This window comes from Oncorhynchus keta, chromosome 17, assembly GCF_023373465.1.
Source record: "Oncorhynchus keta strain PuntledgeMale-10-30-2019 chromosome 17, Oket_V2, whole genome shotgun sequence".
In the NCBI taxonomy this organism is placed as follows: domain Eukaryota; kingdom Metazoa; phylum Chordata; class Actinopteri; order Salmoniformes; family Salmonidae; genus Oncorhynchus; species Oncorhynchus keta.
Genome location: NC_068437.1, coordinates 29,176,370 through 29,320,548, shown reverse-complemented (window position 1 = coordinate 29,320,548; position 144,179 = coordinate 29,176,370). Strand labels below are relative to the sequence as shown.

The 144,179-nt window shown below is 44.0% G+C and overlaps 2 protein-coding genes across 5 annotated transcripts in view; both read right to left on the bottom strand.

The window, feature by feature from the left end:
• The window catches only part of LOC118396756 (semaphorin-3E-like), a 53,133-nt gene extending 53,124 nt beyond the window's left edge, over nucleotides 1–9 (bottom strand). For 2 of the 4 annotated variants that reach the window (XM_035791170.2, XM_035791169.2), the window contains exon 1: nucleotides 1–9. This exon is cut by the window's left edge and continues 1,160 nt beyond it. The gene's annotated coding sequence lies outside the window, so the exon portion shown is untranslated. The other 2 variants (XM_035791167.2, XM_035791168.2) reach the window with 1 other exon arrangement.
• Nucleotides 10–25,377: 25,368 nt separating this feature from the next.
• LOC118396755 (semaphorin-3ab-like) lies at nucleotides 25,378–91,458 on the bottom strand. The gene is made up of 17 exons (XM_052465846.1): nucleotides 90,679–91,458; nucleotides 54,498–54,658; nucleotides 51,584–51,646; nucleotides 47,976–48,095; nucleotides 47,115–47,205; nucleotides 45,496–45,615; nucleotides 34,722–34,864; nucleotides 33,722–33,836; nucleotides 33,480–33,549; nucleotides 33,050–33,194; nucleotides 32,669–32,888; nucleotides 32,488–32,579; nucleotides 32,316–32,357; nucleotides 31,462–31,619; nucleotides 30,341–30,408; nucleotides 30,082–30,227; nucleotides 25,378–29,824 (listed from the first exon to the last, which is right to left on the bottom strand). The coding sequence occupies exons 1-17, from the start codon at nucleotides 90,782–90,784 to the stop codon at nucleotides 29,285–29,287; spliced, it is 2,400 nt and encodes a 799-aa protein (XP_052321806.1). The 5' UTR covers nucleotides 90,785–91,458; the 3' UTR covers nucleotides 25,378–29,284.
• Between the last annotated feature and the right edge of the window lie 52,721 nt (nucleotides 91,459–144,179).

The following is a 144,179-nucleotide window of genomic DNA, read 5'->3' as shown; positions in this document are numbered from 1 at the left end:
TGCAGCCTGCAGGGTGTATCTTAGGGTCAGCCTCTCCCCCGCTCTGCTCCAATAAATACTGCTTCTCCACACGCCACACAGCACTGCACCGCACAGTGCAGCCCACCACCTCTCATCTCCTCTCCTCCCTCTCTCCCTGTCCCCCTCCACTTCTTCCCCCGACCGCCCTTCTCCTGCAGCATTAATATGGACCAGAGCCAAAGTTTATCCTGACTCTAGTTTCTCCCTCTTCTTTTATCTCCTTCTCTCTCTTTCCTTTCCCCTCTGACCCGTATTTCTCACTCTTTATTAGCTTTTTGTTTAAAATTGTATCTCCACTGTATCTCTCTCATTCCCTTGCTCTCTGTCTCACTTCTCCCCCTCTTCTCTCTCACCTGTCTGAAGCCCTGTTATTAGTGTGTTCTCTTCTCCAGAAGATCCTGCTGTTATTGTCTGTTCTTTCTCCAAGCTGTGTGTTTGTGTGTAGCCTGTGACAGATATGGTCAACACTCCTTATTGTGTTTATAACAGTGAACAAATGTCCACCTCTTTGGAGTCCTTGGTTTTCTTTTTTGTCTTTCCATGTTCTTCAAGGAGACCATTTCTGTGAATCTGATTATCTTCAATTACATGGATCTATTTGAAACGTTACAGTTATTTTGCTCACTGAATTTTGTGCATTCTGCATGATGAAAGTGTTGTGTGTGTCTGGGTATGTGTATGTGTGTGATAAAAATGTCACCATGACAGCCTTAATGTGTATTATTATTCTCTAGCTGTGTGATTGGTGTACAATCAGGAGATCTGATATGGTTCAGGCTTAGCAGTTACAGTTGTGATAGGATGTTTCTCTGATGTTTGAAAGACATGTAGCTCCAACTCCAAAAAGTTATGGGACACTGTGAAGTCCATGGAGAACAAGAGCACCTCCTCCCAGCTGCCCACTGCACTGAGGCTAGGTAACACGGTCACCACCGATACATCCATGATTATCGAAATCTTCAATAAGCATTTCTCAACGGCTGGCCATGCCTTCCGCCTGGCTACTCCAACCTCGGCCAACAGCTCCACCCCCCCCCGCAGCTCCTCGCCCAAGCCTCTCCAGGTTCTCCTTTACCCAAATCTAGATAGCAGATGTTCTGAAAGAGCTGCAAAACCTGGACCCGTACAAATCAGCTGGGCTTGACAATCTGGACCCTCTATTTCTGAAACTATCCGCCGCCATTGTCGCAACCCCTATTACCAGCCTGTTCAACCTCTTTCATATCGTCTGAGATCCCCAAGGATTGGAAAGCTGCCGCAGTCATCCCCCTCTTCAAAGGGGGAGACACCCTGGACCCAAACTGTTACAGACCTATATCCATCCTGCCCTGCCTATCTAAGGTCTCCGAAAGCCAAGTCAACAAACAGGTCACTGACCATCTCGAATCCCACCGTACCTTCTCCGCTGTGCAATCTGGTTTCCGAGCCGGTCACGGGTGCACCTCAGCCACACTCAAGGTACTAAACAATATCATAACCGCCATCGATAAAAGACAGTACTGTGCAGCAGTCTTCATCGACCTTGCCAAGGCTTTCGACTCTGTCAATCACCATATTCTTATTGGCAGACTCAGTAGCCTCGGTTTTTCGGATGACTGCCTTGCCTGGTTCACCAATTACTTTGCAGACAGAGTTCAGTGTGTCAAATCGGAGGGCATGCTGTCCGGTCCTCTGGCAGTCTCTATGGGGGTGCCACAGGGTTCAATTCTCGGGCCGACTCTTTTCTCTGTATATATCAATGATGTTGCTCTTGCTGCGGGCGATTCCCTGATCCACCTCTACGCAGACGACACCATTCTATATACTTTCGGCCCGTCATTGGACACTGTGCTATCTAACCTCCAAACGAGCTTCAATGCCATACAACACTCCTTCCGTGGCCTCCAACTTCTCTTAAACGCTAGTAAGACCAAATGCATGCTTTTCAACCGATCGCTGCCTGCACCCGCATGCCCGACTAGCATCACCACCCTGGATGGTTCCGACCTTGAATATGTGGACATCTATAAGTACCTAGGTGTCTGGCTAGACTGCAAACTCTCCTTCCAGACTCATATCAAACATCTCCAATCGAAAATCAAATCAAGAGTCGGCTTTCTATTCCGCAACAAAGCCCCCTTCACTCACGCCGCCAAGCTTACCCTAGTAAAACTGACTATCCTACCGATCCTCGACTTCGGCGATGTCATCTACAAAATGGCTTCCAACACTCTACTCAGCAAACTGGATGCAGTCTATCACAGTGCCATCCGTTTTGTCACTAAAGCACCTTATACCACCCACCACTGCGACTTGTATGCTCTAGTCGGCTGGCCCTCGCTACATATTCGTCGCCAGACCCACTGGCTCCAGGTCATCTACAAGTCCATGCTAGGTAAAGCTCCGCCTTATCTCAGTTCACTGGTCACGATGGCAACACCCATCCGTAGCACGCGCTCCAGCAGGTGTATCTCACTGATCATCCCTAAAGCCAACACCTCATTTGGCCGCCTTTCGTTCCAGTACTCTGCTGCCTGTGACTGGAACGAACTGCAAAAATCGCTGAAGCTGGAGACTTTTATCTCCCTCACCAACTTCAAACATCAGCTATCTGAGCAGCTAACCGATCGCTGCAGCTGTACATAGTCTATTGGTAAATAGCCCACCCATTTTCACCTACCTCATCCCCATACTGTTTTTATTTATTTACTTTTCTGCTCTTTTGCACACCAATCTCTATACCTGTACATGACCATCTGATCATTTATCACTCCAGTGTTAATCTGCAAAATTGTAATTATTCGCCTACCTCCTCATGCCTTTTGCACACATTGTATATAGACTCCCCCTTTTTTTCTACTGTGTTATTGACTTGTTAATTGTTTACTCCATGTGTAACTCTGTGTTGTCTGCTCACACTGCTATGCTTTATCTTGGCCAGGTCGCAGTTGCAAATGAGAACTTGTTCTCAACTAGCCTACCTGGTTAAATAAAGGTGTTCTCAACTAGCCTACCTGGTTAAATAAAGGTGTTCTCAACTAGCCTACCTGGTTAAATAAAGGTGTTCTCAACTAGCCTACATGGTTAAATAAAGGTGTTCTCAACTAGCCTACCTGGTTAAATAAAGGTGTTCTCAACTAGCCTACCTGGTTAAATAAAGGTGTTCTCAACTAGCCTACCTGGTTAAATAAAGGTGTTCTCAACTAGCCTACCTGGTTAAATAAAGGTGTTCTCAACTAGCCTACCTGGTTAAATAAAGGTGTTCTCAACTAGCCTACCTGGTTAAATAAAGGTGTTCTCAACTAGCCTACCTGGTTAAATAAAGGTGTTCTCAACTAGCCTACCTGGTTAAATAAAGGTGTTCTCAACTAGCCTACCTGGTTAAATAAAGGTGTTCTCAACTAGCCTACCTGGTTAAATAAAGGTGAAAAAAAGAAAAAAAGAAAAAAAGAAAAAAAATGTGTAACCTCACAACCACTGACACAACTCTTCTAATTGCAGTCCATTACACAGTATGTTCAGGATACGTGTGGTAAGCAGGAAATAAGACTGCATCTCAAAAGAGACAGGCCATTTGCTTCTAAAGTTGAGGGAGAGAACAAGGGGGAAAGAGAGAGTGTAAGCCAGCAGTTGACATACAGTGTGTATCCATCGGCATGGATTCTTTGATTGTAAAGGATGCTTAAGTCAGGAGCAGAGAGGATCATGGTCCATAGAGAGGCAGCTGTCCTCCCAGAGGTCAAATCTAACTCCCACTCTGCACCTGTTCACTGGCTGAACACAACAGAGCTATCATTACACACGCATGCACACAAGCACGCACACACACACACACACACACACACACACACACACACACACACACACACACACACACACACACACACACACACACACACACACACACACACACACACACACACACACACACACACACACACACACAGTTTTGTTAACAACCCTTAATTATAAATCAGCATCTGTTGTTGAGGAGGAGGTGAGTGGAATGGTTATCCGATTATTTTCCACATTTGAAATCACTCTGATGTGCATCTCCTTCGTTCTTACACTCCTTCTTATTACACTCCTTCTTATTACACTCCTTCTTATTACACTCCTTCCTTATTACAGTCCTTCTTAATACACTTCTTCCTTATTATTACACTCCTTCTTATTACACTCCTTCCTTATTACACTCCTTCTTATTACACTCCTTCCTTATTACACTCATTCTTATTACACTCCTTCCTTATTACACTCATTCTTATTACACTACTTCCTTATTACACTCCTTCCTTATTATACTCCTTCTTATTACACTCATTCGTATTACACTACTTCATTATTACACTCCTTCTTATTACACTCCTTCCTTATTACACTCATTCTTATTACACTACTTCCTTATTACACCCCTTCCTTATTACACTCCTTCTTATTACACTCATTCGTATTACACTACTTCATTATTACACTCCTTCTTATTACACTCCTTCCTTATTACACTCATTCTTATTACACTACTTCCTTATTACACCCCTTCCTTATTACACTCCTTATTACACTGCTCCCTTCTTATTACACTCCTTCCTTCTTATTCCTTCCTTCTCATTACACTTCGTCAGTATTACACTCCTTATTACACTCCTTCCTTCTTATTACACTCCTTCCTTCTTACACACCTCCTATTATTACACTATTCCTTCTTATTACACTCCTTCTTATTACACTCCTTCCTTCTATTATTACATTCCTTTAAATTACACTCCTTCCGTATTATACTCCTTCCTTCTTATTACACTCCTTATTATTACATTTCTTCTTATTACACGCCTTCCTTCTTATTACACTCCTTCCTTATTATTACATTCCTTCTTATTACACTTCTTCCGTGTTCAAATCAAATGAAATCAAATTTGATATATATAGCCCTTTGTACATCAGCTGATATCTCAAAGTGCTGTACAGAAACCCAGCCTAAAACCCCAAACAGCAAGCAATGCATGTGTAGAAAGGCCAAAACCTAGGAAGAAACCTAGAGAGGAACCAGGCTATGTGTTGTGGCCAGTCCTCTTCTGGCTGTGCCGGGTGGAGATTATAACAGAACATGGCCAAGATGTTCAAATGTTCATAAATGACCAGCATGGTCGAATAATAACAAGGCAGAACAGTTGAAACTGGAGCAGCAGCACAGTCAGGTGGACTGGGGACAGCAAGGAGTCATCATGTCAGGTCGTCCTGGGGCACGGTCCTTGGGCTCAGGGCCTCCGAGAGAGAGAAAGAAAGAGAGAATTAGAGAGAGCATATGTGTTGTGGCCAGTCCTCTTCTGGCTGTGCCGGGTGGAGATTATAACAGAACATGGCCAAGATGTTCAAATGTTCATAAATGACCAGCATGGTCAAATAATAGTAAGGCAGAACAGTTGAAACTGGAGCAGCAGCATGGCCAGGTGGACTGGGGACAGCAAGGAGTCTTCATGTCAAGTGGTCCTCTGGCATGGTCCTAGGGCTCAGGTCAGTTGAAACTGGAGCAGCAGCATGGCCAGGTGGACTGGGGACAGCAAGGAGTCATCATGTCAGGTAGTCCTGGGGCATGGTCCTAGGGCTCAGGTCCTCCGAGAGAGAGAAAGAAAGAAGGAGAGAATTAGAGAACGCACACTTAGATTCATACAGGACACCGAATAGGACAGGAGAAGTACTCCAGATATAACAAACTGACCCTAGCCCCCCAACACAAACTACTGCAGCATTGTTATACTCCTTCCTTCGTATTACACTCCTCATTATTACATTTCTTCTTATTACACTCCTTCCTTCTTATTACACTCCTTATTACACTCCTTCCTTCTTACACTTCTTCCTTATTATTACACTCATTCTTATTACACTCCTTCCTTATTACACCCCTTCCTTATTACACTCCTTATTACACTGCTTCCTTCTTATTACACTCTGTCCTTATTACATTCCTTCTTATTACACTCCTTCCTTCTTATTCCTTCCTTCTAATTACACTTCGTCAGTATTACAATCCTTATTATTACACTCTAACTAACCAGAAGCTAGTTAGCTTCTTTACTGGCTAATCGTTGGTATTCAGCTAACCACGGTTTGTGGTCATCAGCTATCCTTTAGCTCGATAATCTATGGCCAGTTTTGTACGGCGCGGCTCGGACCGGAACATACCGGACCTATTTTCCTCTCCATGTCCCCGGATTTCAACCGCAAGCTCTGGACATTTATACCTGGATCTCGCAGCTAGCTAGCTGCTATCCGTGTGACTATCGGCTTACGTCGATTCCGGAGCAAACATCAATTATTCCGGAGCAAGCCAGCTGAAGAGTTCCATCAGTCACTCCTGGGCTACAATCACCTATCCAGACGCGTTTTACTGCCAACGCGGAGCCCCACCGGGCCTTATCCAGCTGGCTCCTCCGTCGCGACGTTACCTGAACGCCCATCTGCGGTCCGCTAATCGTTAGCTGTCTTATCGGCTGCTATCTGAATAGACCTATCTGACAATTTTTTTCTTTTTTCTTGGACCTCTATAACTATATCTATTTTTTTTTTTGCGAATTAGATTGATCCCCACTACCACACGGAACCCCACTAATCCTACCGACGGAAACGCACGAGGTGGCTAAAAACAGACCTCCATCCTATGCTAGCTTGCTACCGATGGCCCGGCTAGCTGTCTGAATCGCCGTGACCCCAACCAACCTCACTACTCACTGAACCCTTTTTTTCACTCGACTAAGCATGCCTCTCCTTAATGTCAATATGCCTTGTCCATTGCTGTTCTGGTTAGTGTTTATTGGCTTATTTCACTGTAGAGCCTCTAGTCCTGCTCACTATGCCTTATCCAACCTATTAGTTCCACCACCCACCCATGCGGTGATATCTCCTGGTTTCAATGATGTTTCTAGAGACAATATCTCTCTCATCATCACTCAATGCCAAGGTTTACCTCCACTGTATTCACATCCTACCATACCTTTGTCTGTACATTTTACCTTGAAGCTATTTTATTGCCCCCAGAAATCTCCTTTTACTCTCTGTTCCAGACGTTCTAGACGACCAATTCTCATTGCTTTTAGCCATACCCTTATCCTACTCCTCCTCTTTTCCTCTGGTGATGTAGAGGTGAATCCAGGCCCTGCAGTGCCTAGCTCCACTCCTATTCCCCAGGCGCTCTCTTTTGATGACTTCTGTAACCGTAATAGCCTTGGTTTCATGCATGTTAACATTAGAAGCCTTCTCCCTAAGTTTGTTTTATTCACTGCTTTAGCACACTCTGCCAACCCGGATGTTCTAGCTGTGTCTGAATCCTGACTTAGGAAGACCACCAAAAATATTGACATTTTCATCCCAAACTACAACATTTTCAGACAAGATAGAACTGCCAAAGGGGGCAGTGTTGCAATCTACTGCAAAGTTAGCCTGCAGAGTTATGTCCTACTATCCAGGTCTGTACCCAAACTATTTGAACTTCTTCTTTTAAAAATCCACCTTTCTAAAAACAAGTCTCTCACCATTGCCACCTGCTATAGACCACCCTCTGCCCCCAGCTGTGCTCTGGACATCTGTGCTTTGGACTGCCCCCCATCTATCATCAGAGCTTTTGCTGCTAGGCGACCTAAACTGGAACATGCTTAACACCCCAGCCATCCTACAATCTACGCTTGATGCCCTCAATCCCACACAAATGATCAATGAACCTACCAGGTACCTCCCCAAAGCCATAAACACAGGCACCCTCATAGATATCATCCTAACCAACTTGCCCTCTAAATACACCTCTGCTGTTTTCAACCAAGATCTCAGCGATCACTGCTTCATTGTTTGCATCCACAATGGGTCAGCGGTCAAACAACCTCCACTCATCACTGTCAAACGCAGTCAGCTGATGTTCTGAAAGAGCTGCAAAATCTGGACCCCTACAAATCAGCCGGGCTAGACAATCTGGACCCTTTCTTTCTAAAAGTATCTGCCAAAATTGTTGCCACCCCTATTACTAGCCTGTTTCGTGTCGTCTGAGATTCCCAAAGATTGGAAAGCAACTGCGGTCATCCCCCTCTTCAAAGAGGGGGACACTCTTGACCCAAACTGCTACAAACCTATATCTATCCTACCCTGCCTTTCGAAGGTCTTCGAAAGCCAAGTCAACAAACAGATTACTGACCATTTCGAATCTCACCATACCTTCTCTGCAATCTGGTTTCAGAGCTGGTCATGGGTGCACCTCAGCCACGCTCAAGGTCCTAAACGATATCTTAACCGCCATTGATAAGAAACATTACTGTGCAGCCATATTCATTGATCTGGTCAAGGGTTTCGACTCTGTCAATCACCACATCCTCATCGGCAGACTCGACAGCCTTGGTTTCTCAAATGATTGCCTCTCCTGGTTCACCAACTACTTCTCTGATAGAGTTCAGTGTGTCAAATTGGAGGGTCTGCTGTCTGGACCTCTGGCAGTCTCTATGGGGGTGCCACAGTGTTCAATTCTTGGACCGACTCTCTTCTCTGTATACATCAATGATGTCGCTCTTGCTGCTGGTGAGTCTCTGATCCACCTATATGCAGACGACACCATTCTGTATACTTCTGGCCCTCCTTTGGACACTGTGTTAACAACCCTCCAGGCAAGGTTCAATGCCATACAACTCTCCTTTCGTGGCCTCCAGTGACTCTTAAATACAAGTAAAACTAAATGCATGCTCTTCAACCGATCGCTGCCTGCACCTGCCCGCCTCTCCAACATCACTACTTTGGACGGCTCTGACTTAGAATACGTGGAAAACTACAAATACCTAGATGTCTGGTTAGACTGAAATTCTCCTTCCAGACCCAATCCAAAGTTAAATCTAGAATTGGCTTCCTATTTTGCAACAAAGCATCCTTCACTCATGCTACCAAACATACCCTTGTAAAACTGACTATCCTACCAATCCTCGACTTCGGAGATGTCATTTACAAAATAGCCTCCAATACCCTACTCAACAAATTGGATGCAGTCTATCACAGTGCCATCCGTTTTGTCACCAAAGCCCCATATATTACCCACCATTGCGACATGTACGCTCTCGTTGGCTGGCCCTTGCTTCAAACTCGTCGCCAAACCCACTGGCTCCATGTCATCTACAAGACCCTGCTTGGTAAAGTCCCCCCTTATCTCAGCCCGCTGGTCACCATAGCATCACCCACCTGTAGCACGCGCTCCAGCAGGTACTGTATATCTCTCTGGTCACCCCCAAACCAATTCTTTCTTTGGCCGCCTCTCCTTCAAGTTCTCTGCTGCCAATGACTGGAACGAACTACAAAAATCTCTGAAACTGGAACACTTATCTCCCTCACTAGCTTTAAGCACCAGCTGTCAGAGCAGCTCACAGATTACTGCACCTGTACATAGCCAACCTATAATTTATCCCAAACAACTACCACTTTCCCTACTGTATTTATTTTATTTTATTTATTTATTTTGCTCCTTTGCACCCCATTATTTTTATTTCTACTTTGCACATTCTTCCACTGCAAATCTACCATTCCAGTGTTTTACCTGCTACATTGTATTTACTTTGCCACCATGGACTTTTTTTGCCTTTACCTCCCTTATCTCACCTCATTTGCTCACATCGTATATACACTTGTTTCTACTGTATTATTGACTGTATGTTTGTTTTACTCCATGTGTAACTCTGTGTTGTTGTATGTGTCGAACTGCTTTGCTTCATCTTGGCCAGGTCGCAATTGTAAATGAGAACTTGTTCTCAACTTGCCTACCTGGTTAAATAAAGGTGAAATATATATATATTTTTAAATAACACCCCTCTCTCTTTCTCTATCCCTGTTTCTGGAGAGGAGAGGGGAGGAGAGGAGAAGGGAGGGGAGTAGAGATTAACTAGTTTGAGTGAGGAGTCTGTGTGAATGTACTGTAGGCACTGTTGTATTCCAACATTCCCTTATTAATTTGGAATCAAGAATCATGCAAAAATCGAGGATTGGACATATTTCCATATAGGTTATCTGAGGTCTGTAAACATTTAAAACATCTGATCTTGACGTATCTGACTGTTTTATATTCATGACCAAACATTTCACTGTTACCCACCTGGTCTATAACAAAGAAGCCTCACTATGCTTCCTCTTAGACAAACATGTAGCAAGCTTTACCAAAACGTTTGTTTTACTATGCCATGTCCAGGAGTTCCTCTCAAGGTCTCCTCACACAGTCCAAATATTTTCACTCATGTTAATGCTGGGTCAATATCCGCCTCTGTCCAACGACTTTTCCTGCACACACCAACTCTGAACACACACACACACACACACACACACACACACACACACACACACACACACACACACACACACACACACACACACACACACACACACACACACACACACACACACACACAGAGTCATATGCATGGGCTCATGCACACACGAACGCAACACATGCACTACACACACACACACACACACACACACACACACACACACACACACACACACACACACACACACACACACACACACACCCACACACACACACACACACACACACACACACACACACACACACACACACACACACACACACACACACACACACACACACACACCACAGTGCACAGCAGCAGCAGGGAGCGTATAGTGTGTATACACCAGACCCCATGCTCAGAGGTCAGGCCGGGATCAGGGATGGCTACTACTCTTTTCCAGCAGTGTTCAGAAGCAGAGAGGACCCACTGTTCTACAGAGCCACCAGATTACAGGCCCGTTTACACAGGTGCACGTCATATGGCTCGGCACACATGCACTGTGTGATTTCTTAGTATTGTGTGTGTGTTTGTGTCCATCTGTCTTAGAGCCCATTCAGTATTTGGCGTGTTGTGAAACTCTGATACCATCAGTTCAGTAGCTCTGGGAGAGGTAGAAATGTATGGAGGTAAAGAGGACAGAAGGAGAGGGAGAGAGGAAAGGTAGATATGAAGCACTCTGACTGAGAATCCAGGTCTGTTATGGTTGGCCAACAGAATGTTGTTGAACACTCATAGATGACATATATCTGGGCTGTCCAGTTCCTTAGTTGGTACAGCCCAGCACCCTCACTCTCCCAGCACATTGAACGCACTCGGCATACACACGTAAAAAATATCATTTGTTTTCTGCCTGTATTGGAAAATCTCATCAACTTCTTATATAGGTCCCTGAACCCCGGCCCCATTTCCCTTCTTTCCCCTTTCCCTCTCTTCTTCCCTCCCGTTGTCAGACACCAGAGATAATTTCTGAGCAGCTCACCTGGTCAGACATTCCATGAAGTTATGGAAGCTATGTGGCCACCATGTTGGCTCAGAGCCTGTAATGTGCTTGGGCTCCCTGGACAGACAGTTTCCCAGTGTATAGTGCCAGTAATGTGAAACCCGGCCCTGGTCAGAGATGGTTCAGTGGAAGGCTGGGTTACACCGCTCAAGTGATCTGTGGAAGTGACCGTCAAAGCTGCTGTATATTGTCATCCATCATACGGAGCACTCTGAAATGTACTGATCTGTGTGTGGGTGTGAGTATGTGAGTGTGTGGGACAACGTGAAGTGCCCATCCAGCCTCCTGTGTATTGTCATTCATAATGCTAGGCCTGGTGACGTGCATTTATGGGTGTAAAGTTTGGGTTCAGGAGAACAGAACAGAGGAGCGGAATTGAAAAAAACTTTTGAAAAGCACTATGACACGGTTGGCTTTATGACTGGGGAGACAAGAGGTCTTTCTCTCTCCTGACCTCTGCTTTGGTTGACCTTGTTTATGGAATGTTCCCATTCTGATTCGATTTGTGGAGCTTAACATACTGACAAATGACCATCAGAAGGGTTGGCATGACACCTGTCAATGGCTGTCATTCCAACAACTTTCAACCCTTCACTCATTTATATCCGTTTATGACAAATGACATGCCATTGTCGTTCAGTGCAGAGCATGTTATTAAAGTGGTATGGAACAGAAGAATGTGAAACTGGATCTGAGAGAGAGCTGTATCTGAGGGATGTTGTGAATTACAAAGACCACTGTGGAATGCTGTGTGTGTGTGTGTATGTGTGAGTGAGTGTGTGTGTGTGTGTGTGGGGGGGGGGGTGCTAGATTGGTGGTGTTTTTAATTGAATCAGAGAGCTGCCATCCTGCTCCAGGACAGGACCACCATGAACAGAGCTACAAGGGAAACAGGGGAAAGGTCCTGGCACTTTCTATTAGTCTCCATGTAGCCACAGTCCTCTTGAAGTGACATAGAGGCAATAAGACCCCAAACCAGAGACACACTTATTGTCTGAGACTGAAGAACTCATGCAAACATACAAACACACACACACACGCGCACACAATAGCAGTGGTGGAAAAAGTACTCAATTGTCATACTTGAGTAAAAGAAAATATATCTTAATAGAAAATGACTCAAGTAACAGTGAAAGTCACCCAGTAAAATATTACTTGAGTAAAAGACTAAAAGTATCTGGTTTTAAATGTACTTAAATACAGTGGCTTGCGAAAGTATTCACCCCCTTGGCATTTTTCCTATTTTGTTGCCTTACAACCTGGAATTAAAATGGATTTTGGGGGGTTTTGTATCATTTGATTTACACAACATGCCTACCACTTTGAAGATGCAAAATATGGATTGAGGTCTGGGCTTTGACTAGGCCATTCCAAGACATTTAAATGTTTTCTGTTAAACCACTCAAGTGTTACTTTAGCAGTAAGCTTCGGGTCATTGTCCTGCTGGAAGGTGAACCTCTGTCCCAGTCTCAAATCTCTGGAAGACTGAAACAGGTTTCCCTTAAGACATTTACCCGTATTTAGGGCCATCCATCCTTCCTTCAGTTCTGACCAGATTCCCAGTCCCTTCCGATGAAAAACATCCCGACAGCATGATGCTGCCACCAACATGCTTCACTGTGGGGATTGTGTTCTCGGGGTGATGAGAGGTGTTGGGTTTGCACCAGACATTGCGTTTTCCTTGATGGCCAAAAAGCTCAATTTTAGTCTCATCTGACCAGAGTACCTTCTTCCATATGTTTGGGGAGTCTCCCACATGCCTTTTGGTGAACACCAAATGTGTTTGCATATTTTTTTATTTAAGCAAAGGCTTTCTTTTGGCCACTCTTCCATAAAGCCCAGCTCTGTGGAGTGTACGGCTTAAAGTGGTCCTATAGACAGATACTCCAATCTCCACTGTGGAGCTTTGCAGCCCATTCAGGCTTATCTTTGGTCTCTTGTTGCCTCTCTGATTAATACCGTCGTTGCCTGGTCTGTGACTTTTGGTGGGTGGCCCTCTCTTGGCAGGTTTGTTGTGGGGCCATATTCTTTCCATTTTTTATAATGGATTTAATGGTGCTCCGTGGGATGTTCAAAGTTTCTGATATTTTTTTATAACCCAACCCTGATCTGTACTTCTCCACAACTTCATCCCTGACCTGTTTGGAGAGCTCCTTGGTCTTCATGGTGCCACTTGCCTTATGGTGTTGCAGACTCTGGGGCCTCTCAGAATAGGTGGATATATACAGAGATCATGTGACAGATCATGTGAAACTTAGGTTGCACACAGGTGGACTGAATTTAAATAATTATGTGACTTCTGAAGGTAATTGGTTGTACCAGATCTTATTTAGGGGCTTCATAGCAAAGGAGGTGAATGCATATTCACGCACCACTTTTCCATTTATTTTTTTATTTTTTTAATTGTTTTTAAACAAGTTATTATTTTCATTTCACTTCACCAATTTGGACAATTGTGTGCATGTCAATTACATTAAATTAAAATACAATTCCATTTAAGTTACAGGTTTTAATTTAAAAAAATATTTTAATAAAGGGGTATGAATACTTTTGCAAGGCACTGTGAAAAAAGTACTCAAGTAAAAGTAAATGCTATCCACCAAATTCCTTAAATTAAGCATCCCAGACGGACAGACACAGGCATATGCCAACACTCCGACATCATTTACAAACTCTGTATTTTTGTTTAGTGATTCTGCTTGATCAGAGGCAGTAGGGATGACAACGCCTTTTATTGACAAGTGGGTTTTGGTATTTGCTCAGACATTGTGGACGGGTATGTTGGATGGGCATGTTCAAATGCAGCAATAAAAATGGTATTTTCTTCATATATTTTTTTAAGCCTATCCCAAAACTTAACCCTTACCTTAACTATTCAGAGTTAATGCCTAACGTTAAGATTTCAGAGTTCATTCCTTAATTAAACCTTAAGAAATTTGGACTTAATGCCTAAACTGAACCTTAAACACTTCGGAATTAGTCTATCCCAGACCTTAACTCTTACCTTAACCATTCAAATTGAACATGGATGAACATCTAATTTTGACGTGAGACTGTGAGAGCTTGTTGCACAATAGCCCCTTCACTGATTTGTGTGCTATTGTAACCAGGCTGCTCCTGCCTATCTGTCTGCTACAAATCACAGACATCCTCCCCATCAACACTTTGATCATGTCAGCTGGTTCCTGTGTGGAGGAGCAGGAGTTGGGTTAGGGTTCAGTTTAACTCAGAATAATCATCAGCTGTACAGAATCCTCAGGCTCAGCTAAAACTTCTGGCTCACCAGGACCAGACACCACAGGACACTGGCTAGAGATGAATCACAGATAACTTTTACAACTGTTGTAGCTGCTGTGGTTATTGTAGTCTGCAATTACTAATGAGTCCCCTAATGAGTCCCCCTAATGAGTCCCCTATTGTAGTCTGCAATTACAAATGAGTCTCATTTGCATCCCTTTGATATTTCAAGTAGAAATTGTGCACCAATGTTAAATTGTAAAAGCCTCTTATAAATTAAATTAAGTGCCCTTTAATATAAACCACATGGACAATTCAATCAATGTTATGTTTTATATGAATAAATACATGTCCCTCTGTGCACTCTCTGTGACTTCTCTGAAGATTTCAACCCACTTAACTCCACAATTTCTCCAAGTTTTCATCATTAATGTAAAGGCCTAGTTATTTTGTTGCTTTGATAAAGTCATTTCTAAAGATGATTATTTATCTCATGTGATCAGTGATTCATTTGAAGGTCGTTTTAATATGGTGAAACTATTATGTGAGCTGGTTTTGTGGTGGAAAACTGTGTGGCTCGAGCATAACACATCAACCCTGTGACCCATAGATAGACAGGCTAGAAATGTTTTAACAATTACATGTGTTTTGTTAGCCTTGCATGCAATTGCCCCTCCCTGTGTCACACAGCAATCTTCCATTCCCTCTGTCACAAGGGGATTTATGGCTGATTTTAGATGAAATCGTCAACCCTGTTACGGTCATCGTTGTTACGGTCAACCCTGTTACTTTATTTGGCACTTATTAGGCACTTACAATAGTATTTGTTTTTAAATTTAACCTCTTGATATGGGAAAACATGTTTTTATTAAGTTGCACATGTACACGTCATGACAGAATGTTAAAATAGAATGTTTTTGTCCCACACAAAGTTACACTACCCAAAAAGTATTGATTTCAGGGAAAGACACATCACTGACTAACAGATCCAAGCATCCGTGAGACCTCTAACGTAATTGGATCCTTTATACCCACAAGTCTTCATTGTTGTTCTGAATAAAGTATTCAACTAGGTTTGAGACAGGCGCCAGTGTCTGACCAGTTTATAGTAGAGTCTGGTATGATGCATATGAGTGTGAGACTGTTGTGTTTTCTGTAAATCTGTAAAACTCCAGGTATTGTTTTTCTCTGTGTTTGTCTCGCAACTGGCAACTTATACCAAACCTCGTCAAAACATCAACTCTGATTGTGAGTAGAGCTCACAAAATAATCTGGTTTTCACTCACAATTATAGTAAAAGTGCTGTTTATGGCAAGTGGAAAACTGTTTGTCAAAATGGAAGACTACACATTTTTATGGCAGCTTATTAAGGTTTTGTTATATTCTGTATCTGACATATTTATTTGTCTTGTGATTCAACATTAGTTGGTAGCCACCAAAGACGTAGTTTATCTTTAGCAAAAAAAAATTTACAGACAGAAGTTAAAAACAAGATGGAGCTCAGACTCCTTTGTCTTTTCAACTGTAGCTCAAACTGCACAGTCTTTGTTCAACTAAGTTAATATTTTATCATAAGAATGTAATTATTTCTGACAATAGATAACTTTTTTTTGACAATACCATACGTGGACAGCCTAGTTTTGCACTAACACAGCAGTCTGAAACACCTGGTTTGCAGGTCACATCTGCAAGTCTCTTTATAATGGCTTGCAAAGTGTTCTATAATTTGTATTGGAATCCTGCTGAAGTTTTGATGTCCAACAATACCCTCAATGCACATTCCACGCTCAAATGTTCTAAAACCTCTTCATATCGGGGGAGCCATTTCCACAGCGTTGTCAGCCATTGCGAACATGGAGGAGATCTTGTTAATTATGGATCAAATTCGTTAAAATTACTAAATGACATTCACAGAATTTAAAAACTACAGCAATGCGCTTGTGAGAAAAATTTGAGAAAATTTGAAAACGAGTATTTCAACATAGTATAACCACTGCAAAGCCGATGCTAGCAAGGTAGCCTCTTCCATAGATTTGACTGGTTAGCTAGCTTACATCAGAGCCTTCTGGCTAATATCATAGACTGGATCTGACATTGCTTTTCAGAGAAATAGGTCTATGTACTTTACAAAATGATTGTTCGCTAAGGTGTATATTTGGTTGGCTTTGCTATATAGCAAGCTGAGATCTCATTCCTCAAGTTGAACCAATGTTTTGAAAATCTTATCCTAAGTAGTGCTATTTCTCTGCACCTTTTCATTTGTCATTTATAGGCTCTATATTTACCTGATTATTCCCTGACATTGTCCATGTCTTTTTTTACAGCTCTCCATCTATACATCCATAAACTGATTACTCATTCATTCTCCCTTCCTTCGATGTATTCCATATTGTCCACCACTTTAGCAGACAGGAGCAAACAACTAATAGAAACAGTACTACTTTTTAAAATGGGTAGTAGACATTTAAAGATCATTGTCTAGGCCAAAACTAATGAGAATGTTTCAGCATTTATTAAGTAACAAAACATAATCTTTGCTAACATTTTGAAAGGCATCATAAAATAATCCAAGTGACTTGTGACTGAATATGTATTTTATAAACATTTAAAAAAAAACCATTATATTACTGATCTCCTAAATTATTCACATCTATAAAAAAAGTTAGAAACAAAATGAACAAAATGTATCCTTTATTTATTTTAGAAGATGCAACAATTGTTCATGAAGCAAAGATTGGACGACTTGGTGAAGGTTTGGTAGAGAGAAACTTTCTAATTTCCTCCCCCCCTTCATCCGTGGTGCTCGTTCAACACAGCATTTGGAGAGTCCTGTGAATATCAACAGTCATGAACATGTCATTCTGAACAGTTGTTGTTCTTCCTAATTGAGCCAATTTAAACTAATATTAGTCATCAGTCTGTGTTGGTAATCCGGATTTAAAAGAAAATGTATTGTGTAGTGGAGCTGCATACGTTTTGCTCTCCACTTTCTGTAGGATCAAGTTTTGAAGTCAGTGGAATTCAAGTATAGATGACATTATTATTCATTTCCTAGAACTGTTTGCTTTTGTAGTTAGAGCCTAATGTTAGCTAGCTAACAATGAACATGGTTGGTTAGCTCCCAGCACTGTGGCATTGTTGGCACTATTCATTGTTGTTTAACTAGCTAACGTTAGCTGGCCGGCCAAATTCAACACCCGTTGAATAGCGTAATTAAATTGTTGCCAGCAGAACTTGTTAGGCTGTTTTCATGTTATCCAGGGGTAAACAAATCATCTGCCAGAGCGTCAAGTGTGCGCTCCGAGAGCGAAACGAGATGGGTGGGGCTAAAGCTTAAGAGGGTGTGAACGATGCTGAATGGGTGCTGACAAAGAAGACCTCTTCACTAGATATCAAAACATTCAAAGACTATTTTCTCAAAAGTGTGTTTACAAGTTGATCAACTTCCAAAGCAGAATTACTTTCCCAATGTTCCTCAAATGCAGTGTATGATATACCATCTTGTAGCTCTACTTTTATCCAATGTAAAAAACACTATTTTAAATTTTGCAACGTAAGACCGAATCCAGGTGGTGAGTCACAAATGATAAGAACCTAGACCATTTGCTCTGTTACACAACTGAATAGCAACCATAAGTTACAGGCTAGCCAGACATCTCTTATGCTAGCTAGCTAACCAGCCTTGTTATTTAAATGAAAAATAAGCTAGCTAGCTAGTGTCAGTTTTGCAGCGATAATGCTGTGGAAACACTCGTAGCTTACAAATTATGCAAATGTCATTTAACAATTTCAACAAATTTGATCCATATTTTTTATTTTTTATTTTTATTTTTTATTTCACCTTTATTTAACCAGGTAGGCTAGTTGAGAACGGGTTCTCATTTGCAACTGCGACCTGGCCAAGATAAAGCATAGCAGTGTGAACAGACAACACAGAGTTACACATGGAGTAAACAATTAACAAGTCAATAACACAGAGAAAAAAGGGGAGTCTATATACAATGTGTGCAAAAGGCATGAGGAGGTAGGCGAATAATTACAATATTGCAGATTAACACTGGATAATCAGATGATCATGTACAGGTAGAGATATTGGTGTGCAAAAGAGCAGAAAAGTAAATAAATAAAAACTGTGGGGATGAGGTAGGTGAAAATGGGTGTGCTATTTACCAATAGATTATGTACAGCAGCAGCGATCGGTTAGCTGCTCAGCTAGCTGATGTTTGAAGTTGGTGAGGGAGATAAAAGTCTCCAACTTCAGCAATTTTTGCAATTCGTTCCAGTCACAGGCAGCAAAGTACTGGAACGAAAGGCGGCCGAATGAAGTGTTGGCTTTAGGGATGATCAATGAGATACACCTGCTGGAGCGCGTGCTACGGATGGGTGTTGCCATCGTGACCAGTGAGCTGAGATGAGGCGGAGCTTTGCCTAGCATGGCCTTGTAGATGACCTGGAGCCAGTGGGTCTGGCGACGAATATGTAGCGAGGGCCAGCCGACTAGAGCATACAAGTCGCAGTGGTGGGTAGTATAAGGTGCTTTAGTGACAAAACGGATGGCACCGTGATAAACTGCATCCAGTTTGCTGAGAAGAGTGTTGGAAGCAATTTTGTAGATGACGTCGCCGAAGTCGAGGATCGGTAGGATAGTCAGTTTTACTAGGGTAAGCTTGGCAGCGTGAGTGAAGGAGGCTTTGTTGCGGAATAGAAAGCCGATTCTTGATTTGATTTTCGATTGGAGATGTTTGATATGGGTCTGGAAGGAGAGTTTGCAGTCTAGCCAGACACCTAGGTACTTATAGGTGTCCACATATTCAAGGTCGGAACCATCCAGTGTGGTGATGCTAGTCGGGTGCAGGCAGCGATCGGTTGAAAAGCATGCATTTGGTTTTACTAGCGTTTAAGAGCAGTTGGAGGCCACGGAAGGAGTGTTGTATGGCATTGAAGCTCGATTGGAGGTTAGATAGCACAGTGTCCAATGACGGGCCGAAAGTGTATACAATGGTGTCGTCTGCGTAGAGGTGGATCAGGGAATCGCCCGCAGCAAGAGCAACATCATTGATATATACAGAGAAAAGATTCGGCCTGAGAATTGAACCCTGTGGCACCCCCATAGAGACTGCCAGAGGACCGGACAACATGCCCTCCGATTTGACACACTGAACTCTCTCTGCAAAGTAATTGGTGAACCAGGCAAAGCAGTCATCTGAAAAACCGAGGATACTGAGTCTGCCGATAAGAATATGGTGATTGACAGAGTCGAAAGCCTTGGCAAAGTCGATGAAGACGGCTGCACAGTACTGTCTTTTATCGATGGCGGTTATGATGTCGTTTAGTACCTTGAGTGTGGCTGAGGTGCACCCGTGGCCGGCACGGAAACCAGATTGCATAGCGGAGAAGGTACGGTGGGATTCGAGATGGTCAGTGACCTGTTTGTTGACTTGGCTTTCGAAGACCTTAGATAGGCAGGGCAGGATGGATATAGGTCTGTAACAGTTTGGGTCCAGGGTGTCTCCCCCTTTGAAGAGGGGGATGACTGCGGCAGCTTTCAATCCTTGGGGATCTCAGACGATATGAAAGAGAGGTTGAACAGGCTGGTAATAGGGGTTGCGACAATGGCGGCGGATAGTTTCAGAAATAGAGGGTCCAGATTGTCAAGCCCAGCTGATTTATACGGGTCCAGGTTTTGCAGCTCTTTCAGAACATCTGCTATCTGGATTTGGGTAAAGGAGAACCTGGAGAGGCTTGGGCGAGGAGCTGCGGGGGGCCGGAGCTGTTGGCCGAGGTAGGAGTAGCCAGGCGGAAGGCATGGCCAGCCGTTGAGAAATGCTTGTTGAAGTTTTCGATAATCATGGATTTGTCGGTGGTGACCGTGTTCCCTAGCCTCAGTGCAGTGGGCAGCTGGGAGGAGGTGCACTTGTTCTCCATGAACTTCACAGTGTCCCAGAACTTTTTGGAGTTGGAGCTACAGGATGCAAACTTCTGCCTGAAGAAGCTGGCCTTAGCTTTCCTGACTGACTGCGTGTATTGGTTCCTGACTTCCCTGAACAGTTGCATATCGCGGGGACTGTTCGATGCTATTGCAGTCCGCCACAGGATGTTTTTGTGCTGGTCGAGGGCAGTCAGGTCAGGAGTGAACCAAAGAGCTGTATCTGTTCTTAGTTCTGCATTTTTGAACGGAGCATGCTTATCTAAAATGGTGAGGAAGTTACTCTTAAAGAATGACCAGGCATCCTCAACTGACGGGATGAGGTCAATGTCCTTCCAGGATACCCGGGCCAGGTCGATTAGAAAGGCCTGCTCACAGAAGTGTTTTAGTGAGCGTTTGACAGTGATGAGGGTTGGTCGTTTGACTGCGGCACCGTAGCGGATACAGGCAATGAGGCAGTGGTCGCTGAGATCCTGGTTGAAGACAGCGGAGGTGTATTTGGAGGGCCAGTTGGTCAGGATGACGTCTATGAGGGTGCCCTTGCTTACAGAGTTAGGGTTGTACCTGGTGGGTTCCTTGATGATTTGTGTGAGATTGAGGGCATCTAGCTTAGATTGTAGGACTGCCGGGGTGTTAAGCATATCCCAGTTTAGGTCACCTAACAGAACAAACTCTGAAGCTAGATGGGGGCAATCAATTCACAAATGGTGTCTAGGGCACAGCTGGGAGCTGAGGGGGTCGGTAGCAGGCGGCAACAGTGAGAGACTTATTTCTGGAGAGAGTAATTTTCAGAATTAGTAGTTCGAACTGTTTGGGTATGGACCTGGAAAGTATGACATTACTTTGCAGGCTATCTCTGCAGTAGACTGCAACTCCTCCCCCTTTAGCAGTTCTATCTTGACGGAAAATGTTATAGTTGGGTATGGAAATCTCTGAATTTTGGTGGCCTTCCTGAGCCAGGATTCAGACACGGCAAGGACATCAGGGTTAGCAGAGTGTGCTAAAGCAGTGAGTAAAACAAACTTAGGGAGGAGGCTTCTGATGTTGACATGCATGAAACCAAGGCTTTTCGATCACAGAAGTCAACAAATGAGGGTGCCTGGGGACATGCAGGGCCTGGGTTTACCTCCACATCACCCGCGGAACAGAGAAGGAGTAGTATGAGGGTGCGGCTAAGGGCTATCAAAACTGGTCGCCTAGAGCGTTGGGGACAGAGAATAAGAGGAGCAGGTTTCTGGGCATGGTAGAATACATTCAGGGCATAATGCGCAGACAGGGGTATGGTGGGTTGCGGGTATGGCGGAGGTAAGACCAGGCACTGGGTGATGATGAGAGAGGTTTTATCTCTGGACATGCTGGTTGTAATGGGTGAGGTCACCGCATATGTGGGAGGTGGGACAAAGGAGGTATCAGGGGTATGAGGAGTGGGACTAGGGGCTCCATAGTGAACTAAAACAATGATAACTAACCTGAGCAACAGTATACAAGGCATATTGACATTTGAGAGAGACATACAGCGAGGCATACAGTAATCACAGGTGTTGAATTGGGAAAGCTAGCTAAAACAGTGGGTGAGACAACAGCTAATCAGCAAGCATAACAACAGCAGGTAAAATGGCATTGACTAGGCAACGGGGCAGACAGATAAAACAAACAAGCAGAATGGAGTACCGTGATTAATGGACAGTCCAGCGTGCATCAGCTATGTAGCCAAGTGATCAGAGTCCAGGGGGCAGCGGTGGATGGGGCAGTGTTATCCAGGTTAAAAAAATAACAATGACTAAGTAGCTTGTCATTAGCGACATCTCCACCCTCCCTGAGTTAGCGCAACATCGCGATGGGCTCGAAGTCAAACCGAAGTCAAACGGAAATGTAACCCATATGAAGAGGAATGGAATGTGGGCGGTGCTAGAATGCATTAAGCGTATTGGAACTTTTGATAAAATAAAATAAAATAAAATTGTATTTGTCACATGCGCCGACTAAGACAAGTATAGACCTTACCGTGAAATGCTTACTTAGAAGCTCTTAACCGACAGTACAGTTCAAGAAGAGTTAAGAAAATATTTACCAAATAAACTAATGTAAAAAATAATAAAAAGTAACACATTAAAATAACAATAACGAGGCTATTTACAGGAGGTACCGTTACCGAATCATTGTGCGGGGGTACAGGTTAGTCGAGGTAATCTGTACATATAGGTAGGGGTGAAGTGGCTATGCATAGATCACCTGCAATCTGCAGTTTGAATTACTGCCAGTATAGGGAAGATTAAAAAGGAGACTAAATAAACCATCTCATTAACGAGTTAAATACATTCAACCACTTACAGATTGGATTAGTTTAGAAGAAAGTGATGTTATTTATCTTAATGTAGTATAAGATCAATTAATGAATGTGCATGCAGAAACATAGATATTAAAACAAACTATTCTAAAAAGCAACATGTAACAAAGCATGCTGGGTAATATGATAATGAGAGAGTCTCTGAGAGTGTTAACGGATGTTTATTCCACTGTGATTCAAATAACACTTCATTTATTCACTACAGGTGGCATCAATTTCAATCCCACTGGTGTTAACCCAATAAAATCAACACTCAGATATTACATTCAGAACAATTTCTACCTCAACACCGAGATTTTAACACCCGCAAATATGCTGTGTTCGTCTCTCTCATTCTCTTACCCATCTGGTTGGTAGCATAGAATGACAGTGAAGTAAAGCAGATCATTTGGAAGTGGGAACTGAGGTAATGAACCCAGACCATAGCACAGTCCAGCCCTAGAGGTTTACTGCCAATGCTAAAACACACTTATACACTGCTACTGCCAAGGTTAAAACACAACGTCAGTGTTAGTGCTAACACTCAAACAGTTTCCTCTCCTCTACTAGTGATGTTCTGACACATTGAGCCTACTGCCAACTCAGGCGGTTCAAAATAACAGAGTGCACACCCAGACTATTTAGAGAGCATGAGGATTGCTCCGAGGCATGACTCATGATCAAGTCAATCCACAAGTCTGCAGAATTCGATTTTTCAGTAAATCACTTCAACTGTGTCAGTATTGACTCAATGAGACAGGGCAGCGACACAACCCTACAAGCCTTTGATGAGCGACAAAAAGAGAAAGAAAGAATGAACAAATGAAAGAAAGAAAGTACCATTGACACATGCAAGGTTTATTTCAAATAATGTTATTGTAGTTGTTGTAATGTGATAAATGTTCTAAGGGGTCATTCTCCAGGCGTAAACGACAGACATGTTGAGGTTCAAGGGGAGGGTGTGAAAGTGGGCTGTAGGCCCCTCTAACTTTACTAAACTTTGCTTTCAAGTGACCCTTGTCACTATGCATATGGTCTATGCATGGATCTGAAGTCAACTGTAACTGGCATCTGCATGTGTAGTACCCACCAATGGCTATATGAATATAGATAAAGACCTCTGGGTCAATAGGTTGACAATAAACACACATGGGAGTATATATCACAGAGAATGGAATCTTCGCTTTTTGCTTTTGGAATTTTCCATTGACCCACTGTATAAACATCACACATTTCACAAGCTGCGACCCCTAACTAACCAGCTGAGAACCACCAGTGGTCCCCATCCCTCCGTGTGTGTGCGTGTGCGTGTGCGTGTGCGTGTGTGTGTGTGTGTGTGTGTGTGTGTGTGTGTGTGTGTGTGTGTGTGTGTGTGTGTGTGTGTGTGTGTGTGCGTGCGTGAGTGGATGCATTTGTGTGCATGTGTGTGTGTGTGTGTGTGTGTGTGTGTGTGTGTGTGTGTGTGTGTGTGTGTGTGTGTGTGTGTGTGTGTGTGTGTGTGTGTGTGTGTGTGTGTGTGTGTGTGAGAAGTGTTGAATCAGTGGTGTGGTTACCAAAGTGACATGACACGCCAGGACAGCGGAGTCAATCACCACCTTCCGGAGACACCTGAAACCCCACCTCTTTAAGGAATACCTAGGATAGGATAAGTAATCCTTCTCACCCCCCTTTTAAGATTTAGATGCACTATTGTAAAGTGACTGTTCCACTGGATGTCATAAGGTGAATGCACAAATTTGTAAGTCGCTCTGGATAAGAGCGTCTGCTAAATGACTTAAATGTAAATGTAAATTATTTTACATTTCTACTGTTATTCATATTGCCAATAGGTAATTAATTTTGTGATTTCTTCTTACTTCTTAATCAACAGTAAAGGGGAAGTGTATTTCTCCCTGTCTGTCTCTCATTCTGTCCCTCCTATCAGTTCTTTGTGAGTGTTGTGGTGTCCCCTGGAGGTGAGGGATGGGATGACAGGTCTATCCAATCAGACTGATGATGTGACTGATGCATGATGACAAAGGTCTGCTCTGCCAGAGGGGGGCAGTCACGTACCACAAGACAGACAGTGATGTTCCAATGCAAAGGCATGTCAGCTATGTCAAACAACCATATCAATACCTGCAGAGATTTATTTTTTTGTTGAATTTCAGCGTAGGACCAGATGATTAATCATCAAGCATCAATTATACCTTTCAGTGCTTGTAATTTATAAATTGTATCTAATCCTGATGGTTAATGGGCTGTGTGCTCTTAACCAAATGTATAAAAACAACTACATTTTGGCACCAAGAGGTCTATAGCTTTAGCGCATGGAAGTTCATTGTGTTTGAATGAAATGTATAACTCTATAAATATGGTTTATTTACAATTTACAATACTGCAATTGTATTACAACTATTGTATCACCCTTGACAACCAGATCTCTCATCTCATGGAGTTGATATTTTATATAGATTAATGTGCCCAAGTCCACAATGGGCTTCAGTCATATGACATAGTAACATTGTGGCAGTGTAGAGTAACAATCTCAGATATCACGAATAACACATGACAATAAGAACAGGCTTTAGGAAGATGTTTTTATTAGAACAGTAGAATACATCATCGTCATTATCATCGTAATCATCATCATCATACCAAACACAGTCTACACAGCAGCAGCAGTTTACTCCCTCATTTACACTCAGCAGCCCTGCCAGTGGTTGAAGTGGGACGGAGATGAATGGTACAGAGAATCAGCACCTTTTATACTGTAGAATACCGGCTCTAAAATAGGACCTGGTATGGCACTTTAAGAACTGATCCCTATACAGAGACATACCCTCTGTACTGCTTCACTATGTGAGCCCACTAGCACCTGTTGTAAGAGGTCTGGACTCTGTAGGCAGTATGTCACTGGTTCAAACTCTGCTTAGGCTGTTCCACCTGAATCTCAACATCCACACTGATACAGATAATTGAGAGATCATGTATACTCTTTCTACCTGACCATGTGTACTGATCCATGTTGCATTGTTGTGTTTGATGAGAATTACATTGTAATATACTTTATATTTACTGTAACTATGTGTGATTGACAGATCTGTATAGATGTTTGCATCCAAAGTGATTTCCAGCCCAGATAAACAAGAGTATCTCTGAGTGCCAGTGGAATACACCAGAGTACTTAATTTATGCCGTACTTCCAGTAACTCGTTCTGTGTGTCTTTACACCTCAGTAACAGGTAAATGTGTGTTGCCTCTAAGCTAAGAGCAGACCATCACAAACAACATTAAACAATGCATCGTTATAGAAACAAAAGTAGACTAGAATGGCATTCACATGCAATTAGTATACAGTGGCATACTGTTGGACCATGGGATTTACTCTTCAATGGTTATGTTATGTTCACAGGTGTGTACATTCCAGATTCTCTGTCTGTCTCTGGATGTCTCACTGTGGTGAGATATTTCAAAAGGAAACATCTCCTGACTTACATAAGAAACACATGTCAGAAAAAAACATCTCCCGATGTACATACTCTCAGAGTAATGTAGTGATTCAAGGAAAGATACATAGAACAGATATACTCCTGGACAATAACAAAATACATGTGTGTATTGCTGGAAGTGTAAGATATGCTTGAAAGTACATTTGCAGGCTCACATGGGCAAACAGACATAGACAGATGGTACAGTAGTGGTATGCTAAATATTGTAATAGAACCCTGCATGTTCCATACAACACCAGTGGTGTTTTTCTTAAGAGTGGAAAGCATTTGCTCTGTTAGTTGGTCCTGTTTGCCAGCATGTACATGTTACATGTAGGTGTTATCATAAAGTAACAGTTACAGGCATATAATGACATGTTACACAATGGTTTCTCAAATAGATCAACTTATATCATAGAATTTTTCACAGTGTAGATATACTGTATATCAATATATATGTACAGTACCTTCAGAAAGTATTCATACCCTTTGACTTTTTCCACATTTTGTTGTGTTACATCCTGAATGTAAAATAGATTACATTTAGATTGTGTGTCGGTGGACTACACACAGTACCACATAATGTCAAAGTGGAATTATGTTTTTAGACATTTTTACAAACTATTTTTGAAAGACTACCTCATCTCTGTACCCCACACATACAGATAATTGTAAGGTCCCTCGGTCGAGCAGTGAATTTCAAACACCACAGATTCAACCAAAAAGACTAGGGAGGTTTTCTATTGGTAGAAGGATACAAAAAAAAACAGACATTGAATGTCCCTTTGAGCATGGTGAAGTTATTAATTACACTTTGGATGGTGTATCAATACACCCAGCCACTGAGAAGATACAGGAGTCCTTCCTAACTCAGCTGCCAGAGAGGAAGGAAACTGCTTGTCATCGGCAAAGACTGGGGAATTGTTGGGGGGATAAAAGAAAATGAATAGAGCTAGGCACAGGTAAAATCCTAGATGAAAACCTTCCAACAGACACTAGGAGACAAATTCACCTTTCAGTAGGACAATAACCTAAAACACATATACAATGAGTGTCAAAATGTTAAGAACACCTGCTCTATCTATAGACTGACCAGGTGAATCCAGGTGAAAGCTATGATCCCTTATTGATGTCACTTGTTAAACTCACTTCAACCAGCGTAGATGAAGGAGAAGAGACAGGTTAAAGAAGGATGTTTAAGCCTTGAGACAATGGAGTCATGGATTGTATAGGTGTGCCATTCAGAGGGTGAATGGGCAAGATAAAAGATGTAAGTGTCTTTCAACAGGGTATGGTAGTAGGTGCTAGGCAAACCGGTTTGTGTAAAGAACTGCAATGGCGCTTGTTTTTTCATGCTCATCAGTTTCCTGTGTAATTCAAGAATGATCCACTTCCCAACGGACATCCGGCCAACTTGACACAACTATGGGAAGCATTGTAGTCAACATAGGCCAGCATTCCTGTGGAACGTTGGGGCTTGGACTCTACATGCATGAATTGAGTCTGTTCTTGACAATGACTGTATTGCAATGATCAACAACCAACTTGACAGAGCTTGAATAATTAAAAAAATAATGTGCAGATATTGTACAATCCAGGTGTGTAAAGCTCTTAGAAACCTACCCAGAAAGACTCACAGTGGTCATCGCTGATAAAGGTCATTCTAATATGTATTGACTCATGGGTTTTTAGATATTTCATTTTCAATAAAATCACAAGAAATTAAAAATACTTGTTTTCACTTTGTCATTATGGTGTTGATGGGTGACAAAATATTGATTTAATCCATTTTCAATTAAGGCTATAACACAACAAAATGTGGAGTATGTCAAGGAGCATGAATACTGAAGGCACTGTATGTGGTGAAAATAAGTTTTGTATGCTAATTGATTCAATCAAACAATGTGACATAGTTGATGTAGAGACATGTTAAAGTTTTAGTTAAGATGGGATGCAGTGGTTGGACTGAAACATAAAATAAAGAAAATAAAGTCAACTTCCACCATGTAACAAATACTTATACAGGGTTCTGAGCAAATCAAAAAGATATACGTTTAAATAAAACATGAAAACATTTGTGCCTTGGAAGAGCTTATCTATCTATACACTTAACACAGTGACTTTCAGAATCATGTTGGATACTTTATTTACCTACTGCTTTCGGGAAAAACCAAATCACCTTCTGTTAAATACATTTGTTTATGGGGAAACAACATCATGTAACAAGATAACCGCAAACCATTCCCTTTAGTATGAGGATGTGTCAAAGCACATTTACATGTCTGATTTAAGTTAGAATAACATAATTAGTTGTAAATCCACGGCTACTCTGAAGTATCTTGCAGTGCTCAGTCATCCTCCTCTCTCCTTAGGACTCTTCATTTCTCATCGAATCCAATCAACATCAAACTGTTGTGCTTTACATGACCTGTATGTAGTTATGTCCTTGTGATACACACGACGTCTGTCCCTGCTCCGTCATTTCATCAAACACTATCATCCCTTGTTCCAAGATAGTGGTTGTTAGGAGAAGCTAACTACTATATCTGGGTGGACAACAATGACGAGACACGACAAACAAACAAAGCTACACTACAGTGGAGACAGAGCCATGTTTTCAATAAGTTATTCTGCAGTACGTGGAGTCCAGTCCACATGTTGGCTAACACTGTCCCTCCATGATGCTGGGGCTACAGAGGCCAGCTGAGATTATAGAATAGTACTGTATCACCTGGTGTCCTGTAACATCCTTTGTCTCTGTGCCGTGTCACTGTAAACATGGGTGGCCACGCAGCCTACACACACAGACCAGGGCGGGATATTGCCTTTGTTTCCAGTTGAGATTCTCTGTACAAAGTCAGTGTGGAACGAATCTTTATCTCTGTAAGGAGAGATGAGGCAGGGGAGGAGGTTCAGGGGGGATCTGAGGATGAGGACAGTGTACATGGATTAGGGGTTGGGGGTCAGGCGGGGTCATGGGATTTAGTCGGTGCGAGGTCAGACGCTGCGGGGGGCTCTCTCCAGTTCGTGGGTCCGACGGTTGCGGCCTTTCTGCCTCTCCTGCAGGTGTTTCCACTTGGCCGCAAGCCCATGGGCGTTCACGTGGGTGTGAGCGTGCACGAGGCCCTGCTGCTGCTGGTGTAGCTGGACCTGTTGGGATAGGTGTGCTTTCTGCCTCCTCTGCTTCTTTTCCCTCTTCCACACCTGCTCACAGAACTCATCCACGCTGTTCAGGGTCGGGTGGTTCACTAATGACAGGAAGTCACGGTACCATAGCTTCTGATTGGACGATTCCCGGGCTGGGGGCGTGTCCCAGGAGGTGGTGTGTGTGGCAGCGGTGTGTGTGGCGGTTTCGTCATCACGGTGAATGAGCTCGTCGAGGCGTTCAGTGTCGATGACTTCCAGGGTGACCCTTAGGAGCGTCTGCATGAAGCCGTGTTCCACAGCCTGGCACACATAAGTCCCAGAATCCTTTTTGTTCAATATGCGGATCAGCAGGCCCTGCTCCGTACGGACAAAACGATCCTCTGCTTTGATCTGCACAGAGAGGAGTAATAGAACAATGTTTGCTTGACTTGACTTCATTTTATCTAGCATACTAAGTTAAACAACACCACATTTGAGATCCATATGTTCAATATTCTTTGTAGATCTGCAGCTCAGACACAGTACCTAGTATCTGTAATATAGTATGCAGTCATTTATGTAATGCACTGAACAGTGTACCGGTCATTTGATGGACATCATGATTGAAATGCTGTGTTATGTGTAAGGACTAGTGTACGGTTTCATACGTCTTGTCTCCTGTCGTCGTTGACTTGTTGGTACTGCCAGTAGGTGAGTGCTCTCTGGGACTTGGGGCTACACTCCAGAAACGTACTGCTGTTCTCCACTGCATACACTGTCTTATCCAGCACCGTGGGCTGCACATTCAGGTTATCTACAGGGACACACACACAGATCATACTGTGAACACAACGTGAACTCAGCACCATTATAATGTGAACGGAAGAGAGGAATCTTCCATGAGGAGGTTTATTTGTGAATACATACCATGATGCTGCAGGTCTGAACACTGGGTTAAAGGGTCTCCATTCCTGATGTCCTGTCTCCTTGTCCTCCTGCAAAAAGACACGTCAACAGTCAGTTTGCAAGTATGCACGTGCATGTGTGTGGTTTTGGATGTGCTGTACTTGTGGTTGTGAGCCAGCCAGGCAGATTAGCTAACACCAGTGAGCTTCATTCCACTGTAGACCGGCTTAGTTCTAATTACAGGGTGGCTGAGGAATCCAATCAATCAGTCACTCATAGCTATTTTACACAGCCTGACTAACACAGTTACTCTCAGCCAAGGATACAGAGGGGATGGATTCGAAACACACACATGTATTGTAAACAATGACTGAATAAACAATGGAATATCCAGAGTGAGAAACAGAACAGAGATTTATTCATTGAGAAAGAACAAGTGTCTTCTCTCACATATCTTCCCTTCCCCACAGGGCTGTTCTCTCTGAGAGTATCAGAGTATTCAGAGTCTAAAATATGTAGAAATATGAGATCTTCAGGCTAAAGCTCAAATCAATAACCCAATGGAGACTTTATGCGTGGGTGGGAGGCTACAGTGCACACACACACACACACACACACACACACACACACACACACACACACACACACACACACACACACACACACACACACACACACACACACACACACACACACACACACACACACACACACACACACACACACACACACACACACACACACACACACACACACACACACACACACACACACACACACACACACACACACACACACACACACACACACACACACACACACACACACACACACACACACACACACACACACACACACACACACATCGCACCTTCCTCCCGTGAACAGCTAGGACTTCTAACACTTTATTTCACCCTGCACTCACCCAGACAGTCTGCCTGCAGATATGACTAACATTAGTTCTCATTGCCAGTAAACACAGCTCAGGTTATGTTTCTGTGTCTCAGGGAGAAATGTGACCTGGCTACCTTCAGGGCTAACAGATCTGATTTTCTGTACACAATGTACTCATTATTTACAGTCTTTGAATGGGATAAATAGTGCTTGAATGTTCACTATGCGATGAGTGTGTGTGTGTGTACCTCTTGGCCATGGGAAAGTATCGTGAGCACTCGGTCCCATCCCAGGCACAGTAAGGGTCTCTAGCTAGACAGCACTCAGCACACGCCTTCCCGTACACCTCACAGCGATGCAAAGGCATCTGGGATATGCCCAGCTCTGAGCCTAGGTACAACTGTTGCTGTGGAAACAGAACAGGAAACATTCTAAATACCTGATACCATATTTTTTGCATTATGCAAATGTGAACTGGTTTAGAAAGGTTCTCAGTGCCTGGTACAGTACAGTAAAAAAAGGCCTCGTCATATTGTTACAGGTGAAGGTTTCTACAGCACAGTATTTCTACCATTGTATTATCACAAGAGATCTGTTGGTTGACATCCGTCTTAGACAGTCAGCATCATTTTAACGTCTTCTAACAAGTGCTTATTTTGTCCTTATACAGTCCTCAGGCTAGGTGTTACCCATGGCGTTGACAGGTCACATCAAGTCTGTACTAAGAATACAATTCATTTTTATAAATAGCATAGATACAATTGAGTTAAATTCTTCTTCTACAGTCGTGTCCCTCTATTCTGCAGCTCAGAGTGTACAGTAAGTGAGGGATTTAACCACTGTTTTGTGTTGATGAAAGCTGACTACTAGTGGGATACACTCACCTAGAAGCACCACTACTTCATTACATATGAATGTAGCTGACTCTGCCTGTCAGAAATATGACGTATCTCTGTTTAGAGACTGGATTTGTATTACATGGGCTGTGTTAAGTGTCTATAGCTTCACTAAAGCCATGATTCTATAATGTAGGACTTTCTAGTACACCCACTCCTTTTCCTGTTCTCTTCGTGTCATGAGGAATATGATCAGCATTGGTTACCTGCTTCGTGGAGAGTTCCATCGCTGTAATAGCAGTTGGCTCCTAGGACAAAATACATGAGAAATGTCCCAAATGTTACAAACCCATATTTTGATAAAGTAATAATTGTGATGTTGTTTCAGCTGTATGACTTTAACATAAACATGATCTGATAGCAGTAGGAGTGACCTACCCTGAACACAGTCATCTCCTCCAGTAGAACCTCTTCCAGGTCATGCCAGGACCCTCTGGGGATGGACACCACCTTCAGCACTTTACCCATGTCTACAACGCAGAAACAACAGACACAAATTCTTAGTGTGTGTGTGCACATGTGTGCGTGTGTGTGCATGTGTGTGTGTGAGTGTGTGTACCTGTGCCTATGAACATGACGTCATACTGTCCGTCCTCAGCCTCCACTTTGTCCACCACTATCTGTGTGAACTGGTAGTCCGTGTCTGTCTTGACTATGATTGGTCGGTTGTTGATGGGATAGATGGGGTTAAACATCGCTGGGTGTCCTCTCGCAAATGTTATGACATCATCAGGCAAGTCCTTTGTTGAATCAAATCCTCCGAATGTCTTGCTGGGGCACTGTGGATTAAAAAACATCCATTACTATGTGGATCCTTTCCTTCATGTCTTCCACGAGTTTACAATTCAAAATGTTATAAAGGTGGTATGTATGCCTTATGTATAGCCCCTTTATGTAAAGTGTGTCCCTCCCCCACCCAAAGACCCCATCATGCCCTCACCGTGCCAGGTCGTGGGTACGGTACCCTTCCGGGGAAGGGAACCCACTGATAGTTAGGGCCGTCCCTGTGGGCATAGGGACCTAGAAACACCCTTCTGATGTCTGCCATGCTGTACAAACACACTGCTGAGCCCTTGAAGATGTTACTGAGGGACAGAGAGAGAGAGACAGAGGGAGAGAGAGAGAGAGAGAGAGAGAGAGAGAGAGAGAGAGAGAGAGAGAGAGAGAGAGAGAGAGAGAGAGAGAGAGAGAGGGACACAGAGAGAGAGAGAGAGAGAGAGAGAGAGAGAGAGAGAGAGAGAGAGAGAGGGACACAGAGAGAGAGAGAGAGAGAGAGAGAGAGAGAGAGAGAGAATCAATTAGAGATACACATCTACTACAACAATCTTCTGCAGGATCCATTCAGTCAGGTGGCTGACTGAAGTAAGTACCTGGATGTAGTGAACACTGCATAGATGGTGGGGTTCTTGGGATCCTTAGCGCTCATCAGAAACACATCCTCTGAGAACAAAAACAACCAAAAGAAGAGTTAGTGTCAGGAATAAACAGAATACAGTAGACTGGTATACATGTGATATTTGTTTGCCCAAAACACACTCTCACACACCACAGCCCCCTTTTCCAGCCACACAGACACATAACATGCAACACAAAGGCTAATGTAAACACTCACGTAGTTCGTCAAAGTGTGTGTCTATGCCATTGAGGCCAGGTACAGAACACACCAGTCTGGCCTTCAGGAAAGTAGTCCACTTATTCACCAAACTCCTGTGGCCTCCAAAGTCATTCTGTTAGAGGAAACACACCAGAGTCCAAATATTTACTACATCCCCCCCCAAAAAAAAACGCAATACAGTAACTGCATTTTGTTATATTAACTATGATTGACACCTGAAAAGACAACAATGGCTTAATGCAGCTGTCTTGCAGATTCTCATAATACGTTATCAAAATAAAAAGTGGCTTTGTTTTTCTGCACACGTCGAAGGAATACAGGCTCCCAGTGATTGTTGACGGTCTATTAAGACCGACGCCCCAAATATGCTCAGCCTAAATGTATATGGCATTATAAATAATGAATGTATTGTGTTGAGTAGAGAAAAGCAGATACCTCACATACTGAGAGATCAGGCTGGGAGGGTGTGTGCGTGTCTGTGTCTGTGTGTGTAATTGTGTGTGTTGGGCAGGCTAAAGGGTGACAGAGGAGACACCAGTCTCTGCCAATACCAGCCATCATCCTACACTCAGAAAAAAAGGTTCAATCTAGAAGATGTTGGCTGTCCCCATAGGAGAACCCTTTGAATAACCATTTTAGGATCCAGGTATAACACTTTTGTGTTATACCCAAAAAGGTTGCACCTGGAACCAATAAGGGTTCTCCTACGGGGACAGGTGAAGAACCCTTTTGTAACAGTACCACCATTGTTATTTAATCTCTCTCTCTCTCTGGCTCCAGTGTCATTTTTAAACCACCTCTCTCTCTCAGGTTTTCATCAGTAAGAGAACCACACCAAGCACAACAAACCTAAATATAACCTGAGAGGAGAGAGATAACTGGTTAGGAAAGCATCCATTATGGAAATCACTGTCATTCATCAACTCTGTTTGAGATAGAGGGAGCGGTTTTGGTCTGAGGTGTCTGAATGTGTTTGTGTTCTGAATGTGTAGAGTACCTTGCAGAGCTGTCCGATGCGTGCGTGTGTAGCCTTCCCTGCGTGTTCCCCATCCATAGCGTTCTCTCTGAAGAACAGGTAGATCTTGTCGTCCTCTGGGTTGTCACTCTCTGGGATCAGATGGACACTCACAAACCTGGGATCTACACAAAAATATATCATATTTAAGAAATTATGAAATGGGAATCAGAAACTTCTTCCCCAGTAAAACGCATAGTGGGCCAATTGCAACCATGGAAAGCCACCAGATTATCATCAGCTGATGTATTGTTATTAAACCATCAATACATGCTAACATCACCCGCACAGCTGATCTCAATTGCAACCAACATTTGGCAGAAATTAACCGTTCCCTGACGTGGATATCAAGGTTATCTTTTAGTATGGATTGCAACCAATATTTTTCATGTCCATTTCGCCCTCTGGTTGGTGTTACAGTATCATCGGAACAACTTAGTCCTACTTTATGAGCAGACTAAGGGCGATTTAAGGGAGAAATCTATTAAGGGCGAAATCTATTGTGGCAATTTATCCGACATGTTGTATGAATTGAATACTACTATTGATAGTGTAGTCAATTCTTATTATTTTATTTGTTTCCAATTTGATGGTGAATATCTCTAATTGTCTGTTGAAAAGCAGATTGAACCAGCTTTTCCTCTAGTATTTTTCCTGTGCTTAGCTCTATTCCTTTTATCCTAAAACACTCCTTAGTCATTGCTGATGACAAGCATAGCCATAACATGGTGCATCAGTAATACGTTGTGTTAGATTTGCCCCAAACATAACACTTTGTATTCAGGACGTAAAGTACATTTATTTGCCACATTTTTTGCAGTTTTACTTTAGTACCTTATTGCAAACAGGATGCATGTTTTGGAATATTTTTATTCTGTACAGGCTTCCTTCTTTCCACTCTAATCATTTAGGATATTATTGTGGAGTAACTACAATGTTGTTGATCCATCTGCAGTTTTCTCCTATTACAGCCATTAAACTGTAACTGTTTTAAAGTCACCATTGGCCTCATGGTGAAATCGTTGAACAGTTTCCTTCCTCTCTGGCAACTGAATTAGGAAGGACGCCTGTATCTTTGTTGTAACTTCATCATGCTCAAAGGGATATTCAATGTCTTTTTTTCATCTACCAATAGGTGCCCTTGTTTGAGAGGCATTGGAAAACCTCCCTAGTCTTTGTGGTTGAATCTGTGTTTGAAATGCACTGCTCGACTGAGAGACCTTACAGATAATTGTATGTGTGGGGTACAGCGATGAGGTAGTCATTAAAAAAGAATGTTTAACTTCTTGCGTCTATGGGTGCGCTATGTCATTATTGGATAAAAAGACTTGCCTGTTTTAAGCGCGATATTTTGTGCCGAAAAGATGCTCGACTATGCATGGAATTGACAGCCTTGGAAAGACAAAACTCTCACGTCTCCAAAACTGCAAAGATATTATCTGTGCGTGCCCCAGAACTAATGCGACAGGCGAAACCAAGATGCAACTTCTAACAGGAAATTAACAGAATTTTTGACGCTGTGTTTACTAACGTCTCCTTATATGGCTGTGAATATGCTGGGAACAAGATTATGCACTCTGCCTTTCATCCAAGATGTCTGCAGCATTGTGGCGTATTTGTAGGTATATCATTGGAAGATTGGCCATAAGAGACTACATTTGCCAGGGGGCCGTCCGGTGGCCTTTGTCTAAATTGGTGCGTAATTCCCAGTGGCATTCAATTTACATTGATTGAAGAGATATGTGAAATATGTGAAAAACACCTTGAGGATTCATTCTAAACAACGTTTACCATGTTTCAGTCGATATTATGGAGTTAATTTGGAAAAAAGTTTGGCGTTTGGATAACTGAATTTTCGTTTTTTTTGGTAGCCAAATGTGACGCACCAAACGGACCGATTTCTCCTGCACAAAAAATCTTTCAGGAAAAACTGGACATTTGCTATCTAACTGAGAGTCTCCTCATTGAAAACATCCGAGGTCCTTCAAAGGTAAATTATTTATTGAATGTTTTTGCTGGTTTTTGTGAAAATGTGGCCTGCTAATGCTAACGCTAACGCTAACGCTAAATGCTAATGCTAAATGCTAACGCTAAATGCTAGTTTGCTATGGTAGAGAAGCATCTTTTCGAAAATCTGAGATGACAGTGTTGTTAACAAAAGGCTAAGCTTGAGAGCAAATAGATATAATAAATAAATAGATTTCATTTAATTTGCGATTTTCATGAATAGTTAACGTTGCGTTATGGTATGAGCTTGAGGCTATAGTCACGATACCGGATCCGGGATGGCTCGACGCAAGAAGTTAACACTATTATTGTGTCACACCCTGATCTGTTTCACCTGCCTTGTCTCCACCCCCCAGCAGATGTCTCCCATTTGTCCCCATTAATCTCCTGTGTATTTACACTTGCGTTTTCTGTTTGTCTGTACCAGTTCGTTTTGGCTTGTCAGATCTTACCAGCGTGTTTCCCATTTTTCCTGCTCTCAACTTTGTTTTCTAGTCTTCCCGGATCTGATCTATCTGCCTGTCCTGAAACTGAGCCTGCCTGTTGTTTTGTCCTTGTTTGACCCTGCCTTAGATTACGGACCTTTGCCTGCCCTCGACCTGCCCTCGACCTGCACGTTGCCTGCCCCTTTGTATAATATGGAACTATCCCCCTCCTGTGTCTACATCTGGTTCATATCCTGAGTCGTGATAGTACGAACTGTCCATGACTGACCCAGCAGACTCGGACCAGCTCCGCAACGCTGTTTGCTCCCAAGCAGGCAGAAAGCCACTACGGTAACCTTCTAGAATCTCAGTAATCATCGCCGTTTCTCCCCAGCCTACCCTGGCTTTCTGTCAACCCCACTTACCTCCTCTGAAGCACTATGCTGGAAATCTAGGAACCTGCCAGGAGTTTCTCTCCCAGTGCTCCCTCATCTTCGAGCTGCAGCCTTCTTAATTAGTGTACCTGATAACGCTCATGTCTGGGAGAGCACTTGCCTGGGCTACGGTGGTGTGGGAGCAACAATCAACCGTTTGTCTCAGTCTGGAGTTTGTGGCGGAGGTAAGAAAGGTGTTTGATTCTATGTTGTCCGGAAGAGAGGCTGCTGGAAAGCTTCTTCAACTGCATCAAGATTCCTGTAGTCTGGCAGACTACGCAGTGGATTTTGGCACTTTTTCCGCCGAGAGTGCCTGGAACCCTGAATGCCTGTTCGACACGTTCCTTCATGGATTATCAGAGGTGATTAAAGATGAGCTTGCAGATCGGGAGCTGCCATTGGATCTCAACTCTCTCATAGTTTTGACCATATGGATCGATGGGTGGCTACGGGAACGTAGGAGGGAGAAGAGGAGGTCTGCTCCTGGCCACACTCGCTCATCCATGATTCCCACCTCGCATCTGAAGAATCCTAGAAGTTCCCGAAGTCCACAGGGCCGAGAGAATCCGACATCACCCAAATTCCCTCGGTAATCTCAGAGTACAGTCGACTCATCTCCTCTGGAGCCCATGCAACTGGGGAGGATTGTCTCCTGTTGAATGCTTGCACAGACTGAGCACCAAGAGCTGTCTGTATTGTGATACTTCAGGACATTACATATCAACCTGTCCATTACATATCAACCTGTCCAACCTGTCCATTAAAAGACCAGGCTCATCAATATTATGAATATGCTGGTGAGCCATACGGGGAGTTTCCAATCTGCTCACTCGTACCCATCTTCATGCCATCCTGCTGTGGGGTGACCGGTCCCAATTTCTCTGGGTGCTCATTGACTCTGGGGCCGACAAGAGTTTTATGGACACTCCCCTAGTGTCGGAGCTGGGTATCTCCACACAACCCCTTTCCATTCCCTTGCATGTCACTGTGCTGGATGGGTACTTTATTGGCAGAGTTACCCACAATACGGTTCCTATCAACCTGCGAGTGTCAGGTAATCCCAGTGAGTCTATGCAGTTACTACTCATCGAATCCCCTTAGGTACCCATGGTTTTGGAGTTTCCATGGCTCCAGAGGCACAATCCTGTGATCGACTGAGCTCCTAGATCTATCATGGGTTGGAGTCCGTTTTGTCATGCACATTGTCTGAAGTCAGCACAGCCTGCCCCGGGAATGTCTTTTTGTGGGCTTGGGAAAAGCCTCAGATCTCTCCGCTGTTCCTGCGGAGTACCAGGACCTCCAGAAGGTTTACAACAAGGCACGCACCGCACTTCTTCTTCCGTATCGACCCTACGATTGCGCCATCAACCTCCTCCCGGGTACTACACCACCTCGGGGCCAACTTTATTCCCTGTCGGGTCCGGAGACCAAGCCTATGGAGAAGTACATTGGGGACTCTCTTGCGGCAGGGAGTATTCATCCATCTGTCTCTCCTGCTGGTGCAGGGTTCTTCTTTGTGGAGAAAAAGGTCAAAACCCTGCGTCCGTGTATCGACTACCGGGGCCTCTTAAGGCTATGGCTTACTTTTTCTAACATTCTGTTAAAAATCGCGCAACATTTCAACGTCCTGCTACTCATGCCAGGAATATAGTATATGCATATGATTAGTATGTGTGGATAGAAAACACTCTGACGTTTCTAAAACTGGTTAAATCACGGCTGTGACTATAACAGAACGTGTGTTTCGTCGAAAAGCCCAAGGAAAACTGATCACCAAAAAGTGGAAAAAATATCAATGCGCCAGTTGCATGTATTGTCTATGGCACAGCAAAATAGATGGCTCCGAGCTTACAAGTCCTACAGCTTCCACACGATGTCGCCAGTCTTGGCAATTGCCTGGAGGTTGTTCCTTGGTCAAGGTCGGTGTACGACAGGATGTTTTGGAAGAGAGATTTCCGACCATGATTTGAAGACGTGGAGCTATTTAATACACATCGACCCCTGATCAATTTGATAGATTATTAACGTTTACTAATACCTAAAGTTGGATTACAAAAGCATTTTGAAGTGTTTTGTGAAAGTTTATAGGCAACTTTTTTATGGATCACACAGTTTTCATAGATGGATATTTTGGGTATATATGGACCGATTTAATCGAAAAAAAGACCCAATAGTGATGTTTATGGGACATATAGGAGTGCCAACAAAGAAACTCGTCAAAGGTAATGAATGTTTTAAATTTTATTTCTGCGTTTTGTGTAGCGCCGGCTACGCTAATTATTTTGTTTAGGTCCCCTTCAGGTATTTCGGGGTGTTGCATGCAATCAGATAATAGCTTCTCATGCTTTCACCGAAAAGCATTTTAAAACTCTGACTTGTTGGCTAGATTCACAACGAGTGTAGCTTTAATTCAGTACCCTGCATGTGTGTTTTAATGAACGTTTGAGTTTTAACGAGTGCTATTAGCATTTGGCGTGGCGCATTTGCATTTCCTGATGGCTGGGTGGGACGCAGACGTCTCAGGTGGCGCTAAGAGGTTAATGATATCACGGTTAAAAACCATTACCACTCATTTCCTCAGTTTTCGTACCTCTCCAGGGGGCTACCATCTTCTCGAAGTTGGACTTTCGGAACACCTGCTATTTTGTTCGGATACAGGAAGGAGACAAATGGAAGTCTTTAACATGGATAGTGGGCTCTACGAGTACCTAGTGATGCCATTCTGATTGTCCAACGCTCCCGCAGTGTTCCAGGCCCTTGTCAATGATGTGCTCCACGACATGTTGAACCAGTTTGTATATGTCTACCTTGGCGACCTCCTCATTTTCCCCAGTCAGCTCAAGAGCACGTCCTCTGTGTCCAACAGTTCATCCAGCATCTCCTGGAGAACCAGCTGTTTGTTAAAGCAGAGATGTGAATTCTATTGCTCCACTATCTCCTTCCTAGGATACGCCATCGGTACAGGAAATATTCAGATGGATTCTGACAAGGTGAGAGCGGTGGTGGATTGGCCTCAACCCACATCCATAGTGCAGTTGCAACATTTTATGGGATCTGCTCATTTCTACCGCCGCTTCATCCGGCATTGCAGCACCTTGGCTTCCTCCTTCCTCAGCACTCACCTCTCCCAAGGTTCCTTTCATATGGTCTCCAACAGCTGACCGGACATTCTCAAATCTCAAGTATCGTTTCACTACAGCTCCCATCTTAATCCACCTGGACTCGTCCCATCAGTTCACGGTGGATGTCGACGCCTCCAACGTCGGAGTAGGGGCTGTCCTGTCCCAGTGTTCTGCCCAGGACTAAAAGCTGCATCCCTGCACCTTCCTTTCCCACCATCTTAACCCAGCTGAGAGGAACTATGATGTGAAAAATTGAGAGCTACTCACAGTTAAGATGGCGTTGGAGGAGTGGAGGCACTGGTTAGAGGTGGCGGAACATCCATTCTTAGTCTCGGACTGACCATAAGAATCTGGAATGTGTCTGAACCACCTAGTGCCTCAATTCAAGGCAGGCTCAAGGCTGTTATTCACTCACTTAAATTTCCTTAAATCTCCTACATGCTAACTGGATGTTTGTCCAAGACTCTGTCCGTTCTCCTGTCCTGGTATGGGCCCGTTCCTCCAGACTCACCTGCCATCCTGGCTCCCGTCGGACTTTGGCTTTCGGTTTTTCTGGCCCACCATGGTTCATGACGTCTCAGAGTTCATCGCCGCCTACACTGTGTGTTTGCACAGGCCCTCCGCGGCAAGCTCTGGAAGTCCTTCTTCAACCACTCCCGGTTCCTCACCGCCCCTGGCCTCATATCACCTTGGACTTCGTAACTGGTCTCCCTCCATCAGATGGGACATGTTTTCCAAAGCTGGCCATTTAATTCCCCTTCCCAAGTTGCCCTCAGCCAAGGAGACTGCCCAGCTCATGGTGCAGCACGTCTTCCAGATCCATGGACTTCCGGTCGACATGGTCTCTCCCAGTTCTAGAAGTCGTTCTGCACCCTCATTGGGTCATCAACCAGCCTGTCCTCTGGCTTTCATCCCCAGTCTAACGGCCAGTTGGAGCGAGCCAATCAAGACCTGGAGACGGATCTTCATTGCCTCGTCTCCAGCAACCCCACCACCTGGAACCAGCAAGTTGTGTGGGTGGAATATTCCCACAACACCCTTCCCTGCTTGGCCACTGGCCTTTTGAGTGTTCAGCCCCTGCTCTTCCCTGAGCAAAAAGTCAACAAACCCTCTGCCCACATGTTCATCCGACTGTCGTCGTACCTGGAAGAGAGCCCGGCCTTCTCAAGACCACCTCCAGATATCGGTGACAGACGGACCACCACCGGACCTCTGCTTCCCGCTATCGTCTCTGGCAGAGTGTATGGCTGTCCACTCGGGATCTGCCCCTCTGGGTGGAGTCCCGTAAACTTTCCCACCATTTTTATAGGCCCCTTCCCCATCTCTAAAATCCTTAGCCCCTCTGCTGTTCGTCTTCTGTTGCCCCGCACCCTCCATATACAGTGGGGCAAAAAAGCATTTAGTCAACCACCAATTGTGCAAGTTCTCCCACTTAAAAAGATCATCATGGGTACACTATGACAGACGAAATTAGATTTTTTTTCTCCAGAAAATCACATTGTAGGATTTAAAAATAATATATTTGCAAATTATGGTGGAAAATAAGTATTTGGTCACCGACAAACAAGCAAGATGTCTGGCTCTCACAGACCTGTAACTTCTTCTTTAAGAGGCTCCTCTGTCCTCCACTCGTTACCTGTATTAATGGCACCTGTTTGAACTTGTTATCAGTATAAAAGACACCTGTCCACAACCTCAAACAGTCACACTCCAAACTCCACTATGGCCAAGACCAAAGAGCTGTCAAAGGACACCAGAAACAAAATTGTAGACCTGCACCAGGCTGGGAAGACATTGAAGAAATCAACTGTGGGAGCAATTATTAGGAAATGGAAGACATACAAGACCACTGATAATCTCCCTTGATCTGGGGCTCCACGCAAGATCTTTTATTTATTTTTTTTTTATTTCACCTTTATTTAACCAGGTAGGCAAGTTGAGAACAAGTTCTCATTTACAATTGCGACCTGGCCAATATAAAGCAAAGCAGTTTGACACATACAATGACACAGAGTTACACATGGAGTAAAACAAACATACAGTCAATAATACAGTATAAACAAGTCTATATACGATGTGAGCAAATGAGGTGAGAAGGGAGGTAAAGGCAAAAAAAGGCCATGGTGGCAAAGTAAATACAATATAGCAAGTAAAACACTGGAATGGTAGATTTGCAATGGAAGAATGTGCAAAGTAGAAATAAAAATAATGGGGTGCAAAGGAGCAAAATAAATAAATCTCACCCAGTGGGGTCAAAATGATCACAAGAACGGTGAGCAAAAATCCCAGAACCACACGGGGGGACCTAGTGAATGACCTGCAGAGAGCTGGGACCAAAGTAACAAAGCCTACCATCAGTAACACACTACACCGCCACGCCAGGGACTCAAATCCTGCAGTGCCAGACGTGTCCCCCTGCTTAAGCCAGTACATGTCCAGGCCCGTCTGAAGTTTGCTAGAGAGCATTTGGATGTTCCAGAAGAAGATTGGGAGAATATCATATGGTCAGATGAAACCAAAATATAACTTTTTGGTAAAACTCAACTCGTCGTGTTTGGAGGACAAAGAATGCTGAGTTGTATCCAAAGAACACCATACCTACTGTGAAGAATGGGGGTGGAAACATCAGGCTTTGGGGCTGTTTTTCTGCAAAGGGACCAGGACGACTGATCCGTGTAAAGGAAATAATGAATGGGGCCATGTATCGTGAAATTTTGAGTGAAAACCTCCTTCCATCAGCAAGGGCATTGAAGATGAAACATGGCTGGGTCTTTCAGCATGAAAATGATCCCAAACACACCGCCAGTCTCCAGATCTCAACCCCATAGAAGATCTTTGGAGGGAGTTGAAAGTCCGTGTTGCCCAGCAACAGCCCCAAAACATCACTGCTCTAGAGGAGATCTGCATGGAGGAATGGGCCAAAATACCAGCAACAGTGTGTGAAAACCTTGTGAAGACTTACAGAAAACGTTTGACCTCTGTCATTGCCAACAAAGGGTATTGAGATAAACTTTTGTTATTGACCAAATACTTATTTTCCACCATAATTTGCAAATAAATCCATTAAAAATCCTTCAATGTGATTTTCTGGATTTTGTTTCTCATTTTGTCTGTCATAGTTGAAGTGTACCTATGATGAAAATTATAGGCCTCTCTCATCTTTTTAAGTGGGAGAACTTGCACAATTGGTGGCTGACTAAATACTTTTTTGCCCCACTGTACATCCCACTTCTTATGTGTCTAGGAATTAAACCTCTGTCTCATAGCCCTTTCTCTTGTGTCTCCAGGCCCACCCCTCCCCCCAACCAATCGACGGCCAAACCTGCATACAGGCGCCTCCTGAATGTTCGACCTCGAGCAGGGGATTCCAGTACCTGGTTGACAGGGAGGGTTATGGCCCGGAGGAGAGGTGCAGGGTTACCACTGGGAACATCCTGGACCCAGTTCCGGCACCCCGGTCAACAAGCTATGTACCCGGTTAGGACTCCAGGTTACGCCACCAGGAGGAGGATGGGGGTACTCTCACACCCTGATCTGTTTCACCTGTCTTATGCCTGTCTCAACCCCCCACCAGGTGTCTCCCATTTTTACCCATTATCTCCTGTGTACTTATACCTGCATTTTCTGTTTGTCTGTGCCAGTTTGTCTTGCCTTGTCTTACCAGCGTGTTTCCCGTTTCTCCTGCGCTCAAGTTTGTTTTTCTATTCTTCCCAGATCTACATTTACATTTACATTTAAGTCATTTAGCAGACGCTCTTATCCAGAGCGACTTACAAATTGGTGCATACACCTTAAGACATCCAGTGGAACAGCCACTTTACAATAGTGCATCTAAATCTTTTAGGGGGGTGAGAAGGATTACTTACCCTATCCTAGGTAAGTAATCCTTCTCACCCCCCCCCCTAAAAGATTTAGATGCACTATTGTAAAGTGGCTGTTCCACTGGATGTGACCTATCTGCCTGTCTTGACCCTGAGCCTGCCTGCCGTTCTGTCCCTGTTTGACCGTGCCTTGGATTAGGAACCTCTGTCTGCCCTCGACCTGCCCTTTGCCTGCCCCTTTGTATAATAAATAGTATTGGGTCATATCCTGAGTCGTGATATATTGCACACAGAGTGAGTCGATATTTCATTGGGGGCAAGAGTAAAGAATCTAGACTGCCTGTCCGCATACAGTCGTTGGCATAATCACTTGACATGGTAACAGCGAGAGATCAATTGATCTGCTGGTCTATCCTTGTGGGTTTTTCGTTGCAACGCAGCTCAGTTTAGGCCACAGGTGCATGTAATTTCCCATTTGTAGCATTTTAAGAAATCCAGCTATAACCTCAGGAGCGTGTTGGGTTCTGCCTGTTTGTTGCAATCGAGCCACTGTGTCTGCTACCACTCCCCCACCACAGCCATGTCAATCATGGAGGATTTAAACTTAATGCTGCCTATTTTTGTTATTCCCTTTCCCTCCTTCTTTTGTCCTCCCTCTCACGCTTCTCTGTCTTCTCTGTATGTCTCCTTTGTTCTCTTACTCTGTGAAAAACTTGCTGTCTCAGTTTCTGTCTTTTTAGTTTCTGTCTTTGAAACACTTTCTGTCTCAATTTGAGACGAAATGCATTCAATCAGACTGGTCTGCATGCCAACAGACTGTTAGCCTGCTGAGCTATAGCCTGGGTATCATCTTGGGGAGCTAACACAAGTCTTCAGGACTCAAGCAAGGTTTTTCATCATGCAAGCATAGTTCACTGAACTGAGAATGATCTTTATTTCCATCTCACCATTCAGCCAGCGGGAGTCGTGTTGCTCAGTTCTAATGGGGTGATGCTGTCCCAACGTACGGAAGATGGCAAAATCCCGCCCCATGAAGTCCGCTGACGTCCCAGAATACAGCTCGCCATCTGGAGGACAGGGGAGGAGGACAATATCAGGTGTATGTGTGAATGTGTGTGTGCATGCTGCAATATGTTTTTGTGCGTGTGCATGTGAGTGTTTGTGTATCCTGTGTGTGTGTGCGTCTCATGACCTTTCGTGTCTGTATTAGTCTATCGGGTACAGTATGGTGGTTGCAGGCTTAACAGTACAAGTAGAATGTGTTCTCACAAGGAACACCTCCATCTATCAGATAATAAACCAGAACAAGTAAGTGTGAAAGTCAGATTTAACAGGAAGAGACTAAGAGGGCCAGGTGGTTGCATCATTAAGAGAGCATTAAAGGAGGGAGGGGGATTAAGAAAAAGAGAGAAGGGGAGACATGGGTGGGAGAAGATCGAGGAGAGAGAGGATAGGGAGACAGGGCTGACAGGAGGAAGAGGAGAGAAAGAGAAGGAGGGAGACGGGGTAAGAGGAAAGATAGAGAGAGTGAGAGAGAGGATAGGGAGACAGGGCTGACAGGAGGAAGAGGAGAGAAAGAGAAGGAGGGAGACGGGGTAAGAGGAAAGATAGAGAGAGTGAGAGAGAGGATAGGGAGACAGGGCTGACAGGAGGAAGAGGAGAGAAAAAGAAGGAGGGAGACGGGGTAAGAGGAAAGATAGAGAGTGAGAGAGAGGATAGGGAGACAGGGCTGACAGGAGGAAGAGGAGAGAAAGAGAAGGAGGGAGACGGGGTAAGAGGAAAGATAGAGAGGATAGGGAGACAGGGCTGACAGGAGGAAGAGGAGAGAAAGAGAAGGAGGGAGACGGGGTAAGAGGAAAGATAGAGAGAGTGAGAGAGAGGATAGGGAGACAGGGCTGACAGGAGGAAGAGGAGAGAAAGAGAAGGAGGGAGACGGGGTAAGAGGAAAGATAGAGAGGATAGGGAGACAGGGCTGACAGGATGAAGAGGAGAGAAAGAGAAGGAGGGAGACGGGGTAAGAGGAAAGATAGAGAGAGTGAGAGAGAGAGGAGGGATAAAGGTGAAAAGACAAAGAGGAGAGAAAGAAGGAGGGATACGGGGTAAGAGAGCGAGAGAGTAAGAGAGAGTGAGAGAGAGGAGACATGGATGAGAGGTGAAATCAGAGATGTGAGAAAGAGAAGCAAGGAGATGTGGTAAGAGGAGAGAGAGAGAGACAGGAGGAGATTAAGGGTGATGGAAAATGACCATCTATTGGTTGGAGCGATGTGATGTCATAAAGTATGACTAGTCCTGAACATGGTGAAGAAATGAAGCTGACACACACACATGCGTCCACTACACATAGGCATGGAAATGAGTGGGTGTCCACTGTAGAGCACTCCTAATGATGAACACTATATATAGCCAGCCCTGTCATTCACCCACTTCCTCTCAGCTGTAAATATGCTTAATGAATGAGTGGAGATGAGAGAAGAGGTACAACTCCCTCTTTATGTGGTGAAAAGTTCTGGGGGAAATTGGTGCCTTAAAAAAAAGTTGAGTATGCTTGTTTGTTTGGGTCACTCACCGATGAGCATGGACGCTGTGAGCAGCTTGGGGTCATAAGGGCTCTTCCCCCGACCGTTCTCTATCAGGGGCTCCAGCCTGAACACACTGTCCTATTACATGAAAAATAGGTCAACATAAAGAGCATTTATAATTCAGAGTTTATTGCATTGTCCTATTGACATCAACGCATGAAGTTGGCGTTTTGGAAAACAAATCTCTCTATTTTTTCAGAATTAGATGTTTTACCTTCTCCTAGAGTCACTTTAACCAGGGGCCACAGTCAGGGAAGTAAAGAGAGGAGACTGCTATTCTCAGAGCTATTCTCCCTCTCTAATTCTCTGAAAATGACTGCAGTCTAATGAATAGGAAACACATTTATAAGCCTGACTCACTAACATTGAGAGGAGACATAGAACACACATACGCGCACGCACGCACGCACTCACGCACGCACACACACACACAGTGAATTGGGAACCTCTAAACGATGAAACTCTGTTTAATTTTCCACCTCATGTACTGAATGAATAAAACTTTTCCTAAGGCCATGAGCGAATCATTACGAGAGATTACCTCACACTCCACGGCTTATGAATTTAAATCGAAACCCAAAACCATAATATCACATTTCAGTGAAGAGTTTTTCTTAATACTATAGTCTAGTTGTAGCTCACACAAGACTTGAATCAGTCAGAACCATGACATGCCCTATGCGGAAGATACATTTCAGTTGAATGCATTCAGTTGTACAACTGACTAGGTATCCCCCTTCCCCTTTTCTTCTACCAAGGTTCATACTGGTTAGTAAATAGTAGAATACTAGAGCTATAACTGCAGTAAGCTGACAGATGGCTGAATAGGGTATTACTGGTTGGTATACCTCTAGTTTCTTCCCCACCTCCAAGTAGGCGCAGACAGGGTGGAAGGCTCCGGTTCCACATACATACAGATGGGTCTGGTTAAAAGGCTGCAACACCTTGATGAAGTTAGCGCATTCCCTCTGGAGATAGAGAAAGAGAGACATTTTATTTAAAGCATGGGTTTGCCAGGAGATAAACCGTTTCTGTAAACAACTAACATAGAGGATAAAGCTGTCTAAAGCTGTTGGGTCAAAACCCAGTCCTGCTCATTTGGGTCAAAACCCAGTCCTGCCATTTGGGTCAAAACCCAGTCCTACTCATTTGGGTCAAAACCCAGCCCTGCCCATTTGGGTCAAAACCAAGCCTTGCCCATTTGGGTCAAAACCCAGCCCTGCCCATTTGGGCCAAAACCCAGTCCTGCCCATTTGGGTAAAACCCAGTCCTGCCCATTTGGGTCAAAACCCAGCCCTGCCCATTTGGGTCAAAACCCAGCCCTGCCCATTTGGGTCAAAACCCAGTCCTGCCCATTTGGGTCAAAACCCAGTCCTGCCCATTTGGGTCAAAACCCAGTCCTGCCCATTTGGGTCAAAACCCAGTTTGTTCATCAGAAGCAGGCCCTCCTATAGAGCTGATCCACTGGACAGAGAAAAGGGTTCACCCTCTCTGGAGGTAACACAACATCACATAGAGCTATGCAGAAAAACTAAAATTTCAATTGAGGGAATTAAGGGCATCAGAATTAAAGACTTGTCCTGTCTGTATAATATATATATATAAGTACTTTTCCAGGAATATTTAGGAATGACCTGATCTACATATGTATAACAGTGTTGGGAAAAGGAACAGCCCTGATTGATTTTACTGTACAAATGACATCATGGCAAGGCCAGCTGAGTGAGTCACGGTTGTGGTGTTTTAGAGATAATCTATACTGTTGTGCTGTGTAATAACTCAACAACTCGCTGTTCAGATTGAGACCAGTAATCTGTAATTCTCAGTTATCTTTTATTCTCTCCATCCTTCTCCTCTCTCTCCATTTCCCTCTCCCCATGTGTACTCATGATCTCTCCAATCCAGATTCCTGATCAGAAAGGCTCAGAGACATCTGAGTATTAAAACAGCCAGTATTTTTATGATGGACAGATCAACAGTAAGATTTTCAATGCATAACTGCACTGCAACCAACAAGCAAATGTCCCACAACAACAAAATGTTATGAGTATCACATACTATAAACTCGTCTGAGCTTACTGTGTAGTGTGTGTGTGTGTGTGTGTGTGTGTGTGTGTGTGTGTGTGTGTGTGTGTGTGTGTGTGTGTGTGTGTGTGTGTGTGTGTGTGTGTGTGTGTGTGTGTGTGTGTCCATGCTGCCGAAGACAGTTTCCCCCGTGATTTGTCAGCACTTGCCTGAGCAGGCAGCAGGCCTGACCTCATATGAAAATGAATGTCATCACAAGAGAAATAAGAACCACAAATAATGCATGACTAAGTTTATCTGCCTTTAGTAGGTCACCAACAGAAAACAGCTCTGTTGATTGTATATGCCTTTGTTGTCATCTGAAGAGGTGTCTGTCATTTCAGGGTGGTTTACCTGGTTGATGATCAGATAACGTTAACGTTTCTCACGCTAGTGTGATTTGGATGGTGTTAAAGTTTTTTGTGAGATCAAGTTTAACAGTGTGAACCCATTGGCCAAACCATGCACTGAACCAACAGAGTTTGTATGATGGAAGTTTCATAAGAGTTAGCGAAGCTTGGACGTAAAGACCCGTAATCTAACTTTTTGGCACAAGTTTATTTTTCCTGGCCCTGTGTATTACCCCTCCCCTCTTCATAGATGTACAGTAAATTAGCAATTTTCTCTCTCTCCTTCTCTCTTTCACTGTATCCCCATGGCATGTTCACAAGTGTCTTTGTTGCAGTTCATCAAAGAGCATCTGTGGTCTTTCTTCCTCTCCTCCTTGTCTCCTATTCCCTTCAAACACAAAGACCATCCTTCAGGGCTCCCCGTTCATCTCTGCCAGAATGTTTACAGAAAACACACACACATACACACAAAAGACCTGATGGCCCTTCAAAATCAGCCCTATAGAAACTCAGCAGAAGCTGACCCTGTGCCTGTGATCTCAGTGAGGCAGATACAGCGGAGCTAAGATCTTATATTGCAGGCAGCACATGGCCCCAGGCTGTATCTGAGAATAAAGTCAGAAGGAGAGAGATGCAACTGTGTCTCTTTGGGTGTTTACACAGTGTACTGCTTGTATTGAGACAGATATACAGGACAAATATACAGTACATGGCTGAGCTAGTCATGCACGCAAGACTCACAGTATTGAAGTGCCACTGATATTGACATGACTCTTCTTAGACTAAGGACAACACACACATAAATGATCTTGTGATATGCCATATGACTGTGTGGACTGAAACCGTGCTGCATTTGCAACTAACAAATACCCATGTCTCGACAAAGCCATAGCTGTTGTTAGGATACTGCTCCTGTGTTGAAAGTAGTGACTGTAAGCCCATTGGCTGTCCACTGTTAACCCTGTATCCCAGTGGCTAGGTCAACTTCTCTGTGGTAGGACTCTATATGACTATGGTCATGTGATGTCTCTAACTTGGCCAGTGGATTATGATCAGATTCAGAGATTTCTGTCCATGTGACAACACACAGACTATACCAACACTGTAATGTAAAAGGCAGTACTCCGCGAGGGAGAGCTAGTGTAAAGGCAGTACTCCGGGAGGGAGAGCTAGTGTAAAGGCAGTACTCCGGGAGGGAGAGCTAGTGTAAAGGCAGTACTCCGGGAGGGAGAGCTAGTGTAAAGGCAGTACTCCGGGAGGGAGAGCTAGTGTAAAGGCAGTACTCCGGGAGGGAGAGCTAGTGTAAAGGCAGTACTCCGGGAGGGAGAGCTAGTGTAAAGGCAGTACTCAGGGAGGGAGAGCTAGTGTAAAGGCAATACTCCGGGAGGGAGAGCTAGTGTAAAGGCAGTACTCTGGGAGGGAGAGCTAGTGTAAAGGCAGTACTCCGGGAGGGAGAGCTAGTGTAAAGGCAGTACTCCGGGAGGGAGAGCTAGTGTAAAGGCAGTACTCCGGGAGGGAGAGCTAGTGTAAAGGCAGTACTCCGGGAGGGAGAGCTAGTGTAAAGGCAGTACTCCGGGAGGGAGAGCTAGTGTAAAGGCAGTACTCCGGGAGGGAGAGCTAGTGTAAAGGCAGTACTCCGGGAGGGAGAGCTAGTGTAAAGGCAGTACTCCGGGAGGGAGAGCTAGTGTAAAGGCAGTACTCCAAGAGGGAGAGACAGTGTAAAAGGCAGTACTCCAAGAGGGAGAGAAAGTGTAAAAGGCAGTACTCCAAGAGGGAGAGACAGTGTAAAAGGCAGTACTCCAAGAGGGAGAGACAGTGTAAAAGGCAGTACTCCAAGAGGGAGAGACAGTGTAAAAGGCAGTACTCCAAGAGGGAGAGACAGTGTAAAAGGCAGTACTCCAAGAGGGAGAGACAGTGTAAAAGGCAGTACTCCAAGAGGGAGAGACAGTGTAAAAGGCAGTACTCCAAGAGGGAGAGATAGTGTAAAGACCTTACTATGTGAGCGAGAGATGTGTGATGGGTAAGATGAGGTAGCTACTCACCATGAGGTCCTTCCCTGCCCATTTACACTCATCTCTTCTGGAGGTGGATGCAGGCCACGGGATCTACACAGACACAGAGAGATAAGGATACTTCACTACACAATACACATGGATACATTAAATCAGACACGAACTTTAACCAGTCTCTAACCCTAACATCTTCACCAAGCAGCTGGTCAGCTAACATTCCTTACATTAGCTGAGGTGCTTCTGCCAGCGTCGCTAAAAATGTACTTTTTGCGGAAGTGGGGAATCTTTTTTTGATTGAGTTGATATATGTGTGTGTGTCTGCGTGCACCTACAGTGTGTACGTTCACGTGTGTATATATATGTGGTAGAGTTAGAGGAGTCACAATGAGATTTGTTCTCCACTTTGTTTCCGTTTACTCTATTATTCATCCAGGTGTGCAGGGAGCGGCTAACATGCCTGGCGCAGCGTGAGATCCTGTGCGACAGCTCAGGTCTGAATTATTCATAAGTCATTTCTCTATAGAAAGAGAGTCCCTGAATACCTGGCTGAGACTGGCTTAGACTGACAGGGGTTGGGGAACATATGCAGACAGATATACTGCAAACAGACTTGTATGTATAAGAGTGTTTACATTTGACATCAAATCAAAGTGTATTTGTCACATGCATGTGTTTAGTAGATGTAATTGCGGGAGTAGCAAAATGCTTGTGTTTCTAGCTCCAACAGTGCAGCAATATCTAACAAGTAATATCTAACAATACATACAATCTAAAGTAAAGGAATGGAATTCAGAATATATAAATATTTGGACGAGCAATGTCAGAGCGGCATAGACTAAGAAACATTAGAATAGAATACAGTATATACATATGAGATGAGTAATGCAAAATATGTAAACATTATTAAAGTGACTAGCGTTCCATTATTAAAATGGCCAGTGATTTCAAGTTAATGTATATAGGGCAGCAGCCTCTAATGTGTTAGTGATGGATTTTTAACAGTCTGATGGCCTTCAGATACGCCCCCGCCCCTCTTCTTACATCTTTCTGGTAAGAAGAGGGGCGGGGGCATATGCCTTATGATTAACGAGACGTGGTGTGATCATAACAACATACAGGAACTCAAGTCCTTCTGTTCACCTGATTCAGAATTCCTCACAATCAAATGTCGACCGCATTATCTACCAAGGGAATTCTCTTCGATTATAATCACAGCCGTATATATTCCCCCCCAAAGCAGACACATCGATGGCCCTGAACAAACTTTATTTGACTCTTTGCAAACTGGAAACCACATATCCTGAGGCTGCATTCATTGTAGCTGGGGATTTTAACAAGGCTAATCTGAAAACAAGACTCCCTAAATTGTATCAGCATATCGATTGCGCAACCAGGGCTGGTAAAACCTTGGATCTATTCTAACTTCTGCAACGCATATAAGGCCCTCCCCTGCCCTCCTTTCGAGAAAAGCTGACCACGACTCCATTTTGTTGCTCCCTGCCTACAGACAGAAACTAAAACAAGAAGCTCCCGCACTCAGGTCTGTTCAATGCTGGTCCGACCAATCTGATTCCACGCTTCAAGACAGCTTCGGTCACGTGGACTGGGATATGTTCCGTATTGCTTCCAACAACAACATTAGACAGTGCATTGACGATGTCGTTCCCATAGCAATGATTAAAACATTCCCAAACCAGAAACCGTGGATTGATGGCAGCATTCGCGCGAAACAGAAAGTGCGAACCACTGCTTCTAACCAGGGAAAGGTGACCGGAAACATGACGAATACAAACAGTGTAGCTATTCCCTCTGCAAGGCAATCAAACAAGCTAAGCGTCAGTATAGAGACAAAGTAGAGTCACAATTCAACGGCTCAGACACAAGAGGTTTGTGGCAGGGTCTACAGTCAATCATGGATTACAAATAGAAAACCAGCCCCGTTTTTTGCCGCTTTGAAGACTATACAGTGCCACTGACACGGCCCGCAACCAAAACCTGCGGACTCTCCTTCACTGCAGCTGACGTGAGTAAAACATTTAAACGTGTTAACCATCGCAATGCTGAAGGCCCAGACGGCATCCCCAGCCGCGTCCTCAGAGCATGCGCAGACCAGCTTGCTGGTGTGTTTACGGGTATAATCAATCAATCCTTATCCCAGTCTGCTGTTCCCATATGCTTCAAGAGGGCCACCATTGTCCCTGTTCCCAAGAAAGTTAAGGTAACTGAGCTAAACGTCTACCACCCCGTAGCACTCACTTCCGTCATCATGAAGTGCTTTGAGAGACTAGTCAAGGACCATATCACCTCCACCCTACCTGACACCCTAGACACACTCCAATTTGCTTACCGCCCAAATAGGTCCACAGACGATGCAATCTCAACCACACTGCACACTGCCCTAACCCATCTGGACAAGAGGAATACCTATGTGAGAATGCTGTTCATCGACTACAGCTCAGCATATAACACCATAGTACCCTCCAAACTCGTCATCAAGCTTGAAACCCTGGGTCTCGACCCCGCCCTGTGCAACTGGGTACTGGACTTCCTGACGGGCCGCCCCCAAAAAGTTTCCTAAGAGCTAGAAACACGGTAGCCCTGTCCGTCAGCGCCATTTAACATTTTAGTAATTTAGCAGACGCTATTCTCCAGAGCATTTTCATATTTGTTCATAATGTATTGTATTTAAAAGTGTGTTGATATTGACCAAATGTAACAGTTACCGTTGCAAGGACTCTGCTGATGTTGACTTGGTTGTAGTGTATCATAGATAGTTATTAATGTATTATAAGGTGTACAGTACCTGTGCCAGGGATCTGCTGATGTGAACTAGGTTTTAATGCATCATAAATAGGTTATATCTGTATTATATGTTCAGTATAGTACCTGTGCCAAATGACTGCTGAATTGACCAGGTTATGATGTATTATAAGGCGTACAGTACCTGTGCCAGGTCTCTGCTGATGTTGAGCAGGTTGAAGGAGAATATGTGGTCCTTGGCTCCCACCACCAGACGACCCTTCTCCTCATCCAAAAGGAATGTGTGGTAAGCTGAGCTATTGGCCAGGCCCTCAAATGTCACCAAGTTATTGGACTCCAACATCTCTGGAAAGAGAACAGAGGGAGAGAGAGCATTTACAATAAAAGACCGCAGTCATTCCTACGGTATCTGATATACCCAGGGAAATAAATACATTAGACTAAAGAGAAATAAAGTGAGTAAGGCAGGCAGTGAAGTCTTAGCATACACATAATCTAATAGCATCTTATAGCAGACTTCGTGATGTGTCTCCTCAGTATATTCACCATATCAGAGAGGAAACATCCCATCCCCACATGGAGACAGGGTCCCCACTGGGTACACACTGGTTGAATCAATGTTGTTTCCACGTCACTTCAATTAAATTACATTGAACCAATGTGGAAAAGATGTTGAATTGACGTCTGTGCTCAGTGAGTCTAGATAGATAGATAGAAAGAGAGAGAGAGAGAGAGAGTGCTTTGGCTCAGATTTCATATCTCTCTGTCGATTGTGTTCTCTCTTGCCCATCACACATTCTCCCTCGCACCCTCTTCCCCACACTAGCTTGCATCCAACAAAATATTTTCTATGATTCAGCACTGCCAACCGTGCTTAGACTGTGTGGCCACTCGGGCAGTGCCTATGCTGAAGAGCCAACGACCAAATGGTCTGGCTGGGGGAACTGACCTTGACTGGGCTAGTCAAGCAGAACTAGATCACAGAGCCAACTCACAGTGGAAAACAGAGACTATTCTCCATTCACTATTACAACCAGCCAGTCTCAGTGTAGACACTGGTTAATTACTGCAAACCACAACAACCATGAGGTCATTGTAATTATTGTCTCAATAGCCAGCCCAGTGTTTTTGCTGTGTAATGCCTGGATGCTTGAACAGGTTAGCCAAACAGAGCTAGACTATATAACTCACAATGGAAAACTGTGGGGAATATGAATATGACACTGGAGTAAAAATAGCACAATAATGACTGTCTGGATGTCTGTTTTCCTGTAGGCTCTGGTGAAGAATTTCAAACCCTACAACAACCATTAGGTCATTGTCAACTAACAGCCCAGTATTATGCAATACAATATTTGCCACATATTTGTCTGAGGGGTGTTATTTTGACTACCAGGGTTGGGAATAATCGATTACATGTAAACTGATTACAAAAATGGTAACTGTTATCAGTTACATTACCCGCAAACATATTTTAATCAGATTACAAATACTTTGAAAACCTAGATGATTACTTCTTGGATTACGTTGAAATAAAGGATGTTTGTGGAAAAAATACATTACGACTCCTTTCTCAATTACATTCATTTCAGCATCGAAAAAAGTTTATGTTTGTTCCACCTGAGCGAGTCTGACCACACGTCAGAGACCACTATGATGATACACCAAAATGCATTTGTTGGAACCTTTTTGTCATCTTCCTTTTAAGGGGAAAGTAACCCAAAGGTTTACTGAAAGTAAACCGCCTTTTGAGATGATATTGTCAACTTTACTGTCACCATTACCTGGTGCCAAAATTGTTTCTCTCAAACCTAAACCTCTCTAACACATAATCTCTAACACACACACGTGTGTGTGTGTGTGTGTGTGTGTGTGTGTGTGTGTGTGTGTGTGTGTGTGTGTGTGTGTGTGTGTGTGTGTGTGTGTGTGTGTGTGTGTGTGTGTGTGTGTGTGTGTGTGTGTGTGTGTGTGTGTGTGTGTGTGTGTGTGAGGAAGAGCGAGATAGAGGGAAAGGGAGAAGGGAAAATAATGATGCATAATAATGGGAAATGTATTGTGAAACTTGTGAATTAGCGACAGTCAGGAGGAGGGAGGGAGAGAGGGAGGGACAGGGAGGGTATGTGTTAGAGAGGGGGACAGGGAGGGTATGTGTTAGAGAGGGGGACAGGGAGGGTATGTGTTAGAGAGGGGGACAGGGTGGGTATGTGTTAGAGAGGGGGACAGGGAGAGAGTGTGAGGGAGAGCCAGTAATGAAGTAGTCTCCAAGGAACTGTTGAGATGAGTGTCTGTAACACTCTGTAATTCTGGGCGCCTCAGTCCCTACACCCTTTCGTTGTATTTTTCCACCTCTGTCTCTTGGTCTCCCTCTCTGTCTCTCTCTCTGTCTCTGTCTCTCCCCACAGACCAATGTGGTCGGATAGAAGCAGTATTGATACACTCCCTCCACACTTATTGCTGGAAAGCTGGATGGAATATCTGTTTACCTGAGTCCTAGAAAAACGTAGCCACTATGATTAAACATTGGTCTCGTCTATCAGGAGGTAAGATGTTTTTTAAATTAGATGGGAGGAAGGGCTCCAGATTGTTGGACTCCTAAGCAAAACTATATTCCCTTATATGTTTTTGTCAAATCGTGTTTTTCCTGAAATAGTGACAGCCAACATGTGTGAGTGTTCTCTGAGGTGACATTAGTAATGTTCAGTGTGGCCATGTGTGTAATAACACTATGTGGGGTTAGAGATACAGCTCACTGGAATCTATGTGTGGGTTAGAGATACAGCTCACTGGAATCTATGTGAGGTTAGAGATACAGCTCACTGGAATCTATGTGTGGGGTTAGAGATACAGCTCACTGGAATCTGTGTGTGGGGGTAGAGATACAGCTCACTGGAATCTATGTGTGGGGTTAGAGATACAGCTCACTGGAATCTATGTGTGGGTTAGAGATACAGCTCACTGGAATCTATGTGTGGGTTAGAGATACAGCTCACTGGAATCTATGTGTGGGTTAGAGATACAGCTCACTGGAATCTATGTGTGGGTTAGAGATACAGCTCACTGGAATCTATGTGTGGGGTTAGAAATACAGCTCACTGGAATCTATGTGTGGGGTTAGAGATACAGCTCACTGGAATCTATGTGTGGGGGTAGAGATACAGCTCACTGGAATCTATGTGTGGGGTTAGAGATACAGCTCACTGGAATCTATGTGTGGGGTTAGAGATACAGCTCACTGGAATCTATGTGTGGGTTAGAGATACAGCTCACTGGAATCTATGTGTGGGTTAGAGATACAGCTCACTGGAATCTATGTATGGGTTAGAGATACAGCTCACTGGAATCTATGTGTGGGGTAGAGATACAGCTCACTGGAATCTATGTGTGGGTTAGAGATACAGCTCACTGGAATCTATGTGTGGGTTAGAGATACAGCTCACTGGAATCTATGTGTGGGTTAGAGATACAGCTCACTGGAATCTATGTGTGGGTTAGCGATACAGCTCACTAGAATCTATGTGTGGGTTAGAGATACAGCTCACTGGAATCTATGTGTGGGGTAGAGATACAGCTCACTGGAATCTATGTGTGGGTTAGAGATACAGCTCACTAGAATCTATGTGTGGGTTAGAGATACAGCTCACTGGAATCTATGTGTGGGTTAGAGATACAGCTCACTGGAATCTATGTGTGGGGTTAGAGATAAAGCTCACTGGAATCTATGTGTGGGGTAGAGATACAGCTCACTGGACTCTATGTGTGGGTTAGAGATACAGCTCACTGGAATCTATGTGTGGGGTAGAGATACAGCTCACTGGAATCTATGTGTGGGTTAGAGATACAGCTCATTTGACTCTATGTGGGGGTAGAGATAGAGCTCATTTGACTCTATGTGGGAGTAGAGATACAGCTCATTTGACTCTGTGTGGGGGTAGAGAAACAGCCTACCAGACTCTGTGTGGGGGTAGAAATAAAGCTCACTCGACTCTACGTGGGTTAGAGATGTAGCTCACTAGACCCTATTTGGGGGTAGAGATAATGCTCACTGGAATCCATGTGGGGGTAGAGATACATCTCACTAGAACCTAATTGTGGGGTAGAGATACGGCTCACTAGACTATGTGGGGGTAGAGATACATCTCACTAGAGCCTAATTGTGGGGTAGAGATACATCTCACTAGAACCTAATCGTGGGGTAAAGATACATCTCACTAGACAATGTGGGGGTAGAGATACATCTCACTAGAACCTAATCGTGGGGTAGAGATACAGCTCACTAGACTATGTGGGGGTAGAGATACATCTCACTAGACTATGTGGGGGTAGAGATACATCGCACTAGACTATGTGGGGGTAGAGATACATCTCACTAGACTATGTGGGGGTAGAGATACATCTCACTAGAACCTAATCGTGGGGTAAAGATACATCTCACAAGACTATGTGGGGGTAGTGATACATCTCACTAGACTATGTGGGGGTAGAAATACATCTCACTAGACTATGTGGGGGTAGAGATACATCTCACTAGACTATGTGGGGGTAGAGATACATCGCACTAGACTATGTGGGGGTAGAGATACATCTCACAAGACTATGTGGGGGTAGAGATACATCTCACTAGACTATGTGGGGGTAGAGATACATCTCACTAGACTATGTGGGGGTAGAGATACATCTCACTAGACTATGTGGGGGTAGAGATACATCTCACTAGACTATGTGGGGGTAGAGATACATCTCACTAGACTATGTGGGGGTGGAGATACATCTCACTAGAACCTAATCGTGGGGTAAAGATACATCTCACTAGACTATGTGGGGGTAGAGATACATCTCACTAGACTATGTGGGGGTAGAGATACATCTCACTAGACTATGTGGGGGTAGAGATACATCTCACTAGACTATGTGGGGGTAGAGATACAGCTCACTAGACTATGTGGGGGTAGAGATACATTTCACTAGACTATGTGGGGGTGGAGATACATCTTACTAGAACCTAATCGTGGGGTAAAGATACATCTCACTAGACTATGTGGGGGTAGAGATACATCTCACTAGACTATGTGGGGGTAGAGATACATCTCACTAGACTATGTGGGGGTAGAGATACAGCTCACTAGACTATGTGGGGGTAGAGATACATCTCACTAGACTATGTGGGGGTAGAGATACATCTCACTAGACTATGTGGGGGTAGAGATACATCTCACTAGACTATGTGGGGGTAGAGATACATCTCACTAGACTATGTGGGGGTAGAGATACAGCTCACTAGACTCTACGTGTGGGGTAGAGATACAGCTCACTGGAATCTATGTGTGGGTTAGAGATACAGCTCACTAGAATCTATGTGTGGGTTAGAGATACAGCTCACTGGAATCTATGTGTGGGTTAGAGATACAGCTCACTGGAATCTATGTGTGGGGTTAGAGATAAAGCTCACTGGAATCTATGTGTGGGGTAGAGATACAGCTCACTGGACTCTATGTGTGGGTTAGAGATACAGCTCACTGGAATCTATGTGTGGGGTAGAGATACAGCTCACTGGAATCTATGTGTGGGTTAGAGATACAGCTCATTTGACTCTATGTGGGGGTAGAGATAGAGCTCATTTGACTCTACGTGTGGGGTAGAGATACATCTCACTAGACTATGTGGGGTAGAGATACAGCTCACTAGACTATGTGGGGGTAGAGATACATTTCACTAGACTATGTGGGGGTGGAGATACATCTTACTAGAACCTAATCGTGGGGTAAAGATACATCTCACTAGACTATGTGGGGGTAGAGATACATCTCACTAGACTATGTGGGGGTAGAGATACATCTCACTAGACTATGTGGGGGTAGAGATACAGCTCACTAGACTATGTGGGGGTAGAGATACATCTCACTAGACTATGTGGGGGTAGAGATACATCTCACTAGACTATGTGGGGGTAGAGATACATCTCACTAGACTATGTGGGGGTAGAGATACATCTCACTAGACTATGTGGGGGTAGAGATACAGCTCACTAGACTCTACGTGTGGGGTAGAGATACAGCTCACTGGAATCTATGTGTGGGTTAGAGATACAGCTCACTAGAATCTATGTGTGGGTTAGAGATACAGCTCACTGGAATCTATGTGTGGGTTAGAGATACAGCTCACTGGAATCTATGTGTGGGGTTAGAGATAAAGCTCACTGGAATCTATGTGTGGGGTAGAGATACAGCTCACTGGACTCTATGTGTGGGTTAGAGATACAGCTCACTGGAATCTATGTGTGGGGTAGAGATACAGCTCACTGGAATCTATGTGTGGGTTAGAGATACAGCTCATTTGACTCTATGTGGGGGTAGAGATAGAGCTCATTTGACTCTATGTGGGAGTAGAGATACAGCTCATTTGACTCTGTGTGGGGGTAGAGAAACAGCCTACCAGACTCTGTGTGGGGGTAGAAATAAAGCTCACTCGACTCTACGTGGGTTAGAGATGTAGCTCACTAGACTCTATGTGGGGGTAGAGATACAGCTCACGAGACTCTATGTGGGGGTAGAGATACAGCTCACTTGACCCTATGTGTGGGGTTAGAGATACAGCTCACTGGAATCTATGTGTGGGGTTAGAGATACAGCTCACTGGAATCTATGTGTGGGGTTAGAGATACAGCTCACTGGAATCTATGTGTGGGGGTAGAGATACAGCTCACTGGAATCTATGTGTGGGGTTAGAGATACAGCTCACTGGAATCTATGTGTGGGTTAGAGATACAGCTCACTGGAATCTATGTGTGGGTTAGAGATACAGCTCACTGGAATCTATGTGTGGGTTAGAGATACAGCTCACTGGAATCTATGTGTGGGTTAGAGATACAGCTCACTGGAATCTATGTGTGGGGTTAGAGATACAGCTCACTGGAATCTATGTGTGGGGTAGTGATACATCTCACTAGACTATGTGGGGGTAGAGATACATCTCACTAGACTATGTGGGGGTAGAGATACATCGCACTAGACTATGTGGGGGTAGAGATACATCTCACAAGACTATGTGGGGGTAGAGATACATCTCACTAGACTATGTGGGGGTAGAGATACATCTCACTAGACTATGTGGGGGTAGAGATACATCTCACTAGACTATGTGGGGGTAGAGATACATCTCACTAGACTATGTGGGGGTAGAGATACATCTCACTAGACTATGTGGGGGTGGAGATACATCTCACTAGAACCTAATCGTGGGGTAAAGATACATCTCACTAGACTATGTGGGGGTAGAGATACATCTCACTAGACTATGTGGGGGTAGAGATACATCTCACTAGACTATGTGGGGGTAGAGATACAGCTCACTAGACTATGTGGGGGTAGAGATACATCTCACTAGACTATGTGGGGGTAGAGATACATCTCACTAGACTATGTGGGGGTAGAGATACATCTCACTAGACTATGTGGGGGTAGAGATACATCTCACTAGACTATGTGGGGGTAGAGATACATCTCACTAGACTATGTGGGGGTAGAGATACAGCTCACTAGACTCTACGTGTGGGGTAGAGATATAGCTCACTAGACTCTATGTGTGGGGTAGAGATATAGCTCACTAGACTCTATGTGTGGGGTAGAGATACAGCTCACTAGACTATGTGGGGCACATAGGGGTAGACTCTATGTGGGGTGAGATAACGCTCAATAGACTCTACGTGGGTTAGAGATATAGCTCACTAGACCCTATGTGGGGGTAGAGATAAAGCTCACTCGACTCTATGTGGGGGTAGAGATACAGCTCACTAGATTCTATGTGTGGGTAGAGATATAGCTCATTTGACTCTATGTGTGGGTAGAGATACAGCCTACTAGACTCTGTGTGGGGTGGAGATATAGCTCATTTGATTCTATGTGTGGGTAGAGATATAGCTCATTTGACTCTATGTGTGGGTAGAGATACAGCCTACTAGACACTGTGTGGGGTGGAGATACAGCCTACTAGACTCTGTGGGGGTAGAGATACGGCTCACTAGACTCTAATTGTGGGGTAGAGATACATCTCACTAGAACCTAATTGTGGGGTAGAGATACATCTCTCTAGACTCTATGTGTGGGTAGAGATATAGCTCACTAGACTCTATGTGTGGGTAGAGGTATAGCTCACTGGACTCTATGTGTGGTGTAGAGATACAGCTCACTAGACTCTATGTGAGGGTAGAGATATAGCTCACGAGACTATGTGGGGGTAGAGATACAGCACACTAGACTCTATGTGGGGGTAGAGATACAGCTCACTTGACTCTATTTTGGGGTAGAGATACAGCTCACTAGACTCTATGTGAGGGTAGAGACATAGCTCACAAGGCTCTATGTGGGGGTATAGATGCAGCTCACAAGAATCTATGTGTTGGGTAGAGATACAGCTCATTTGACTCTATGTGGGGGTAGAGATACAGCCTACTAGACTCTATGTGGGGGTAGAAATAAAGCTCACTCGAATTCATGTGGGGGTAGAGATATAACTCACTAGAACCTAATTGTGGGGTAGAGATACGGCTCACTAGATTATGTGGGGTAGAGATACAGCTCACTTGACTCTGTGAGGGTAGAGATATAGCTCACAAGGCTCTTTGTGGGGGTAGAGATACAGCTCACTGGAATCTATGTGTGGGGTAGAGATATAGCTCACTAGACTCTATGTGGGGGTAGAGATATAGCTCACTAGACTCTATGTGGGGATAGAGATACAGCCTACTAGACTATGTGTGGGGTAGAGATATAGCTCACTAGACTCTGTGTGGGGTAGAGATATAGCTCACTAGACTCTGTGTGGGGTAGAGATATAGCTCACTAGACTCTATGTGGGGGTAGAGATACAGCCTACTAGACTCTGTGTGGGGTAGAGATACAGCCTACTAGACTCTATGTGTGGGTAGAGATACAGCTCACTATACTCTAATTGTGGGGTAGAGATACATCTCACTAGAACCTAATCGTGGGGTAGAGATACATCTCACTAGACTCTATGTGTGGGTAGAGGTATAGCTCACTGGACTCTATGTGGGGGTAGAGATACAGCTCACTAGACTATATTTGGGGGTAGAGGTATAGCTCAATAGACTATGTGTGGGGTAGATATATAGCTCACTAGACTCTATGTGGGGGTAGAGGTATAGCTCACTAGACTATGGGTTAGAGATATAGCTCACTAGACTCTATGTCTGGGTAGAGGTATAGCTAACTGAACTGAATATGTGGGAAGATGTATAGCTAACTAGACTTTGTGGGTGTAGAGATACAGCTCACTAGACTCTATGTGAGGGTAGAGATACATCTCACTCGACTATGTGGGGGTAGAGATACAGCTCACTAGAATCTATGTGTGGGGTAGAGATATAGCTCATTTGACTCTATGTGGGGGTAGAGATACAGCTCACTAGAATCTATGTGTGGGGTAGAGATATAGCTCATTTGACTCTATGTGTGGGTAGAGATACATCTCTCTAGACTCTATGTGTGGGTAGAGGTATAGCTCACTAGACTCTATGTGTGGGTAGAGATATAGCTCACTAGACTCTATGTGTGGGTAGAGGTATAGCTCACTAGACTCTATGTGTGGGTAGAGATATAGCTCACTAGACTCTATGTGGGGTGAGATAACGCTCAATAGACTCTACGTGGGTTAGAGATATAGCTCACTAGACCCTATGTGGGGGTAGAGATAAAGCTCACTAGATTCTATGTGTGGGGTAGAGATATAGCTCATTTGACTCTATGTGGGGGTAGACATACAGCCTACTAGACTCTGTGTGGGGTGGAGATATAGCTCACTAGACTCTATGTGGGGTAGAGATATAGCTCACTAGACTCTATGTGTGGGTAGAGGTATAGCTCACTGGACTCTGTGTGGTGTAGAGATACAGCTCACTAGACTCTACGTGTGGGGTAGAGATACAGCTCACTAGACTCTATGTGGGGGTAGAGATATAGCTCACAAGACTCTATTTTGGGGTAGAGATACAGCTCACTAGACTCTATGTGAGGGTAGAGATATAGCTCACGAGACTATGTGGGGGTAGAGATACAGCACACTAGACTCTATGTGGGGGTAGAGATACAGCTCACTTGACTCTATTTTGGGGTAGAGATACAGCTCACTAGACTCTATGTGAGGGTAGAGACATAGCTCACAAGGCTCTATGTGGGGGTATAGATGCAGCTCACAAGAATCTATGTGTTGGGTAGAGATACAGCTCATTTGACTCTATGTGGGGGTAGAGATACAGCCTACTAGACTCTATGTGGGGGTAGAAATAAAGCTCACTCGAATTCATGTGGGGGTAGAGATATAGCTCACTAGAACCTAATTGTTGGGTAGAGATATGGCTCACTAGACTATGGGGTAGAGATATAGCTCATTTGACTCTATGTGGGGGTAGAGATACAGCTCACTAGACTCTATGTGGGGTGAGATAACGCTCAATAGACTCTACGTGGGTTAGAGATATAGCTCACTAGACCCTATGTGGGGGTAGAGGTATAGCTCACTGGACTCTGTGTGGTGTAGAGATACAGCTCACTAGACTCTACGTGTGGGGTAGAGATACAGCTCACTAGACTCTATGTGGGGGTAGAGATATAGCTCACAAGACTCTATTTTGGGGTAGAGATACAGCTCACTAGACTCTATGTGAGGGTAGAGATATAGCTCACGAGACTATGTGGGGGTAGAGATACAGCACACTAGACTCTATGTGGGGGTAGAGATACAGCTCACTTGACTCTATTTTGGGGTAGAGATACAGCTCACTAGACTCTATGTGAGGGTAGAGACATAGCTCACAAGGCTCTATGTGGGGGTATAGATGCAGCTCACAAGAATCTATGTGTTGGGTAGAGATACAGCTCATTTGACTCTATGTGGGGGTAGAGATACAGCCTACTAGACTCTATGTGGGGGTAGAAATAAAGCTCACTCGAATTCATGTGGGGGTAGAGATATAGCTCACTAGAACCTAATTGTTGGGTAGAGATATGGCTCACTAGACTATGGGGTAGAGATACAGCTCACTGGACTCTGTGAGGGTAGAGATATAGCTCACAAGGCTCTTTGTGGGGGTAGAGATACAGCTCACTGGAATCTATGTGTGGGGTAGAGATATAGCTCACTAGACTCTATGTGGGGGTAGAGATATAGCTCACTAGACTATATGTGGGGGTAGAGATATAGCTCACTAGACTCTATGTGGGGGTAGAGATACAGCCTACTAGACTCTGTGTGGGGTAGAGATATAGCTCACTAGACTCTGTGTGGGGTAGAGATATAGCTCACTAGACTCTATGTGGGGGTAGAGATACAGCCTACTAGACTCTGTGTGGGGTAGAGATACAGCCTACTAGACTCTATGTGTGGGGTAGAGATATAGCTCAGTAGACCATATGTGGTAGATATATAGCTCACGAGAACCTATGTGGGGGTAGAGATACGGCTCACTATACTCTAATTGTGGGGTAGAGATACATCTCACTAGAACCTAATTGTGGGGTAGAGATACATCTCACTAGACTCTATGTGTGGGTAGAGATATAGCTCACTAGACTCTATGTGTGGGTAGAGGTATAGCTCACTGGACTCTATGTGGGGGTAGAGATACAGCTCACTAGACTATATTTGGGGGTAGAGGTATAGCTCAATAGACTCTATGTTGGGGTAGAGGTATAGCTCACTAGACTCTATGTGGGGGTGGAGATATAGCTCACTAGACTCTATGTGGGGGTAGAGGTATAGCTCACTAGACTATGTGGGGTTACAAGTATAGCTCACTAGACTATGTGCGGGTTAGAGGTACAGCTCACTAAACTATGTGCGGTTTGAGGTATAACTCACAAGACTATGTGTGGGTAGAGATATCGCTCACTAGACTTTGTGGGGGTAGAGATATAGCTCACTAGACTATGTGGGGGTCGAGATTTAGCTCACTAGACTATGTGGGGGTAGAGATATAGCTCACTAGACTATGTGGGGGTAGAGATATAGCTCACTAGACTATGTGGGGGTAGAGATATAGCTCACTAGAATATGTGGGGGTAGAGATATAGCTCACTAGACTATGTGGGGGTAGAGATATAGCTCACTAGACTATGTGGGGGTAGAGATATAGCTCACTAGACTATGTGGGGGTAGAGATATAGCTCACTAGACTATGTGGGGGTAGAGATATAGCTCACTAGAATATGTGGGGGTAGAGATATAGCTCACTAGACTATGTGGGGGTAGAGATATAGCTCACTAGACTATGTGGGGGTAGAGATATAGCTCAGTCGACTCTGGGGCTGGGCAGTATACCGTATTTTACTATGTACCGGTATTGATGCATGGACCGGTTTGGGTTTTTACTTTACCTTCTGTAACAGTTTTTAAATGTTTGGTTTGTTAAATGTGATGTCACTCCATTTTTATAGTTTACTCTGCTGCCTGAGTCGAATCTCTCCCTTTCTCTCAACAATCTCTGCCCTCTGTCACTTAAGGAGCGCAGTTGTTGTTGCTCAACCACGAGATAATTTGGAGACTGTTCACTCTTCAATCTCCATTGTCATGGTCAAGATTCAGCAATATGTTGATGACAATGATGTTGCTTCCATTTTTCTTCTTAATATAAATCCACAAGCGCTCTATAATTACACTATTAGTGAGTCAGAGCAAACATAGCCAGCTCATACATCCTGATACCAGGGCTGGTGTTTGCCTAAATCAGCATGTTGTTTGTGCAACAGTCTTTTTCTAAATTAGAGAGGAAGAGGTGAAACATGAATATGTTAGCTATTTCATGAAGTAAGAGAAAACATTTAATGTAGCCAAAGATTATAGGGTCCCACTCGCCTGAGAAACACTGACCAACACTTTGTTTCCTACCCTGTCACAATAACACCTCCAATGAGATCCTATTAGTATTTTAATTCCTAATTCTATGTATCTGGCCCCCCAATGGTGGAACAAACTCCCTCACGACGCCAGGACAGCGGAGTCGATCACCACCTTCCGGAGACACCTGAAACCCCACCTCTTTAAGGAATACCTAGGATAGGATAAGTAATCCTTCTCACCCCCCTTTTAAGATTTAGATGCACTATTGTAAAGTGACTGTTCCACTGGATCTCATAAGGTGAATGCACCAACTTGTAAGTCGCTCTGGATAAGAGCGTCTGCTAAATGACTTAAATGTAATGTAAATGTAATGTAAATGTAACGCCTCCCTGCCTTTTTCATTCGTTGTCATGTCAAGTCAACACTGTATTCAAATTGCTCAGTAGACTAATGGGAATGTCCTGTTGATGTAGTCCAGGTCACACCACAGTCATACATTACACTGAATTTGTCTTCAGCTGTCTGTGTTATACCAACCAATCATCTACAACCACCCTGAGACCTCCCTACAACCAATATACAGTACAACCAATCTGAAACCGAGGCCTCAACAACTAATCTGCAGCCCAGTGTGGGATTGATAGTAGATGTATTACTTCTATGTGTGATAAATGGAAACATTAGCTGGTGGTAGGTTTCAAAGTGTTTTATGATAAATCAACACCTTACATAATGACTACACAGTGCGTGCACGTGTGCCATTGTGCACATGTTGATTTTGTCCACCCACACCAGAGGAGATCAGGACACGCAGGTTGAATGATCAAAACGACAGGTCGAAAAGCATTGAACATTTATGGCAATTTAGCTAGATGTCTTGCTGTTGCTAGCTAATTTTCCTGGGATATAAACATTGGGTTATTTTACCTGAAATGCACAAGGTCCTCTTCTCCGACAATTAATCCACAGATAAAAGGATAAACCGAGATTGTTTCTAGTAATCTCTCCTCCTTCAGGCTTCTTCTTGTTTTTTGGACTTTATATGGCAGTTGGCAACCAATTTTAAGGTGCATTACCACTACCAACTGGACTGGAGTGTGGACCTCAGTTCATCTTTCAATCACCCACGTGGGTATATGCTCCTAAAAACCAATGATGAGATGCGAGAGGCGGGACTTTTATCGTATCACATATCACAAATGGAACCAAGTTCTACTTTAGCGCCTGGCTACGTAGTTGCTCGTTGACGCGCTTGAGCGGTGTGGATGCAATGATTGAATAACATGTATGTGTACATTTATTTTACGCTCACACGCGTAATGTGAGTGGTGTGGTCAGCCTCTTAGTGTGCAGTTGGTTGTTAGCTAAATGTATATTTAAGTACAGTAATAAGACATGAGAAACCAGGGATTGTCATGTGATAACTCCTGACCAAGGGCTGTTCTTAGGTCCGAGGCAAAGCCAAGGGTAATTCCCAGGTTCTAGGGCCTTATTTATTTTATAAAACGATAATTCACAGGTTCGAGGAGCTTATTGCGTTTATTAAATGGTTGCCAACATATTTAAAAAAGATTATCGACATGTTTTACTTAAAAACTTTATTTTACCGAGTACATTCGTTTTATTTCATCCTTCCACTAGACAATAGAGTCCGGGCAAAAATGATTTGTTATTTCTGATCTTCTTAAGTTGCTAACCAAACAGGCTGGTTGTTAATATTACTGCAGTGGGAAAATCAGGGTCACACAGTGTTGCTTGGTAGTCTTAAACAAAACTACTTTGAAACAAAAGTATACACCTCTCACACATGGCACAGGTTTAAAAAAAGAAGACACCTGTACCATGCCAGACATAGAGTTGAAATGTTCATTAATTATGAAATTATGAAAAATATTTAGAACATTCCACTCATGAGGTAACTAGAGGGTGCTTCGGTCATTTGACAGCAGGAAAGGGTTTTATTCTCATGTTATGACCAATTATATATATATACACTAGATGGCTGACCAGGGGTGCACTTTTGAAGCCACCGCACCTCCATCTTGGCACTTCCCCACATTTTCCTTAAATAATAATTTATTAAAATGTTCTAATGTTACTGTAATTTTGTCCTTGAAACATGAAATTGAAATACTGTAGAATTCTATTAATTCCTATGTATATAGCTTACCATCTACTGCATCTTGCCTATGCCGTTCTGTACCATCACTCATTCATATATCTTTATGTACATATTCTTCATCCCTTTACACTTGTGTATAAGGTAGTTGTTGTGAAATTGTTAGGTTAGATTACTTGTTGGTTATTACTGCATTGTCGGAACTAGACGCACAAGCATTTTGCTACACTCGCATTAACATCTGCTAACCATGTGTATGTGACAAATACAATTGGATTTGATTTGGTCCAATACATAGCATTAGAAAACCTGGGTTTATGTACCAGCAAGGTCACCCATGACAAAAGTCAGTATTTGACATCCATCCTGTCTGATGCTGTCGGAGAAGATGTGAAAACTCTCTACTCGGGGCAACAGTGTTCGCTGTAACCTTCAAGTAGGTTTCGGTTTTGCTAGGATGTTGTTAAGCATCTGATTCCAAAGGTTGCAAGTTTGAATCCAGTAATAGAAAGTTATTTTTGTTTTAAGCCTAGCCCAAGCCTTAACCCTCACCTTAACCTTGCAAATTTGGAGTTAATGCCTGAACTTATCCCTAACCTTAAAAATATGGAGTTAATGACTAAACCTGAAATTTGAAGTTTGGAACCACTTCGAAATTTGACATTTAAACTCCAAGCGTGCTGTCATGTGCCTTTTACTGAGTAGTGGCTTCTGTCTGGCCACTCTACCATAAAGGCCTGATTGGTGGAGTGCTGCATAGATGGTTTTCCTTCTGGAAGGTTCTCCCATCTCCACAGAGGAACTCTAGAGCTCTGTCAGAGTGACCATCGGTTCTTGGTCACTTCCCTGACCAAGGCCCTTCTCCCCTGGTTGCTAAGTTTGGCCCGGCAGCCAGCTCTAGGAAGAGTCTTGTTGGTTCCAAACTTCTTACATTTAAGAATGATGGAGGCCTGCAAGCTGACTCCGGTCGCCAGCTGGACGCTGTTTCCTCCGACACATTGGTGCGGCTGGCTTCCGGGTTACGCGAGGAGTGTGTCAAGAAGCAGTGTGGCTTGGCAGGTTTCGTGTAGGGAAGTTGCAGAGTAGGGACAAGACTGTACCTACCAATTAGAGATCACGAAACTGGGGAGAAAAAGGGGTCACAGTACAAAAAATAAAAATAAAGAATAATGGAGGCCATTGTGTTCTTGGGGACCTTGAATGCTGCAGAAATGTTTTGGTACCTGGTGTGTGCCTTTCCAAATCATGTCTAATCAATGTAATTTACCACAGGTGGACTCCAATTAAGTTGTAGAAACATCTCAAGGATGATCAATGGAAACAGGATGCACCTGAGCTCAATTTCGAGTCTCATTGCAAAGGGTCTGAATACTTCTGTAAATAAGGTACTTATTCTATTAATGTTTTATAAATGTGCAGACTATTCTGAAAGCCAGTTTTTGCTTTGTCATTATTGCGTTCAGATTGCTGAGGATTTTTTATTTTATTTAAGGAAAAGTGAAAGTCACCCAGTAAAATACTGCGTGCAAAAAAAGTCTAAAAGTAGTTGGTTGTAAATATACTTAATAATATACTTAATAAAAGTAAAAGTATAATTATAAATAATTCCAAAATCTGTGTATTTAAAATGTATGGATAGCCAGGGACACACTTCAACACTCAGACATTACTTACAAAAGATACATTTTGTGATTAGTCCAACAGGTCATAGACAGTAGGGACGACCACTTGTTCTCTTCATAAATGTAACAATTTTCCTGTCCTGCTCAGCACTCAAAATGTAACAAGTACTTTTGGTTGTCAGGGAAAATGTATTGAGTAAAAATAGAATATTTTCTTTAGGAATGTAGTGAAGTAATAGTAAAAGTTGTCCAAAATATAAATAGCAAAGTACAGATACCCCATTACACTAATTAAGTAGTACTTTAAAGTATTTTTACTTAAGTACTTTACACCACTGGCCCTGACCAACTACCAAGTGTTATTGCTGACATTTTCAACCTGTCCCTGACCAAGTCTACAATACCTACATGTTTCAAGCAGACCACCATAATCCCTGTGCCCAAGAACACCCAGGTAACCTGCCTTAAATGACTACCGATCTGTAGCACTCACGTCTGTAGCCATGAAGTGCTTTGAAAGGCTGGTCAAGGCTCATATCAACATCATTATCCCAGGAACCCTAGACCCACCCAAATTTGCAGAGCACCCCAACAGATCTACAGATGATGCAATCTCTATTGCACTCCACACTGCTCTTTCCCACCTGGACAAAAGGAACACCTATGTGAGAATGCTGTTCATTGACTACAGCTCAGCCATCAACACCATAGTGTCCTCAAAGCTCCTCACTAAGCTAAGGATCCTGGAACTTAACACCTGCCTCTGCAACTGGATCCTGGACTTCCTGACCGGCCGCACCCAGGTGGTAAGGGTAGGTTTCATCACATCTGCCAAGCTGATCCTTAACACAGGGGCCCCTCAGGGGTGCATGCTTAGTCCCCTGCTTTGCTCTCTGTTCACCCATGACTGCGTGGCCAAGCACGACTCCAATACCATCATTAAGTTTGCTGACGACACAACGGTGGTAGGCCTGATCACCGACAACAATGAGATCAGAGGTCAGAGACCTGACAGTGTGGTGCTGTCACGATTTCCGCCGAAGTCGGCTCCTCTCCTTGTTCCGGCGGTATTCGGCGATCGGCGTCACCGACATTCTAGCCATCTCCGCTCCATTTCTCATACTTTTTCTCATACTTCCCATACTTTTGTTTTGTCTTGTTTCATACACACCTGGTTTTCATTCCATAATCACACTGCATGTATTCAGTCCTCTGTTCCCTTCCATGTCTTTGTGTGTAATTGTTTATTTGTTAATGGTCTATGTTCACGCGCTATACTTTTGTATTCATGTTCTGTGTTTTATGGGCACTTAGATGTCATGTTGTGCCTATTTTTTGACCAGCATAAAAGTGTGCCTCTTTTCTCTACTCTGCTCTCCTGCACCTGACTTTGCCTGCCTTACACAGCCTTAACAGGTGCCAGAACAACAACCTCTCCCTCAACGTGATCAAGACAAAGGAGAAGATTGTGGACTAAAGGAAAAGGAGGGCCGAGCACACCCCCATTGGTATGAAAATGGGTCTCATTGACAAGGCTGTAGTGGATTATATTGAGAGCTTCAAGTTCCTTGGTGTCCACATCACCAACAAACTATCATGGTCCAAACACACCCAGACAACCACACCTATTTCCCCTCAGGAGACTGAAAAGACTTGGCATGTGTCCTCAGATCTCATATCTTTAAAATGGTGTAAAATACTTGTATGTTTGAGGTATTTTAATTATGTGATTTCTGTCGATTTGAATTTGGCGCCCTGCAATTTCACTGGCTGTTGGCGAGGTTCACGGCTTCCGACCGCAAGGCGCTACAGAGGGTAATGCGTACCGCCCAGTACATCACTGGGGCCAAGCTTCCTGCCATCCAGGACCTCTATACCAGGCAGTGTCAGAGGAAGGCACTCTATTGACTGTTCTCTCTGCTACGGCACAGCAAGCAGTACTGGAGAAAATTGAGAAAATTGCTTCTTAATAGTTTTTACCCCCAAGCCATAAGACTGCTGAACATCTAATCAAACAGCTAATCTGTTTATTATCTGTGCATAGTCACTTTACCCTTACCTGCATGTACATATTACCTCAATAACCTTGATTAACCTGTACCCCCGTACATTGACTCGGTACTGGTACCCCGTATATAGTCTCATTATTTGAATTTTAATGTTGCTCTTTGATTTCCATTTTACATTTTTTATTAACTATTATTTTTCTTAAAACAACATTGTTGGTTTAGGGCTTGTAAGTAAGTATTTTATTTGATAGCTATTGAGGAAAGCTAGGCAACCGATACCTGTCTATTATATCCATTCTAATATATATATTGAATGAATTTTATAAATTGATTGGCTGGGCTGTGGGACAGTGGATGCGCATTGATAAATCTAATGGAACTGTTAAAACAGGCATTACCTGTGAAATGCGGGGATTGTGGTGCTATAACTCCCTGCTTTCAACCAATCATCATCCAGATAAATTGAAACGTTCATTAGTGACTGGGTCCTGATTGCCACATGATGTATGTAGTATGGATTATCTTTCTTTCTTTCTTTATTGGAATAAATAACTGTGTACATCATTAATGTTTCATCATGGAAAATGTCCCACTCACTGAAGTGTGTTTTTATGTCAGAAGCCCTGAGAGGGAGTGAAGAGGGAGGGGAAGGGAAGGGAGGAAAATGGGAGAGAAGTGGGGAAAATAAGAGAAAGGAGGGATGGACATGCATTACAAAAAAAGGCAATTGAAGGGAAAATGAGTGAATGAAAGAAAAAGACGAGTGACAGAGTGAGGGAGGGAGGGAGGGGGAGGAAGAAAAAGAGAGGGAGAGAGAGACCTCCTGCTTGTAGTTAGAAACAGAATCCCTCAAGTGCCCTCAATTCTGCTCTGTCACAAACACACCAGAGTCCCCACACACCCTCCCACACAGCCCAGCACAATATCCTCAGCCGCACGCACGCACGCACGCCGCGCACACACACACACACACACACACACACACACACACACACACACACACACACACACACACACACACACACACACACACACACACACACACACACACACACACACACACACACACACAAACAAACACAAACAGAATCCAAACAACCCGTTTTATAATAACTTGTAATAAATTGAAACTTTCTTTAGTGACTGGGTCCTGAGTGCCACATGATGTACAGTTGAAGTCGGAGGTTTACATACACCTTAGGCAAGTACATTTAAACTCAGTTTTTCACAATTCCTGACATTTAATCCAAGTAAGAATTCCCTGTTTAAGGTCAGTTAGGATCACCACTTTATTTTAAGGATGTGAAATGTCAGAATAATAGTAGAGAGAATGATTTACAGTTTTTTACAATGACTTTGGCACTAATGATGTCATTTTTCAAAACTCTAGACACAAAAACTGACAACCAATGATCAAAATGCACATTTTTCTAAACTCTAACTCTTTTTCCAATTGCTTGGATACAATACACATGGAGCTAAGATCATTTGTTCATTGAACTAAAATCACCTGTTCAAAAAGACACAACTTAACATGAAAGTATTACCATTTCAAAATGCAATTCACACGTTACATCTGAAATGACAGTCTGTTCATTTCATTACAATGATCTAACTATCAATTGATACAACTGCTCAAAATGATAAGAAACTGTTGCATTACTCTTAATGCATAGTTTTATGGAAACTGACAAACAACCTTCCATGTTTAGATCATGAAAGTTTCTGGATAACGAGATCCATTGACATCAATTACTGTGGAACATGAACCAATTGGACTACATTATCTGGATGTAATATTTCATCATCATTCTTTATCAGACACCGTTTCTATGGTCCCATGTACCATTTTTTCAGACAATGTTTTCAGATTTGACATTACTGTACACTCACTGGCCACTTTATTAGGTACACCTATCTAGTACTAGGTAGGACCCCCTTTTGCCTCCACAACAGCCTGAATTATTCATGGTGTTGTACGTTAAAAGATGCCATTCTGCACACCACTGTTTTAAACAGCTTTGTTTTGAGTGTTTGTGGCCTTTCTGTTGTCTTGAATGAGTCTGGACATTCTCCTCTGACCTCTCTCATTAACAAGGTGTTTTTCTCCCACAGAAATGTCGCTCACTGAATGTGTTTTGTTTATCGCACCATTCTCTGTAAACTCTAGAGACTGTAGTGCGTAAAAATCCCAGGAGGGCAGCTGTTTCTGAGATGCTGGAATCACCATGTGTGGCATCAACAATCATACCACGGTCAAAGTTGCTTAGATTACTCATCTTGCCCATTCTAATGTTAGGTTGAACAACCACTAAAGCTCTCTACTCAATATACTCTATATATTGAGTTGCAGGCAGCCACATAGTGTTCGCTGTTCAAATGTAACCTTCCTAGATTAGCTAAATGAGGTCTGTAGAGCTGATGGCATGACCTATGTCATTGTGTGGGATAATGTCAGGTGAGGAACACTGCAATTGACATTTTTCTGTATTTCTTTTCTTTTTTTGTAGCTAATTACCTTTGCTTTGATTCAAGGAAACCTGTGATTTAATACATTTAATATTCTGTTCAATGATTCCACTGTGTCTGTAGTATTCTCTCTACTAGTCCTTTTACAGTGATGTATTTATATGAAGTAGCATAGTAAAACATATTTGGTACTACAGTATTTAATGATTGTACGAACAACTACACAGTGAAACGATCGATATGTTGTGTGTGAGTGATCTAAATGAATAATCCTATGGTATTTCATGATAAATTAGTTATTTGAACCAATGATTCTGCAAGTGCAAGGTTTCTTTAAAGATATGAATGCACAATGCAATGTTTTGAACATTGGACAGCCTGTGTTACAAGTGATGACCGTTTTGAGTTTTGTGTCTAGAGTTTTGAAAAATGACCACAAAGTTCTGAAATTAGTGACAAAGTGATGGTAAAAAACGTTATTTCAGCTTTCATTTCTTTCATCACATTCCCAGTGGGTCAGAAGCTTACATACACTCAATTAGTATTTGGTATCATGGATTTTAAATTGTTTAACTTGGGTCAAACGTTTCAGGTAGCCTTCCACAAGCTTCCCACAAAAAAAGTTGGGTGAATTTTGGCCCATTCCTCCTGACAGAGCTTATATCTTATATATCCACTAGTGTAACTGAATCAGGTTTGTAGGCCTCCTTGCTCGTGCACACTTTTTCAGTTCTGCCTACACATTTTCTATAGGATTGAGGTCAGGGCTTTGTGATGGCCACTCCAATACCTTGACTTTATTGTAATGAAGCCATTTTGCCACAACTTTGGAAGTATGCTTGGGGTCATTGTCCATTTGGAAGACCCATTTGCGACCAAGCATTAACTTCCTGATTGATGTCTTGAATATATCCACAATATATCCACATAACTGTCCATCCTCATGTTGTCATCTATTTTGTGAAGTTCACCAGTCCCTCCTGCAGCAAAGCACCCCCACATCATGATGCTGCCACCCCCACATCATGATGCTGCCACCCCCGTGCTTCACGGTTGGGATGGTGTTCTTCGGCTTGCAAGCCACCACCTTTTTCCTCAAAACATGACGATGGTCATTATTGCCAAACAGTTCTATTTTTGTTTCATCAGACCAGAGGGCATTTCTCCAATCAGTACGATCTTCCTCCCCATCTGCAGTTGCAAACCATAGTCTGGCTTTTTTATGGCGGTTTTGGAGCAATGGCTTCTTCCTTGCTGAGCAGCCTTTCAGGTTTTGTCGATATAGGACTCATTTTACTGTGGATAAAGATAGTTTCTACCTGTTTCCTCCAGCATCTTCGCAAGATCCTTTGCTGTTGTTCTGGGATTGACTTGCACTATTTGCACCAAAGTGTGTGTCCTTCCTAAGCGTTATGATGGCTGTGTGGTCTCATAGTGTTCATACTTGCGTACTATTGTTTGTACAGATGAAAGTGGTACCTTCAGGCATTTGGAAATTACTCCCAAGGATGAACCAGAATTGTGGAGGTCTACAATTGTTTTTTCTGAAGTCTTGGCTGATTTATTTTGATTTTCCCATGATGTCAAGCAAAGTGGCACTGAGTATGAAGGTAGGCCTTGAAATATATCAACAGGTACACCTCTAATTGACTCAAATTATGTCAATTAGCCTATCAGAAGCTTCCAAAGCCATGACATCATTTTCTGGAATGTTCCAAGCTGTTTAAAGGCACAGTCAGCTTGGTGTATGTAAACTTCTGACCCACTGGAATTGTGATACAGTGAATTATAAGTGAAATGTGTCTGTAAACAATTGTTGGAAAAATTACTTGTGTCATGCACAAAGTAGGTGTCCTAACCGACTTGCCAAAACAATAGTTTGTTAACAAGAAATTTGTGTAGTGGTTGAAAAATTAGTTTTAATGAATCCAACCTAAGTGTATGTAAACTTACGACTTCAACTGTATGAAGTATATAAACTCAGCAAAAAAAAAGAAACGTCCTCTCACTTTCAACTGCATTTATTTTCAGTAAACTTCAAGTGTAAATATTTCTATGAACATAAGATTCAACAACTGAGACATAAACTGAACACGTTCCGCAGACATGTGACTAATAGAAATGGAATAATGTGTCCCTGATGTGTATGTGGGGGGGTCAAAATCAAAATAAACAGTCAGTATCTGGCGTGGCCACCAGCTGCAATATGTACTGCAGTGCATCTCCTCCTCATGGACTGCATCAGATTTGACAGTTCTTGCTGTGAGATGTTACCTCACTCTTCTACCTGCAAGTTAACAGACATTTCTGGGGGGAATGGCCCTTGCCCTCACCTTCGGATCCAACAGGTCCCAGATGTGCTCAATGGGATTGAGATCCGGGCTCTTTGCTGGCCATGGCAGAATGCTGACATTCCTGTCTTGCAGGAAATCACACACAGAATGAGCAGTATGGCTGCTGGCCTAATCCAGTGACAGTGGGTTTGTGCTCATAGGCAACGTTGTTTCCGGTGATGTCTGGTGAGGACCTGCCTTACAAAAGGCCTACATGCCCTCAGTTCAGCCTCTCTAAGCCTATTCCAGACAGTCTGAGCACTGATGGAGGGATTGATTGTGCGTTCCTGTTGTATCTCGGGCAGTTGTTGCCATTCTGTACCTGTCCCGCAGGTGTGATATTCAGATGTACCGATCCTGTGCAGGTGTTGTTACACATGGTCTGCCACTTCGAGGATGATCAGCTGTCCATCCTGTCTCCCTGTAGCGCTGTCTTAGGCGTCTCACAGTACAGACATTGCAATTTATTGCCCTGGCCACATCTGCAGTCTTCATGCCTCCTTGCAGCATGCTTAAGGCACGTTGACGCAGGTGAGCAGGGACCCTGGGCATCTTTCTTTTGGTGTTTTTCAGAGTCAGTAGAAAGGCCTCTTTAGTGTCATAAGTTTTCAGAACTGACCTTAATTGTCTACCGTCTGTAAGCTGTTTGTGTCTTAACGACAGTTCCACGGGTGCATGTACATTAATTGTTTATGGTTCATTGAACAAGCATGGAAAACAGGGTTTAAACCCTTTACAATGAAGATCTGTGAAGTGAATTGGATTTTTATGAATTATCTTTGAAAGACAGGGAAAAGGGATGCTTCTTTTTTTGCTGAGTTTTTAAAATCTTTCTTTCTTGTGTAAAATAACTGTACATCATTAATGTTTCATCAGGGAAAATGCCCCACTCTCTGAAGTGTGTTTTTTTTAATGTCTGAAGCCCTGATAGGGACGAGAGAGGGAGGAGAATGGAAGTGAGACAACGGAGGAAAAAGGGAGAGAAGTGGGGAAAATAAGAGAAGGGAGAGATGGACATGCATTACAAAAAAAGGCAATGGAAGGGAAAATGTGTGAATGAAAGAAAAAGATGCGTGACAGAGTGAGGGAGGGAGGGGAAGAAAGAGGAGAGAGAGACCTTGTGCTTGTAGTTAGAAACAGAATCCCTCAAGTGCCCTCAATTCTGCTCTGTCACAAACACACCAGAGCTCCCACACACACACAGCCCAGCACAATTCCCCTCAGGCGCACACACGCAGTCACCTGAACAAACAATGAGACAGGTATGTGTTACTGTAATCCTACTGTATATGCTATCCACCATGTGAAAAGGAAACTGTTAAATTGCCGAGAGCTCAGGCTGCTTGTCGTATAAACAGTGGTGTCAGACATGTAGAAAGCTAGTCTGGAAATCATAGTTGTGTTCTAATACTCATACTAACCGTACTATTTGTGACCTAAATTGAGTATATACAGTGGGGCAAAATATTATTTAGTCAGCCACCAATTGTGCAAGTTCTCCCACTTAAAAAGATGAGAGAGGCCTGTAGTTTTCTTCATAGGTTCACTTCAACTATGACAGACAAAATGAGAAAATAAATCCAGAAAATCACATTGTAGGATTTTTTATGAATTTATTTGCAAATTATGGTGGAAAATAAGTATTTGGTCACCTACAAACAACCAAGATTTCTGGCTCTCACAGACCTGTAACCTCTTCTTTAAGAGGCTCCTCTTGTCCTCCACGCGTTACCTGTATTAATGGCACCTGTTTGAACTTGTTATCAGTATAAAATACACCTGTCCACAACCTCAAACAGTCACACTCCAAACTCCACTATGGCCAAGACCAAAGAGCTGTCAAAGGACACCAGAAACAAAATTGTAGAACTGCACCAGGCTGGGAAGACTGAATCTGCAATAGGTAAGCAGCTTGGTTTGAATAAATCAACTGTGGGAGCAATTTTTAAGAAATGGAAGACATACAAGACCACTGATAATCTCCCTCGATCTGGGGCTCCGCGCAAGATCTCACCCCGTGGGGTCAAAATGATCACAAGAACGGTGAGCAAAAATGACCTGCAGAGAATGACCTGCAGAGAGCTGGGACCAAAATCCTGCAGTGCCAGACGTGTCCTCCTGCTTAAGCCAGTACATGTCCAGGCCGGCCTGAAGTGTGCTAGAGAGCATTTGGATGATCCATAAGAAGATTGGGAGAATGTCATATGGTCAGATGAAACCAAAATATAACATTTTGGTAAAAACTCAACTTGTCGTGTTTGGTGGACAAAGAATGCTGAGTTGCATCCAAAGAACACCATACCTACTGTGAAGCATGGGGGTGGAAACATCATGCTTTGGGGCTGTTTGTCTGCAAAGGGACCAGGACGACTGATCCATTTAAAGAAAGAATGAATAGGGCCATGTATCGTGAGATTTTGGGTAAAAACCTCCTTCCATCAGCAAGGGCATTGAAGATGAAACGTGGCTGGGTCTTTCAGCATGACAATGATCCCAAACACACCGCCCGGGCAATGAAGGAGTGGCTTCGTAAGAAGCATTTCAAGGTCCTGGAGTGGCCTAGCCAGTCTCCAGATCTCAACCCCATAGAACATCTTTGGAGGGAGTTGAAAGTCCGTGTTGCCCAGCAACAGCCCCAAAACATTCTTTCTCATTTTGTCTGTCATATTTGAAGTGTACCAATGATGAATATTACAGGCCTCTCTCATCTTTTTAAGTGGGAGAACTTGCACAATTGGTGGCTGACTAAATACCTTTTTTGCCCCACTGTATATCATGCTTATTGGTCATAATATGCCAAAAATTCCCGGATGTTGTACTACATTCGCCAAAATACGAAGTATACAAGCATTAGACAATATTTCTGTGCTTTTAGGGCCTATCATGCAATCCTTCAGAAAATCGGGGTGGCTTCACAACCTTTTTAGATTTGAATTAAATGGAGGAAAATATCCAACGAGAGCACATACAAATCAATTGCTTTAACTAATGGCAAATGTTAAGATAATGTTCAGCAACGTAATTAAGCAATGACTTTTCAAATAATTACCACATTATGTTGGCTGACAATTTCTTAGCTACGCTATCCTTACAAACCACATAGCATGTCATTACAGCAGTATGTACTGGTATGTTAGCTAGCTCCCTAACGTCAGTTGGCTACTAATATATCGAACTTGCCAGTATATAAACTATATGGACATTTGGGTGCATTCGTAAATTCGCTCTGGCTATCTACTCCGATTTCAGAGCACACTTGTTTGAGTGTACCAGAGCTCAGAATAACTGATGAATTTATGAAAACTCAACACCAGTGTCAGTAAACGTAGGCATTAAAGCGTAATTAAATTGTTGCCAGCAGCACAAACACTAACGCTCTGGATAACTTGAAAACAGCCTAACCAGCTCTGCTAGGGCAAGTAAAATGGTCAAATTGAGGTGTTCTCTCATTTGTGTCTGGAAGTAGCTAGCCAGTTAGCTTGGGTGCTTGACTGCCATTGTAAAGTCGGAACGCTTGGATTAACACTACTGTTTGGATCAACACTACTCCTCGGCCAGAACGTCCATTGATACTGCCTGGCAGTGTGCACTCTGAATGCTCCGAGAGCGAAACACTCAATTTACAAAACGGACACTGAGCGCACTCCAGATTTAATTTAATAACACTCAGTTGTAAAATGTCTAGCTACTAATTTGTCATGCTAACAAGCTAGCAAGAGTTTGCATAGCAACAGCATCAACTTCTGGTACAGGCGAAGCATATACTCAACTGAAAGGACACCGTTCACTTACAGTATACTAAAATGAACTAATAGTATATACTCATTAAGTAGGTAGAATACAGTATGTTGTATGGGTATTCAAACACAGTTCTAGTCAACACCACACACAGATCAGGTGAGTGTGTTTGTGTGGGACTAGCATCCATGGAAACCATCCATTCACCAGAGTATTGTGAGATTAAACCAATAAACGGATACATTGACACACTCACATGCTCAAGCTCATGTGGATGCACACAAAATCTTATCACTATTTTAATAATCAAAGTGAACTCAGCCATTTTAGAGACTCCTAGCCCTACTATTCACCCCCTATCTGCATATGGGTTACTCAACCTTCCTCCCTCTTCTCTCACCCTGTTAGGATACAGCTGTATTTTTATTACAATGGATCTTAGGTGGAGGGAGTGAGAGGAAAGGAGAGAACAAGGGCGAAGGCAAATGGAGGCAAAAAAATCAACAGTCTTGTGTGAGACTGATGAACTATTTTACCCTACATTCCTTCTCTTTCACTCTCTTTCTGGGCTGGAGGGCATAGGGAGTGTTATTTAGTGCTGCCATAGAAAATATCTAAACAAAACATGAACCAGTAGTGTATGGAGTTCTATATCTCAAGGCTTTGTTCCTATAGATCAGTTTATAGCCGCATGGCTGGCAGTCCGCTCGGTGACAGATAAAGCATATCCTGATCATTTCAGACTCCAGAGGCCTACTCTATGTATCAGTCGGGGAGTTACTGAGGTAACTTCGGTCAACTCTGGAGTTCAACGCGGGATGACCGGTACTACAAAAGTGTCTCACCTTTTAGCTAGGTACATCAATGTCAACTTATCCTTTAGAACTAACCTGCTTTTTGTAAAAACATTAATATGGTAAAACACTTATTACTAGTGGTGACCTGTCATTCAGGATAGAACCTGTTTTGAGCCAATTGTTTTGCAACACACATTCAAAAGTTTGGGGTCACTTAGAAATGTCCTCGTTTTCCCATGAAAACCTCCTTGAAATTAATTGCAAAATGAATAGGAACGTCACGCTGGTGTAAAGGATTTGGAGACAGGCGCAGGAATACATCTGGGTTTTTAATACATTCAAAATAAACATACAAAACACTGGGATGTACCCAGACAAAAAAGCAAAGGTAAACCTCAAAGAACGACACCTGTAATATACAATGCACAAAACACACCGCACATGCTGAGCCACCGCATAGGTACTCACACGACCAACGGACATGGGAACAATAATCTACAGCCCAATGGGGCACCAAAGGGCACATTTATACAAACACAATCAGTGAGGAACTGGAACCAGGTGTGTGTAATGACAGTTCAGTGCAGCCTAGAAGGCCTGTGACTTGGACCTCCGGAACTGGTGAACAGAAGGAGGAGCTGTACCGGGGGGATTTGTGACAAGGAAATATAGTGAAGACGTTGACAAGGTTATAAATAATGATTTTTAATTTAAATAATAATTGTGTCCTTCAAACTTTGCTTTCGGCAAAGAATCCTCCATTTGCAGCAATTACAGCCTTGCAGACCTTTGGCATTCTAGTTGTCAATTTGCTGAGGTAATCTGAAGAGATTTCACCCCATGCTTCCTGAAGCACCTTCCACAAGTTGGATTGGCTTGATGGGCACTTTTTACATACCATACGGTCAAGCTGCTCCCACAACAGCTCAATAGGGTTGAGATCTGGTGACTGCTGGCCACTCCATTATAGACAGAATACCAGCTGACTGCTTCTTCCCTAAATAGTTATTGCATAGTTTGGAGCTGTGCTTTTGGGTCATTGTCCTGTTGTAGGAGGAAATTGTCTCCAATTAAGCACCGTCCACAGGGTATGGCATGGCGTTGCACAACGGCGTTATAGCCTTCCTTCTTCAAGATCCCCTTTACCCTGTACAAATCTCCCACTTTACCACCACCAAAGTAACCCCAGACCATCACATTGCCTCCACCATGCTTGATAGATGGTATCAAGCACTCCTCCAGCATCTTTTCATTTTGTCTGCGTCTCACAAATGTTCGTCTTTGTGATCTGAACACCTCAAACTTAGATTTGTCTGTCCATAACACTTTTTTCCAATCTTCCTCTGTCCAGTGTCTGTGTTCTTTTGCCAATCTTAATCTTTTCTTTTTATTGGCCAGTCTGAGATATGGCTTTTTCTTTGCAACTCTGCCTAGAAGGCCAGCATTCCGGAGTCGGCTCTTCACTGTTGACGTTGAGACTGGTGTTTTGCGGGTACTATTCAATAAAGCTGCCAGTTGAGGACTTGTGAGGCGTCTGTTTCTCAAACTAGACACTCTAATGTACTTGTCCTCTTGCTCAGTTGTGCACCGGTGCCTCCCATTCAGCTGTGCTAACATAATTGCAAAAGGGTTTTCTAATGATCGATTAGCCTTTTAAAATTATAAACTTGGACTAGCTAACACAACGTGCCATTGGAACACAGGAGTGATGGTTGCTGATAATGGGCCTCTTGACGCCTATGTTGTCACGTTCTGACCTTTATTTTCTGTGTTTTGTGTTTAGTTAGTATGGTCAGGGCGTGAGTTGGGTGGGTAGTCTATGTTTGTTTGTCTAGGTTTTGGGAATTTCTATGTTTCGGCCTAATATGGTTCTCAATCAGAGGCAGGTGTCATTAGTTGTCTCTGATTGAGAATCATACTTAGGTGGCCTGGGTTTCACTGTGTGTTTGTGGGTGATTTGTTTCCTGTCTCAGTGTGTGCACCAGATAGGACTGTTTTGAGTTTCACATTTTTTTGTTTTGTTAGTTTTGTTCATGTGTACCTGATAGCATTAAAAAGTACCATGGAAAATTACCACGCCGCGTATTGGTCCTCTGATCCGTTTCGCCTCTCCTCTTCGGAAGAAGAGGAGGAAACTCGTTACATATGTAGATATTCCATAAAAAATCAGCCGTTTCCAGCTACAATAGTCATTTACAACGTTAACAATGTCTACAATGTATTTCTGATCAATTTGATGTTATTTTAATGGACAAAAAAATGGCTTTTCTTTCAAAAACAAGGAAACGTCTAAGTGACCCCAAACGTTTGAACAGTAGTGTATATATACAGTGGGGCAAAAAAGTATTTAGTCAGCCACCAATTGTGCAAGTTCTCTCACTGACCAAATACTTATTTCCCACCATAATTTGCAAATAAATTCATTAAAAATCCTACAATGTGATTTTCTGGATATTTTTTCTCATTTTGTCTGTCAAAGTTGAAGTGTACCTATGATGAAGATTACAGGCCTCTCTCATCTTTTTAAGTGGGAGAACTTGCACAATTGGTGGCTGACTAAATACTTTTTTGCCCCACTGTAAATATATGTTGGGGGGTTGCCTGTTTCGCAAGTTATTTTTGCATTATATGTGTCACATATCAGTTTGCAAACAATGTAAAAATATATACATATATCATTGAGTTAATAAAGCCGCATTCAAAATGCAGGTGTTTCAGCGTAGCTCAGTGCTTTCTGTTGTGGTGGGGCAGGCCAGCAGAAAGTAAGAGCATTGCACCATGATTGGCTCAGCATTGCACCGTGATTGGCTCAGTGTTCTGTCACACATGGGGACACTACGTCACACACTTTAGTCACACCGTTAGTCACACCGTGCTTCTACACCTACATGTCTTGCTGTTTGGGGTTTTAGGCTGGGTTTCTGTACAGCACTTTGATATATCAGCTGATGTAAGAAGGGCTATATAAATACATTTGATTTGATTTAGTAAGGGTACACATCAAGAATGTGAGCCCTTTGAGTTCTGCCATAGACTTAGATTGAAAGTGCCCTTCCAAGAAGGCTCAAGGTCATTGGCAACAATTACGTTATATCGACAGTAGCTTTGATTGGACTGATCATGCCATCTGTTGTCATCAAGTTGTCATGAAGCCTGAGCTCGAATGGGTAGCTAACTGATGCTGGCTGGTTTCAGAAAACCCTGAGTAGATCTTGTTTCCTTCATAGCATACCCTTCGGGTTGTCTTGCTGTTTTTTGGGAGGGGGGAGTATAGTCAATGACCAATGAAGTGTTCTAGATGCTGCAATACCATCACATTAGTCACTGTCCACAACACCACACGCAGACATATTTCAGCATGCCATCTGTCTCTGTGGGATGCTGATGGGTAAAGCTTAGACAAATAACTACATAATTGTCTGAATAGGTAAATAAAAAACATAACAATAAATAAAAAAACTATGAAGGTGATGAGAGAAGTTCCCATTAACACAACAGGAGATTTCACACAATCACACCACATTCTTGCCTGCATGGTTGGGATGTGTAGAGAGGCAAGCCCATGTAATACAGTCCCACCCCCACTCCAGTGTTTGTGTGATACTGACCTATGGAGAACCTCTCTGTCTCACACACACAGAGAGAAACCCAACCCTGGTCTCTAGATTCTCTACATACTTATGGACTAAACATTTTAAAAGAACCTTCCTCATTCCATGCCCTAATTAAAAGTCTATTCACACCGAGACAAACCCAGAGGATAACATTACTACAATAAGATTTGCATGACCTCAGGAGGAGAGAGAGATGGATAGAGAGAAAGAGGGAGAGATTTTTTTTCTTTTTGCAATTCAGTGGCTTTTGTTTTTGTGAGGTTAGACCTTGGCTGGTGTTGTTCAGTGGTTTATTGTTTTAAACATCGGCTTTTGTTTTTGTGAGGTTAGATCTTGGCTGGTATCTGCTGTATGAGAGTATATGTGTTGTGTGAGTATGCATGTGCATGAGTGTTTATGTTACGTGAGTGTACTTGTGTGTGTGTGTGTGTGTGTGTGTGTGTGTGGGGGGGATGCTCTTGGATGCGGGTATCAAAGGGGTGGACACGTCTGACAGAGACAGAGCTCCTGGAAGTCCCCTCACCGGCCATTAAACTAAAGTACCCTTTCTTTCACTCTCCTTCCCTCTCACTTCTTCTCCTTCATAATCTTTAGTTTTCTCTTCCTCTAGTTCCCAGACACTTAACAATACCCCCCCCCACACACACACACACACTTCTCCTGGCAAGGACACATGTATGACATACTGTACAGCTCAGTTTAAGTTCCTATGTCCCTGGCAGTGTACAGACCCCACCTCAGATGACCAGGATCACATCTTTCTCTGTCCTGTTCCTCTACTACCCTTTCGTCCTGTAGTCCTATAGTCATGCTGTTGTTACAGTTGGAACTGGAGGGGTAATGTTTAGGTAACATCCCACCATGCTCCCCGTCCCCTTCCCTGCCGCCCTGTCCTACTGCCCTACTGTTTGGGGGTGAACAGTGGATCCCCCCATGTGCCCTGCTGTGCTAATGTTTGTGTGTGTGTGTTTGTGTGTGTGTGTGTGGGCGGGCGGGGGAGGGGGGGTATGTGTATGCATGTGTGTGCAGAGTGCCGCCTGTAGGGATCAGGGTCCCTACACTTGCCGGACCTGTCGGTCACAGAGAACAGACCTTGGCAACAACCAACCCCACACTCAGAAGCCACAGACACGGACACACACACCTCACATCTCACTCCACAAATGTTTAGCAATGCCAAACATTAATTGACCTTTTATCCACAGCTGTATGTAAGCCTATATTCCTAATAGAAAACTCAGAATGAATGAGTCCATATCATTAACAGAGACTGTCTCTCTACCCTGTTCTTTGTTCAGGTCTGCTGTTTGTGTGTTGTTCCATCCAAGTACAGTAGTTCAGCTGTGTTTTGTATGTGTAGTGCTGTGGTCTAATAGAGAAATCACAGAGGGCGTGATATAGAGATGACTGATACACACACACAGGTATCATCATCTACTGGCCAAAGTGTGTGAGAATGTGTGTGAGAATGTGTGTGTGTGTGTGTGTGTGTGTGTGTGTGTGTGTGTGTGTGTGTGTGTGTGTGTGTGTGTGTGTGTGTGTGTGTGTGTGTGTGTGTGTGTGTGTGTGTGTGTGTGTGTGTGTGTGTGTGTGTGTGTGTGTGTGTGTGTGTGTGTGTGTGTGTGTGTGTGTGTGAGTATGCGCGTGTATAATTATGATTGTGGTGGTGCTGAGAAAGAAATGTCTCTGTTTGAGAGAGCCATCTGTTGAGACAGACTCACACCATTCATCCTCAACGTAATTACCATGCAGGGAACGACAGAGCGGAAAAACGGCAACCAGGAATATGAGAGGGAGAGACGGATAGACAGATTAACGATACTTCACTTAACCACTGGCAAGTCACTCTGGCATGTCTCTTCATTAACAAACTGAAAACAGTAGACAGCAGAGAATATTGTACACTCATACACATTGCTGAGTCCAAGATACTTTGAGATTCCAATGACAGATTGAATCCTTGGTTTTCTTCTGAGTTATCTGAGCTCATTCAGATGAGAAATCAGGCCTAGGTCAAAGCAAGGAAAACTGACTCTGTAGTGGACTAGAAATCTTTCAGATGAGAAACAGATGTACTATCTTGATTAGGAAAGCTAAATCAAGCTACTTTTTAAGCTCTATCCCTGACTCTGCTGGTGATCCTTCTGAAGTTTGTAAACAGTAAATGCACTGAAGAGTACAAATTCCTCTTCTTCCCAAGCAAGTTCTGTCTGACTGGCGTCATAACTGAGAAGAATGGGATAAGTGATGCTTTTAATCATCATGTTATCTCTGCAGGCTTTTTACTTGAGAGAAACGGTGGTGTAGTTGACCCTGGTCAGCTCTTCTCTACGCCAGCCTCTAGCTGACTCAATGGTTAACCCATCAACTTCTAGTGAATCTTTGTTTTCATTTGAACAATGTACTATCTGTGGTGCTAGATGCCTTGATTAAGATTGATGTACAAAATCCACTGGGGCTGATATGCTTGATCCATTTTTGCTGCAGCTCTCTGCTCACCTGATTGCTGAATCATTAACCCATATTTTTTATCCTGATGATTATATCTGGAACTATCCCCAAGGTTTGGAAGGTGGCCCATGTATTCCCCCTTGACAAAGGTGGTAACCCTTGTGACCTAAATAATTATTGGCCTATTTCTAAACTATCTTGCCTTGCTAAAATATTAGAGTCCTTGATTAAATCTCTGCTAAGATCTTTCTTGTCTTTGAAATGTATTCTAAATGTACATCAGTCTGGTTTTAGACCAGGTCATAGCAATATCTCTGCTGCATCCCTAGTTATAAATGATGATAAATCAGGTTTCCTGGATATTACTAAAGGTGTCCCGCAGAGGTCGATTCTGGGTACTGTACTTTTTACTGTTTACATTAACAATATTGACTTGTCTGTAAAAAAACTCCTCTTGTATGACAATGATACTGTTGTGTAATCTACTGCCCCTACTGTTAACCAGGCTCTATCTGAACTACAGTCTGTCTTCATTGTAATACAGCACAACTTTATTGACCTGGAATTAGTACTGAATTCAGGTAGAACTAAGTATATGTTGTTCTCTAGAGAGCATTAAAATAAGTCTGTTGATTTAAGCATATGTACTTTGGATGGTGTCCATGTAGACCGTGTCCCTGCTTACAAATATCTGGGCTTCTGGATAGATGAAAAGCTGTCTTTTAAAAAGCATATTAATGAGTTAGTTAACAAGCTTGGAATAAAAATGGGCTTCTTCTATAGAAATAGGTCCTGCCTCTCGCTAAATAGTAGAATGCAGATTATTCGGTTGACGTTCCTATCGGTCCTAGACTATGGCGACATCATCTATACGAACTCAGCTGCCACTTCATTAAAGCCGTTAGATGCAGTTTATCATAGCGCACTGCAATTACAAATCTGGGGACCTATGCCTTTTCAGTCTCCTGAGGGGGATAAGCCGTTGTCATGCCCTCTTCACAACTGTCTTGGTGTGTTTGGACCATGATAGTTTGTTAGTGATGTGGACACCAAGGAACTTGAAACTCTCAACCTTCTCCACTTCCGCCCAGTCGATGTTAATGGGGGCCTGTTGGGCCCTCTTTTTCCTATAGTCAATCATCTCCTTTGTCTTGCACACATTGAATGAGAGGTTGTCGTCCTGGCACCACACTACCAGGTCTCTGACCTCCTCCCTATAGACTGTTTCATCGTTGTCGGTGATCAGGCCTACCACTGTTGTGTCGTCAGCAAACGTAATGATGGTGTTGGAGTCGTGCTTGGTCACTCAGTCGTGGGTAGACAGGGAGAACGGGAGGGGACTAAGCACGCACCCCTGTTGAGGATCAGCGTGGCAGATCTGTTGTTGCCTACTTTCACCTCTAGAGCAATTCAGAAACCTGATTGAGGACCTTTTTACAGATGAATTGTTTTATGATTGTGTTTTTCTTTCTGCTTGCGTTTAGTATTTTCTGTAATTTAAATAATTCAGGTCTCATCTGTAAAAGAGACCTTGGTCTCAGTATGACTCTCTGTTAAAATAAAGGTTACCCAAGACAACACAGTGGAAGTAGAACAAAATAGTCTAAAATCAATTCTAGTGTATAGTTTTCTAGAGATGGATATCAGAACAGATCGATGTATCTCACAGAGCTGGTAACAGTGTATGTTTAATAAATATCTAACACATTCGATCCAGTGTGATCTAACAGATTCTTACATATCCACTCTGATACATATCTCCTCTGATCTGAAGGTCTACATGGTCAGTCATTATATTTTGTAACAGATCCTACTATGTTCAGTAAGCATGTCTTTGATCAGCCATATGGCACATGGAATTCTGAGGAAGAAATGTAAGAAAGTTGTGTACCTCTGCACATCAAACATATCTCAGATGCAGAGTACATAGGCTATCAATGTGGTTTCCTTTTCAATCCCATGCATATGGCAGACACATATCTTACATTCTCAGTAAAAAAATGTAATTGATGCTGAAAATGTGCCGTATAAAGCCAAATACATAAAACCTTTTAAAAGCAACCAAACAACATCATGGAAATATGGGTTGCACTTTATGTTGACACACACTTTAGCAGAAATGTCGTATCACAGTCAATCTTTAGTAGTTAAGTGAATCACTTCTTTCTCAACACAGACAGACACAGGCACCAGCAGAAACCTCTATCCCTGCTGGATATGCATACAGACAAGTATGAATATAGAGCAGCTGGTAAGAACAGAGTAAGCATAAATGATTCTTCTTTTAAGATAGCTTTAGAGTAATAGTAGAAAGAGGGAAGAAATATGGTACAGTAAGTGTCAAGGTAAATGAATAAGACTCACCTTTATAAGAGAGCTTTAGCCTGGGCATATTGCTCTTCGTCTTCTGTGCTCCAGAAATAACCACCATCCCACACAGCAACACCACCATGCCCCAGAAAGAGGCCATGATCCTGGGGAGAGAGAGGCCAGACAGGTCCCTGAAGAACCAGTCCTCCGGAACACAGAATAGATGTCAGCAGAACCAGGATCAGTCCCAGATCAGGGGTAGAGTTTCCAGAAAATAAAAAATTATTGAAATATTGTCAAACAGATGTCTGTTCAGTCCAGTAATTTTGCAAAACTGGACCAGCACCTGTCCTACGGTCAGGGGTTATGGGTCAGGGGTTCCAGAGACACAGAACCTGAAAATGGAGCAGGGGTATGGGTAAGTGCTATAGACAGCCAGTCTAAGCAAGCCAAACAGAACCGAGTCAAACCGAACTAAGTGGAACTTAACCGAGCTGAACCGGACCCACACAGCAGACTCATACCACCTCAATGTTGGAGGTCAGAGGCAAGGGGAGTCCCACCATACCGATCCCGGGGAGAGTGAGGGGAGCTGGGCTAGAGATCAGTCTTTACGTGGGTCTCTGCTCCAACAATTCTCTGGTGTTGACTCTCTATTTGTTTCTCTCTTTTCTCTCTTCCAGCATGCCCTCAATTAAAACTCTGTCTTTAGTTAGTAAAGACAAACAGGTCCAGTATGTTCCAGCTCCTAATCCAGTTAGCTTGGGAAACAGTCTTCACTGAGACATTCTATGTCCTCAACATAGCCCAGCTCAGCCTAGCCCTGTCCACACTACACACTGCACAGAGAGCAACTGAGAACAGCTGAGGGAGCCAGCACAGCCAGAGAGAAGGGGGTGGAGGGAGTGGAGACGAGTAAGAGAAAGAGCACAGGGACGTGTGAGAGAGCTGCGAGAGTGAAAAAGTGAGGAGGAGAGAGAGAGAGAGAGAGAGAAGGAAGGCAGAGAGAGTAGTAGAGATAAGTGCTGTAAGTGAATGTTGTACTGTAAGTGAATCCTGTAACAGAGAGGTTGTGACTGTTTTTTTCTACACTGAGCTCTACTGTTCTACCTCAGATTTCCCTATTCCTCTACCCTTGACCTCATCTATTGTCCTTCTCCCAATGTCCAGTTTACCACATCCTGATATACTGTATCTTTGACAGCAGGACTCTATCAGTACCACTGCCAGGACATTAAGTAATTGGTCTAATGGGTATTAGACAGGTTCGATCCAAGTCACTCAACAGTCTAAATGCTCCATGATAATATTCACATACAGCCTCTACAGGCCTGGCTGGCTGTACAGTCAGACACACAATTTACTGGTCAGCCTCGCAAAACAGGCCCAAGGACTTCACTGTCCTTGAAACAGAGAGAGGGAGAGAGATAGAGAGTGAGGAGTGGGGCTTAGACAGAGAGGAGGAGAGGGTGTTAGACAGAGAGGAGGAGAGGGGGTAGAGACTGAGAAAGAACAAATAGAGATAGAGAGAGGGAGGAGTGTGGGAGAGAGAGACAGCGGGAGAGAACGAGAGAGGGATAGCTAATGGTATTGTAATAACAGCTTGCTTCCGTAGTTGAATTGGGCTACAGATTAGTAGCTCTGAGAACGGACTAAGTTTTAGATTACTGTCCTGTGAAAACACTACCATTACAGTAAAGCCCAGGCCATATCTGGCTTTGTCAAACATTGATAATTTATTTATTTATTTATGAATTTTACCCCCTTTTCTCCCCAATTTCATGGTATCAAATTGTTAGTAGTTACTATATTGTCTCATCTCTACACTGTCGAAAAGTTATCAGTTTATCTCTGTGGATGGTTTGTCCTCTGACAAATCAACTGTACATGTCGGTGTTCCTCAAGGTTCCGGTTTAGGACCACTATTGTTTTCACGATATATTCTACCTCATGGTAATGTCATTCGGAAACATAATGTTAACTTTCATTGCTATTTTAGCAGCCGGGTATAACACTAAAAAAGTAGAGCATTGCAGTAGTCTAATCTAGAAGTTACAAAAGCAAGGATACATTTTTTCTGGATCATTTTTTAGACAGAACGTTTCAGATTTTTGTAATGTTACGTAGAATGAAAAAAGCTGTCCTTGAAACAGTTGTCAAATATGTTCGTCAAAAGAGAGATCAGCTGTACATTTCAAAGAAACATGGCGAAGCCCCAAAATTGCCCTCCCTGGAAGCCTGTGTTTCAGGAAGTGGATGGTGGCAAATGTTTTATTTTTAAACTTCGACAAAACAGAGATTCTTGTTCTAGGTCCCAAGAAACAAAGAGATCTTCTGTTGGATCAGACAATTAATCTTGATGGTTGCACAATTGTCTCAAATAACACTGTGAAGGATCTGGGCGTTACTCTGGACCCTGATCTCTCTTTTGACAAACATTTCAAGACTGTTTCAAGGACAGCTTTTTTCCAACACTTGATGGTTTTTGTAATGCACTTGAAGAAACTTACAAGCTCTTGAAATGTTCAGTCTTGACTGACCTTCATGTCTTAAAGTAATGATGGACTGTCGTGGACGGGAAAGGAAGACCCAGAGTTACCTTTGCTACAGAGGACAAGTTAATTGGGGCGGCAGCGTAGCCTAGTGGTTCGAGCGTTGGACTAGTAACCGGAAGGTTGCGAGTTCAAACCCCCGAGCTGACAAGGTACAAATCTTTCGTTCTGCCCCTGAACAGGCAGTTAACCCACTGTTCCCAGGCTGTCATTGAAAATAAGAATGTGTTATTTAACTGACTTGCCTGGTTAAATAAAGGTAAAATAAAAAAAATTGAGTTACCAGTCCCAGAAATTGCAGAAATGCTTCACAGAGTTCAAGTAACAGACACATCTCAACATCAACTGTTCAGAGGAGACTGCATGAATCAGGCCTTCATGGTCAAAATGCTGCAAAGAAACCTCTACATCAATAATAATAAGAGATTTTCTTGGGCCAAGAAACACAAGCAATGGACATTAGACCGGAGGAAATCTGTCCTTTGGTCTGATGATTCCAAATTGGAGATTTTTGGTTCCAACCGCCATGTCTTTGTGAGATGCAGAGTAGGTGAACAGATGACCTCTGCATGTGTGGTTCCAACTGTGAGGCATGGAGGAGGAAGTGTGATGGTGTGGTGGTGCTTTGCTGGTGACAGTGTCAGTGATTCCTTTAGAATTCAAGGCACACTTAATCAGCATGGCTACCAATTCTGCAGGGATATGCAATTCCATCTGGTTTGCTCTTCGTGGGACTGTCATTTGTTTTTCAACAGGACAATGACCCAATACACCTCCAGGCTGTGTAATGGCTATTTGACAAAGACAAAGAGTGATGGAGTGCTGCATCAGATGACCTGGCCTCCACAATCACCCGACCTCAATCCAATTGAGATGGTTTGGGATGAGTTGGAGCGCAGAGTGAATGAAAAGCATACAACAAGTGCTCAGCATATGTGGGAACTCCTTCAAGACTGTTGGAAAAGCATTCCAGGTGAAGCTTTTTGAGAGAATGCCAAGAGTGTACAAAGCTGTCATCAAGGCAAAGGTTGGCTACTTTAAAGAATCTAAACTCTAAAATCTAAAAAGTTTTTAACACTTTTTTGGTTACTACATGATTCCATAAGTGTTATTTCATAGTTTTGATGTCTTCACTGTTATTCTACAATGTAGAAAAAAGTATAAATAAAATAAAACCCTTGAATGAGTAAGTATATCCAAACTTTGACATTTACTGTATCGCCACTGGTTGGAAGTAGGTGTTTTTGGCTGCTGTCAAAATGAACCCAAACTTAAAAAGTCCATATTGATACAGAAACACAGCATTGTCAAGAGCAAGTTGATTGACAAAGTCATGAAAAAAATTGAAGATTTGAATAAACCACATTTGAGCCATTTTCAAAATGACCCTAGCCAGTAGTTTGAGGGTTAAAGTCCTTTAAGTTAGCCTACTAGGAAATTATTATGTGTATTGTTGACTGCTTTGAAGTACCAGAAAGTCTACTGTTATTACATCACTTCTTGGTAGATTTCTCAGTTGCTCTTGCAAATACAAAAGCTGCACTGTGTAGCGGAACCTCAGCCATTCAAGGGGACATAGATATCTAACAACCTATCTTTAAGTAAGACTCAGTGGCGACAGAGTTACCCAATCTTATCGGTGCCCAAAGCGGTCAGCTCACGGTGTTACGGCACAACGTACACCCTGTGTATTTCTGAGAAAACTGTGCAGTGTTGAAGGATTGTCCTCTCCTGGTTTCTGAGGTCATCAATACACAATGTCCCATTCCTTAACTATGCCCTTGATATATTTTCTGTGTGATCATCAGGTTCTCAAACATCCAAGGTCTAAATAACATGATGAAAGGGATTCAACATGGTTAATCCTACAGACAGACACACGCCATGCTGCGTGAGTGACTGGCTCTATCACAATACAAAACATCCTAGGTACATGTATATACAGTATGTAGGACATGGATTTCTGGGGAAGTTCCCACAAGGGTATAGAACTCAGACACTCTGCACCCTGATCACATAGAGACATACGCCATGCTCTCCATATCTCTCTCTGTCTGATATATATAGTATTCCCACACTCATACAGTCACACAAGGACGTTCCAAGAAGCGAACTGGAAAACTGTTGTTATAGGAGCTCACTGAGATCACATGATGCTTTGAATTCAGGACAGGGCAGAACCACTGTTTGGTCCATGTACACTGTTTTAACAGTTTAATGAGATATACAGTGGGGCAAAAAAGTATTTAGTCAGCCACCAATTGTGCAAGTTCTCCCACTTAAAAAGATGAGAGAGGCCTGTAATTTTCATCATAGGTACACTTCAACTATGACAGACAAAATGAGAAAAAAAAATCCAGAATATCACATTGTAGGATTGAGATACACTTTTGTTAATGACTACATACTTATTTTCCACCATAATTTGCAAATAAATTCATAAAAAATCCTACAATGTGATTTTCTGGATTTTCTTTCTCATTTTGTCTGTCATAGTTGAAATGTACCTATGATGAAAATTACAGGCATCTCTCATCTTTTTAAGTGGGAGAACTTGCACAATTGGTGGCTGACTAAATACTTTTTTTGCCCCACTGTACATTCCTATTTCGTACACAAACTACCAGATACAATCAATTAGATATTTTCGCAATTAAAACATAAAAGCGTACAGTTTTCCTTCACTATCACATACTGTTTTGATATTTCCACAATCAACAGATATCGCCCAGTTTTCACAAACAAGGTTAAAACTGGAAAATATAAACACCATCAATCAACACACAAAGCCATAACCAGAGAGTCATCAATCATAGACTAAACAAGAGGACGGTTGTCTTTCCTCTTAAAGCGGGTAAAATGGGACGTCACTCCTTAACAAACGTCTGACAGTTAGCAAGCTGTCTCTCTACCATAGTGAATGATAATGAGTTATAGTGAGGATGCTCTGGCCATAGACTCAGGACTGATAGAACTGACATAACCCTGAAATCCACATCATTTCCCACCCAGTATCAGAATGAGCAGAATAAAATGTGTCATTGCTGAATGTTTTTAACACTGAGCAAGACACTGAATTATGTTGTGTACCAAATTCAGAATTTAAGTAATTCAACATTTCAAATGGCACGTCTGGTCATCAGTGCCTTACCCACCACAGAACCTAACTTTGAATGGGGATGTGTGTTCTAGTTATTCTAGGTCTATGTATCTGGTCTAGGCTTACAGCTGATGGCAGGGACCACTAATAGGCCATAGCAGAGTGTATAAAGACCCTTCAGACACACAGAGAACAGCAGAACTAATCCCCTACTGAAACGGATGGACTCATGGTTATGGTAATGTAGCCACACACACATACACACGCCCACACACACACACACGCCCACACACGCCCACACACGCCCACGCCCACACACACACACACACACACACACACACACACACACACACACACACACACACGCCCACACACGCCCACACACGCCCACACACGCCCACACGCACACACGCACACACACGCACACACACGCCCACACACGCCCACACCACACACACACACACACACACACACACACACACACACACACACACACACACACACACACACACACACACACACACACACACACACACACACACACACACAGAACGAGTGTCACACATAGTACTTCCTAAACAGGCTGGATTAAGAGGTGGAACAGACAGGAGCTTTTATCTGAAACTGGGGACTGGCAGCGTTGCGACACTAGTTCATTATTCTGAGGATGTAACCCTATCTGCTACGCTGAAACCAGACAGAACTATTGTTGAGATGGATGACTGGTGAATGGCCCACTTGATAAAACACACTTTGTCTTCTTTCCCCATCTGTTGACAACTGGGATTGAATTATAATTCAATCTCATGGAAGGTTATCAGTTTGCTAGAAGACTGGTACCAACCTCCTGTGTTCAGACTCCTAGACAGAGAGTGGTGAGTACCCATCCATTCCTTTTAGGGAATTTATTCAGGACAACTCAAGAGTCCTCCACTGCTCCCTCTCCTCCTCTTGTCACCCCTTCAACTGTTCTCCTCCACTTCTTAAACCATCTGTACTTATTTCTGTCCCTTTCTCCACCTCTCCTCCTCATGTCTTAACTCCTCTTTTCCTCCTCTCTTCTTTCCACCTCACTCCACTCATCACCCCCTATCACCCCCCCACTTCTCTTCCTATCTATCTCCTCTTCCATTACCCCTCTCCATTCCTCTCGCTCCTTTCCTCTCCTCCTTTCTTCACTCCTCTCTCTTGTGCTATCAAATCTCCTGAACCTGACACAAACTCTCACTCTCTCTCCTCTCTCTCCTTCTCACTCTCCTTTTCTCGGTCACGGTGTCTGATTTCATCTTTACAACCTTGTAAACCTCTGAATATTGGTCTCCTCTGCCTTTCCTTTCAGCTCAGTTACAGTTCAGAAACACACAAAATTACGTCAGTCTAATTTAACAGATATGTCCTTTATTATTCAGACAGTATCCAGTAGGTCCCTGGATATACAAAGCTCAAAGAGAGTTTCTGTGTTTCAAGGAGGCAGAGTCTAAACTCAACTGAGAGGACCTCAAGTGGTCTCACCTCAAAGGACTGAAAAGCTTTAAACTCAGATGTTTCTGGGGTGAGAGGGGGAAGGGGTTGGGTTTATCAGGCAGTAGAGTGGTTGTGGTATGTTATGGATTGGGGGTTAGTGGAGGGGTTCTGTTAATTCCCATTGGGATTCAAGATCCCCCATCAGAACTCACTCAGCCCCTCTCAAACAATACCATCCCCCATCGCTGCACCCCCTGCCCCCCCATGTACCTTGATTACATTGACACACAATCACATATGTAAATTATTTTAATTTGTTGGAATACTTGGGGTAATATTTACGATATTAACATTTATTTTTGCAGAATTCCAGAATTCCTTGCGGGACGGTTTTGGCTTGCGTCGGTTGCCGACCCCTGATGTACAGACATCTCCCTAACCACGTACCGACACCCGTCAATACAAGACTGTCTACACAGTCAATCCTTTTCCATTTACACACAGACCCCCTACAATACGCATTCAACATCTGAATAGTTACTGTAACAGGTTCAATGCTGAAGAAATGTACCCAGATATATATTACTGGTCTCACTGTTATGGCCCGTTATGATGCAGTGGCTGGGCTAATGATAATGTATTTAGTGGGTTCTTCTGTGATTTGTCAGGGAAAGTCTTCTGTTTCTGTCTGTCTTATAGCAGAATGAATGACCCATGAATGAATAAAAATATCTCTGAATGACAGAAGAGTGATGTGTGTGTGTGTGTGTGTGTGTGTGTGTGTGTGTGTGTGTGTGTGTGTGTGTGTGTGTGTGTGTGTGTGTGTGTGTGTGTGTGTGTGTGTGTGTGTGTGTGTGTGTGTGTGTGTGTGTGTGTGTGTGTGTGTGTGTGTGTGTGTGTGTGTGCCATACACCTGAGAAGAGACCTATGACATAGATACACAGTCTCTCCCATTGCCACGGATATTGAGTTGCCTGTGACGATGAGATAGATGCATTGGTGTCCTGGTCAGAATGGACAAACACACACATACACATACAAATGTTTCCCTCAGTGATGGAAGCCAGCTGTTTAGGCAGCTAGGGCTCTGACCTGGGAGAGAGAAGGGTCTGTCTTTCATCACTGAAGGAGCTACCAGGACTGGCTAGAGTGAGGGAACCTATTCTACCAATGGTTAGTCTATGGAAATATTTTATACTCAGCAACTGTCTACCACAATGGAAACACTGAGGCAGGGCCCTTCATTGCCTAATTTTGAGGACTAAAGTTAAAATGAAATGTGTCCCTTAGACATGCCAGACAGTTAAAACCCTCATGGGTGAGATGTGCTAGGAAAATATGCCGCAACAGTATGAGGACAGAACGATGTTTTAGTAAACATTTTGTAGTTACAGAGACAGAGTATGGTTAAATAGACAGAGTAGTCCATGCAGTATTTATAAAACAATAAACCACACGTTGTTGGTAATTGACTGTTTCTTAATGAAAAATGTATCAGAAAACAGAGTGAAAAGCACAGAGCTATGAATAAATGACTGGGGACAGTGTTCTGTCCTCAACATCCATGCAGCCCCACCCTATCCACCCTATATGTCCATGCAGCCCCACCCTATCCACCCTATCCACCCTATATGTCCATGCAGCCCCACCCTATCCACCCTATATGTCCATGCAGCCCCACCCTATCCACCCTATCCACCCTATCCACCTTATATGTCCATGCAGCCCCACCCTATCCACCCTATCCACCCTATATGTCCATGCAGCCCCACCCTATCCACCCTATATGTCCATGCAGCCCCACCCTATCCACCCTATATGTCCATGCAGCCCCACCCTATCCACCCTATATGTCCATGCAGCCCCACCCTATCCACCCTATATGTCCATGCAGCCCCACCCTATCCACCCTATATGTCCATGCAGCCCCACCCTATCCACCCTATATGTCCATGCAGCCCCACCCTATCCACCCTATATGTCCATGCAGCCCCACCCTATCCACCCTATATGTCCATGCAGCTCCACCCTATCCACCCTATCCACCCTATATGTCCATGCAGCCCCACCCTATCCACCCTATATGTCCATGCAGCCCCACCCTATCCACCCTATCCACCCTATATGTCCATGCAGCCCCACCCTATCCACCCTATCCACCCTATATGTCCATGCAGCCCCACCCTATCCACCCTATCCACCCTATATGTCCATGCAGCCAGAGATGTAGTGGAGCGTAAAAGCACATAAACGCTGTTTATGAACCGGTTACAGACGTTTACGCTAAATTAGCGTTGTTAGGGTGTACATTACCTGCTGCCAGTCATCTTGACAAACGTTTAGCATTCCTACCACTAAATCCCTCTTCAGGACTAGTAAACTAGTGCACAGTACTGTTTACTAATAGGTGCACATTGTGAAGGTGATCTTTGACCCAGTATATTCGAGTTAAGTATATTGAATGCAGTGAGCCTACCTGTCATAAGGGAATTCTTTAGGAATTCCTTTGGATAACTGGCAGGATCAGCAGAGCTCTAAGGGCCTTGCTTCACTGTTCTCAGCCTGTTCAACCTCCACATTCATTTATTATCCATCATTAATATTTCACTGTGAGTCTTCCTGAGTTGCACCGGCATGTTTATCCACACAGAGATGACACGAACTGGGATAGGGACATTTACCTTTTACCACAGTCGCGCCAAGATGCCTTGGTTCTACTGCTGTGGGTTGAGCTTAGGGTTCTGTTAAATCATCCGTTACAAATATGGTGTTGAAAAGTGTTGTTCCCTGCTACAGTCGGCAAGCGGTACCGGAGCATCGGGTCTCGGACCAACAGGCTCCGAGACAGCTTCTATCTCCGAGCCATAAGACTGCATAATAGTTCATCAAATGGCTACCTAGATTACCTGCATTGACTCTGTTTTGCACTGACACGCTCACACAAACACACACACACACACACACACACTTTCACACATGTACAGTGCCTTCAGAAAGTATTCACACACCTTGTTGTTATGTTACGGCCTGAATTCAAAATCAACATATTTTTTTCTCACACTTCTACACACAATACCCTATAATGACAAAGTGAAAACATGTTTTTAGACATTTTCTTTATGTTTTGAAAATGAAATACAATATTTGCACATTTAAAAAAAAAAAAATTCAAGCTCTGTCAAGTTGGCTGTTGTTCATTGCTCGACAGCTATTTTCAAGTCTTGCCATATACTTTCAAGCCGATAAAGTCAAAACTTTAACTAGGTCACTCACGAACATTCAATGTTGTCTTGGTAAGGAACTTCAGTGCATATTTGGCCTTGTGTTTTAGGTTATTGTCCTGCTGAAAGGGGAATTCATCTCCCAGTGTCTGTTGGAAAGCAGACTGAAACAGGTTTTCCTCTAGGATTTTTCCTGTGCTTAACTCCATTCTGTTTCTTTGTATCCTAAAAAAAACTCTGTAGTCTGCCGATGACAAGCATACACATAACAGTATGAAAATGTATGCACTCACTACTGTAAGTCAGAGCGTCTGGTAAATTACTTCAATGTAAAAATGTAAATGTAATGATGCAGCCACCACCATTCTTCAAAATATGAAGAGTGGTAGTCAGTGATGTGTTGTTTTGGATTTTCCCCAAACATAACGTTTTATATTCAGGACATGAAGTAGATTTCTGTGCCACATTTTTTTGCCAAGCCAGCTTTTCATTTTTTATTTATTTGTAAAAAACACTTTGACCTTATGGGGTATTGTGACACACAATCTCAATTGAATCCATTTGAAATTCAGGCTGTAACACAACAAAATGTGGACATGGTCAAGGTGTGTGAATACTTTCTGAAGGTCCTGTATACACTCATCTTATATGTTGCAGTTACCTAGTTTTTTACTCTAATTATGATCTATCCTGGTGCCCCCTTTATCACTGCCGACATGTACATACCTACCTATAGCTTCATGCCTTTGTGTTTTATTTATCTTGCTATCCCCTTGCTATCAGGACATGGACTCTACAAGGTGTCAAAAGCATTCCACAGGGATGCTGGCCCATGTTGATTCCAATTGTTCCCACAGTTGTGTCAAGTTGGCTGGATGTCCTTTGGATGGGTGACTATTTTTGGTACACACGGGAAACTGTTGAGTGTGAAAAACCCAGTGGCACCTACTACCATACCCCGTTCAAAGGCACTTCAATCTTTTGCCTTGCCCATTCACCCTCTGAATGTCACACATACACAATCCATGTCTCAATTGTCTCCAGGATTAAAAATATATTTTTTTAACCTGTCTCCTACCCTTTATCTACTGTGACTGAAGTGGATTTAACAAGTGGTATCAATAAGGGATCATAGCTTTCACCTGGATTCACCTGCCCAGTCTATGTCATGGAAATTTCATAATGTTTTGTACACTCAGTGTATATTGTATACTGATGATGTCTGAGTACTATCTATCCAAAATGTAATGTATATAAAAAAAAACATGTCTGTGAATGTTGTGTATTAAAGTACCATACATGTCACCATGTATGTCAAATGTGTGTAAAACAAAACATGCAATTCAAAGATAATTTGGTCCTCTGGTGGATGAGAGAAAAAAAAGAATATATAACTGTACAGTTCAATACGTTACTTGGACAGAGAGGCTGTCTTATGGTGCATGACCATAGACGCTGGAAGTAGTTAGGGGGTGGGGGTGCTTTCCCCCGACGAGCGGAGTTGTCAGTTCAACTAAACCTAGGGTATGGTAAAGTGGGGTGTGTAGAAATACCCCCACCAGTAGAAGCTCATTTTGTGTAACAAAAATGTCCCCCAGGCATTATCACCGCAATATTAGGTTTATATTAGGTTTAACAGTCTTTGGAATGGTGTGTACAATGTACTACTCAACTTCATCATACATAGGCCACATTTACTTATGTAGCCTACTTGTAGAACAGCGCATACAGTGCAACCAGAGCATAAAACAGCTGACTGCGAATGCAAACCATACCAGATAAATCCTACACATGCATTGAAATAAAAGGCATACGTCAAAGGAATTCATTAGGCCAAGGAAAGAAGAACAATCTACACATTAAGGCCTCACCCGTGATTCAGCACCGCTTAATGGACAGCGCCTCGGTACACAGTGAAGCTCCCTGTGATGTGGCTGAATGGACTGGCCTCTGTCTAGTAGCCAGCTAAAATTAGGCTATTCAGCTTGTGGGCATTTAAACATTTTCCGGGCACAGTTGAGGAGCCTACAATGTTTATATCAAAAATCATAACTGGCACGCAGGCCTAGAAATTCTAGGATCAATTGGAAAATGTCACTCATATGAAAAACGTTGCAGAGCCCCTGCTACAGGCAATAGGAAGTCACCCTTGTGGAACGGCGCATACAGGGTCATTGTCTAATGTGCTTCCCACCAAAAGTGTTGCTCTGTGTTCACAGATGTTCCTTATAATATACATTTTTGTATTTGCCTGAATGCATTGTTCGCCAGGTGTAACGATGTACAATTAGAGGCGGGAAGCAAGTTGAGGGAGTGAATACATTTAATAAATAAACTAACAAAACAAGAAACCTGAACAGCGCAACAACATGAAACAGATACAGCAAACAATAATGCCTGTGGAAGGAACCAAAGGGAGTGACATAAATAGTGACATAAATAGGGCAAGTAATCAAGGAGCTGAGTCCAGGTGAGTGTCAATAAACACTGGTGTGCGTGACGATGGTGACAGGTGTGCGTAATAATCAGCAGTCTGGTGACCTAGAGGCCAGAGAGGGCGTATACGTGACAGTACCCCCTCCCTGAAGCGCGTCTCCAGACGCAGGACGCCAACAATAGGGACGATCCCGGGAATCAGGAGCAAACTGGACACCTCTGCCGAAGCACGGGAACCTGTCGAGCCTGGTGGGGCGTGGGAGCCTGGTGACCTAGAGGGCCGAAGAAGGAGCAGACGAAAGAGCACCACCGCTCCGAAGCGCGGCTTGAGCCGCAGGATGCCGACCAGAGAGACGTTCCCGGGGATCAGGAGTGGGTCGGTCACCTCCGTAAAGGCACAGGAACCTGATGAGCAGCTTGAAGAGCTGGAGCCTGGCGAGCCAGCTGTGGCATGGGAGCCTGCCAAGTCTACCGAGTATTGAAAACCTGACGAGTTAGCTGAGGCATCCTCAGTAGACTCGGCAATAGACGCTTGACCCACCAACAGAGTCTTGACACCCTGATGTACCGGCTGAGGCATGAAATCCTGAAGATCCACCGGCAGCAGACCCCAGACCCGACATCAGCAGCAGACCCCAGACCCGACATCACCTCCAACGCAAAGAAAAAAAACATTCTCTGATGCTTCCCTTTGGTGAAGCGTTATTCTGTAACGATGTACGCTGAGAGTGGGGAAGCAAGGTAAGGGAGTGAATATATTTAACAAATAAACGAACATGAACAAAACAAGAGACATGAACAACGCACCAACATGAAACTGAAACAGAAACAATAACGCCTGGGGAAGGAACCAAAGGGAGTGACATAAATAGGGCAAGTAATCAAGGAGCTGAGTCCAGGTGAGTGTCAATAAGCGCTGTTTCACGTGACGATGGTGACAGGTGTGCGTAATAATCAGCAGTCTGGTGACCTAGAGGCCAGAGAGCAAGGATACGTGACAGTACCCCCTCCCTGACGCACAGCTCCAGCCGCAAGATCTACATCTTTACCGGCGTGTAGCATTATGGAATTGTCTCGTTACTGGTTTTGTTGCTTTATTAGACGTTTCACCTGCACCTGCTTCCGGACTCACAGCTACGTTATTACATCAGGGAAGGGAAACATTCTGAGAATATTGAAGCATTGCCTCAACAAGACGTTTCTGAGAATATTAAAAAAATAATTATCAATGAATGAGGCAGCTCTGAGAATATTAACCTCTTAGAACTCTTGCTCTATACTGCCCCTGTTGGAGAAAGTGCGTGCCCATAGTAAACTGAAAATATTTTTCCCCAAAATTGCTAATATATGCATCTAAAAAATATTATCGAATAGAAAACACTCTAAAGCTTCTAAAACCGTTTAAATTTTGTCTCTATGTAAAGCAGAACCCTCAGGGCATGCATTCTCCCAAATGCTCTCTTGTCATGGAAAAAGTTGGCCCAACTTTGACGTCATCTCACACGCACTTCCCAAACAGCTACCGCTCTGGGAACAGTCTGTACGTGTTCAGCGCGAAGCCTGCTTTCAATGGGGCTTCTCATTGTGAGAATCGCGCGCTCACGGGAGTTTGAGCGAGCCGAAACCTCTCGGCCAAGCGAAAAAGCGCGCTCTGGCCGGGTGATGTATTTTCTTCAGGATCGATTAAACGACGTGTGTGTTTCTGTTCGTCCTCAAGATTTCTGTGCACCTTTATAACATGTTAAAGCTTAATTATGAACATAGTTTGACAAGTTTACTCGACATATAATATGTCATTTCGACGTTTTGGTGCGCATCCACTTGAATTTTGCCTACATTTCGACCGAAATGTGGCTATTTTGAGAACCGAAAGACGCAGACTTGAAAACTAAAAGCTGGTTTGGTAAGTATAATCCCTTCCAGGTCTTTTGATGGAAGAACAGCAAAGGTAAGGGAATATTTATGTGGTAAATTTGGGTTTCTGTCGACTCCAAGATAGAGGAGCGATAATGCTAATTTTGGAGCGCCGACTCCTAGTATAGCCTAGTGAACGCAACCTGTAACGTTAAAAATAAATGTAACACAGCGATTGCATTTAGAAGAAGTGTATCTTCCTATACATATGTAAAACATGCATATTTAGTCAAAGTTTATGATGTGTATTCCTTGTTAGCTGACGTTATCTGCCGGAGCTATCGGTATTTCTCCTGACATTTTAGTAGCATTTTTTGAACGATGCATCATTGTAAACAGAGATTTATGGATATATATTGCAGATTATTGAAAAAAAAATGAATGTACTGTGTAACATGTTATATTATTGTCATTTGATGAAGATTTCAAAAGGTTAGTGAAATGATTTTTCTTTTAATCCTGCGTTTGTTGATTGCATATTTTTTCCTACTTGGCTATGCAAATGAGCTATGTCTGTGGTGGTGGTTTGACATAAATATGTGCTATGTTTTCGCCGTAAAACATTTTAGAAATCTGACTTGCTGGGTAGATAAACAACTTGTTTATCTTTCATTTGAGCTATTTTACTTGTTAATGTGTGGAGGTTAAATATTTTTAGGAATATTTTTTCGCATTGTGCGTTATGCTAATGAGCTTGAGCCGTAGTCACGAACCCGGATCCGGTATTGGTAGACTATGAGGTTAATATTGCAACATAGTAGGCAACGAGGAGGTGGCCAGCTTATCTATGTCTGATATTATTGTGTAGGCTACGCAGCATCTGGGTGCTCATTATATACAGAAAAACAGCCTTTCATTCACACTAAATAACTTAGCAATATGTAATGACTTTTTGCCAGCAAGATTGATCTGTTAGAATATCTCATTTTAATTCAGGAAGATGGACAAGCAAGACTGATGAGAGGTGGAAGTGGAGATGCAATATACCAGAGACAGGTAGGCTACAGGTAGAGATGCAGGCAGAGGATGATGATGTAGGCCTACAGCAAGAGGTTAAAAAAAGTTTGCCCAACTAGGTAATCATTATTTGTTTGCATTATCTAAATTATCATTCTGTCACTGCATGACAATTCACATTTGTTATAGTCTACAATTGCTATTGTTTTTTAAGTAAAAAAAGTCATGTCTTTTGGGGAAATGCTCTAAATAGCAAGTTGTTCAGTTGTTATTTTCATACGAATAGGCCGACATGAAACCAAACTTGCACCGGCCTCCTGGGAAAATAAATGAAAATAACAATTAAGTTATATAATTTAATATTCATAAAACAGCTTTTGGTTTCTAATGGTCAACCAAAAACAGAGAGCTCCAAACTTCACAATTCCCAATTAAATTAACCCCTGGCTATCAGATTACAACAAGACTTACAAGGCCAAGTTCAAATGCCGTCATCAAATTGAAATCGATCAGCACTCTGATTGTTGCCCGTGCATGTGTACAGGTGCAGACAAGGGAAAGGGCGGGTGCCCGCCCGACTAGCATCACTACTCTGGACGCTTCTGACTTAGAATATGTGTACAGGTGCAGACAAGGGAAAGGGCGGGTGCCCGCCCGACTAGCATCACTACTCTGGACGCTTCTGACTTAGAATATGTGTACAGGTGCAGACAAGGGAAAGGGCGGGTGCCCGCCCGACTAGCATCACTAGTCTATCACTCCAGTGTTAATGCTAAATTGTAATTATTTTGCAACTATAGCCTATTTATTGCCTTACCCCCCTAATCTTACTACATCTGCACACACTGTACATAGATGTTTATATTGTGTAATTGACTGTACGTTTGTTTATCCCATGTGTAACTCTGTGTCATTGTTTTTGTAGCACTGCTTTGCTTTATCTTGGCCAAGTTGCCGTTGTAATTGAGAACTTGTTCTCAACTGGCTTACCTAGTTAAAGAAAGGTGATTATTATTTATTTTTTAAACCTCAAAATGGCTAGAAACAAAGTACTTTCTTCTGAAACTCATCAGTCTATTCTTGTTCAAAAAAATGAAGGCTATTCCATGCAAGAAATTGCCAAGAAACTCAAGATCTCTTACAACGCTGTATACTACTCCCTTCATAGAACAGCGCAAACTGGCGCTAGCCAGAATAGAAAGAGGAGTGGGAGGCCCCGGTGCACAACTGAGCAAGAGGACAAGTACATTAGAGTGTCTAGTTTGAGAAACAGACGCCTCACAAGTCCTCAACTGGCAGCTTTATTGAATAGTACCCGCAAAACACCAGTCTCAACGTCAACAGTGAAGAGCCGACTCCGGGATGCTGGCCTTCTAGGCAAATTTGCATAGAAAAAGCCATATCTCAGACTGGCCAATAAAAATAAAATATTATGATTGGCAAAAGATCACAGACACTGGACAGAGGAACTCTGAACTCATCCCGGAGTCGCCTCTTCACTGTTGACGTTGAGACTGGTGTTTTGCGGGTACTATTTAATGAAGCTGATGCTCCAGATACTCAACTAGTCTAAAGACCAGTTTTATTGCTTCTTTAATCAGGACAACCGTTTCTAAGTGCTTACATAATTTCAAATGGGTTTCTAATGATCAATTAGCGTTTTAAAATTATAATCTTGGATTAGCTAACACAACGTGGCATTGAAACACAGGAGTGATGGTTGCTGATAATGGACCTCTCTATGCCTATGTAGATATTCCATGAAAAATCTGCCGTTTCCAGCTACAATAGTAATTTACTACATTGACAATGTCTACACTGTATTTCTGATCAATTTGATATTACTTCAATGGACAAAAAATGTGCTTTTCTTTCAAAAACTAGGACCCCAAACTTTTGAACGGCAGTGTTCTTGCCAGCTATGTGTGGCGCCATGTTTGTTGACATCATACAATGCGTTCTGCGTGTCACGTAAACATCTGTCAGACCAAAAATGTTATAATGAGGTGAAGGAATTGTTCACTTATCTTCGAGTAAACTTCCAGAAGTAAATGATCGTAGACGACCGTAGATGACACACCCCCTTTAATATACTGTACATACTGCAAACAGAACAAACTCATCTTGTCTCCTCTTATTATCTTTGGTTGATGCTAAAAATCAAACACGGGCGGCGTGCACAAACTGCCCATCATCGGATTTCATTTGACTTCTGGAAAAGTGTTTTACTCAATTATTTCGATCAATGTTGAGCTGAACCGTGATGTGATGAATTATAAATAGTAATTGATATTAGCTAATTCATATTGTGGTTTCTGTCAGCCGAGAGTTATACAATTATGACTGCTTGTGTTATGTCAATCTTTCCTCCTTTAGCGCTTGGACTAATGTATTCTACATTTCCTGATTTAGATGATTGTGTTATGCTGCAGGTACTTCTTTGAATGTCTGAACATTGTATCCAAAAATAAACTGGTCACATTCAGGACATAACTTTGTAAGGACTGTGTTTGTGAAACATCTTTCTGTAAAATAAAACAATGTGGCTAGCTCAAATGCTAATTGTTGTGTCAATCGAAACTGGACATTCTAAATAAGCGTTCTAATCAAACCGGTTGGATCGTACGAATGATCCCACCCATTTGTTGGTACGTGTGAAAAGGTTAATTGCCTTTTTACCTAAGCATACAAACACCATCAGATAGAATTCATAGCAAGCAATGCCCTGGAATGACATTCAGATGAACTGGAATGACATTCACTCTCATGGGATGGGACCCCAAAAATAACTAACTGAAATCACAGCCCCAATAAACCACAAATATGATCACATTGAGGCATATGCCACTGTGCTTCTATGGCTATATGCCCCATGCTACTGCATACCTTGTTTGTTCATTTAGCAAACAAGACAGCTCATAATCCAGTGCCTCTATCAGAGTCAACACACCTACAGTATATACAGTAGTATTTTCATGAATAATCTATTACCAATCATTCACTTTTTAATCCCACCCCTCAGCCACTTTCAGCCCATCCCACCTATATCTGTTGACCACCCTCTCTCTATTGATTGTGCCATATATTTTTCAAATGTGATGTCTTACAAGAATTTGAACCTTTCTAATTGCATAGTATCCACAGATTGTGAGTTAAAGATGAACACAATGCCCTAAGAGTTTCTACATCTGCATTGCTTGCTGTTTGGGGTTTTAGGCTGGGTTTCTGTATCGCACTTTGTGCCACCGACTGATGTAAAAAGGGCTTTATAAATACATTTGAATGATTGATATTGTTGATTGATGGCTTTCTAAATCGTCCAACATTGCTATTTGTAGAGTTCATTTTAAATGAACGTTGTGATTTTTCAGCCATTCTTGAACCTGTGATGAGGAAAAATCCAGAATAAATGATCTAATTATTCTGACATTTCGCAGCAAAATCTGCAGAGCTGAGATTGTTGTATGCCCCATATATACAGTACCAGTCAAAAGATTGGACACCTACTCATTTTGGAAAAGCATTCCAGGTGTGAAAAGCTGTCATCAAGGCAAAGGATGGCTCCTGTGAAGAAACTGAAATATTAAATATATTTTGAGTTGTTTAACGTTTTTTTTTGTTTACTACATTTATTCCATATGTGTTATTTCATAGTTTTGATGTCTTCGCTATTATTCTACAATGTAGAAAATAGTAAACCCTGGAATGAGTAGGTGTGTCCAAACTTTTGACTGGTACTGTATACATGGAACATTATGTTGGTGGCAAGAATTGTACATTACAATTTAGATTGAAACACTTCAAATGTTGAATCAAGCCAGTTCATACACCATGTAACACGGAATCGATACATTCAACATCTCTTCCCATCTGTTTTGCAACCTGTATGTGTCACGTTCTTTCAAAATCAAACCCAGATGCAGACCAGGACAAGGAGAGTAAGGAAGAAGGTGAGTATTTATTTACAAGTGAATGTGAATGGGTAGATATATCCCGGTTGCATAGTGGGCAGCGGTGGTGAGTTGATGGGAGTAAATAGGTGGATCCAATGGGGTAGCGGAATCCTCCGACGACCAGGCGGGAATGGGGTAAATGATCCGGGTGAGTAACTGAAGACAGAACAAACGGAGGTAAGTTTAAGTCAAGCAATACGTAAAAAACAACAAAACAAATTCTATCCAACTTGAGGCTGATACTATGGCACAACATACTGTTCATGGCTAACGATCCGGCAGGGAATGGATGTCAGGTCAGAGCTTTTGAAGGGGAGAGGTGATGATCAGGACAGGTGTGCAGATTACTGATGGGATACAGGTGCGGGTGAACATTGATCTCCCAACAAGCTAATTCGCCCAGCAACCAGACCGGATGCGTTCCAGGACACCGGAAACACACTCCAGGACAGAAACACAGGCAAACACAGACTCAGGAAGCGGGATTCGTGACAGTACCCCCCCTCCGACGAACGCCACCGGGCGGACTACCCGGAGCGCCAGGGTGGAGGCGGTAGAAGTCACGAAGCAGGTCGTCATCAAGGATCTGACGCCGAGGAATCCAACTCCTCTCCTCTGGACCATATCCTTCCCAATCCACGAGATATTGGAAACCTCGACCCCGCCGTCTGGAATCCATTATGCGGCGCACCATGTAGGCAGGACCACCTCCGATCATCCGAGGAGGAGGATGACGAGGAGGAGGGGGCAACAGAGGACTGAGGAGAACCGGCTTGAGGCAGGAGACATGAAAGGTGGGGTGTACCCAAAGCGTTGCCGGTTATTTGAGTCGGACCACAACAGGGTTAATGATTCTCTCCACCACAAACGGACCAATGAACTTTGGTGACAGTTTCCTCGACTCAGTCCGTAGAGGAAGATCCCGTGTAGCCAACCAAACCTTATCTCCGATGGTATAAGCGGGAGCAGGAATACGGCGACGATTCGCCTGGATCTGATACCGGTCAGAAACTCTAAGGAGGACCTTCCTGGCCCGATGCCAGGTCCGGTGGCAACGACGAATGTGGGTCTGGACAGAAGGAACCGAAAGATCCCTCTCCTGAGAAGGAAACTAGGGAGGTTGGTATCCGTACAGGCATTGGAAGGGGGACATCCCAGTGGCAGATGTAGGAAGGGTATTATGGGCATACTCGACCCAGGGTAATTGAGATGACCAAGAGGTGGGATCAGAGGAGACAAGACAACGCAGCGTGGACTCCATCTTCTGGTTGGCTCTCTCCGCCTGACCATTAGATTGTGGGTGAAATCCAGAAGTGAGACTGACTGTAGCTCCAATGGCCAAACAAAAGGATCTCCATACAGCAGAGGTAAACTGAGGACCACGGTCAGAAACAATGTCACTGGGCAATCCGTGGACCCTGAAAACCTCCCTAACCAGGATCTCGGACGTATCCGTGGCAGATGGAAGCTTGTAGAGAGGGACAAAATGAGCAAACTTGCTGAATCTGTCCACAATGGTCAGAATGACCGTGTTCCCAGCAGAAGGGGGCAATCCCGTGACAAAATCCAGGGCCAGATGCGACCAAGGTCGCCGAGGAATAGGTAGGGGGTGAAGAAGCCCAGAGCTGGGCCGATTGGTACTTTTGTTCTGAGCACAAACAGGACATTCGGCAACAAACCTCCGGGTATCTTCTCCCATGGCAGGCCACCAAAATCGTCTGCGCAGTAGCGCCATAGTCCGAGCAACGCCAGCTATCTTGCTGGCGTGGGACCACTGAAGAACAGCAGAACAGACCGACTCAGGCACGAACAACCGACCGGGTGGACCATTACCAGGGCCGGGCTGCGTCTGAAGGGCCGCAATCACATCCTCCTCAATCCTCATTGTAATGGCTCCCACGACAAGGTTCTGGGGAAGAATCGTCTCAGTCTTGGCCCCACTCTCATCCGTCTAGGAGAACATCCGGGACAAGGCGTCCGCTTTGCCATTCTTCGACCCAGGTCGGAACGTCAGGGAAAAATTGAAGCGTCCAAAAAACAAAGCCCACCTGGCCTGACGGGAGTTGAGACGTTTAGCCGATTGCACGTAAGCCAGATTCTTGTGGTCAGTCCAGACCACAAACGGTTGCTCCGCTCCCTCCAACCAGTGACGCCACTCCTCCAAGGCAAGCTTCACAGCGAGGAGCTCCCGGTTACCCACATCGTAGTTTCTCTCAGCTGGTGAAAGACGACAAGAGTAGAAGGCGCAGGGATGAAGGTTACCGTCAGTAGAGCTACGCTGGGAGAGGATGGCGCCCACCCCCACATCAGACGGGTCCACCTCAACAACAAACTGACAGGAAGTGTCAGGTTGAGAGAGAATCGGCGCGTTGGTGAATCGGCTCTTCAAGTTCAGAAATGCTCGGTCTGCCTCAGGAGTCCAACAGAAAATTCTGGTGCAAGACGTCAGAGCTGTTAAAGGGGCGGCCACCCGGCTGTAATCACGGATAAACCTCCGATAGAAGTTTGCAAACCCCAGGAATCTCTGGAGCTGCAATCTCGTACCGGGCCGGGCCCAATCCCGAACCGCCCCAACCTTCTCATGGTCCATCTTGATCTCACCCCTGGAGATGATGTACCCGAGGAAGGATGTAGTGTGGGCGTGAAAATCACACTTCTCTGCCTTCACAAACAGACGGTTCTCCAATAACCGCTGCAGGACCTGCTTAACATGCTGGATGTGGCTGGAAAGCTCCTTGGAGAAAATCAGGATGTCATCCAGGTAAACGAACACAAACAGACCGATCATATCCCTCAGCACGTCATTCACCAAACTTTGGAACACTGCTGGAGCGTTGGAAAGACCAAACGGCATCACCTGGCACTTGAAATGTCCCATAGGTGTATTGAATCCAGTCACCCACTCGTCCCCCTCTTTGATCCGAACCAGATGATACGCATTGCGTAGATCAAGCTTCGTAAACACAGTAGCACCCTGTAAAGAATCGAAAGCGGAGCTCATCAAGGGCAAGGGGTACTTGTTCTTGACCGTAATATCATTCAACCCCCGATAATCAATACACGGTCGAAGAGAGCCATCCTTCTTACTCACAAAAAATAAATCCAGCTCCCAGGGGTGATGACGAGGGACGAATGAGACCTGCAGCAAGAGACTCCTTTATGTAGGTCTCCAGGGCTTCCCGCTCAGGTCGAGAAATACTGTATAACCGTCCCTTGGGAAAGGCAGCTCCAGGGAACAGCTTAATAGTACAATCATAAGGTCGGTGGGGAGGAAGTGACTGAGCTTTCTGCTTACTGAACACCTCACCCAACTCGTGATATGTTTCAGGAATCAGGGACAAATCAGGAGGAGCAGACTCACTGACCCGACTGGGGACAGCATGAGAACAGGCAGTCCTGAGGCAGTTAGCATGGCACTCAATGCTCCAACTAGTTACCTTACCAGTCACCCAATCGAACAAAGGATTGTGTTCTCTTAGCCAGGGGTATCCAAGAACCAGAGGAACATGGGGGGGAAGGCAAAATGAAAAAATAAATAACCTCTGAATGATTCCCCGACAACAACATCTTAACCAGTTCAGTCCTCATAGTGATCCGTGCCAGACTACTGCCGTTCAGAGTGGTTGCTTCAATGGCTTCCGGTAATTTCTCCTTGGAAAGCCCCAGCTGTTCCACTAAGTCGGCATCAATGGAGCTGTCATCGGCACCTGAATCGATGAAAGCGTTAATCGCTAAACTCTGATTCTTATTTATGAGGGTAGCAGGAAAACGAGGTCTGACAGGGCTCTTGAGAGGTTGAAACTGGCTCGCTAACAAACCTCCCAAACTTAACGAGCCGAGCAGTTTAACGGACGCTGAGGACAAACGGAGATGTAATGTCCCGAGCTACCACAGTAGAGGCAGCTGTTGGTCTCACGTCTACGTTGGCGCTCGTCCTTAGTTAACCCGTGCCGCCCCACTTGCATAGGTTCAGGATCTGGCAGCAGGACTCCTCCACTAATCCCGTGTGAGGGAAAATGATCAACCCGTTCTGGTCCACTTCCTGTCCTGAATGGTAACCGAGTCTCAGATTGATTAGACGGACCCCACTGCTTCTCCCTCCTTCTCTCTCGGACTCTATTATCTACCCGAATAGCTAAGGTGACCAAACTATCTAGGTCACTAGGCTCTGGAAAGGAGATCAGCTCGTCCTTGAGTTGCTCCGACAACCCCTGGTAAAAAACGCTTGTAGTGATTCCTCATTCCAACCACTCTCCACAGCCAATGTCCTGAATTCTATCACAAATTCTGCCACACTGCGAGCTCCTTGGCGAAGAGTGAACAAACGTTTAGCTGCGTCCTTACCTCGGACTGGATGGTCAAAAAGCTTTCTCATCTCTCCCGTGAACTCCTGGTATGAAGCCATGCAGGTCTCCTGTCGTTCCCAAACGGCTGAAGCCTATTCCAGAGCTCTTCCACGCAGCAGTTCAATAACAAAGGCTATCCTAGCCTTGTCAGTGGCGTAAGAATGGGGCTGCAGATCAAACACTAACCCACACTGCATAAGAAACAAACGGCATCTTCCCAAATCCCCTTCATATTTATCAGGCGTCGGTACCTTGGGTTCACGGAAGGAAACCGCACCAGACACGGCAGGTGAGATGGGTGAAACAGGTGGTGAATGAAATCGCCGGCAAACTGAGCTGATCCTGGATTTGTGTCAAGCTAGCAGATAAGTTCTGGATTGACCCCACTATCTCCTGTAGCGCCGTCTTGTGTTGTCCCAATGTCTTCCCCTGCTGGGTAATGGCATGGCAAACGGAGTCCAGGTCCGCTGGGTTCATCCTTGGCCGGATCGTTCTGTCACGTTCTTTCAAAATTGAACCCAGAAGCAGACCAGGACAAGGAGAGTAGGAAGAAGGTGAGTATTTATTTACAAGTGAATGTGAATGGGTAGATATATCCAGGTGGCGTAGCGGGCAGCGGTGGTGAGTTGATGGGAGTAAATAGGTGGATCCAATGGGGTAGCGGAATCCTCCGACGACCAGGCAGGAATGGGGTAAATGATCCGGGTGAGTAACTGAAGACAGAACAAACGGAGGTAAGTTTAAGTCAAGCAATACGTAAAAAACAAACAAAAAAATTATATCCAACTTGAGGCTGATACTATGGCACAACATACTGTTCATGGCTAACGATCCGGCAGGGAATGGATGTCAGGTCAGAGCTTTTGAAGGGGAGAGATGATGATCAGGACAGGTGTGCAGATTACTGATGGGATACAGGTGCGGGTGAACATCGATCTCCCAACAAGCTAATTCGCCCCCGGCAACCAGACCGGGTGCGTTCCAGGACACCGGAAACACACTCCAGGACAGAAACACAGGCAAACACAGACTCAGGAAGCGGGATTCGTGACAGTATGGCACAGCCGTCAGCATTTTTGTTCAGTAAAAACTATGTTTGATGGTCATCTACTGTACTTTGATTAATTGTTCATCGCTAATGTCTAATACGTACATGAACAATCTGATTCTGATTCTGAGAAGCGAGGGGAAATGCAGCTGTGCTCTTATGTATTCACCATGCCTGGGAATTCACACACACAGAAACCTCATCTTACCCCCCCACCCTCCCCGTGACGCTAAAGACAGACTTCATATACATAGTGTATCTTTTATATTGTATGTATTGCTGTATATGTATGTATTTCACTCAACTTTCACAGCATTTTGCCTTGCTGTTTTTCTGAGGTAGGCTAAATGACAAAATACTTCAGCAAGCGAGACAACAGTAACGTGATGTCACTCACAGCTGAAATACTGCATCTGCTACCTCACCCTTAATCAGTGGAGATCATATTTCCATCCTGGGCGTTGTGCATGTGAAACTGTATGTGATTATTAACCCAGACATCTGTCACACGTAATGTATATTTTTATGAGCTTTGTAAAAGTGGAACAGTTTTACAGATTTACTGACCTAGAAGTCCTAAATCACTTATGAATAAAACACCTACGTTAGCAAACTGAGGTATCAGTTACTGCTCAACTTTCACTACCATGAAAGCCGTGTGTGTGTGTGTGTGTGTGTGTGTGTGTGTGTGTGTGTGTGTGTGTGTGTGCGTGTGTGCGCGTGCGTGCGTGCGTGCGTGCGTGTGTGTGTGTGTGTGTGCGTGTGTGTGTGCGTGGGTGTGTGTGTGTGTGTGTGTGGGTATTTGTGTATGCTTGTGCATGACTGTGTGTGCATGATCCTGTAGTTTAGTTTCCGGAAAAATACCAAATAGTGTGTGTTCTTAAATATGGATACATGTAGATGTTATTAGTAAAAACCTGTCTGAAACCCATCACACTTGTCTTGTTTATTGACTCAGTGGTCAGGCAAACGTCAGTCCACAGTGACAAGGGTCGAGACATCGCACACACATGCACTGGCTCAAGGTTCGACAAGACTCACTGAACAAAACCATGTAACCCCCATCTCCCTCTCCTTTCATGCTGAAGCCACCTAAATGATTCCACTAAGTCTGAGAATGAAAGAGAGAGTGGAGGAGAAGAACAAAGAAAGAGAGAGTGGGACTAGCCCATAGCCTAGCTAGTAATGGTACACCTCCTTGCAGTAGACATAACAATAACTTCTCCACAGCTAAAACGGCACTGGCTCTGGACTCCTCGTTCCCTCTTTGTGGGCAGTGCCCAAAGCAGAGTGGTTAGTGAAACACAGACGCTACTGTTTCACCTCCTTCAAACAGAACACTTTTAACATTCCTCAGGATACACACTATTTTTAAAAGAGTCAAATCGTTCTATGTTCAGTGAAGTGTTCTGCCAACTCCTACAGAAGCAGTAGAAATAATAATCATCATATTTTAGAGAGTGAGTGGTGTTACATAGCTTGAATTAGTCCAGAACAAGAACATGTCTGTTTATGAGAGAGAGAGAGAGAGAGAGAGAGAGAGAGAGAGAGAGAGAGAGAGAGAAAGAGGGAGAGAGAGAGAACCATCCATTAGACAAATTAATAACACATTCAACATCATCTGCAATCCAATCAGCATGAAGGACCAGAGGAGACAGGCAAGAGGCAGGGGGTCAGAGGTCGGGTGGGGGTGAATCATTGAACATCCATAGGGGGTTAATACAGTACCCCTGCCGTCCCTTTGATCAGGGCAGAGGGGGGCTCCATGTGTCACAGGGAGTTAAGCCTGATGTCCAATTGTTTTAGAATTAATTTGGAACAGCTGAAATGGAGGCAAACTTGTGAGGTCTTATTTGAACAGTTTGAAAACAATTGCGTCCTTCCTTCCCCCTATTCCTTTGTGCCATTAGACTCTGGTAGCCTGCTGAGCTAACGCCTAGGCATTAGCTTGGCAAGCTAACACAAATTACTTATCAGGTATCTGGCAAGTTTGCTCATCTTGCGAGCGAGATCACCAATGTTATACACATCCAGTAATGTTGGATCTGTGATTACTGGATGGCAGTATCGATGTCACTGCAGTAATGATCTAATGGTGAAAGTGTGGATGATGTTCAACAAACATAAGCAATAGGGGCCGTGGGCCATGGACAATTACTGTCAGAGATGAATAATCTCTCTCCATGGAGAGAAGTAGAATACAGGTCAATAAACCTGATGGTTATCTCTATGGCTTTCACTGCAGCTGAATAAGAGGACCAGTCCAAACAATACACATCCTTTATCAGTGCCTGAGCTGACACACACACACACACACACACACACACGCACGTGCACGCACACACACACACACACACACACACACACACACACACACACACACACACACACACACACACACACACACACACACACACACACACACACACACACACACACACACACACACACACACACAATCAATCGGTTCTGTACTTTATCAGTTGTCTGTAATGCTAAACTGAGGTCAAACATAAAGGATCAGTGGGTTTTACTCCCCTCCTCCTCGATATACACCTCCTCAAAAAACACTGACACACACACAGACCTGACAATCTCCACTGAGCTTGGTCCTATAGCCTGGTCACATCTGTCCATCCTAAATCACCTATATCTAGAGCACATATGTCAGAGTCAAGGCCCGCGGGCCACATCCGCCCGCGAGAAGGTTTTACGGCCCCTGGGATGATCTTGATTTATTATTAGAACCGGCCCGCAGACCGCAGCAAGCCGGCAGCCCGCAGATCTTTTACACGCACCAATACTACATTTCCCACAATGCAACGGTGACGCACCGAGCAGTAGGCTGCTTCATTTCAATATTTATTGGCACAGCAGTTGTCAGCATCACAGTAAAATTAACTTTCAGATACCCATCAAAAACGGAAGGTGGACACTGAGAACCGGGGGTTTCAAACAAGGTGGGAGTCGGAGTATTTGTTCACGGAGGTAGCTGGAAAACCTGTGTGTCTTCTGTGTGGAGAAAGTGTGGCGGTACTGAAAGAGTATAATCTGAGACGACATTATGAAACGAAACACGCGGACAAAAACAAGAATATGGACATGGAACAAAGGCTACAAAAGGCAGAGGAATTAAAACGAGGCCTCAAATCTCGACAGGCTCTGTTCAAAAAAGCCAAATCACAAGGCCAGGCTGCTGTCAAGGCCAGTTTTATTTTGGCAGAAGAGATCGCTAAATCAGCCCGGCCATTTACGGAGGGGATTTCATCAAAAACTGCATGATTAAAGTTTGTGACGAAGTTTGCCCAGAAAAAGGCAACTCTTTTAAATGTGAGTCTGAGCAGAAACACCATTGCCGAGAGAGTAGACCAGTTGTCCATCAATCTAAAAGAGCAGCTTGTGAAAAAGGGAAAAGATTTCATTGCATATTCCTTGGCTGTGGATGAGAGCACCGACATTTCTGACATTGCCCAGTTGTCAATTTTCATCCGCGGAGTGGACTCCAGCCTAAGCGTGACAGAGGAGTTTTTGGCTTTACGTCCTATGCATGGCACAACTACGGGGCATGATTTGTATGAAGAGGTGTCAAGATGTGTAAATGAGATGGAGCTGCCTTAGGAAAAACTCGTGGGTTTGACAACCGACGGAGCACCTGCGATGTGTGGACACAGGAGCGGACTGGTGGCGAAGATACGGGAAAAGATGCAAGAGGAAACGCGACAGGTGAGCTGACAGCTTATCATTGTATCATACACCAGGAAGCGTTGTGCGGTAAAGCCTTGAAAATGGAGCATGTAATGAGCATCATCACACGCACAGTTAACTTTATCAGAGCCAAAGGTTTGAATCACCGCCAGTTCAAGGCATTTCTGACGGAGTTAGAAACAAGCATGGTGATTTGCCTTATCACACAGAGGTGCGATGGCTAAGCCAGGGAAAGGTGCTTCAAAGATGTTTCGAGCTTCGTGAGGAGATTTGTCTGTTCTTGGACAGCAAAGGGAAAGACACAACACAACTCCGAGACGAAATGTTTCTGTGTGAAATGGCTTTTCTGTGTGACATTACGAGTCATCTGAATGCAATGAACTTGCAGCTGCAGGGTCGGGATCGTGTCATCTCTGATATGTACAGTACAGTGAAGGCATTTAAAACCAAACTGACTCTGTGGGAGACGCAGATGCGGAAAGAAAATTTGAGCCACTTTCCCAGCTGCCAGACCATGAAAGAGAAGCTCTCTACCAGTGCGTTCCCGAGCGCACAGTTGGCTGATAAAATAGGTATGCTTGCCGCTGACTTTCGACGCCGATTTGCTGACTTTGAAGCACAAAAAGCAGGTTGGAACTGCTCGGTAACCCATTTGCTGTTGACGTGGAAAGCTCACCACCAAACCTCCAAATGGAGTTGATTGACCTCCAATGCAATGATGCACTGAGGGCAAAATATGCGGCAGTGGGTGCTGCGGAGTTCGCCCGTTTCCTCCCGACACAATGCCCCAGCTGCGCATCCAGGCTGCTCAAACGTTGTCTATGTTTGGCAGCACATACCTGTGTGAACAACTGTTTTCTTTGATGAACTTGAACAAAACATCACACAGAAGTCGACTTACTGCTGAACACCTCCACTCAATTCTGAGGATTTCCTCAGCTCAGAGCCTTACCCCGAACATTGATGAACTTGTGGAAAAGATGGGACACCACCAAGTATCACCCTCAACCTCAAACAAGTGAACATTACTGTGCAATCACATATTTAGAGTTTTTACTCAGTTCAAGTTTAAAAGTTAAAGTTTAATATTTGTTTTCACTGCATGTTACTTCTCCTTAAACAAAGTGTTGTTTTTGATTAATAGATTTTTGCACTTTATTTTATTGTATTTCAATCCAATTATATTTTAAAAATATTTCAGTTGAGTGGATGATAGAAAATTGCTATTATTGTTTTTTTCTTTGAAGTAAATTTAGCCCACTTTTGCTAAAATAGAAAATATAGGCTACTGATGGTGCCTTGAATACCGGTTTCTTTCATTTAATGTTCATGTTATGGGGATTTTTATATAAAGGAAATTTGTCTTTTGTGTCTGTTGAAAATTAAAGATTACTGACAGAGCCATAAGAAAATATTGCTTTATTTATCTGATCATATTGGAATATATTTGTTAGGTTTTCAGTAGGTTCAATTAGGTTCACTAGACTATATGCGTCATTTAAAAAATTTTCAATGAACATTCGAACAGTCCGGCCCTCGGCTTGTAGCTAAATTTTTTTATTTGGCCCTCCGTCCATTTGACTTTGACACCCCTGATCTAGAGCTATAGAGGAGGAGTGGAGCGAGAGAGGGACACAAGCCCATCCATTTCACAGAGAGGACAGGGGACAGGATCATTAGTTAGTGTTAGTGCTGAGAGTGTTGAGTTATCCCTGTCTACAGCTGAACATCTCAGAGAAACAGGCCACTTACACTGGGAGGAACATGGTTCACTACAAGCCACACTTACCTTTTGTAAGGACTTTATTTGTACACTCTTAAAATAAAAATCCTTATAGAACCAAAAAGGGTTCTCTTGCTTCATATATTGAACCCCTAAAAGCTCTATATAGCACCCTTTTATAGGGTTCTTTGATCTGAATCTTCACTGAACCAACATGGTTGCATAGAGAACCCTGCATTGTGCCATTTATGAATTATGGATACTACTAGTTTTCTAATAACAAAAATGAATAAACAATTAAATAATGGACAAGAGAATACAAGCATATCTTTAATAATTTATTGTCATTATATGCAAACATTGTTTGGAAATGTGCACTGGAGGCCAGGGAGGCATCTCTTTGTTTAAATGAATGCCCATGTCAACTCTGGCTGACATTTGTAATACAATACAACTCTGTTCATTAGTTACCATCAACAAAAATGTGTATTCTGCTCCATTCTCAACCCCCCCAAACAGCAGACTTCACAGATACAGTTGAGAGACGAGTACAGGTTCAAGCTGCAGTGCAGTGCACCTGAATGAATAGCATGTTGTGGGGTTAAGGGCCTTGCTCAAGGGCCCAACAGTAGGGGAATGTTTTGAGGATGTGAAGCCAGAAGCCTTCCAGTGGTCAAATCAATTCCACCCCTTTTTTTTCAGTGCACAGCCCGGGATTCAAACCGGCCATCTTTCAGCCATAGGACCAACTGCTGTCGCAGGTCCAACTCCAAAGCCGATGGACTACCTACCACCAGTACAGTAAGGGTTGTTGCCTGACTGGTCCCAGAGTAGAATAAAAAAAGAAGAAACACATGAGTTATGACTTTAGAAAAAAGCACAAGTTAATCTGCTAAAATGAAGACAAACTGCAATTCAGACATATCATTACAATGATGTAGAACATCTTGCATGCAGTTATTGTCAGCTGCAGGTGAAAGAGAGATCCTCTGATGAAAGAAATAAACCATTCTCACCACTATTATTCTGACATTTCACATTCTTAAAATAAAGTGGTGATCTAACTGACCTAAAACAAGTGTGTAAATATTTGAAATGTTATCATCACGATGAGCGAGTTATAACACATAGGATATGAAACACCAAGTTAACCGGAGTGTAATTATATCATTATTTGTATTCCTTGATGATGTTTTTATAGTTTAATTAATTTTGACTAAAGTTAGCTCCAGTCAAGCAAGCCTGTCATTCACACACTGTAAACGAAGGGAAACATTGTAGCTTTCTGTTCCTAGGGATATGTTGAGAATTACATGATGAAAATGTATCTACGAGATAAGATGATAATTAATACCTTTTTACAAAATGTTTTTTTGTTGTTGTTGTATGTTGACTATTTAGAATTGTATAAGAGTAGCCAAGTCAGTTGAATGAGAGAAAGCCAACTGAAAACGGAATATTTTTACATTTAAATATTCAAGGTTTCAGACTCTCTTCATTCTTCTCACCATACCCTGTCCATTTCCCAGGGTTTCAGACTCTCTTCATTCTTCTCTCCATACCCTGTCCATTTCACAAGGTTTCAGACTCTCTTCATTCTTCTCTCCATACCCTGTCCATTTCCCAGGGTTTCAGATTCTCTTCATTCTTCTCACCATACCCTGTCCATTTCCCAGGGTTTCAGATTCTCTTCATTCTTCTCACCATACCCTGTCCATTTCCCAGGGTTTCAGACTCTCTTCATTCTTCTCACCATACCCTGTCCATTTCACAAGGTTTCAGACTCTCTTCATTCTTCTCTCCATACCCTGTCCATTTCCCAGGGTTTCAGATTCTCTTCATTCTTCTCACCATACCCTGTCCATTTCCCAGGGTTTCAGATTCTATTCATTCTTCTCACCATACCCTGTCCATTTCCCAGGGTTTCTGACTCTCTTCATTCTTCTCACCATACCCTGTCCATTTCCCAGGGTTTCAGATTCTCTTCATTCTTCTCACCATACCCTGTCCATTTCCCAGGGTTTCAGATTCTATTCATTCTTCTCACCATACCCTGTCCATTTCCCAGGGTTTCAGACTCTCTTCATTCTTCTCACCATACCCTGTCCATTTCCCAGGGTTTCAGATTCTCTTCATTCTTCTCACCATACCCTGTCCATTTCCCAGGGTTTCAGATTCTATTCATTCTTCTCACCATACCCTGTCCATTTCCCAGGGTTTCAGACTCTCTTCATTCTTCTCACAATACCCTGTCCATTCCCAGGGTTTCAGACTCTCTTCATTCTTCTCTCCATACCCTGTCCATTTCCCAGGGTTTCAGACTCTCTTCGTTCTTCTCTCCATACCTTGTCCATTTCCCAGGGTTTCAGACTCTCTTCATTCTTCTCACCATACCTGTAACGCTCGCCGTCGGTGGAAGGAAGAGTGGACCAAAGCGCAGAGTGGAAAGTGTTCATGATATATATTTACAAGAAACATTCAAACAAAAATAACAAATCCAAAAACGAAAGCGGACAGTTCCGTCAGGCACAGACACTAAACAGAAAATAACACCCCACAAACCCAAAAAGAAAATCACAACTTACAGTGCCTTGCGAAAGTATTCGGCCCCCTTGAACTTTGCGACCTTTTGCCACATTTCAGGCTTCAAACATAAAAATATAAAACTGTATTTTTTTGTGAAGAATCAACAACAAGTGGGACAAAATCATGAAGTGGAACGACATTTATTGGATATTTCAAACTTTTTTAACAAATCAAAAACTGAAAAATTGGGCGTGCAAAAGTATTCAGCCCCCTTAAGTTAATACTTTGTAGCGCCACCTTTTGCTGCGATTACAGCTGTAAGTCGCTTGGGGTATGTCTCTATCAGTTTTGCACATCGAGAGACTGAATTTTTTTCCGATTCCTCCTTGCAAAACAGCTCGAGTTCAGTGAGGTTGGATGGAGAGCATTTGTGAACAGCAGTTTTCAGTTCTTTCCACAGATTCTCGATTGGATTCAGGTCTGGACTTTGACTTGGCCATTCTAACACCTGGATATGTTTATTTTTTAACCATTCCATTGTAGATTTTGCTTTATGTTTTGGATCATTGTCTTGTTAAAAGACAAATCTCCGTCCCAGACTCAGGTCTTTTGCAGACTCCATCAGGTTTTCTTCCAGAATGGTCCTGTATTTGGCTCCATCCATCTTCCCATCAATTTTAACCATCTTCCCTGTCCCTGCTGAAGAAAAGCAGGCCCAAATCATGATGCTGCCACCACCATGTTTGACAGTGGGGATGGTGTGTTCAGGGTGATGAGCTGTGTTGCTTTTACGCCAAACATAACATTTTGCAATGTTGCCAAAAAGTTCAATTTTGGTTTCATCTGACCAGAGCACCTTCTTCTACATGTTTGGTGTGTCTCCCAGGTGGCTTGTGGCAAACTTTAAACAACACTTTTTATGGATATCTTTAAGAAATGGCTTTCTTCTTGCCACTCTTCCATAAAGGCCAGATTTGTACAATATACGACTGATTCTTGTCCTATGGACAGAGTCTCCCACCTCAGCTGTAGATCTCTGCAGTTCATCCAGAGTGATCATGGGCCTCTTGGCTGCATCTCTGATCAGTCTTCTCCTTGTATGAGCTGAAAGTTTAGAGGGACGGCCAGGTCTTGGTAGATTTGCAATGGTCTGATACTCCTTCCATTTCAATATTATCACTTGCACAGTGATCCTTGGGATGTTTAAAGCTTGGGAAATCTTTTTGTATCCAAATCCGGCTTTAAACTTCTTCACAACAGCATCTCGGACCTGCCTGGTGTGTTCCTTGTTCTTCATGATGCTCTCTGCGCTTTTAACGAACCTCTGAGACTATCACAGTGCAGGTGCATTTATACGGAGACTTGATTACACACAGGTAGATTGTATTTATCATCACAAGTCATTTAGGTCAACATTGGATCATTCAGAGATCCTCACTGAACTTCTGGAGAGAGTTTGCTGCACTGAAAGTAAAGGGGCTGAATAATTTTGCATGCCCAATTTTTCAGTTTTTGATTTGTTACAAAAAGTTTGAAATATCCAATAAATGTCGTTCCACTTCATGATTGTGTCCCACTTGTTGTTGATTCTTCACAAAAAAATACAGTTTTATATCTTTATGTTTGAAGCCTGAAATGTGGCAAAAGGTCACAAAGTTCAAGGGGACCGAATACTTTCGCAAGGCACTGTATATATGATCCCCAATCGGAGACAACGATAGACAGCTGCCTCTGATTGGGAACCACACTCGGCAAAACAACAAAGAAATAGAAAACATAGATTTTCCCACCCGAGTCACACCCTGACCTAACCAAACATAGAGAATAAATAGGGATCTCTAAGGTCAGGGCCTGACAATACCCTGTCCATTTCCCAAGGTTTCAGAGGGTACACTACGCTACTAGACCATAAACTACAACGTTTTTGGTCAATGTACCTAAAAAACAGTGGGACACAGACCACCATAAACCATACAGGATACTCTCTCTTCCTGCTCTTAACACGGGTGTGTGTTGTTATATACAGGTATTAACAACCTCAGCTGGTGAACAAACTTTTACTGCTATCTATGTAACAGTTAGAGCGTTGGGCCAGTAACAGTAAGGTTGCTGGATTGAATCCCTGAGGTGACAGGGTAAAAATAATCTGTGGTTCTGCCCCTGAACAAGGCAGTCAACCCACTGTTCCATGGTAGGCTGTCAATGTAAATAATAATTTGTTCTTAACTGACTTGCCTAGTTAAATAAAAAATGACCATGTGAGGCTATAAAACCAAGGAGACATAACAACATTGTCTTTTGACCATTGCGATTTCAGCATTATAGAGTAATTTGATTGTGGGTTAAGTCACATTTGAGGTAACTATTTTAGTTAGGCTTGCTCTGTAGAGCATTCTTTAAGAGCCATGTCAAGTGATAACAAATTAAGTGCATACGTATGTCTATTAATTAGTGGTCAAACATATTCATAAGCATATTACATTTTATAAACTGTAATTCAATATTTATTAAAACTATGTAGTGTTTCTGTGTTTGTGGTTACTACACGCAGACAGCCCACATCCCTGTAAGTTAATATGAGATGTTCACCGTACAGCAGGGGTTAGAGCTCCCGAAACAGAAAAAGGCACAACACAAATGTAACTGTAGAGAGTGAAGGGGTGTTATGTTTATGCTATAGCCCCCTTAGCTGGAGTATCAGTAACTGCTTGGATTTACGGCTCAGTGAGAAAAATTGTTACATGGAGGGAGAAGATAAACACAGAACCAACTCTCCTTTTCTGATAAAAGAGCTGATAACCACAGCCACTTTCTCCATGATCGGGTGAAGCATGAGAGGGGAGAATACAGGCACTGTGAAAACAGATTGGGAAGAGAGTAGAGGAGAAGAAATGACAGGAGATGAGAGGAGAGGAGAATGAGCTAAGGGGAACCAGTATTGTGTATCTATGCAGGAGAGGGGCCCAGCTGTCCTTTTAAGCAGAAGCTCATGCCCAGAAACTCCTACCCTCTGTGCCCAGTAACTCACGCTACATTAGCCAGGCTTCTCTCTCTGCCAAGCCCCAGGCACACAGCAGAGTTACAGTCACACTCTGTCCAACTGCAAAACTGTCCCTTTTGCCAACCCTAAACCCAGAACAAATCACTGCTAGTGACTGACAAGGGAAGTGGTCTCTCATTTAGTAGTGGTATTCCTGCATTGTTCTGCTTACCTGCCAGGGCGGCAGGTAGCCTAGTGGTTAGAGCTTTGGGCCAGTAACCGAAAAGCTGCTAGATCAAATACCTGAGCTGACAAGGTAAAAATGTTGTTCTGCCCCTGAACAAGGCAGTTAACCCACTGTTCCAAAGGCCATCATTGTAAATAAGAATTTGTTCTTAACTGATTTGCCTAGTTAAATAAAATTAAAATGACCAAATTCCCTCTACATTCTTCACATCCTTTGCTACTCTCATTCTCCCTTTCCCCTTCCTGTGTCCTCTTTCTCTCTCTCTCCAGCTCCTTTGACTCTCTTCTCCTCTCTGGCGGTCCTCTGCCCATAGAACACTGATAGTGAGGCAGGACCATGGCTGGGAGCTTAGCTGGGTGACATGGACAAAAATTGAAGGGGGCCACTGTTTGGAAGCAGGGGGAAAATTGGCACTGCTACCCCTCACACACAACAAAAGGATCAAGCTTTCCCCCGTTTCACGTACTCTACTCTCTCTGTTCATTTACCAGAGACATGGTTTTGTATGATGTAATGCTGTCTCATACACAAACAAAATAAACAAATCCCTCTCTCTCCCATTTACACATCTAAAACATTTAGGATTTCTGGGCCAAAGTTTGGCAGAGTTACATAACATTATGATACTTCGATTTTTATGTGAAATCTATATATTTATTTAATTTATCTCAGATTTCTGTCTCCGATTTGGCTAGTAAAGAGAAAACAATGTTCAACAAAACTCTAACTGTGCTCCAGCCCTACCCCCTTTCTATCCAGCCCTACCCCTTTCTATCCAGCCCTACCCCCTTTCTATCCAGCCCTACCCCCTTTCTATCCAGCCCTACCCCCTTTCTATCCAGCCCTACCCCCTTTCTATCCAGCCCTACCACCTTTCTATCCAGCCCTACCACCTTTCTATCCAGCCCTACCACCCTATCCCCCTACCCCCTTTCTATCCAGCCCTACCCCTTTCTATCCAGCCCTACCCCCTATCCACTATCACCTTTCTATCCAGCCCTACCACCTTTCTATCCAGCCCTACCCCTTTCTATCCAGCCCTACCACCTTTCTATCCAGCCCTACCCCTTTCTATCCAGCCCTACCACCTTTCTATCCAGCCCTACCACCTTTCTATCCAGCCCTACCCCCTTTCTATCCAGCCCTACCACCTTTCTATCCAGCCCTACCACCTTTCTATCCAGCCCTACCACCTTTGTATCCAGCCCTACCACCTTTCTATCCAGCCCTACCCCCTTTCAATCCAGCCCTACCACCTTTCTATCTAGCCCTACCACCTTTCTATCCAGACCTACCACCTTTCTATCCAGCCCTACCCCCTTTCTATCCAGCCCTACCCCCTTTCTATCCAGCCCTACCACCTTTCTATCCAGCCCTACCACCTTTCTATCCAGCCCTACCACTTTTCTATCCAGCCCTACCCCCTTCTCCTGGCCCAGTCTGTGTGGTATTTATTGGGGGTGGGTAGAGGCTAGTCTGCCCTGCCTACTCTGCTGTTGCATAATGTATTGTGGAGGTTGTATTACTGTAGTGTTGTCTCCAGATTGTGAGAGCCGTTTATTGTCCCAGTCTCATTCTGTCTGCTCTGTACTGTGTATGGCTCAGATGTCAGAGTCTGCAGGCCAGGCTCAGGTTCAGTCGGCACCGAATGGGAGGAGAGACTCGCTGAACTTGTCCAACAAAATATGCTCATTTATGGAAATTAATTATGACATAAAAAAGACCTAGTAGTCTTCTGGTGAGCCAACTGTTCTTACTCAGTTACAGTTGCCAGACAAACCATCCACATCGGCCAAACGCCACACAAACTAGCATTTCTTCTCATATGGAGCAATCGATAGAGCAGCGGGTATTAAATTCAGAGAGAGTTATCAGGCAAGCATTTGGTTCCTGTTGTAAACAGACTTCCTCGAAATCTTGAAAGAGCGACTGAATACACCAATTCCGCATGTGTTTCTCTGTTGCTCATTCAGAAAAACAAGATTTAATTCTTTGGGGTGTGGTTCGTTGTGGCAGTTACTGATGTTTGTCCCCATGAGACGCCATTAGCCAGTATCAATTCCTCAAGGGCAGCAGGTCTCACTGACTGTTTTTTCTATGGTAGGATTGGACAGAGGCAATCACCTCAGCTGTGTATCCAGTGTTAGTGGGCAAGTGAGCATTGTCAAAATCAAACCCAATCCACAAGTAAGTGATGACTTACAAAACTGTCTTGGACAAAACTGACTTTATGACCAAAATTATCCTCTTTATACATTATAGTCAATTTTAAGACTACAATAAATGTTTCTGACTAATATTGATGCCACATCGGCCGTTTCTATCAGATAAGTTCTATATTGCCTTTAGTTGAGCTTTAAATGTTCAAAATCACCATATTACTTCAACTATATCTCAAAACATTGATAGCCAAGGTTTCTACTCAATTAAGCTCCAGGAAGGAGAAAACATGGAGATACTGTAGTTCTAGTCTGAGACAGGCTTAAATGGGTCAGGACACTGAGCGACCATCTGACAAGCACTGCTTGGGATCACGCCCCTGCCAAGACAGTGGTTGTGGTGTGTGTTTGTGTGTTCTAGGCACGCGATGGGACCTTAGCTACCTTTCTGAGGTGGGCCTGAACATGCCTGCTGGAAATTGTGAATTGAGCCTAGATCCAAACATCATTAAGGAATGTCACGCAAACAACCACTGTTGACTTGTATGTACGCTGTTAATTTTGAGATGGATATGCAAAGCATCAAAGATGTAATGTAAAATGTAAAAAAGCTCATTCATTTGCTGTTAAAATCATAAGGAATTTGTTTGGACAAAACCTGTGCCCAACTAATGTCCCCCTGAATGAAAGAAAACATAATGGGCACCCAGGCTTTATGTTTGTGGTCTGTGGGGACCCAACCCCATCACTATATGGCACGTTGTATACCCAACTGCATCCCACCACTCCAGCATGGGCACCCCCTTTCCACCTCAACACCATCTTAGGGAGCAAAGGCCCCCTATAAAGACTCAACTCTGACTTCAACTAACAAAGACTTGATGAAGAATACCTAAGACTAGAAAGTCATTGACTAGTCTGAGTTGAGAGTAAATGTCATTCTTTAAGAGTACTAATGACATTTAATGTAGAATAGGGGACACAATATTAATTTTAAAACTATAATAACTTTATTGTTCCTTTCAATGTCATTCTATCTGTAATAAAACAATAGAAATAAGGATTTATATTTTTAACAATTTTAAACAGCAGCCAACCATCTGTTGTAATACGAGATAAGAGCAGCAGGAATGAGCAGGCAGCGTGGTGTTAATGAGAGTACCAGACAAGACCATTCCTCATATCTTAATTATAGCTACGTTCATTAACTTTATCTTAATTACTCCCTTATGAAGACCATGACTCATTACACAGATTAAGATATCTGCTATGCCGTTCAGACAGCAAGCAGTTTTCATAGGTTGTCTTTTACCTCACCTTTTAGTGAAGTTTATCAAATTACATACTTTTCACTGTCTATAATAAATTCTCAGGCCTAGTCTCCCGATTATTGCTGGACTAAAAAGAAACTTACTGTATTCAATGAAGATTGTCTAAGCTGGGTCTGGGAAACCGGTCCTGAATGTTTGTAGGATGTGAAGGGAGAACTTCACAGGGTGCCTGCCATCTCTATCTAGAAGGGAGGGCTGAGTATGAGAGAGTGGGTGCATGAATGTGTATATTTATGTGTTTATCGTTTATTCTACTGGCCAATAGATAGGCCGGCATCAAAATCTATATTTCATAAATTTACAGATATATGCGTACTTTCATAATTACACCCTGATTCGTTTTTCTTAAGTAATCGTATGAATTAGTTATGTGCTGTCATTATCTAGTGTTATTATTTTGTACTCTCTTTGTTCCCTCTCTCTCTTCACTCTATCTCTGATCACAGGTGATGAGTTGCATCTGCGGCAGAGGGGAAGTGTATATATTATTTGGGTGCTATGGGGTGGGCCCCGGGAAAACATGTATGAAGGTGTCTCCTCAAGGAGGCCTTATTGGCACCCATACCGTGTGTTTCTTATTTTCAGCCATGTATTTGCATCAGACAAAGTGGTCCTGTGATTCCTTTCATTGATACGGTCCAGGCAACGGCCTGTCTGTGACGGGGAACCACAGTTCTCTTGTCCCAGAGACATCCAGCCAAATATTGATTGAACCCCCCCACCCGCTCTCTGCATTGTCCATCACACAGCTGAGCGAAGAGTGCCAGAGAACCTGAGGATTACATTTCTGGATCACCAAGTAGGGCTTGGAGTGAAAGACAAATCACTCAGGGTAAGGTAAAGCGAGGTATTCCCCCATCACTCCTTTAACCTCCACGCCCTTACACACACACGTGCACACGCACACGCACACACACACACTCACACTCACCAACCGGAGGCAGAAGCTCATGCAGAACCACCTGTCTGAGTTTCCTGGCCCAGGATGCCACGGGTTTGAGTGAGTGTGTGTGCATGTGAGGGCATTCAAGGGGGTTTGTAGAGGAACAAGCCCGGATGCCCTGTTCCTCCACACTCCCTGCACCTCCTGAATAGACAGAATTTGATATTTTGTCACAGTTTGCAAACATTGGCAACCAGGGGGAGAGAAGGGGAGGAGGTACACTTGACGGGTCACATAGCATGAACAGGCAGAAGGATGGAGGAGGGGGACAAGGGGAGGGGAAACAGAGGAAGTAGGGGAAACTGAGGAGGGAGGGGGAACAGACGAGGGGGGGCAGATTATGGAGGGAGAACAGAGGAGGGAGGGGGAACAGAGGAGGGAGGGGAAACAGAGGAGGGAGGGGGAGAGGAAGGAGGGGAACAGAGAAGGGAGGGGGAGAGGAAGGAGGGGAACAGAGAAGGGAGGGGGAGAGGAAGGAGGGGAACAGAGAAGGGAGGGGGAGAGGAAGGAGGGGAACAGAGAAGGGAGGGGGAGAGGAAGGAGGGGAACAGAGAAGGGAGGGGGAGAGGAAGGAGGGGAACAGAGAAGGGAGGGGGAGAGGAGGGAGGGGGAGAGGAGGGAGGGGGAGAGGAGGGAGGGGGAGAGGAGGGAGGGGAACAGAGAAAGGAGGGGGAACAGAGAAGGGAGGAGGAGAGGAGGGAGGGGAACAGAGGAGGGAGGGGGAGCGGAGGGAGGGGAACAGAGAAGGGAGGGGGAGAAGAGGGAGGGGAACAGAGAATGAGGGGGAGAGGAGGGAGGGGAAACAGAGGAGGGAGGGGGAGAGGAGGGAGGGGAACAGAGAAGGGAGGGGGAGAGGAAGGAGGGGAACAGAGAAGGGAGGGGGAGAGGAAGGAGGGGAACAGAGAAGGGAGGGGAGAGGAAGGAGGGGAACAGAGAAGGGAGGGGGAGAGGAAGGAGGGGAACAGAGAAGGGAGGTGGAACAGAGAAGGGAGGGGGAGAAGAGGGAGGGGGAGAGGAGGGAAGGGAACAGAGGAGGGAGGGGGAGAGGAGGGAGGGGAGAGGAAAGAGGGGAACAGAGAAGGGAGGTGGAACAGAGAAGGGAGGGGGAGAAGAGGGAGGGGGAGAGAAGAGGAAAGGGAACATAGGAGGGAGGGGGAGAGGAGGGAGGGGGAGAGGAAGGAGGGGAACAGAGAAGGGAGGGGGAGAGGAAGGAGGGGAACAGAGGAGGGAGGGGGAGAGGAGGGAGGGGAACAGAGAAGGGAGGTGGAACAGAGAAGGGAGGGGGAGAGGAGGGAAGGGAACAGAGGAGGGAGGGGGAGAGGAGGGAAGGGAACAGGGGAGGGAGGGGGAGAGGAGGGAGCGGGAGAGGAAGGAGGGGAACAGAGAAGGGAGAAGGAACAGAGAAGGGAGGTGGAACAGAGAAGGGAGGGGGAGAGGAGGGAAGGGAACAGAGGAGGGAGGGGGAGAGGAGGAAAGGGAACAGGGGAGGGAGGGGGAGAGGAGGGAGCGGGAACAGAGAAGGGAGGTGGAACAGAGAAGGGAGGGGGAGAGGAGGGAAGGGAACAGAGGAGGGAGGGGGAGAGGAGGGAGCGGGAGAGGAGGGAGCGGGAGAGGAAGGAGGGGAACAGAGAAGGGAGATGGAACAGAGAAGGGAGGGGGAGAGGAGGGAAGGGAACCGAGGAGGGAGGGGGAGAGGAGGGAGGGGAACAGAGAAGGGAGGGGGAAACAGAGAAGGGAGGTGGAACAGAGGAGGGAGGTGGAACAGAGAAGGGAGGTGGAACAGAGAAGGGAGGGGGAACAGAGGAGGGAGATGGAACAGAGGAGGGAGGGGGAACAGAGAAGGGAGGGGGAACAGAGAAGGGAGGGGGAACAGAGAAGGGAGGTGGAACAGAGAAGGGAGGGGGAGAGGAGGGAGCGGGAGAGGAGGGAGGGGAACAGAGAAGGGAGGTGGAACAGAGAAGGGAGGGGGAGAGGAGGGAAGGGAACAGAGGAGGGAGGGGGAGAGGAGGGAGCGGGAGAGGAAGGAGGGGAACAGAGAAGGGAGGTGGAACAGAGAAGGGAGGGGGAGAGGAGGGAAGGGAACAGAGGAGGGAGGGGGAGAGGAGGGAGGGGAACAGAGAAGGGAGGGGAAACAGAGAAGGGAGGTGGAACAGAGGAGGGAGGTGGAACAGAGGAGGGAGATGGAACAGAGGAGGGAGATGGAACAGAGGAGGGAGAGGGAACAGAGGAGGGAGGGGGAACAGAGAAGGGAGGTGGAACAGAGAAGGGAGGTGGAACAGAGGAGGGAGGGGGAATAGAGAAGGGAGGTGGAACAGAGGAGGGAGGGGGAACAGAGAAGGGAGGTGGAACAGAGAAGGGAGGGGGAACAGAGGAGGGAGGGGGAACAGAGAAGGGGGGGACAGAGGAGGGAGGTGGAACAGAGAAGGGAGGGGGAACAGAGAAGGGAGGTGGAACAGAGAAGGGAGAGGGAACAGAGGAGGGAGAGGGAACAGAGGAGGGAGGTGGAACAGAGAAGGGAGGGGGAACAGAGGAGGGAGGGGGAACAGAGAAGGGAGGGGGAACAGAGGAGGGAGGGGGAATAGAGAAGGGAGGTGGAACAGAGGAGGGAGGGGGAACAGAGAAGGGAGGTGGAACAGAGAAGGGAGGGGGAACAGAGGAGGGAGGGGGAACAGAGAAGGGAGGTGGAACAGAGGAGGGAGAGGGAACAGAGGAGGGAGGGGGAACAGAGAAGGGAGGGGGAACAGAGGAGGGAGGGGGAACAGAGAAGGGAGGGGGAACAGAGGAGGGAGGGGGAATAGAGAAGGGAGGTGGAACAGAGGAGGGAGGGGGAACAGAGAAGGGAGGGGGAACAGAGAAGGGAGGGGTGACAGAGGAGGGAGGGGGAACAGAGGAGGTAGGGGGGACAGAGAAGGGAGGGGGAACAGAGGAGGTAGGGGGAACAGAGAAGGGAGGGGGAACAGAGGAGGGAGGGGGAACAGAGAAGGGAGGGGGAACAGAGGAGGTAGTGGGAACAGAGAAGGGAGGGGGAACAGAGAAGGGAGGGGGAACAGAGGAGGGAGGGGGAACAGAGAAGGGAGGGTGACAGAGGAGGGAGGGGGAACAGAGGAGGTAGGGGGACAGAGAAGGGAGGGGGAACAGAGGAGGTAGGGGGAACAGAGAAGGGAGGGGGAACAGAGGAGGGAGGTGGAACAGAGAAGGGAGGGGGAACAGAGGAGGGAGGTGGAACAGAGAAGGGAGGGGGAACAGAGGAGGTAGGGGGAACAGAGAAGGGAGGGGGAACAGAGAAGGGAGGGGGAACAGAGAAGGGAGGGGGAACAGAGGAGGGAGAGGGAACAGAGAAGGGAGGTGGAACAGAGAAGGGAGGTGGAACAGAGAAGGGAGAGCGAACAGAGGAGGGAGAGGGAACAGAGGAGGGAGGGGGAACAGAGACGGGAGGGGGAACAGAGGAGGTAGGGGGAACAGAGAAGGGAGGGGGAACAGAGGAGGGAGGTGGAACAGAGAAGGGAGGGGGAACAGAGAAGGGAGGGGAAACAGATAAGGGAGGTGGAACAGAGGAGGGAGGTGGAACAGAGGAGGGAGATGGAACAGAGGAGGGAGATGGAACAGAGGAGGGAGAGGGAACAGAGGAGGGAGGGGGAACAGAGAATGGAGGTGGAACAGAGAAGGGAGGTGGAACAGAGGAGGGAGGGGGAACAGAGAGGGAGGTGGAACAGAGAAGGGGGACAGAGGAGGGAGGTGGAACAGAGAAGGGAGGGGGAACAGAGAAGGAGGTGGAACAGAGAAGGGAGAGGGAACAGAGGAGGAGAGGGAACAGAGGAGGGAGGTGGAACAGAGAAGGGAGGGGGAACAGAGGAGGGAGGGGGAACAGAGGAGGGAGGGGGAACAGAGAAGGGAGGGGGAACAGAGGAGGTAGTGGGAACAGAGAAGGGAGGGGGAACAGAGGAGGTAGGGGGAACAGAGAAGGGAGGGGCAACAGAGGAGGGAGGGGGAACAGAGAAGGGAGGGGGAACAGAGGAGGTAGGGGGAACAGAGAAGGGAGTGGGAACAGAGGAGGTAGGGGGAACAGAGAAGGGAGGGGGAACAGAGAAGGGAGGTGGAACAGAGAAGGGAGGTGGAACAGAGAAGGGAGGGGGAACAGAGGAGGGAGAGGGAACAGAGGAGGGAGAGGGAACAGAGGAGGGAGAGGGAACAGAGAAGGGAGGTGGAACAGAGAAGGGAGGTGGAACAGAGAAGGGAGAGCGAACAGAGGAGGGAGAGGGAACAGAGGAGGGAGGGGGAACAGAGAAGGGACAGGGAACAGAGGAGGTAGGGGGAACAGAGGAGGTAGGGGGAACAGAGAAGGGAGGGGGAACAGAGGAGGTAGGGGGAACAGAGAATGGAGGGGGAACAGAGGAGGGAGGGGGAACAGAGAAGGGAGGGGGAACAGAGGAGGTAGGGGGAACAGAGAAGGGAGGGGGAACAGAGGAGGGAGGTGGGACAGAGAAGGGAGGGGGAACAGAGGAGGTAGGGGGAACAGAGAAGGGAGGGGCAACAGAGAAGGGAGGTGGAACAGAGAAGGGAGGTGGAACAGAGAAGGGAGGTGGAACAGAGGAGGGAGGTGGAACAGAAAAGGGAGGGGGAACAGAGGAGGTAGGGGGAACAGAGAAGGGAGGGGGAACAGAGAAGGGAGGTGGAACAGAGAAGGGAGGTGGAACAGAGAAGGGAGGTGGAACAGAGGAGGGAGAGGGAACAGAGAAGGGAGAGGGAACAGAGGAGGGAGGTGGAACAGAGAAGGGAGAGGGAACAGAGGAGGGAGAGGGAACAGAGGAGGGAGATGGAACAGAGGAGGGAGAGGGAACAGAGGAGGGAGAGGGAACAGAGGAGGGAGGTGGAACAGAGAAGGGAGGGGGAACAGAGAAGGGAGGTGGAACAGAGAAGGGAGGTGGAACAGAGAAGGGAGGTGGAACAGAGAAGGGAGGTGGAACAGAGGAGGGAGGGGGAACAGAGAAGGGAGGTGGAACAGATGAGGGAGAGGGAACAGAGAAGTGAGGGGGAGGGGGAGCAGAGGAAGTAGAGGAACACAGGAGGTAGGGGGAGCAGAAAGACATGAGGGAGAGATGGGGGGGTGGAGAGGAGGACCTGATGGATAGAAAGAGCAAAATAGAAGAGGGAGAGTAGGAGGAGTATGTGGAGAGAGGAATAATGCACATGAAAACCCTACAGTAGTGAGAATCAGTGGATAATAAAGAGGCATGCACTACTTCTACTAATCTACAGATGTCTCTATCTGGAGCCTTCCTTCTGAAAGGAAAGACCAGCAATTGAATGGTATTCTTCAATTCATTCTCTTTGTTGTGATTCTTAAATACAACCGATGATTCCCCCAATACATTTTCACAAAAGCCTCTGATGGCAAACGTAGCACAGTCCTACTTACACCCTAAACCCAACTAAAAACCCCACCCTCCAAACATCTAGTCAATCTAACTCTCAAGAGGCAGATCAGAAGCCCAGAGCCTGTAATGAGCTTGGCAGGATCAGAAGATACCCATGGTGTCATTTTGTTGACTTCAGAGCGAAGGGTTGAAACATAACAAAGTCATCCATTAGAGCTGTGACTGGCTGGAGGCCCAACCATTAGTCTGAGAGAGTGTCGAGAGGGAAACCTGACACTGAGCAGATGTGTCTGCGTGTGTGTGTGTATGTGTAGGTGTGTGTGTGTGTGTGTGTGTGTGTGTGTGTGTGTGTGTGTGTGTGTGTGTGTGTGTGTGTGTGTGTGTGTGTGTGTGTGTGTGTGTGTGTGTGTGTGTGTGTGTGTGTGTGTGTGTGTGTGTGTGTGTGTGTGTGTGTGTGTGTGTGTGTGTGTGTGTGTGTGCGTGTGTGTGTAAGAGTGTGTTTGTGTGTGTTTGTGATGGGATCTCCTCTGAGATAACCTTGGAGATATCAGGGTAACGTGCTAAATTAGGCTAAATATGATACATCATACTAATGTTTCAGAGGGACAATGTCTAAACAATATATCTTATTAACTGGGATTTTCAGGGTACATTTTCTGTTAGATGTTGGAATATGTTTCTCTAAATGTTTAAATTCACTGGTTGAGCAATTGAGATATTTGTGACCCGATTCAGGAAACTAGGCATAGGGGAACAGAGGAAGGAGGGGGAACGTAAGTCACGACTTCACAGGAGAGCCTTTTGAACGTAAAAAAAAAAAATGTTGTTATCAAAATGTGTTTTTTTGGCAGATATGCCTTCTGGAACATGTGAACTTTCATGTGTCTTAATAACAAACCTGCACGTCATCTGTAAATACGAATGAAATGGTTAAATAACGAGCCTAGTTGGTTTAGCCACAGAGAAAAGGAGCAACCTTCCTGCTATGCATGGTTGGTTGAGATAATGAGTGGGCTGGACATGCCGATGCCGAGATGAGTTTGGATTGGTCTGCGGTGTTGCATCATGTGTCTATAAAATGAGCTACTCGTAATGCGTAGATAATCCTTTCTACTGCAGTTTTTTCAAAAGAAAAAACATTAGCCATGGAGAACTGCAAATATGTTGCTACTGCTCTCAATAACATTGCTGCCCTTTATCGACAAAGGTCAGTGGGAAAAAGTTGTAATGGACTACTTTCTGGAGGATGATCGTGCCATGCTGACTCTCTCGGACTCTGAAAATGAATCAGATGATGAGGAAATCCCTGATTTAGGTCAAAACGTTTTAATTGAAGAAGAGTCTTCTGGTGGAGAAGAAATGACGACAATCAACAGTGTTGTTGTCACGGAAGAAGTTGATCGAGTTTTGAAATCAGTAGAATGTCTGGTGGAAGCAATACGACACAGGACATCTTATTTAATAAACGGGATTGCAAAAGGGGTAGGAATCGGACATTGAAACTACTATCTTCGGTTACCTTTAGCTCGCTATGACAATCAGTTTGTATTGCTAGTTAAAGCTTGCTGTTAGCTAGCCAGCTGGAGTTCGAAGGCTGGCTTGCGAACTTTACTCTACGGATTGGGATTTTCGTACATGTTTTTGCTAGCTAACGTTAATGTTACAAAAGACCCGAAGTTAAAGTTTGCTGTTAGCTAACTAACGTTAGAAGGTTAGAAGTTGTTAAGTCAGCCAAGCTGAAGAAGCAAGCGCAGCATCTGCTGCTTGTTCAGAGTGAGCTGTCTGTCAACCAGAAGATGGTTGCTGACTGCAAGGCCACCTGTCAAGACCTGCAGTTGTCTCTGGAGGCCCTACTGAACCAGCAGGCAAAGACATCAGGATGCATTACAGCTTTGATTTTGCTCAACAAGTAAGCAACATTTCCTCCTTTATACTTACTGTATATATATATACAGTGGGGCAAAAAAGTATTTAGTCAGCCACCAATTGTGCAAGTTCTCAAACTTAAAAAGATGAGAGAGGCCTGTAATTTTCATCATAGGTACACCTCAACTATGACAGACAAAATGAGAAAAAAAATCCAGAAAATCACATTGTAGGATTTTTTATGAATTTATTTGCAAATGATGGTGGAAAATAAGTATTTGGTCACCTACAAACAAGCACGATTTCTGGCTCTCACAGACCTGTAACTTCTTCTTTAAGAGGCTCCTCTGTCCTCCACTCGTTACCTGTATTAATGGCACCTGTTTGACCTTGTTATTAGTATAAAAGACACCTGTCCACAACCTCAAACAGTCACACTCCAAACTCCACTATGGCCAAGACCAAAGAGCTGTCAAAGGACACCAGAAACAAAATTGTAGACCTGCACCAGGCTGGGAAGACTGAATCTGCAATAGGTAAGCAGCTTGGTTTGAAGAAATCAACTGTGGGAGCAATTATTAGGAAATGGAAGACATACAAGACCACTGATAATCTCCTCTAGATCTGGGGCTCCACGCAAGATCTGACCCCGTGGGGTCAAAATGATCACAAGAACGGTGAGCAAAAATCCCAGAACCACATGGGGGGACCTAGTGAAGGACCTGCAGAGAGCTGGGACCAAAGTAACAAAGCCTACCATCAGTAACACACAACGCCGCCAGGGACTCAAATCCTGCAGTGCCAGACGTGTCCCCCTGCTTAAGCCAGTACATGTCCAAGCCCATCTGGAGTTTGCTAGAAAGCATTTGGATGATCCAGAAGAAGATTGGGAGAATGTCATATGGTCAGATGAAACCAAAATGTAACTTTTTGGTAAAACCTCAACTCGTCGTGTTTGGAGGACAAATAATGCTGAGTTGCATCCAAAGAACACCATACCTACTGTGAATCATGGGGGTGGTAACATCATGCTTTGGGGCTGTTTTTCTGCAAAGGGACCAGGACGACTGATCCGTGTAAAGGAAAGAATGAATGGGTCCATGTATCGTGAGATTTTGAGTGAAAACCTCCTTCCATCAGCAAGGGCATTGAAGATGAAACATGGCTGGGTCTTTCAGCATGACAATGATCCCAAACATACTGCCCGGGCAACTAAGGAGTGGCTCCGTAAGAAGCATTTCAAGGTCCTGGAGTGGCCTAGCCAGTCTCCAGATCTCAACCCCATAGAAAATCTTTGGAGGGAGTTGAAAGTCCGTGTTGCCCAGCAACAGCCCCAAAACATCACTGCTCTAGAGGAGATCTGCATGGAGGAATGGGCCAAAATACCAGCAACAGTGTGTGAAAACCTTGTGAAGACTTACAGAAAACGTTTCCACCATAATTTTCTAATAAATTCATAAAAAATCTGTCAATGTGTTTTTCTGGATTTTTTTTCTAATTTTGTCTGTCATAGTTGAAGTGTACCTATGATGAAAATTACAGGCCTCTCTTATGTTTTTAAGTGGGAGAACTTGCACAATTGGTGGCTGACTAAATACTTTTTTGCCCTACTGTATATATGGGAGACAGGTAGGCAGGCAAATACATTTCACTGAGCGGGTGTAAAGACAGATTGACAAGGGTGAGACAAATAATCGTCATTTATTTTATGTTATTTTTTTTTGCGGGTGCACTATCCTTTTGACTCTATGCAGCCAGGTCCCATCTACTTTTTAACTCCTCGCAAGTGTGACTTGTTTGGTGTTTGCTGTGAAGGATTACCACAACAAGTCAACTACTTGATTGATGAAGGCATGTCATCCAGCAAAGGCAGAAGCGCAGTCATCAACTACATGCTCCATTTATTCACCAACTACGGAGTTGGGGAAACACGTGTGGACCTGAATTGTGATAACTGCAGTGGCCAAAACAAGAACAAGTTTGTGCTCTGGTATTGTGCCTGGTGGACCATGCACAAGCTCCAACACAATCTGGACCTTCACTTCCTGATCAAAGGCCACACCAAGTTTGCCCCTGACTGGTGCTTCGGCTTCATCAAGCAGCGCTTCAGAAAGACCACTGTGAACACTTTGTCTGAAGATTGCTGGTATTGTGAAGGACAGCACTGTGACAGGGGTCAACATCCCACAGCTGGTTTGGACTGGAGGATGGTACGGTGCTGGTGGAAAGCTATGGCTGTCAACAACACCTGACTCTGTACTTCAGGCTGCTGCCACATATCAAGCACCAGCACTTCAGGTGAATATCATTTTCATTGCATTGTATGAGGTTATTCTTATTATCTAAACTTGGGAGGTGAATTGATGTAGTGCAAGGTTGTAATGTCTTCAAATTTGTTTTGTTATTTCCTGTTTTACAGCTTCGATGCTCTGGAGCCTGGTGTTGTTGTTGCCAAGGAGCGTTCGGACTGAGTCGGGACCCAGTTTCAGCTTCTGCCTGTACAAGCACCACCTGGACTGGACACAGCTAGACAAAAATCCTCAAATATGCAGTGTATGTTAAACCATTTTCTAGCTCTGAGTCTCCACTTTTTACCAATCTACATTTAAAAAAAAAAAAATTAAAATGTTGGTACATAAGACCGAATCCAGGTGGTGAGTCACATTGGCACATTCTCTCATGGAGCCCCATTCCAATAAAACTGGTGACCAACATTCCAGGAGTCAAAAGCATGTTTCTTTGTCCTCTGCAACTTTAGAATTTCTAGCTTTCTTTTCGGAAACATTCCTTAGAATTAAAATTGAGATTCCTGTCAAATAAGAATCATGTTTTGGACTTCCCTGACTGCAGAGTTGATTGGTGATATTTACCCTCGTATAAAGGATGACTATTTTCCACTTCACATTGACACACTGCTTTTCACTTCAACTACCTGAATGAGTTTGTAGATTAATCTCAAACCACATCTGAAAGCATTCCTCTAACATTCTAGCTGAGGTCAGGAAATCACAGCCCTGCCACTGAGAGAGCATGAATTCATCTTGGGTGTTAACAAAGAGCCTACTAATAAAACAGGAATTCTCATTCCGGAGGGAAACCATAACAACCACTTTGTACTGGGGGCTAGCTCTTTCATCCCAGTGACAAGTCTATGGGGGAGGAAACTGGTAGCATGTTTTAGAGGAGCGGTCCAGAGGCTCAATTACACCTGTGTTCATTGACCCTAACATGCTGTGTGTGAAGAGGTGTAATGAGAGGAACTAGACATAAGTGACTCCATGCTTTCTGCTATTTAATGTTGAATGAAGTCTGATGATGACCACACTTTCTGGGCATTCAGCTACCTGGGCTAGACTATGTCCTAGATAGGGAGAGTTATGTCAGAGTTTTAGCTGTTTTATAGTGCAACAACTCACAGTAAAATTGTATTTCTATGAGAGTAGTGAGGTGCCTGCCACTTCAGGTCTCATGGCCCTCCCACCCCAGCTCTCGCTCAGCCAAGTCCAAGCTCTTCCCTGTCCTCGCACCCCAATGGTGGAACTAGCTTCCCCCTTTATATAATAATAATAATATATCTGTGACCTTTTATCCAAAGCGACTTACAGTCATGTGTGCATACCAATGGTGGAACTAGCTTCCCCCTTTGGGACAGCAGAGCCACTGTTGGGACAGCAGAGTCCCTGCCCATCTTTCAAAACATCTGAAACGCTACTTCTTCAAACAGTATCTTATCTCCTCACATCAACCCCCCACACACAAAAAAAATATCTAACCATCACTTGCACTTGACAACACTCTATACCCACTTCTAGCTGTGACTTTACTGATAGCTACGTTATTGAGTAAAAATGTAACTATGACTGTGATATGTGGTTGTCCCACCTAGCCATCTTAAGATGAATGCACTAACTGAATATCTCTCTGGATAAGAGCATCTGCTAAATGACTCAAATCTAAAATGGAAATGTGTCTTGAGCTATATCACGTTTTAGTAGCAGAGTAGTTGTGTTAATCTCTCGGTGGTAGTGGTCAGCTAGTGGAGCAAACTGGAACTCTGAACAAATTTCTCTCTCTCTCTCTCTCTCTCTCTCTCTCTCTCTCTCTCTCTCTCTCTCACGGAGGGCAGCTGTGAGAGATCTATTTTTGCCTAATGGGCTGGAGCTCCCATTAGGCAATGTATGTGTGTGTTAGAGCTGGCTCATAGAGGCATGAGCCACTGTCAGCACCTTTAACTAGTCTCTACGTCACGGCAGGAGTAAATAAGCTCACCCTGCTCATTGAGACAATTACAGTAAGCTACTTACATGACTATTAATTAGCATGTACAAGATGGTCGTAGGGAGCGGAACACAGCAGTTATGATGCACAACCACATGTTGTTAGGAGTAGTGGACGGAGTTCGGTGGAATCTGTCACACTCAAGTGGCACACATATTTGTGCTTGTAAAAATCTGAACCCTTTCAGCGTATTCATTGCTTCCGTTGAATCAAAGGACACGTGGAAGAGCCGAGATAAATGATATATTTCATTTTTTTTAAATAATGGACCTGTTGATTGAACATTCTGTCTTGGCTACTATCAGCTGGTGGCAGTGGCAAACCAAACAAGACTAATGCATGGGCTCATAGACTGTATTATCAACACATTTATTCAATCATTAGTGTGAACTACCTCTTTAAAGTCTCCAGTGAAGATGAATCAGGGTGCTGACTAGGGAATGTGTGATTAAGCTGAGTCATCTGTGCCAGAGCCATTAGATGTATGCTCAGGTTACACCTCAAATACCACTACTGGCATCAAGGTTAGACAAGGAGGGGACTGGGGCACAGCGGTGTGCATGCGCGTGTCTTCAACAGTTCTCAGACTGCTGTATGGAGACAAAACGATAAGGCAATCTCCCCAGAAATCCCAATAACCTTTTAATTACTTTTTGTCTGGTGTTTCTGATGATTCCCTGGAGTTGTAGAGATAATTAGGTCCACAGTGAATTTTCAGAGTTGAAAATCCCTGTTAGCCAGCCTAACTATTAATGACTAGGTATTGACTACAGATAGTACATACAATTCATAGTTTTACTCAATGAGTTAATTATACATACAGTCAACCAGAATTCTTATCACCACTATGGTAAAGATGCTGCTAATTTACAGTCTGCTTTGACCTGGAGAGATCGCTTACACCACTCTTTGGTATAACTTGTATAATCTGCATCTATGGTGTGTACAGTACTGTCTCCCGGGTATATGTCTTGGCACCGTTTACACATCTGACATTACGCCCACAACAAAGAGTAATAGTAAACCAGTAAAACACTGTGAATATGACAGTAATCACTGAACTACTGACCCTGATACTAGAGAGAAAACACAATAGGACTTTATGGAACCAATAACAACACAGTAATACCGCTCACAGTAATACCGCTCACAGTAATAACACTCACAGTAATACCTCTCACAGTAATACCTCTCACAGTAATACCTCTCACAGTAATACCGCTCACAGTAATACCTCTCACAGTAATACCTCTCACAGTAATACCTCTCACAGTAATACCGCTCACAGTAATACCTCTCACAGTAATACCTCTCACAGTAATACCGCTCACAGTAATACCTCTCACAGTAAAACCTCTCACAGTAATACCTCTCACAGTAATACCGCTCACAGTAATACCGCTCACAGTAATACCTCTCACAGTAATACCG

Bases quoted from the DNA above. Each gene is read 5' to 3' on its own strand.
- LOC118396755 (XM_052465846.1), bottom strand. From the start codon at position 90,784: ATGGCCTCTTTCTGGGGCATGGTGGTGTTGCTGTGTGGGATGGTGGTT. The intron at 31,620-32,315 runs GTAACCAATGCT...CTGTTTCCACAG, and splicing joins TGGAACTCTCCACGAAGCAG to CAACAGTTGTACCTAGGCTC. The intron at 30,228-30,340 runs GTATGTATTCAC...GTGTCCCTGTAG, and splicing joins TTCAGACCTGCAGCATCATG to ATAACCTGAATGTGCAGCCC.